At 47.4% G+C, this 144,179-nt stretch overlaps 1 protein-coding gene across 4 annotated transcripts; it reads right to left on the minus strand.

The window, feature by feature from the left end:
- Window positions 1–6,137: 6,137 nt before the first annotated feature.
- Window positions 6,138–116,315, minus strand: CPEB1 (cytoplasmic polyadenylation element binding protein 1). 4 transcript variants are annotated; one of them, XM_075345647.1, is made up of 12 exons: window positions 116,196–116,315; window positions 72,637–72,814; window positions 46,597–46,797; window positions 33,610–33,827; window positions 33,151–33,403; window positions 22,127–22,240; window positions 21,550–21,639; window positions 19,964–20,100; window positions 19,372–19,570; window positions 19,185–19,279; window positions 10,577–10,657; window positions 6,138–7,611 (listed from the first exon to the last, which is right to left on the minus strand). In XM_075345647.1, exons 1-12 carry the CDS (start codon window positions 116,208–116,210, stop codon window positions 7,501–7,503), a joined length of 1,692 nt encoding a protein of 563 aa, XP_075201762.1. In that variant the 5' UTR covers window positions 116,211–116,315; the 3' UTR covers window positions 6,138–7,500. The 4 variants fall into 4 exon arrangements, with proteins under 4 accessions (XP_075201762.1, XP_075201760.1, XP_075201759.1 ...); XM_075345645.1 differs by lacking the exon at window positions 116,196–116,315 and adding an exon at window positions 106,914–106,990 and having other exon boundaries at window positions 72,658–72,814; XM_075345644.1 differs by lacking the exon at window positions 116,196–116,315 and adding an exon at window positions 106,914–106,990.
- Window positions 116,316–144,179: the final 27,864 nt, after the last annotated feature.

Here is a 144,179-nt window from a genome sequence, read left to right on the forward strand (position 1 = left end):
CTCCTTCATAGGCTCGAAGGGCGGCTTCTGGAGAGTAACCAGTACCCTGTTCAGATCCCATGGATCTAACGGCCGTTTGTACGGAGGGACGATGTGACAAACCCCCTGCAGGAACGTGCGTACCTGAGGAAGTCGTGCTAGACGCTTCTGAAAAAATACTGATAGCGCTGAGACTTGTCCTTTAAGGGAGCCGAGCGCTAAGCCTTTTTTCAAACCAGATTGCAGGAAGGAAAGAAAAGTAGGCAATGCAAATGGCCAGGGGGAGACTCCTTGTGCAGAGCACCAGGATAAGAAAATCTTCCACGTTCTGTGATAGATCTTAGCAGACGTGGGCTTCCTAGCCTGTCTCATGGTGGCCACGACCCCTTGAGACAATCCTGAAGACGCTAGGATCCAGGACTCAATGGCCACACAGTTAGGTTCAGGGCCGCAGAATTCAGATGGAAAAACGGCCCTTGTGACAGTAAGTCTGGCCGGTCTGGTAGCGCCCACGGTTGACCGACCGTGAGATGCCACAGATCCGGGTACCACGATCTCCTCGGCCAGTCTGGGGCGACGAGTAAGACGCGGCGGCAATCGGACCTGATCTTGCGTAGCACTCTGGGCAAGAGTGCCAGAGGGGGAAACACGTAGGGAAGCTGGAACTGCGACCAATCTTGCACCAAGGCGTCTGCCGCCAGAGCTCTTTGATCGCGAGACCTCGCCATGAAGGTCGGGACCTTGTTGTTGTGCCGAGACGCCATTAGGTCGACGTCCGGCACTCCCCAGCGGCGGCAGATTTCCTGAAACACGTCCGGGTGAAGGGACCATTCCCCTGCGTCCATGCCCTGGCGACTGAGGAAGTCTGCTTCCCAGTTTTCTACGCCGGGGATGTGAACTGCGGATATGGTGGAGGCCGTGGCTTCCACCCACATCAGAATCCGACGGACTTCCTGGAAGGCTTGCCGACTGCGTGTCCCACCTTGGTGGTTGATGTATGCCACCGCTGTGGAGTTGTCCGACTGAATTCGGATCTGCTTCCCTTCTAGCCAGTGCTGGAAGGCTTGTAGGGCAAGATACACTGCCCTGATTTCCAGAACATTGATCTGAAGGGTGGACTCCTGCTGAGTCCACGTACCTTGAGCCCTGTGGTGGAGAAAAACTGCTCCCCACCCTGACAGGCTCGCGTCTGTTGTGACCACCGCCCAGGATGGGGGTAGGAAGGACCTTCCTTGTGATGAGGTGGGAAGAAGCCACCACTGAAGAGAGTCCTTGGCCGTCTGGGAAAGTGAGACTTTCCTGTCCAAGGACGTCGACTTCCTGTCCCATTGGCGGAGAATGTCCCATTGAAGAGGGCGCAGATGAAACTGCGCAAACGGAACCGCCTCCATTGCTGCCACCATCTTCCCTAGGAAGTGCATGAGGCGTCTTAAGGGGTGCGACTGGCCTTGAAGGAGAGACTGCACCACTGTCTGTAGTGACCGCTGCTTGTCCAGCGGAAGCTTCACTACCGCTGAGAGAGTATGAAACTCCATGCCAAGATATGTTAGTGATTGGGTCGGTGACAGGTTTGACTTTGAAAAGTTGATGATCCACCCGAAGGTCTGGAGAGTCTCCAGCGTCACGTTCAGGCTGTGTTGGCATGCTCCTTGAGAGGGTGCCTTGACAAGTAGATCGTCCAAGTAAGGGATCACCGAGTGTCCCTGAGAATGCAAGACTGCTACCACTGCTGCCATGACCTTGGTGAAAACCCGTGGGGCTGTCGCCAGACCAAATGGCAGGGCTACGAACTGAAGGTGTTCGTCTCCTATAACGAAGCGTAGAAAACGCTGGTGCTCTGGAGCAATCGGCACGTGGAGATAAGCATCCTTGATGTCTATTGATGCTAGGAAAGCTCCTTGAGACATCGAGGCAATGACGGAGCGGAGAGATTCCATCCGGAACCGCCTGGTTTTCACGTGCTTGTTGAGCAGTTTTAGGTCCAGAACAGGACGGAAAGAGCCGTCCTTTTTTGGCACCACAAACAGATTGGAGTAAAAACCTTGACCTCGTTCCTGAAGAGGAACAGGGATCACCACTCCCTCTGCCCTTAGAGAGCACACCGCCTGCAGAAGAGCATCGGCTCGGTCGGGATGTGGAGAAGTTCTGAAGAACCGAGGCGGAGGACGAGAACTGAACTCTATCCGGTACCCGTGAGACAAAATGTCTGTTACCCACCGGTCTTTGACCTGTGGCAGCCAAATGCCGCAAAAGCGGGAGAGCCTGCCACCGACCGAGGATGCGGAGAGAGGAGGCCGAAAGTCATGAGGCAGCCGGCTTGGAAGCTGTTCCTCCGGCTGCTTTCTTTGGGCGTGAGTGAGTCCGCCAGGAATCTGAGCTCCTCTGCTCCTTCTGAGTCCTTTTGGACGAGGAGGATTGGGCCCTGCCCGAACCTCGAAAGGACCGAAACCTCGACTGTCCCCTCCACTGTTGAGGTTTGCTTGATCTGGGCTGGGGTAAGGAAGAGTCCTTACCCTTGGACTGTTTAATGATTTCCGCCAATTGCTCACCAGTCTGTCTTGAGATAATGGCAAACTGGTTAAGCATTTTTTGGAAGCAGAATCTGCTTTCCATTCCTTTAACCATAAGGCTCTGCGTAAAACCACAGAGTTGGCGGACGCCATTGACGTACGGCTGGTAGAGTCCAAGACCGCATTGATAGCGTAAGTCGCAAACGCAGACATTTGCGAGGTCAAGGACGCCACTTGCGGCACTGATGGACGTATGACAGAGTCCACCTGCGCCAGACCAGCTGAAATAGCTTGGAGTGCCCACACGGCTGCGAATGCTGGAGCAAACGACGCGCCGATAGCTTCATAGACAGATTTCAACCAAAGGTCCATCTGTCTGTCATTGGCATCTTTAAGTGAAGCCCCATCTTCCACTGCAACTATGGATCTAGCCGCAAGCCTGGAGATTGGGGGGTCCACCTTTGGACACTGGGTCCAGCGTTTGACCACGTTAGGGGGAAAGGGATAACGTGTATCCTTAAGACGTTTGGAGAAACGCTTATCTGGATAAGCATGGTGTTTCTGGACTGCTTCTCTGAAGTCAGCGTGGTCCAGAAAAGAGCTCAATTTACGTTTGGGATACCTGAAATGGAATTTCTCCTGTTGTGCTGCTGCCTCCTCCGCTGGAGGAGAAATATCCAGCAGTCTATTGATGGCCGCTATAAGATCATTCACCATGGCGTCACCATCAGGGGTATCCAGGTTAAGAGCAGTCTCAGGATTAGACTCCTGATCACCTAGTTCTGTCTCATCATACAGAGAATCCTCTCGCTGAGACCCTGACCAGCGTGATGACGCCGAGGGTCTCTCCCAGCGAGCTCGCTTAGGCTGCCTGGGACTGTCGTCCGAGTCAGAGCCTTCAGCCTGTGATGCCTGGGACCCCCTTGGAGCACGGATTAGTTCCAACTGAGGGGGACCGGGGACCATTGAATCAGCAGTGCCCATGGTCTGAGTGACCGGCCTGGACTGCAAAGTTTCTAGAATTTTTGTCATAGTCACAGACATCTTATCAGCAAAAACTGCAAACTCTGTCCCCGTCACCGGGGCAGGGTTCACAGGCGTCTCTGCCTGGGCCACTACTAGCATAGACTGCGGCTGACGAAGTGGCACAGGGACCGAACATTGCACACAATGGGGGTCAGTGGAACCTGCCGGTAGAGTAGCCTCACATGCGGTACAAGCAGCATAGAAGGCCTGTGCCTTGGCACCCTTGCTTTTTGCAGATGACATGCTGTTGTCCCCTCAGAGCAATATAGGGGTATAAGCCAAGAAGCGACCGTACAGTGCAATATATAGGTACAGACAAAAGTACACAAAACAAACACTGTGGCACTAGTGGGGTCAGCACCTAGGTGCTGCTTACCGCCCGCTTAACAGCGGGTGTGTGGTCGCCAGAATCCCCTGTCTGGGTCTCCCAGGGCTATGTCCGTTCTCCAGCTCAGACTGCGTGCAGGAATGGCTGCCGGCGTCCTGTGAAGAGGGGCGGGCCGTGGGCGTGCTGCAGACAAAGAGCGGGAAACTGGCGTCCCACTGTGCTCAGTGAGAGGGCTGGAGTATGTAAATAAGACTCCAGCCCTCGGCGCTGACTATTGTACAGCGTCTCTCCCCTTCCCTGACTGACAGGGCTGGGGGCGGGAACGAAACGTAACTAGGCCGCAGAAGCCGGGGACTAGATTTATAAGCGCTGCCGTCGTAAAAGCACGGTCGGCGCGAAGTCCCCGGCGCACCACAAGTCGCAGCTGCGCCGCAGTCTCCGTGGCGGCCGGCGCGGTAGTTCCCCACACAAACTCACTCAGCTAAGCTGCAGTGAGTATAACCCCAGCGCGCAGCGCTACTGTCCCCGGCGCACTAGAACACCCAGCAACGCTGGAGTGTGTCTGTGCCTGTCTGTACGGGGACACAGAGTACCTGAATGTTGCAGGGCCTTGTCCCTGACGGTACCCAGCTCCGTATCCAGCAGGATCTCCGGGTCTGTGGATGGAGCCCGGCCTCAGTCTGGAGGCCGGTAAGATCCCACTTCGCCAGAGCCCTCAGGGGGATGGGGAAGGAAAAACAGCATGTGGGCTCCAGCCTCCGTATCCGCAATGAGTACCTCAACCTTAACAAACACCGCCAACAAGAGTGGGGTGAGAAGGGAGCATGCTGGGGGCCCTTCGCATGGGCCCTCTTTTCTTCATCCGATATAGTCAGCAGCTACTGCTGACTAAACAGTGGAGCTATGCGTGGATGTCTGACCTCCTTCGCACAAAGCTTGAAAACTGAGCAGCCCGTGATCCCACGGGGGGTGTATAGCCAGAAGGGGAGGGGCCTTACACTTTTTAGTGTAATGCTTTGTGTGGCCTCCGGAGGCAGTAGCTATACACCCAATCGTCTGGGTCTCCCAATGGAGCGCCGAAGAAAAAAGGTTTGCTTTTTTTCATTCCACATTGCTTTAGTTTCAAGAAGTTTAACCCTTCAGGTGCTTCACAGGATGTGGTTTTGAGTACTTTAAGGGGTGCAGTTTTTAGAATGGGGTCACTTTTGGGTATTTGTCACCTAGGCCTCAAAATCACTTCAAATGTGATGAGGTCCCAAAAAAAAAAAAAAAAAAGTTTGTAAATTTTGATGTAAAAATGAGAAATTGCTGATTAACCTTGAACTCTAACTTCCTAACAAAAAAAAAAAAAAAAAAAAAAAATTGATTACAAAATTGTGCAGATTTAAAGTAGACATGTGGGAAATTTTATTTAGGAACTATTTTGTGTCACAGAACTCTGGTTTAAAGTTAAAAATCTGTCAAAATTCAATTTCATAAATAAAACTAAACTATTGTCCAAAATTTGGTACTAACATGAAGTACAATGTGTAACGAAAAAAAACTCAGAAATCACTCGGATCCGTTGAAGCATTCCAGAGCTATAACCTCATGAAGTGACTGGTCAGAATTGCAAAATTTGGTCTGGTCATTGCATTTCTGGTGTCTTTAACCCCTTAGTGACAGAGCTAAATTTCTTAGTCACCTTCTACAGGCTGTGCCCATACTGTTTCAGCCTTTTCCCATCCATTTCAGCCTTTTCCTCAGTCACCACAGGTCACCGACAGGTCAGACGTAAAAATCATTCTGGTTACCCTATGGACCTACATGGGGGGGGGGGTGTGTGTTCGAAAATTCACGAATAGCGGCGAGTTATTCGTCAGATATTGGTCGATGAGAATAGGGTATTCGATCATCTCAAGACAGACTGGACTGTATATTGGGTCTTTTCTAACCTGTGAAAGACTGATGACTGCTGATTTCAGACTGAGGCAAAGGCACAGTGCAAACCGGTTCTCTGCAAGAAGTGCTAGTGTTGATAAAAATCAAATTTGTTGCTTGTCTATTTAATTTACCTCTAAATGTGGCTGTTTGAAACAAACTACCTACAGAATGCATTATGCAGGGGTTTTAAGAGTTTATAGCTAAAATAGCCAATTTGTTGTGGCTGTGTGGAGTGGCATGTATAAATTTAGACTGGTTAATGGAGTTTTCTATGTAATAATAAAAAAAAAAAAAAAAAAAAAAAAAAAAAGTATGTAGCATTTGTAAGGGAAAGCGCATGTGGAGAAAAAAAACAAAAACAAACCCAAACAATCACTGCTTAAACGTGTTTATTATGTGCCAAACAAAAAGAAAACGACACCACATCTGTAGGTTAAGTGCATTTTCTGCTTGCATAACTACAATGAGGTAGAGACTTCACACGCAGCTTCACAGAAATGCCCAATGAGGGCAGCTAGTGCAGGTTTAGCTCAGCATGTACTGGAAAGAGGGGAGGGTTACAGACAGTGGGATCTTTGGCACAGAGCTTCCAAACAGAGGGGGAAGGGGGTACAGAAAAGAAAAAAAAACAAACAAACAAACATTGACACAAACTTGAAAGGCTTGCAACAATTTGCATAAGTCAGCTGCTTCCTATAACAAAATACTTAACCTAAGAGAGCATGGGCACATTCCCTCCAGGAGAAAGGTCTCATCTCTTGCCTCTACCCCATTCTCAAAAGAAAATATATTACAGCCCTTTTCTGTCCAACCAAACAAGTAGTGATTAAAAACTCTACCATCCCCTGAAGTGCAAATTAAAAAAGTGCAACAAACATCCTTAAAACTATATACACACACTGTACTCATCTGTTTCAGCCAAGGCCCAAAGTCTGTCATTTTGTTGCAATTTCTGTTGTACAAATACAGCATTTTATTTTTAGGTAATTCTCTTCAGCTAGCAGCTCCCAGAAACAGAACACTTGCAATAATGTTAAAAGCTGCCAGGAAAGAAAAAAAAAAAAAAAAAAAAAATTTATGGATTTAAAAACCATCTTAAGAGTGTAAAAAGGAACTGGTAAAAATCCCACAGAGGGTAAAATATGAAATATGATTTGGTTTAAATTAAGAGCAGATCCTGCCATTGGTGTTTCAGTAAAAATGCCAACTGAGCAGCCTATGTGGTTCAGAAGGACATTAAAGAAATCAGAAGGCACTGTGTGGCAATGGCAAAACACTGGGTAACTACTCAATTAAATTTATAATCATCCACAGTATTTGCAAGGAATGTAAAAAAGCGCCTGTAATAAAAAAGGAGGAAAATAACGAAGGCAAAGGAGATGATCCAGATACTGTCCACACATTGCTTACATTCAGCAAGTGTTGTAGCTCAACATGGGTACTTCAAAACTACTGGGAGGAGAACCATGCTCCCAATTACAAAACAAAAAAGCCTTGAAAACATACAGTATCCCTGGCAAAACTTCACTGTGCACAAGTGCAAGAAAACTGTTACAAAGGTACAGCAAACAGTGCCAAACATAATAAAGTGACTTCCCCCCCACCATCTGCTGTCTTCTGCAATAATCCTAGAAAGATTTACGAATGTTCCTCGTGCTGTCTGGTGGGGACATGGGGCACAGTGTCCTCTTCAGCACATTCATTGCGAATTAAATGTGTTCTTAGCTGGTAACTTTAACTGGAGTCACGACTCTTCTGGTTGCGCATTAGAGGGCGGTGGTGACGTAGAATCTCCATTGAGTGTTGCCAGTGCCAGCAGGAACGGCAGAAATACTTAAAGCAAACCTAAAGTGAACAACATGAAGTTTTATTTAAACTCTTGCCTTTAAACACTAAAGTTAGATTATTATTAAACTACTTGATGGTGGAACGATTCTAGCGCATTGGGCATTCTAGAATATGTATGTAGTTTATTCTGGAAGATTTAAGAATGCAATGCATACATGTGTCACATTGCTAAGGCCACAGTCTGGTATCTAAGGGGTCTGCCCGCACCACTCCCTCAGCAACACATCCAATCCGGAGGCAGCCGAGGAGGAAATAGGAAGCAGCTGCATCTCCCAGCCTGCAGAGCCAGCGAGGTGAGGGAGAAAGTACTAGAGTATGAAAAGAGAAGTGCAAGGTGATAGTAAAAAAAAAAAAAATAAAAAATTAAGTGTGTACTGGAGGCTGCTGGGGTGTGTATATAGCGGCTTTGGCTTATGGGGTGTATATAAGGCTGCTGGGGTGTATAGAGGTGTTTGTGTGCAGAGAACCAGAGAAGCGTGGTTCAAATCCCGCGCCATATTTTCATACCGTGAACCTTTCCACATTATAACCAAACTTGAATGTACAAATTGATCTCAAAATTTACCCCCCAAAAAGTAAAATATTTGTGGGAGTGTAAAGGTAATGATAGTTTGCAAAGTTTAGAATAAAAAAAAAAAATTAGAAACCTAATATGCTGTACTCTAGTATTATGTTAATTTAGGGGTTCATACTACCCATAATTCTTTTGATGAAATATTGTTTATGGCACTGTATGAGGATAATTCCTCTTCATGTTGGCTACCATTCAGTGTAGCCAACTTAATCTTTTGCTTGCTGCAATGAAGATTGCTAGATATTTTCACATATCACCCACTGTCAGGTTCTCTGCATCATGCAACTTCAGTTTATTCAAATTAGAACAAAGTATTTACCCTTTGATAATATTAAGACATTTTTCACAACTCTAGATCTTTATGAATGACAGTTTTGGCCATGCAGTGATGCGTTATCCTTTGTCTGGTGTGTTTTCATGCCATTCGATCCCTAATGTTTAGACCACAGAGGCCTTCATGAACAGCTGTAGTTCTATGGAGAATATATTACAGAGATGGCCACAATTTATCAGGTGACTTTGAGGCAATTTGTTACTCAGGATTTTATTTAGGGGCAGACTACAAGTACTGAATACAAATGCACATCAGATTTATTTTGTTAAAATTTAAAAACCCAATGTATTTTTCCCCACGCTACAAATACTTTCTACTTGGGTTTGTGTGATACTACCGTACCACTGACATTTAAGTGTGGGTGTAATGTGGGGAAGGAAATGGAAATGTTCAGAGTATGAATACCCATTCAAGGTATGTATGCAAGTTAATGACAGTATTAAAGTCAATTGAGTTGAACTATAAATTACAGTCATTGTACTACTGTAATAGCAGGCAAACGTTTGATGATCTTAAGTGAGCAGTTGACTTTAACAAAGCAACTAGTCAGTTTTCTAGTATGTACCTGGTTTTAACAAGGTACCGTATTTTTCGCTTTATAAGACGCACTTTTCCTCCCCAAATTTTGGGAGGAAAATGGGGGGTGCGTCTTATAAAGCGGTAGCGGGGGGGGGGGGGGTCCTGTCTGAGGCGATCGGGCGGGTGCCTGTGGCTGCATGCAAGCGCCCGGGTACCTGTACTTGCATGCAGCGGCAGCCGGGTACCCGTGGCTGTGTACGGGCGGCAGCGGGTGCTGTGTGGGGTCGGCAGCCAGGTACCTGTGCTTGCATGCGGTGGCAGACGGGTACCCATGGCTGTGTGCGGGCGGCAGCCGGGTGCTGTGTGCGAGCGGCAGTCGGGTGCCCGTGCAGGTACTCGGCTGCCGCCCTCACACAGTCACCCATCTGCCGCCCGCACACAGCCATGGGTACCCGGCTGCCACCGCACGCAAGCACAGGTACCCGGCGGCTTGTACGCGGGGTGGGCGGGCAGCCTGCTGGCTGCCACTCTGTGCATGCGGGGCGGGCGGCTGTGCAGCTTACCAGTTGTCCGCGGTCCCACTTTCAAATGATGGCGCCGGTGGAGCTCTTGGATGAGAGCTCCATCTGCGCACGCGCTGCTCCGGGAGTCAGCGCGTGCGCAGATGGAGCCCTTGGATGAGAGCTCCATCTGCGCATGCGTCGCTCCGGGCGCCATTACTTGAATCGGGACCGCGGACACACTCCACCACTGAGCCGTCGCCGCCGCTCCCACTACTGAGCCGCCGCTGCCACCACTGAACCGGGACCGCGGACACACGCCACCACTGAGCAGTCCCTGCCGCTGCCACCACTGAGCAGTTGCCGCCGCTCCCACCACTGAGCCGCCGCCGCCGCTGCCACCACTGAACCGGGACCGCGGACACACGCCACCACTGAGCAGTCCCTGCCGCTGCCACCACTGAGCAGTCCCTGCCGCTGCCACCACTGAGCAGTTGCCGCCGCCGCTGCCACCACTGAACCGGGACCGCGGACACTCACTGCACCGGCCTGCTGCACGGCTCACACGCCACGGCTGCTGCCGCCACCACGGACCCCACGGATCCTGCCACCGCGGACGCCACCGCGCCTGCAACCACGGCACCTGCAACCACGGACCCCGCTGCCACTGACCTGCCGCGCCTGCCAGCACAACCTGTGCCTCCTGTGACCCCGCTTCACCACCACTGCTGCCCCCCTCCGGTAAGAGAACACCGGAGTATAAGACGGACCCCATTTTTCTTTTTTTTACCTTTTTTATGTCTAAGTTTGGGGTGCGTCTTATATTCCGGTGCGTCTTATAAAGCGAAAAATACGGTATATAAAAAACCTTAAGTCTATAAAAACATCTGCATGTGCCGGTTCAAACGCAGTAGCATCTGGACATTTGCACCAATTAGCCCTATTACAGGATTTTCATGGTTATAAATACCTGTCTCACATCCTACTTATTGTATACTACTCAAAGCTGCAGTTCTGAAACTAATTTGTGGCTACCTGGTCTCTGCAGAAGAAGGGACCTGGCTGGGAATTGCAAACCTGGCACACAGAGTCTTCAAGGTATGGGTCAATCTGAACCTAAAAAAAAAAAAAAAAATTTTAATCAGATGACAAATTACCAGCACAATTAAATTTAGAGGCTCACGTTTTAACATTTGACACAAACACACACACACCTCAAATATTCTATTTAAGCAATATTGCTTAGGTTTATATTGGGAGCACCTGCTGACTTTAGTTTTTAAAAACTAAAAGGCCACCACCTGTAACAGACTGCAGTATAAGAGATAACACACATACATTATATATTTTCAATGTGTTGTCTGGGGACATCACACCCCCAACTGTCTTTCTCCCTTGATTGTGGACAACATGGAACATGTCTTCCACATCAGAGTGCTCAAAATCTTGTGACTGCACAGTTTATGTACAGTTATACTGTGCTCTACAGTACTAATGCAGAGCAAGTAGTACAAGTGTTGTAAAGCAGAGTGCACCTGCCTGTGCTTTCTGCAGGCACAAGATTTACAGTGCTGTGGATGTAGGACAAGTCATCCACATAGGAAATATGACATTGTGGGGCTAAGGAAGGTGCAAGGCAAAAAACTAGCAGCACCCATTGAGCCAGACTGCACCAACTAGCGTTAGCATATGATACTGGAGATTTAAAAATGCACTGCTTATAGCCAGTTGTTAACCCCTTCACGACCATGGACGGATATAGCCGTCATGGAGCGTGTCCCGTTAAGCCCCACCCCCTGACGCAGGCAGGCGGCAGACAGCTGTTTTCAACAGCTGACATGTGTGCCTCCTAGCCGCGGGTGGAATCACTTTCACCCGCGGCCATTAACCCCTTAAATCTTGCTGCCAAAGTCTGGCAGCAAGATCTAAATGCGCGCGGCCATGTTTTTTTACTTATCGCCGCCCCCACCGGAAGTCACGTGCGTGATCACGTGACTATCTGTGGTTGCCATCGTAGCACAGGGTCATGTGATTACGCCTGCAGCTATGATGTTTCACTTTAGTTTTCCCTTGGCATGGAACAGAGGGAAAAAGAAAGTTACTGTATCTGCTGTTTACAGCTGTAAAACTGATCAGCAGATAAAATAGCGATCGGATTGCTGATCGCTATAGCCCCCTAGAGGGACTAATAAAATAAAGTAAAAAAAAGTTTAAAAAAAAAAAAAAAAACACCTAAAAGTTCAAATCATCCCCCTTTTCCCCATTGAAAATTAAAGGGTTAAAAAGGGAATTTTGTTTACTTACCGTAAATTCCTTTTCTTCTAGCTCCAATTGGGAGACCCAGACAATTGGGTGTATAGCTTCTGCCTCCGGAGGCCACACAAAGTATTACACTTTAAAAAGTGTAAAGCCCCTCCCCTTCTGCCTATACACCCCCCGTGCATCACGGGCTCCTCAGTTTTGGTGCAAAAGCAAGGAGGAAAGCTTATAAATTGGTTTAAAGTAAATTCAATCCGAAGGAAATACAGAAAACTGAAAACCATTCAACATGAACAACATGTGTACACAAAAAAACAACAGCCCGAAGGGAACAGGGCGGGTGCTGGGTCTCCCAATTGGAGCTAGAAGAAAAAGGAATTTACGGTAAGTAAACAAAATTCCCTTTTTTGTCGCTCCATTGGGAGACCCAGACAATTGGGACGTCCAAAAGCAGTCCCTGGGTGGGTAAAATAATACCTCGCAATAGGCCGTAACACGGCCCCTTCCTACAGGTGGGCAACCGCCACCTGAAGGACTCGCCTACCTAGGCTGGCATCTGCCGAAGCATAGGTATGCACCTGATAGTGTTTCGTGAAAGTGTGCAGGCTCGACCAGGTAGCCGCATGACACCTGCTGAGCCGTAGCCTGGTGCCGCAAAGCCCAGGACGCACCCACGGCTCTGGTAGAATGGGCCTTCAGCCCTGAAGGAACCGGAAGCCCAGAAGAATGGTAGGCTTCGAGAATTGGTTCCTTGATCCACCGAGCCAGGGTTGATTTGGAAGCCTGTGACCCTTTACGCTGGCCAGCGACAAGGACAAAGAGTGCATCCGAGCGGCGCAGGGGCGCCGTACGAGAAATGTAGATTCTGAGTGCTCTCACCAGATCTAGCAAATGCAAATCCTTTTCACATTGGTGAACTGGATGAGGACAAAAAGAAGGTAAGGAGATATCCTGATTGAGATGAAAAGGAGATACCACCTTAGGGAGAAATTCCGGAACCGGACGCAGAACCACCTTGTCCTGGTGAAACACCAGGAAAGGAGCTTTGCATGACAGCGCTGCCAGCTCAGACACTCTCCGAAGTGATGTGACTGCTACTAGGAAGACTACTTTCTGCGAAAGGCGAGAAAGAAATATCCTTCATAGGCTCGAAAGGTGGCTTCTGAAGAGTCATCAGAACCCTGTTCAGATCCCAGGGTTCTAACGGACGCTTGTAAGGAGGGACTATGTGACAAACCCCCTGCAGGAACGTGCGTACCTGAGGAAGCCTGGCTAGGCGCTTCTGAAAAGACACAGAGCGCTGAGACTTGTCCCTTAAGGGAGCCGAGCGACAAACCTTTTTCCAATCCGGATTGAAGGAAGGAAAGAAAAGTGGGCAAGGCAAATGGCCAGGGGGAAAACCCCAGATCAGAGCACCAAGATAAGAATATCTTCCACGTCCTGTGGTAGATCTTGGCAGAAGTTGGTTTCCTGGCCTGTCTCATAGTGGCAATGACCTCTTGAGATAACCCTGAAGACGCTAGGATCCAGGACTCAATGGCCACACAGTCCGGTTGAGGGCCGCAGAATTCAGATGGAAAAACTGCCCTTGAGACAGCAAGTCTGGTCGGTCTGGTAGTACCCACGGTTGGCCCACCGTGAGATGCCACAGATCCGGGTACCACGACCTCCTCGGCCAGTCTGGAGCGACGAGGATGGCGCGGCGGCAGTCGGCCCTGATCTTGCGTAACACTCTGGGCAACAGTGCCAGAGGAGGAAACACATAAGGGAGTTGAAACTGCGACCAATCCTGAACTAAGGCGTCTGCCGCCAGAGCTCTGTGATCTTGAGACCGTGCCATGAATGTCGGGACCTTGTTGTGCCGGGACGCCATTAGGTCGACGTCCGGCATCCCCCAGCGGCAACAGATCTCCTGAAACACGTCCGGGTGAAGGGACCATTCCCCTGCGTCCATGCCCTGGCGACTGAGAAAGTCTGCTTCCCAGTTTTCTACGCCCGGGATGTGAACTGCGGATATGGTGGAGGCTGTGGCTTCCACCCATAGCAGAATCCGCCGGACTTCCTGGAAGGCTTGCCGACTGCGTGTTCCGCCTTGGTGGTTGATGTATGCCACCGCGGTGGAGTTGTCCGACTGAATTCGGATCTGCTTGCCTTCCAGCCACGGCTGGAACGCCTTTAGGGCAAGATACACTGCCCTTATCTCCAGAACATTGATCTGAAGGGAGGACTCTGGCTGAGTCCAAGTACCCTGAGCCCTGTGGTGGAGAAAGACTGCTCCCCACCCTGAGACTCGCATCTGTCGTGACCACCGCCCAGGATGGGGGTAGGAAGGATTTCCCCTTCGACAATGAAGTGGGAAGAAGCCACCACCGAAGGGAAGTTTTGGCTGCCTGAGAAAGGGAGACGTTCCTGTCGAGGGACGTTGACTTCCTGTCCCATTTGCGGAGAATGTCCCATTGAAGTGGACGCAGATGAAACTGCGCAAAAGGAACTGCCTCCATTGCTGCTACCATCTTCCCTAGGAAGTGCATGAGGCGCCTCAAGGGGTGTGACTGACCTTGAAGGAGAGATTGCACCCCTGTCTGTAGTGAACGCTGTTTGTCCAGCGGAAGCTTCACTATCGCTGAGAGGGTATGAAACTCCATGCCAAGATATGTCAGCGATTGGGCCGGTGACAGATTTTACTTTGGAAAATTGATGATCCACCCGAAACTCTGGAGAGTCTCCAGAGCAATGTTCAGGCTGTGTTGGCATGCCGCTTGAGAGGGTGCCTTGACAAGCAGATCGTCTAAGTAAGGGATCACCGAGTGTCCCTGAGAGTGCAGAACTGCTACTACTGTTGCCATGACCTTGGTGAAAACCCGTGGGGCTGTCGACAGGCCGAAAGGCAGTGCCACGAACTGAAGGTGTTCGTCCCCTATGCCGAAACGCAGGAAGCGCTGATGCTCTGGTGCAATCGGTACGTGGAGATAAGCATCTTTGATGTCGATTGATGCTAGGAAATCTCCTTGGGACATTGAGGCGATGACGGAGCGGAGGGATTCCATCCGGAACCGCCTGGTTTTTACGTGTTTGTTGAGCAGTTTTAGGTCCAGAACAGGACGGAAAGATCCGTCCTTTTTTGGCACCACAAACAAGTTGGAGTAAAAACCTTGACCCTGTTGCTGAGAAGGAACAGGGATCACCACTCCTTCTGCCTTCAGAGTGCACACCGCCTGAAGAAGAGCATCGGCTCGCTCGGGGGGGCGGAGATGTTCTGAATAATCGAGTCGGAGGACGAGAGCTGAACTCTATCCTGTAACCGTGAGACAGAATGTCTCTCACCCAACGGTCTTTTACCTGTGGCAGCCAGGCGTCGCAAAAGCGGGAGAGCCTGCCACCGACCGAGGATGCGGTGTGAGGAGGCCGAAAGTCATGAGGAGGCCGCTTTGGGAGCGGTTCCTCCGGCGGTCTTTTTAGGACGTGACTTAGACCGCCATGAATCGGAGTTCCTCTGATCCTTCTGAGGCCTTTTGGACGAGGAGAATTGGGACCTGCCCGCGGACCGAAACCTCGATTGTACCTTCCGTTGTTGAGGTCTGTTTGGTTTGGACTGGGGTAAGGATGAGTCCTTTCCCTTGGATTGTTTAATGATTTCATCCAAACGCTCAAACAGGCGGTCACCAGAAAATGGCAAACCGGTTAAGAACTTTTTGGAAGCAGAGTCTGCCTTCCATTCACGTAGCCACATGGCCCTGCGTACTGCCACCGAATTGGCGGATGCTACCGCCGTACGGCTCGCAGAGTCCAGGACAGCATTAATGGCGTAGGATGCAAACGCCGACGCCTGAGAGGTTAAGGACACCACTTGCGGAGCAGACGTACGTGTGACTGCATTAATCTGCGCGTGACAAGCTGAGATAGCTTGGAGTGCCCATACGGCTGCGAATGCTGGAGCAAAAGACGCGCCAATAGCTTCATAGATGGATTTCAACCAGAGCTCCATCTGTCTGTCAGTGGCATCTTTGAGTGAAGCCCCATCTTCCACTGCAACTATGGATCTAGCCGCCAGTCTGGAGACTGGAGGATCCACCTTGGGACACTGAGCCCAGCCCTTGACAACCTCAGGGGGGAAGGGATAACGTGTATCCTTAAGGCGCTTGGAAAAACGCTTATCTGGACAAGCTCGGTGTTTCTGGACTGCCTCTCTGAAGTCAGAGTGATCCAGAAACGTACTCATTGTACGCTTGGGAAACCTGAAACGGAATTTCTCCTGCTGAGAAGCTGACTCCTCAATTGGAGGAGCTGGGGGAGAAAGATCCAACATTTGATTGATGGTCGCTATAAGGTCATTCACTATGGCGTCACCATCAGGTGTATCTAGGTTGAGAGCGGCCTCAGGATCAGAATCCTGATCTGCTACCTCTGCTTCATCATCCAGAGAGTCCTCCTGCTGAGACCCTGAACAGTGTGATGAAGTCGAGGGAATTTCCCAGCGAGCCCGCTTAGGCGGCCTGGGACTGCGGTCCGTGTCAGAGACCTCACCCTGGGACCTATGAGTCACCCCAGGAGCACATTGCAGCTCCAACTGAGGGGGGCCTGGGGTCAATGATTCAACAGTGCCCGTGGCCTGAGTTACCGGTCTGGACTGCAAGGCTTCTAGTATCTTAGCAGACCATTTATCCATAGTCTCAGACAGTTTGTCAGCAAATACTGCAAACTCCGTCCGTCACCTGGACAGTGGTAGCAGGTGGTTCCACCTGGGTCACCAGTAGCAGAGGCTCCGGCTGAGTAAGTGCCACAGGGGCCCAGCATTGCACACAATGAGGGTCGGTGGAACCTGCCGGTAGTATAGCCGCACATGAGGTACAGGTTGCAAAGTAAGCCTGTGCTTTGGCACCCTTGCTTTTTGCGGACGACATGCTGTTGTCTCCTCTGAGTACAATCCAGGAGGGTATATAGCCAAAAATCAACAGTGCGACCGTACAGTGTAAATGTATAGCATATAAGCATACATACACACATACACATACACACATACACACATACACACATACATATATGTACACTTCGGCACTCAGTGGGGCCAGCACCTCAGGTGCTGCTTACCGCCCGCTCAAAGCGGTTGTGTGATCACCAGATTCCCTGCCTGGGCCTCCCAGAGCCGTGTTGTCTCTCCTCTCCAGCTTCAGAAGTGCTGACAGGAATGGCTGCCGGCGTTCTGTGGGGAGGAGGGGCCGTGGGCGTGCCCTAGAAAGTGCGGGAATCTGGTGCCCCACGGTGCTCAGTGAGGGGGGAGGAGGATACAAAGTATGCTCCAGCCCTCAGCGCTGACGTCCTGTGCAGCGTCCCGCCCTTCCCCTGACTGGCAGGCCTGGGGGCGGGAATATGCGATACTAGGCCGCAAAAGCCGGGGACTAAAGTTATAAGCGCGGCCGGCAAATAAGCGCGGTAGTCCCCGGCGCACTAACACCCAGCAGCGCTGCAGTGTGTATTGGCACAAGCGCTCCATGCGTGGTCCCCAAGGGGACACAGAGTACCTCACAGTAGCAGGGCCTTGTCCCTGACGATACCCGGCTCCTGTCCAGCAGATTCCCCAGGGGCTGTGGAGGGAGCACGGTCCCAGTGCCTGGAGACCGATTAGGATCCCACTTCACCCAGAGCCCTTAAGGGATGGGGAAGGAAAACAGCATGTGGCTCCTGCCTATGTACCCGCAATGGGTACCTCAACCTTAACAACACCGCCGACCAGAGTGGGGTGAGAAGGGAGCATGCTGGGGGCCCTGTTATGGGCCCTCTTTTCTTCCATCCGACATAGTCAGCAGCTGCTGCTGACTAAGATGTGGAGCTATGCGTGGATGTCAGCCTCCTTCGCACAAAGCATAAAAACTGAGGAGCCCGTGATGCATGGGGGGTGTATAGGCAGAAGGGGAGGGGCTTTACACTTTTAAGTTTAATACTTTGTGTGGCCTCCGGAGGCAGAAGCTATACACCCAATTGTCTGGGTCTCCCAATGGAGCGACAAATACACATATTTGGTATCGCCGCCTTCAGAAATGCCCGATCAAAATATAAAATCAATTAATCTGATTGGTAAACTGCGTAATTGCAAAAAAATTCCAAACGCCAAAATTACGTTTTTTGGTCGCCGCATGTTTTACGCAAAATGCAATAACAGGCAATCAAAACGTAGCATCTGCGCAAAAATGGTACCATTAGAAACGTCAGCTTGAGACGCAAAAAATAAACCGTCAGTGAGCCATAGATACCAAAAAATAATGCTACGTGTTTTGGAAAATGGCGCAAAACGTGCGCCATTTTTATTGGACAAACTTGTGAATTTTTTTTAACCCCTTAGATACAAGTAAACCTATACATGTTTGGCGTCTACAAACTCGCACCGACCTCAGGCATCATACCCACACAGTTTTACCATATAGTGAACACCGTGACTAAAACATCCCAAAAACTATTGTGCCATCACTTTTTTTTGCAATTTTTCCGCATTTGGAATCCTTGTATTCCTTTTACCATGAGTTTAAGCACTGGATTATGGTCCCCAATAGACTTCTACACTGACCAGCATCTAGGAAGCATTCCAAGTTAAAAGCAGATAAAAAAAAAAAAGAAAAGAAAAAAAAAAAAAAAAAAAAAAAGAAGTTAGGCTATGTGTGCACGTTGCGTAATTACATGCAGTTACGCTGCGCTTTGTAGCGCAGCGTAACTGCATGCATCCCCTGCATAATCTATGAAGATTATGCAGGAGCCGTGCGCACGTGGCGTCTTGGAGCGCAGCGCTTCGGTTGCTGCCCGAAGCGCGCGTTCTAAGTAGTGACATGTCACTTCCGTGCGCTTTGCCTGCATCCCCCGCTCTATGGGAGGTGCTGCAGGCAGAGTGCATGGAATCTGCTTTCTCACTACAGACATTTTCTGCAGCGATTTGAAGCGCACATGTGCTCTTCAGATCGCTGCAGAAATTTCTGCAGTGACTGTACACACAGCCTTAGACCTAACAATCCTGGATATTTGCTCATCACTAGCAACTAGGGCTTTTTTTGGGTAGCTAGAGGGGGGGGGGGGGTTGAGGAGAAATCGAGCTCTACCTATAAGTACATCCCTCCTATCAGATTCTCGTCAGTAAATAATGAGTCTTCACCTAGTACAGATTTTACTTCAGCATTAACTTTGATAAATGACTGATCACTTCTGGCAGGGAAAAGCTAATTTTTCTGATAAATTTAGTTCCTTATTTTCATGGATACAGTTTGATTTTTAAAAAGTTAAAACCATTACGCTTTAATGCTAAAGGGGTACCTTCTCGCCCTCTGAGTTGGGTGTTTTGAGTGCTGTAGAAGATGGTGCTATATCAGTATACCAACAGAAAGATTAGACAAGCAAATTCTACCTTTTTGGTAAACTTGGCAGTTTTGATCTCCACAAATGCAGCACTAACAGCCTTTAAATAACTGCGCTGGTTGTTAAAAGTCACTCGACCAGAACCTGTTTTATGAAATGGACAGTGGAAGGGAAATGGGAAAGTTAAACTTTACTCAAATTTATGCTAAGCAATTGAATTAAGCAGTTCTACACACCTATTGGGTACTTGTGCTTATCCGTATCAATGCCAGCATAGACCACACCACCAAACAGATCATTCATTATAGAGGCAAGAGCTTCTGCATTCAGCATTCCATGCAAAGCCCCAACAAACACAGTCTTACTGGGATCCAGACGCTGAGATGGACTACGAACAAAGTTGCTGTCTGCCAGCACCCAAGGAATGACCTGCACCTACACAAAAAATAAAAATATATATATTATGTACCAATCAAATCTTGACAAATTCAAACCCAGATGTTGGTATCAAAGATCTGCTTATTAAAGCCTAGAATTTTTTTATGCAGAAAAATAACAGGTTTTGGTGTAATTGTGTTATAATGGATTTAACACAATTACACCAAAACCTGTTATTTTTCTGCATAAAAAAATTCTAGGCTTTAATAAGCAGATCTTTGATACCAACATCTGGGTTTGAATTTGTCAAGATTTGATTGGTACATACTAGGAAATTATAAAGGCCTGCACTTCTGTTAAAAGCCAATATCTTAGGGAATCCTTTGTCCAACCAAGATTACTTTATAGCATTTATGGCCAATTAAAAATTGTAATAAAAAGGGAATTTACCTCCTTGCAGCGCATCCTGCGACTTGACATTTTGAAATAGTGCTCACTGAGCCCATCCTGGCTTAGCAAGTCCTGAGTGCAGGCTTGAAGTAGTGCTCTCACAGATTTCTCAGACTCAAACACCAGGTACACATACCCTACAATATGAGAGAATGACATTAAAAACGTTCAAATAGGACTAGGACCATGTTTGGTTTACTGACATTAAATCTACCACCAGTAACTGCTAAATATTTCCCATTTGTAAATTGTCTGAGCTTGATGTAATTTTATTAAAGTTTGAGGCAGCTACTGAAAGTATGATTTTCATGTAGTCTTAACCATCAATCTCCCTCCATATAGTCAATTGGGTATATGGCAGAGAGTGCCATGATCAGTGGAAGATTTGATCCTTTGGAGTGAATACCATAATTTGTTCCAGTTACGTGCCAAATAAAAGTCTTAGGCTGGTTTCACACTACGTCTTTTTAACATCCGTTGAAAACGTTTTTTTAGCGGAAGTACGGATCCTGCTTTTACAGCAAATAACGTATGCAAACGCATATGTTATTTTGCAGGATCCTGCACTGGATGTTTAGGGGCGGGCATTGGAGTCATGTGATCGGGAGTGAGGGGAGCTAGACTGGGAGCCGGCTTCTGACAGCTGCAGACGCTGGTAACCAAGGTAAACATCGGCCTTGGATACCCGATATTTATCTTGGTTACGAGTGCCTGCAGCTGCTAGGAGCAGGGCTGCCTGCACGCGTAACCAACGTAAACATCGGGTAACTAAGAGAAGTGGTTACGCGATATTTACCTTGGTTACGAGTGTCCGCAGCTCTCAGGTGGGGGAGAGGGAGGGAGGGAGGAAGGGGGAAAGACAGAGAGAGAGAGGGTGAGGGAGGGAGGGAGGAGAGAGACAGATCACGCGAGACTGGTTCTGGGCATGCTCAGTACTTTCTGGGCATGCTCAGTACAAAAGCAGGATCCTGTCTATCAGCACGCCAGCGTTCACCTGCGTTCGCGTGCGTTATAGTGCGGATCCGGTGACTTGCAGTATTTTGACGCAGCTCAAAAACGCTACAAGTAGCGTTTTTGAAACATGTTAAAAAACTGCAAGTCACCGGATCCGCACTGTAACGCACGCAAACGCAGGTGGACGCGAGTCCATTGCAAATGCATTGAAATGAAAACGCATTTGCACTGGATCCGTACTTCCGCTAAAATAACGTTTTCAACGGATGTTAAAAAGACGTAGTGTGAAACCAGCCTTATTCCCAAGAGTAAAGCACCACTGCTTTTCTCAAGACAGGGCTTTGCAGAGCCTATTCGCCAGCACTATCTCTTGGGATTGTTGGGGGTCTCAGTGGTCAGACATCCAGCAGTGGGTGGGATATTATATAATCTAACTACCTGCCTTGTCATTTAGCTATTGCAGCCTATGTGGTTCACACTAACCTGTTTGAAATTAAATTCATTCTCTGAAACTGTCCCATCACCGTGTCACCAGTTATCTGTCCCATGTAAAAGGCCACCAGTGCACACCCAAGAAGTGCTAAAATAAAAGTTTTATACTACCATCTCTGCATTACCTTTAGGCATATTACCTTTGGGAGGACAACGGGGATGTTTTCCATCCTTACCAGGCCACTCAACACTCAGAGCACCAAACACACGGAAAGTGTTTATTAGTCCAGCTGGAAAGTAAAAGTGCAAAGTTTAACAGATCTACCTGTACATTTTTTTTTTTTTTTTTTAGATAAGTCATTGATTACAGACAAGATAAGTTGGCTAGAAAGAAAGATGCTCTGGTGCACTCCCATCCATATACTGCATTACCTTTATCAGGCCAGAGTTTCCCCATGAGAATACAGCTGTTCACTGAAGGTTATTGAGGAATCAGCTGCTCACTGGGCTGGCCTAAAAGGGAGTCTTGAGTCCTTTCTTGCAGATTTGCATGCTCATAGGCAGCACACTGCTGATCTTTGCTTAGCAGTGAGCTGGCTCAGTCTCAATTGAACCAGAATGCCAGATTTCAGAGTGACCAGTCAAGTCACATGACCCATATGCCCAACAATCTGCAGCACAAGGTATTAGCCATGAAGAGTAAAGGAAAAGTACCCAAGAGCAAAAAAATTCCAGTTAAGGTTTTGTTTAAAGAATCTGGTGTTCATGTGAACTTACTTTCTGTAATGTCCCATGGCACGCCACCGAGAAACACTTTGCAGGAATATACTGGATTTTTATAGTTACGAGGTGGCAGCTGGCCACTCCATGTGCATGTAGCTTCATTTACAGCTGTAAGAAAATATATATTTGTTTTATTTTGTGCCCTCAAGCAGATTGTAACACTAGAAAACAAATGCAATCATATCTACAAAAATCATGTTTTAGGTCAGGGGTTCCAACCTGTGGCTCACCAGAAGTGTAGCTATACAGGGCCATCTGTTTCTCAGGGCCCGCGTTTATTGGTCAGCAGACTGGGCAGCTGATCCAGGGCCCCCAGCCTTTCAAACAAACTTCAGTGATAGTAACAGTTCTGTACTATCACTGAGGTTTCTGCAGAAAGACCTTTGGTAACAGTCATGTGACTCAAAGGTCCTAATACTGCACAGAGTTCCCAGTCCTGCACAGATGCAGTGTCAAGGACCTGGAGACCCCACCTCTTGAAGTGTATGGGCAATTTGAACAGTGGCAACAGGACTGAGTTAGAGCACTGCTCAGCTCCACACCAACATACTGTCATCACTGGGGCTGCAGCTGCAAAGAGGAGGACGTGCAAGCATAGGTAAACTGCTGAAGGCGCCAAAAAGAACATGTACAATAGTTTTAGATGAGAGGGCTGTAGTGGGGGAGGAGTGGTGTTACTTAAGTGACATTATGGAGAGTGGGGGACATTAAGTGTACTGGGACAGTAAATTGCGAAATGAGAAACCTGGGGTAATGAGGGACATTATGAAGAAAATTGGCACATTATGGGTCAATGATAACTATGGAAGAAGAAGGGAATTTTGTTACTTACCGTAAATTCCTTTTCTTCTAGCTCCAATTGGGAGACCCAGATGATTGGGTGTATAGCTACTGCCTCCGGAGGCCACACAAAGTATTACACTAAAAAGTGTAAGGCCCCTCCCCTTCTGCATATACACCCCCCGTGGGATCACGGGCTGCTTCAGTTTTAGTGCAAAAGCAAGAAGGAGGAAAGCCAATAATTGGTTAAACAATTCAATCCGAAGGAACATCGGAGAACTGAAACCATTCAACATGAACAACATGTGTACCCGAACAACCAAAAATCCCGAAGGAACAGGGGCGGGTGCTGGGTCTCCCAATTGGAGCTAGAAGAAAAGGAATTTACGGTAAGTAACAAAATTCCCTTCTTCGGCGCTCCATTGGGAGACCCAGACGATTGGGACGTCCAAAAGCAGTCCCTGGGTGGGTAAATTAATACCTCAAGTTTGGACTGTAAAAACAGCCCTTCCCTACATGGAGGCAACCGCCGCCTGCAGGACTCTTCTACTTAGGCTGGCATCCGCCTAAGCGTAGGCATGCACCTGATAACGCTTGGTGAAGGTGTGCAGACTCGCCCAGGTAGCCGCCTGGCACACCTGCTGAGCCGTAGCCTGGTGCCATAATGTCCAGGACGCACCCACGGCTCTGGTAGAATGGGCCTTCAGCCCTGATGGAACCGGAAGCCCAGCAAAACGGTAGGCTTCAAGAATTGGTTCCTTGATCCATCGAGCCAGGGTGGATTTGGAAGCCTGCGACCCTTTGCGCTGACCAGCGACAAGTACAAAGAGTGCATCCGAGCGGCGCAGGGGCGCCGTGCGGGAAACGTAGATTCTGAGCGCTCTCATCAGATCCAACAAATGCAAATCCAATTCATATCGATGAACTGGATGAGGACAAAAAGAAGGTAAGGAGATATCCTGACTGAGATGAAAAGGGGGATACCACCTTAGGGAGAAACCCCGGAATCAGGCGCAGCACTACCTTGTCTTGGTGAAAACACCAGGAAGGGAGCTTTGGATGACCGCGCTGCTAGCTCGGACACTCTGACGAGACGTGACCGCTACCAAAAAGGCCACTTTCTGTGAAAATCGAGAAAGTGAAACATCCCTCAGAGGCTCGAAAGGCGGCTCCTGGAGAGCAATTAGTACCCTGTTCAGATCCCATGGGTCTAACGGCCTCTTGTACGGAGGGACAAGTGACAAACCCCCTGCAGGAACGTGCGTACCTGAGGAAGTCGCACTATGCGCTTCTGAAAGAATACAGACAGCGCTGGGACTCGTCCGTTAAGGGAGCCGAGCGACAAACCTTTTCCCAAACCAGATTGCAGGAAGGAAGGAAAAGTAGGCAATGCAAATGTCCAGGGAGACACTCCCTGAGCAGAGCCCTAAGATAAGAATATCTTCCACGTCTTGTGGTAGATCTTGGCAGACGTCGGCTTCTTAGCCCGTCTCATGGTGACAATGACGTCTTGAGATAATCCTGAAGACGCTAGGATCCAGGACTCAATGGCCACACAGTCAGGTTCAGGGCTGTAGAATTCAGATGGAAAAAACGGCCCTTGGGACAGTACGTCTGGCCGGTCTGGTAGTGCCCACGGTCGGCCGACCGTGAGATGCCACAGATGCAGGTACCACGACCTCCTCGGCCAGTCTGGGGCGACGAGGATGGCGCGGCGGCAATCGGAGCTGATCTTGCGTAGCCCTCTGGGCAACAGTGCCAGAGAGGGAAACACATAGGGTAGCTGGAACTTCGACCAATCCTGAACTAAGGCGCCTGCCGCCAGAGCTCTTTGATCGTGAGACCGCGCCATGAAAATCGGGCCCTTGTTGTTGTGCCGAGACGCCAGTAGGTCGACGTCCGGCCTCCCCCAGCGGCTACAGATTTCTTGAAACCCGTCCGGGTGCAGAGACCATTCCCCTGCGTTCATGCCCTGGCGACTGAGGAAGTCTGCTTCCCAGTTTTCTACGCCCGGGATGTGAACTGCGGATATGGTGTATGCTCTGTCTGCCACCCACATCAGAATCCGCCGGACTTCCTGGGAGGCTTGCCGACTGCGTGTTCCGCCTTGGTGGTTGATGTATGCCACCGCTGCGAAATTGTCCGACTGAATTCGGATCTGTTTGCCGTCCAGCCTCTGCTGGAAGGTTTGCAGGACAAGATACCCTGCCCAGATTTCCAGAACATTGATCTGAAGGGTGGACTCCTCTGAAGAGAGTCCTTGCCCGTCTGAGAAAGGGGTACGTTCCTGTCTAGGGACGTCGACTTCCCATCCCATTGGCGAAGAATGTCCTATAGAAGTGGACGCAGATGAAACTGCGCGAAAGGGACTGCCTCTGCATGAGGCGTCTTAAGGGGTGTGACTGGCCTTGAAGGAGAGACTGCACCCCCGTCTGTAGTGAACGCTGTATGTTCCGCGTGAGCTGCACTATCGCTGAGAGAGTGTGAAGCTCCATGCCAAGATATGTCAGCGATTGGGTCGGTGTCAGATTTAACTTTGAAAAGTTTATGATCCACCCGAAATTCTGGAGAGACTCCAGCGCCACGTTCAGGTTGTGTTGGCATGCCTCTTGAGAGGGTGCCTTGACAAGTAGATCGTCCAAGTAAGGGATCACAGAGTGACCCTGAGAGTGCAGGACTACTCCCACTGCTGCCATGAACTGGTGAAAAGCCGTGGGGCTGTCGCCAGACCGAAGGGCAGGGCTACGAACTGAAGATGCACGTCTTCAATAACGAAACGTAGCCAACACCGGTGCTCTGGAGCAATCGGCACGTGGAGATAAGCATCCTGATGTCTATTGACGCTAGGAAATCTCCTTGAGACATTGAGGCAATGACGGAGCGGAGGGATTTCATCCGGAACCGCCTGGTTTTCAAGTGCTTGTTGAGCAGGTTTAGGTCCAAAACGGAACGGAAAAAGCCGTCGTCTTTTGGTACCACAACCAGATCGGAGTAAAAACCTTATCTTGTTCCTGAGGAGGAACAGGGATTACCACTCCTTCTGCCTGCAGAAGAGCATCGGCTCGGTCGGGAGGTGAGGAAGTTCTGAAGATCTAGTCGGAGGACGAGAACAGAACTCTATCCTGTACACGTGAGACAAAATGTCTCTCACCCACCGGTCTTTGACCTGTGGCAGCTAAATGTCGCCAAAGCGGGAGAGTCTGCCACCGACCGCGGATGCGGAGAGAGAGGGCTGAACGTCATGAGGAAACCGCCTTGGTAGCGGTTCCTCCGGCTGCCTTCCTTGGGCGTGATTGAGCCTGTCAGGAATCTGCACCTCTCTGAGCCTTTTGAGTCCTTTTGGACGAGGACAATTGGGACCTGCCCGAGCCTGGGAAGGACCGAAACCTCGACTGTCCCTTCCTCTGTTGTGTTGTTTGATCTGGGCTGGTGTAAGGAAGAGTCCTTACCCTTGGACTGTTTAATGACTTCATTCAATCGCTCACCAAACAGTCTGTCACCAGATAATGGCAAACTGGTTAAGCACTTTTTTGGAAGCAGAATCTGCTTTCCATTCCCTCAACCACAAGGCTCAGCGTAAAACCACAGAGTCGGCGGACGCCACTGACGTACGGCTCGTAGTGCAGGACAGCATTAATAGCGTAAGTCGCAATGCAGACATTGCGAGGTTAAGGACGCCATCTGCGGCACAGATGTACATGTGACAGTGTCCACGTGCGCAAGACCAGCTGAAATAGCTTGGAATGCCCATACGGCTGCGAATGCCGGAGCAACCGACACGCCGATAGCTTCATAGACAGAGTTCAACCAGAGGACCATCTGTCTGTCCATGGCATCTTTAAGTGAAGTCCCATCTTCCACTGCAACTATGGATCTAGCCGCAAGCCTGGAGATTGGGGGATCCACCTTTGGGCACTGTGTCCAGCGCTTGACCACGTCAGGGAGAAAAAAGGATAACGTGTATCCTTAATACGATTGGAGAACGCTTATCTGGATAAGTGTGGTGTTTCCGGATTGCTTCTCTGAAGTCAGAGTGGCCAGAAAAGTACTCAAAATACGCTTGAGATACTGAAAAGGGATTTCCCCTGCTGTGAAGCCGACTCCTCCACCGGAGGAGCTGAGGGAGAAATATCCAACATTCCCTTGATGGACGCTAGGAGATCATTCACTATGGCGTCACCATCCGGAGTATCCGGATTGAGAGCGGTCTCAGGATCAGAGTCCTGATCAGCTACGTCTGCCTCATCATACAGAGAGTCCTGCTGGGACCCTAACCAGTGATGAAGCCGAGTGCCGCTCCCAGCGAGCTCGCTTAGACTGTCTGGGACTGACGTCCGTGTCAGAGCCTGCGCCCTGGGATGCATGGGACCCCCCCCGGAGCCCTGATTTGTTCCAAATGAGGGCGGCCAGGGAGCATTGTATCAACATTGCCCATGGTCCGTCTGGACTGCAAAGTCTAAGATGTTAGTCACAGTCACAGACAATCAGCCGAAACTGCAACTCCGTCCCTGTCCCTGGACAGGGTTCACAGGTGGTTCCTTTGGCCACCTCTAGCAGAGACCCCGGCTGACCAAGTGCTACAGGGGAGCATTGCACACAATGGGGACAGTGGAACCTGCCGTGTGGAACAGTATCACGTGCAGTACGAGCAGCATAGAAAGCCTGTGCCTTGGCACCCTTTCTTTTATGCTGCTGTTGTCTAGCCATCTAGAAGCATTAGCCAAGAATAGCGACCGTACAGTGCAATGTATAGCATACAAGCAGAAAGTACAAATGAACACTTCAGCACATGCAGTACAAGCAGCATAGAAAGCCTGTGCCTTAGCACCCTTGCTTTTTTGCTGCTGTTGTCCAGCCATCTAGGAGTATATAGCCAAGAATAGCGACCGTACAGTGCAGTGTATAGCATACCAGCATAAAGTACAAATGAACACTTCAGCACATGCAATACAAGCAGCCTAGAAAGCCTGTGCCTTAGCACCCTTGCTTTTTGCTGCTGTAGTCTAGCCGTCTAGGCATAAAGTACCAATGGCATTAGTGGGGTCAGCACTTCAGGTGCTGCTTACCGCCCGCACAAAGGCGGGTGTGTGGTCGCCCGAATCCTGTGACTGGTTGCCCAGAGCTTGTCTCCCTTCTCCAGCCCAGACGGCGTGCAGGAATGGCTGCCGGCGTCTTGTGAAGAGGGGCGGGCCGTGGGCGTGCCCCAGACAAGAGCGGGAAACTGGCGTCCCACTGTGTCCAGTGAAGGGGGCTGGAGAATGCAAAGCAGACTCCAGCTCTCGGCGCTGACTTTCTGTACAGCGTCCCGCCCCTCCCCTGACTGGCAGGGCTGGGGGCGGGAACGAAGCGAAAACTAGGCCGCAAAGCCGGGGACTCGAGTAATAAGCGCGGCCGTCCTATGTGCACGGCTAGCGCGGAAGTCCCCGGCGCACCACAAGTCCCAGCCGCGCCACAGTGTAAAACACCCCGCAGCGGCCGGCGCGGCAGTTTCTAACACATAAATTCACTCAGCTAAGCTGCAGTGAATAATAGCACAAGCGCTCCGCGCTGTTGTCCCCGGCGCACTAGCACTCCCAGCAATGCTGGTGTGTGTGTGCGCGATGTGTACGGGGACACAGAGTACCTTAATGTAGCAGGGCCCTGTCCCTGACGATACCCAGCTCCATATCCAGCAGGTTCTCCGGGTCTGTGGATGGAGCTCGGTCTCAGTGCCTGGAGACCGGTAAGATCCCACTTCACCCAGAGCCCCGAGGGGGGATGGGGAAGGAAAACAGCATGTGGGCTCCAGCCTCCGTACCCGCAATGGGTACCTCAACCTTAACAAACACCCGACAAAAGTGGGGTGAGAAGGGAGCATGCTGGGGGCCCTAGTATGGGCCCTCTTTTCTTCCATCCGACATAGTCAGCAGCTGCTGCTGACTAAAAACAGTGGAGCTATGCGTGGATGTCTGACCTCCTTCGCACAAAGCATAAAACTGAAGCAGCCCGTGATCCCACGGGGGGTGTATATGCAGAAGGGGAGGGGCCTTACACTTTTTAGTGTAATACTTTGTGTGGCCTCCGGAGGCAGTAGCTATACACCCAATCGTCTGGGTCTCCCAATGGAGCGCCGAAGAAATTGGACATTGTGGAGCAATGGGGGACATTATGGGGCAGTTAGGAACAGGATCGTGAAACGTGGCAGTTTTGCTGAGATATAGCATAAGGGAGATCTAGTAAGGCAAAGTGTTTCTTTAGTGGGGGGGGGGGGGTAGCGGGACATTCTGGAAAGGGGCACTTTGTAGAACCATTTTGAAGAGCAGTGGGGTGGGGATATTTTGTACAGGAAGCAATTAACCACCCCTTCTGATTTCACTTGTTGCCCCAGACATTAAAAGGGGTTCAGGATGATGGGCACACATTGATTTATGGTGGCAAGTGGGGCATAATTCCTGTATGGCCAATTTAGAGGACATTACTGATTTAGTTAAAGGGAACCTGTCAGCAGATTAGGGGCCTATAAACTGCCGTCACCACCACTGGTCTTATATACAGCATTCTAACATGTATATAAGAGCCCAGGCTGCTGTGTAGAACATAAAAAAATCACTTAAACAAAAAGACTTACCTAAACAGTCACTGCGGTGGAGTTGGGTCATATGGGAGTCTGTTCTCCAGTGACAGCGCCCCTTTTGGCCATCTTAATCCTCCTTCTGAAGCCTGTGTGCATGACGCGTCCTACATCACTCGCCAGTCCCGCGCAGGCGCACTACAATACTTTAATCTGCCCTGCTCAGGGCAGATAAAAGTGTGCCTGCGCAGAACCTCATTGCCGGCAAGTGTGGATGACAGGACTCATGCACCCCAGCTTCAGAAGGATGACAAAGATTGCTGAAAGGAGGCCCCCAGATGACCCAACTCAACTGCAGTGACCGTTTAGGTATAAAGTGATTTTTACATTCTATACAGCAGCCTGGGCTCTTCTATACAGCATGTTAGAATGCAGTATAGAAGAGCCCATTGGTGGCGGCTGCAGCTCACGGGCCCCAAGTCAAGTGACACGTTAGCTTTACATTTGAGGCTACTGTTTTCAGTGTGTGTGTGTAAGACAAAATTTGTGAAAAAGTGTGGTATGTGCTCTGGAAGCAATCAGCTATAGGTGACTTTTCTGCAGAGTCATGGCAGGAAGTAGTGAGTGCTCAGCACCAGATTGGGAAATTGAAGAGGAATAACTTAACTAAAGAAGTCACTGACACACACGTCACTGGTGATCACTATTACCTCACTATTACCTGTACGCCGACAATATACAAAACTAAAATGGCAATGATGATAACATTAGTATTAGTATTGTGTTTTTATTCATGATTATTGTAGTACATGTACCTGTATGGTAGTAATACGTTGTCTGGACACTTGTGGTATTTGGTCATTATGTGGTCTGGTCATAGAGTTGCAGTATTTCTCCTTTGTAGGTGGTAATATTCGGTTACTACATGGTGTAATTATGGCATGGTGGCATTTGATCACCATGTGGAGGTAATATGTCATCTAGTCACAGTGTGGCAGTATTTCTCCTTTGTATGTGGCATTATTGGTCTGTATAGTAGATTGTATGGTTGTCTCTTCCTCTGATGGAAATAATGACTCTTCCCCATATTGCTAATTGTTTCCCATTTTCTACTGCTAAATTGGCTTTGACTAAGTCGTAATCTCTACAATGTGGCTCTCAACCAACTTTAAGTCGAATTTGGCACTGAAGCAAAAAAAAAAAAAAAAAGGTTGGGGACCTCTGTTCTAGAGAAAGAGGGAAACAAGGTAGACAGTTTTGGGTAGAAGAACAAAAGTTTTATAACTTAAGCTGGGTTCACACTAAGCGACAACGACGTCGCTGTTACGTCACCATTTTCGGTGACGTAACAGCGACCTTGTAAGGCTGGTTTCACACTACGTCTTTTTAACATCCGTTGAAAACGTTATTTTAGCGGAAGTACGGATCCAGTGCAAATGCGTTTTCATTTCAATGCATTTGCAATGGACTCGCGTTAACATGCGTTCACCTGCGTTTGCGTGCGTTATAGTGCGGATCCGGTGACTTGCAGTTTTTTTAACATGTTTCAAAAACGCTACTTGTAGCGTTTTTGAGCTGCGTCAAAATACTGCAAGTCACCGGATCCTGACTAAACAGCACGCGAACGCAGGTGAACGCTGGCATGCTGATACAGGATCCTGCTTTTGTACTGAGCATGCCCAGAAAGTACTGAGCATGCCCAGAACCAGTCTCGCGTGATCTGTCTCTCTCCTCCTCCCTCCCTCACCCTCTCTCTCTCTCTATGTCTTTCCCCCTTCCTCCCCTTCCTCTCTCTCCCACCTGAGAGCTGCGGACACTCGTAACCAAGGTAAATATCGGGTAACCACCTTAGTTACCCGATGTTTACGTTGGTTACGTGTGCAGGCAGCCTTGCTCCTAGCAGCTGCAGACACTCGTAACCAAGATAAATATCGGGTATCCAAGCCCGATGTTTACCTTGGTTACCAGTGTCTGCAGCTGTCAGGAGCCGGCTCCCAGTCTAGTTCCCCTCACTCCCGATCACATGACTCCAATGCCCGCCCCTAAACATCCAGTGCAGGATCCTGCAAAATAACAGATGCGTTTGCATACGTTATTTGCTGTAAAAGCAGGATCCGTATTTCCGCTAAAATAACGTTAAGGACGGATGTTAAATAAACGTAGTGTAAAACCAGCCTAAGTCGCTGTTATGATCGCTGCTTAGCTGTCAAACACAGCAGAAGCAGCGATCATAACGTCGCTGTGCTACATGTGCAGAGAGCAGGGAGCCGCGCTTAGCGCTGGCTCCTTGCTCTCCTAGGTACAGTACACATCGGGTTAATTCACCCGATGTGTACTGCAGCCACATGTGCATAGAGCAGGAGCCGGCACTGGCAGCAAGAGGGGAGGCTGGTAGCGAAGGTAAATATCGGGTAACCAGGGAAAGGCCTTCCCTTGGTTACCTGATGTTTACGCTGGTTACAGCTTACCGCAGCTGCCAGACGCCGGCTCCTGCTCTCTGCTCGTTTCATTTCGTCGCTCTCTCGCTGTCACACACAGCGATGTGTGTGTCACAGCGGGAGAGTGACGACCAAAAAATGAAGCTGGACATTCAGCAACGACCGGTGACCTCACAGCAGGGGCCAGGTTGTTGCTGGATGTCACAGCGACAGTGATGGGACGTTGCTGCAACGTCACAGAAAATGGTGACGTAGCAGCGACGTCGTTGTCGCTGTGTGTGACACCAGCTTTAACCTTTCTGATTTAATTAAGTCAACCTCTTTGGGATTTTTGGTCTACTGGACAGTCTTATCAGTGTGTCAGCCTTATTTGTAGAAAAGATCAGCAAAAAAAAAAAAAAAAAACACAAAAAAAAACAAAACAAACTGATTTTAAGATGCCAAGCTGCACAGCTCCTCCTGCTCCAACATTGATGCAGCGTGGCATAGTACATTTCAGGCTACTTTCACACTTGCGTTCAGCGGAGTCAGTCACTGGAGACTAGTGCAGTCCGTTAACGCACTGCGCTATTCTCCATAGACTTGTATGGACGACGCACTGTAAGGCAAGTGTCAGCGTTGCATCCGCTGGACGACGCAGCAGCGTCGGGCGGAAGAAACTCAGCATGTAACTTTTTTTGAGCAGCGCAATCCGTAGGATTTCACTGCGCATGCTTTTTTTTTTTTAAATCACAAACTTTAATTTGGCTCTCGGTGGCCGGAAGTTCAGCTGAGCGCCCGCCGGCATGTGAGCGCTCAGCTGAGCGCCTGCCTGGACGCCAGCATGTGAGAGCGCTCAGCTGAGCGCCTGCCTGCTGGCTATTGAGAGCGATCAGCTTATTGTTCTGTCGTCTGTCGGTAAATCGTTCTGTCGGTAAAGCTAAAAAAAAAAAAAAAAAAAACTTCCGTTTTGTACAATCCGTAGCATCCGTTGTGCCACTATATGCAACGCATCTGTTACACAACGCAATGCTACGGAAGCCGTCCAACGCAAGTGTGAAAGTAGCCTTAGTGGTGACAGGTTCCCTTTAATTTGATGGAATTATGTTCGAGCAGGAGCTGAGATTCAGTTGTGAGAAATATCCAGTACAACTTTAAAACAGAATACCTGCTTAATGTTCAACACTTGCTGTGGAAGTTGTAAAGTAACATTTACTTCACATACTAAAATGTAAAGTTAGAGTAATTACAGATGCAAGGAAAAAACGTACCTGCTGCCTGTCTGTGCAGGCGTGCCTCCCTTTCAATGCTGAATGGATCATCAGCAGTTTCCAGCAAATCCCATGATGGCCATACAGAAGTACCTGGCCATCTTTTTGACAATCCTATGGGGGAAGCTGTGGCTGCAGCTAGAGCAGCATGATCTGGATCAAGTCTTGAGCCCATGCCCAGCTTTAGATGATCCCGGGAAACGCCACTCCCCAGTGGGAGAAAGGGTAGAGGTGGAGAAATGCGTAGACTAGACTGGAAAGTATCAAGATAAATGTTAAACTGTTGCATTGCTGTGGAGAAGAAAATGAAAAAAAAACACCAAACCCCCCAAAATCTTTAGGCATAGATCTGAAATCATGTACCAGTTAAATACATGTCAAAGTATAACTAATCACTTGGATACTTTCAGATCAAGTTGTAACAAGCTTTCCAGTGTTCAGCAGCAACATTATGCTTACAATCAAATCGGAGAGATGGTCTGAGCCAGAGCTGAACCCACTAGTGTCAGAGTCAGAAGGGCTGCTAGAACGGGAGTCCAAGAGAGATCGGCTGTCCAGTCGAGAATTGCGAAGCAGTGGGGAGGGGTACTTATCCATCAAGTCTGAGCCAATTGGGTCCAAGGGCAAGAATCCCAGAGGTGGAGGTTTTCCTAATGGATTGTTGAGTAGGTTGAACACTACAAAAGAGAAAAAAAAATATAAATAAATAAAATTTCTGAACACCTGCACAGTACCATCCTAAGACTCCTGGCCAACCCCGTTAACATTGAGGACCCATCCTTAGGTAATCAATATCTGATTGTAAGCGTGCAACACCTGGCAACGGTTGATCAGTTCCAATATCTCTGGCAGGAAAAAAAAAAAAGCTGCTCTATTGCCGTTGCACAACCCCATAACAGGAAAAAAAAAAAATAAATAAATAATTAAATTAGAATATACTCAAAAAAAATTCAGTAATTCAATACAAAAAGGGAAATGCATTATTATATAGTTATTACACAGAGTGATCTATTTCAAGTGTTTATTTCTGTTATGTCTTACAGCCAACAAAAACCCAAGATCTCATTTCTGGATTTGCGCACCTGAGACTGCTTGAGAAGACTCAGATTGGGGTGACGGCGGGCTATCCATTGCTGAGAGGACCGGAGCAAGCACCGCTCTGAGTCAACTTAGCTTTTTAAAAAAGTGGAGGACCGCCACAGCCCCCCCTCCAGCGTCGCATCCTCCATATCCGTCCCCCGGAAGTGCTCCCATGCATTTCCGGGGCATAACTGAGGTAGCTGGTCAGTGTGCATGTGCAGCCAGGCATACCTGAACACTCTCCCCACGTGTTCACAGCCACGACCCAGAAGTGCCACACATTATGCGCCGCATATGCCTGACTGCACAGCGTGCACGCCAGGAAGGAATTAGTACTTGCCCTCCTGCAGTCTAGTTTTCCCCAGCAGCCTCACCCGGACCAAAGCAAACCACGCAAGACACTGGAGGATGGAGTCCACAAAGGAGCTCCACCAACTGTGCTTCCAGACCCAGAGCTCCTCTGTTCCCAGACACTGCATGGAAGCTACTGAAGCCCAGGTACTCTATAGGTTACGATCCATCAGGACAGGAAGCCAACTGAGGGAGAGGGACTGCCTTTTTTATAGGTTTCCTGTCCTGATGGAGCAGATCCCTCTGTGGGTGCTGTCATGGTGATCAGAAGACTTTGTAGGTGTTAAGAAAAATTAGAATAATTACCACAAGTGTTTAAAATGGTCACTTAGCTTTCTTCCCCATGATTGTGTAGCTTACTGAACCAGACTGAGTTGACAGATGTCCAGAAGGCAATCATTGAAACACTCCACAAAAGGAGGGTAAGCTACAAAAGGTCATTGCTAAAAAAAGCTGGCTGTTCACAGATTAATATGATTGGATACAGCAATGGAAAGTTGAGTGGAAGAGGGAAAAATATATATATATATATATATATATAGCCGGAGTCAGGGCTTCAAAGAGCCACCACACACAGACGTATCCAGGATATGGGCTACAACTGTTGCATTCCTTGTGTCAATCCACTCATGAACAATAGACACCAGAAGTGTCCTACCTGGGCCAAGGAGAAAAACTGGACTGTTGCTCAGTGGGCCAAGGTGTTTTCACATGCAAGTAAATTTTGTATTTCATTTGGAAATCAAGGTCCCAGAGTCTGGAGGAAGAGTGGAGAGGCCACAATCCAAGCTGCTAGAGGTCTAGTGTGAGGTTTCCACAATCAGTGATTGTTTGGGGAGCCATGTCATCTGCTGGTGGAGGTCCACTGTGGCTTATCAAAACCAAAGTCAGCACAGCCATCTACCAGGATATTTTAGAGCACTCCATGCTTCCCTCTGCCAACAACCTTTTTGGAGATGCAAATTTCATTTTCTAGCAGGACTTTTCACCTGTCCACACTGCCAAAAGTACCAATACCTGGTTTAATAACCACAGTATTGATATGCTTTGCATGATTGGCCAGCAAACTCTCCTGACCTAGAGAATCTATGGAGTATTTTCAAGGAGAAGATGAGACACCATATCCAAGAATGCAGAGGAGCTGAAGGCAGTTTTCAAAAGCAACCTGGGCTTCCATAACACCACAGACTGATCACCTCCATGCCAAGCCACATTGATAAAGTAATTCATGCAAAACACAGAAGCAGCTAGATAGAGGGATCGAGGAATGAATGAATGAATGAATGAATGAATAGCTAGAGGGATAGATAGATGAGAGACAATGTTCCACTCCCCAGCATTTTATAATCTTTCACCCTTTAGGGGTGCTTCACACAGATCGCTACCGAAATCGCTGCTACGGCACGGTTTAGGTGACCCAACAGTGACCTCATTAGCGATCTCGCTGTGTGCGACACTGAGCAGCGATCTGGCCCCTGCTGCGAGATCGCTGCTCGTTACACACAGCCCTGGTTCGTTTTCTTCAAAGGCGCTCTCCCGCTGTGACACACAGATCGCTGTGTGTGACAGCGAGAGAGCGACGAAATGGAGAGCAGGGAGCAGGAGCCGGCATCTGGCAGCTGTGGTAAGCTGTAACCAGGGTAAACATCGGGTAACTAAGGTGGTTACCCAATATTTACCTTAGTTACCAGCCTCCGCAGCTCTCACGCTGCCTGTGCTGCCGGCTCCGGCTCTCTGCACATGTAGCTGCAGTACACATCGGGTGAATTAACCCGATGTGTACTGTATCTAGGAGAGCAAGGAGCCAGCGCTAAGCAGTGTGCGCGGCTCCCTGCTCACGGTTATGATCGCTGCTTCAGCTGCTGTGTTTGACAGCTAAGCAGCGATCATAACAGCGACTTACAAGGTCGCTGTTACGTCACAGAAAATGGTGACGTAACAGCGACCTCGTTGTCGCTGTCGCTTAGTGTGAACCAGCCCTTAGTGCCTTTCATGTGGCACTAAAGGGTGCTTAGCCTTTTATTTAGCCCAAAAAAGATAATAAAAATAAAGCCATGGGGTCCCCCCTATTTGTAGCCAGCTCGGGTAAAGCAGACGGCTGCAGCCTGCAGACCACAGCTGGCAGCTTCACCTTGGAACAGAAAACAGGGCACCCACATTTATCTTAAAGTAAAAAAAAAAAAAAAGTGGTGTCAACACCCCCCCCCCCCCCCTCCCCAATTGGATTCCCAGACAAAGTGAAGCGGACAGCTGTGGTCTGGTATTCAGTCTAGGGAGGTCTGCAGTTCTTGGACCCTCCCTAGCCCCAGTGGCATATGCTGACACTGCAGTGCAGGCAGCGAGAGACTGCATGGGCACCTGACGGAGGTCACACGGAAGTGCTCCCGTGCGGCTTCCGGGGATTGTGCGGGCCCATTGACTTGTATTGAGTCACGGTCAGTTATTATTGAACAGAATAGGACATGTTCCATAATAACGGAACGGACATATAGCATCCGATGTGTTTTTTTGTAGGATTGAATGCACACAGAAGTGCTACTGTGTGCCATCCGATCCTACACAAAAGACAATGAAAAAGATAGTCCTGTGTGGGTCCGCAAAAAAACAGGAACTGAACAGGACAAACGGCATGGTCATGTGAATGAGCCCTAAAGCCCTATTTAAAGGGAATCTGTCAGGTGCTTTTGTAGTACAAGACATCCTTAATGAATATGCCATCACTGATTAGCAAAAAAGTCTGACAACTTCATTAATCCTTAGGGCTGCTTCTCACTTGCGAGTTTCTCGCAGTAGACCAATGCGAGAAAAGGGAATTTTGTTTACTTACCGTAAATTCCTTTTCTTCTTGCTCCTATTGGGAGACCCAGACAATTTGGTGTATAGCTTCTGCCTCCGGAGGCCACACAAAGTATTACACTTTAAAAAGTGTAACCCCTCCCCTCTGCCTATACACCCTCCCGTGCATCACGGGCTCCTCAGTTTTGGTGCAAAAGCAGGAAGGAGGAAACTTATAAATTGGTCTAAGGTAAATTCAATCCGAAGGATGTTCGGAGAACTGAAAACCATGAACCAAAAGAACAATTCAACATGAACAACATGTGTACACAAGAACAAACAGCCCGAAGGGAACAGGGGCGGGTGCTGGGTCTCCCAATAGGAGCTAGAAGAAAAGGAATTTACGGTAAGTAAACAAAATTCCCTTCTTTGTCGCTCCATTGGGAGACCCAGACAATTGGGACGTCCAAAAGCAGTCCCTGGGTGGGTAAAAGAATACCCCGATAAAAAGAGCCGACAACGGCCCCCTCTTACAGGTGGGCAACCGCCGCTTGAAGGACTCGCCTACCTAGACTGGCATCTGCCGAAGCATAGGTATGCACCTGATAGTGTTTCGTGAAAGTGTGCAGACTAGACCAGGTAGCCGCCTGACACACCTGAGCCGTAGCCCGGTGCCGCAATGCCCAGGACGCCCCTACGGCTCTGGTAGAATGGGCTTTCAGCCCTGAAGGAAGCGGAAGCCCAGAAGAACGGTAGGCTTCAAAAATCGGTTCCTTGATCCACAGAGCCAAGGTTGACTTGGAAGCCTGCGACCCCTTACGCTGGCCAGCGACAAGGACAAAGAGCGCATCAGAACGACGCAGTGGCGCCGTGCGAGACACGTAGAGCCGGAGTGCTCTCACTAGATCTAACAAGTGCAAATCCTTTTCACATTGGTGAACTGGATGAGGGCAAAATGAAGGTAAGGAGATATCCTGATTGAGATGAAAAGGGGATACCACCTTAGGGAGAAATTCCGGGACCGGACGCAGAACCACCTTATCCTGGTGAAAAACCAGGAAGGGGGCTTTGCATGACAGCGCTGCAAGCTCTGACACTCTTCGGAGTGATGTAATTGCCACTAGAAATGCCACCTTCTGCGAAGGACGTGATAGAGAGACATCCCGCAGTGGCTCGAAAGGTGGTTTCTGAAGAGCCCTTAGAACCCTGTTAAGATCCCAGGGTTCCAGCGGCCGCTTGTAAGGTGGGACTATGTGGCAAACTCCCTGCAGGAACGTGCGGACCTGCGGAAGCCTGGCTAGACGCCTTTGAAAAAACACGGAAAGCGCCGATACTTGTCCCTTGAGAGAGCCGAGAGACAAACCCTTGTCCATTCCGGATTGAAGGAAGGAAAGAAAAGTGGGTAAGGCAAACGGCCAGGGGGTAAAACCCTTATCAGAGCACTAGGATAAGAAGATCCTCCAAGCCCTGTGATAGATCTTGGCGGACGTTGGTTTCCTGGCCTGTCTCATAGTGGCAATGACATCTTGAGATAACCCTGAGGACGCTAGGAGCCAGGACTCAATGGCCACACAGTTAGGTTGAGGGCTGCAGAATTCAGATGGAAAAACGGCCCTTGAGACAGCAAGTCTGGTCGGTCTGGGAGTGCCCACGGTTGACCCACCGTGAGGTGCCACAGATCCGGGTACCATGACCTCCTCGGCCAGTTTGGAGCGACGAGGATAGCGCGGCGGCAGTCGGACCTGATCTTGCGTAACACTCTGGGCAGCATTGCCAGAGGAGGAAATACATAAGGCAGTCGAAACTGCAACCAATCCTGAACTAATGCGTCCGCCGCCAGAGCTCTGTGATCCTGAGACCGTGCCATGAATGCCGGGACTTTGTTGTTGTGCCGAGACGCCATGAGATCGACGTCCGGCGTTCCCCAGCGGAAACAGATCTCTTGAAACACGTCCGGGTGAAGAGACCATTCCCCTGCGTCCATGCCCTGGCGACTGAGAAAGTCTGCTTCCCAGTTTTCTACGCCCGGGATGTGAACTGCGGAGATGGTGGAGGCTGTGGCCTCCGCCCACAGCAGAATCCGCCGAACTTCTTGGAAGGCTTGACGGCTGCGCGTGCCGCCCTGGTGATTGATGTACGCGACCGCCGTGGCGTTGTCCGACTGTATGCGGATCTGCCTGCCCTCCAGCCACCGATGGAACGCCTTTAGGGCTAGATACACTGCCCTTATCTCCAGAACATTGATCTGAAGGGAGGACTCTGTCGGAGTACAGGTTCCCTGAGCCCTGTGGTGGAGAAAAACCGCTCCCCACCCTGACAGACTCGCGTCCGTCGTGACCACAGCCCAGGATGGGGGCAGGAAGGATTTTCCCGTCGACAGAGAAGTGGGAAGAAGCCACCACTGAAGAGAGGTTTTGGCTGCCAGAGAAAGACGTTCCTGTCTAGGGACGTCGACCTCCTGTCCCATTTGCGGAGAATGTCCCATTGGAGTGGACGGAGATGAAACTGCGCAAAAGGGGACTGCCTCCATTGCTGCCACCATCTTCCCCAGGAAGTGCATGAGGCGCCTCAAGGGGTGTGACTGGGCCCGAAGGAGAGATTGCACCCCTGTCTGCAGCGAACGCTGTTTGTCCAGTGGTAGCTTGACTATCGCTGAGAGAGTATGAAACTCCATCCCGAGGTAAGTCAGTGACTGGGTCGGAGTCAATTTTGACTTTGGGAAATTGATGATCCACCCGAACCTCTGGAGAGTCTCCAGAGCAACGGTCAGGCTGTGTTGACATGCCACCCGGGAGGGTGCCTTGACTAGGAGATCGTCTAAGTAAGGGATCACCGAGTGGCCCTGAGAGTGTAGGACTGCCACGACCTTGGTGAAGACCCGTGGGGCTGTCGCCAGGCCGAAAGGCAGTGCCACAAACTGAAGGTGTTCGTCCCCGATGGCGAAACGCAGGAAGCGTTGATGCTCTGGTGCGATCGGCACATGGAGATAAGCATCCCTGATGTCGATTGATGCTAGGAAGTCTCCTTGGGACATCGAAGCGATGACAGAGCGGAGGGATTCCATGCGAAACCGTCTGGTTCTCACATGTCTGTTGAGCAATTTGAGGTCCAAAACGGAACGGAATGATCAGTCCTTTTTTGGCACCACGAACAAGTTGGAGTAAAAACCGCGACCACGTTCCTGAAGGGGAACGGGGATCACAACTCCTTCTGTCTGCAGAGTGTTCACCGCCTGAACAAGTGCATCGGTTCGCTCGGGGGGCGGAGATGTTCTGAAGAAACGAGTCGGAGGACGAGAGCAGAACTCTATCCTGTAACCGTGAGACAGAATGTCTCTCACCCATCGGTCTTGGACAAGTGGCCACCAGGCGTCGCCAAAGCGGGAGAGCCTGCCACCGACCGAGGATGCGGTTTGGGGAGGCCGAAAGTCATGAGGAGGCCGCCTTGGAGACGGAGCCTCCGGCGGTCTTTGGAGGACGTGACTTAGACCGCCATGCAGAAGAGTTCCTCTGGCTCTTCTGTGGCCTGTTGGACGAGGAGGATTGGGATCTGGCTGAGGGCCGAAACCTCACTTGAATTTTTCGTTGCTGAGGTCTGTTAGGTTTGGACTGGGGTAAGGACGAGTCCTTTCCCTTGGATTGCTTAATTTCATCCAATCGCTCGCCAAACAGTCGCCAGCAAATGGCAAACCGGTTAAGAACTTCTTGGAAGCAGAGTCTGCCTTGCATTCGCGTAGCCACATGGCCCTGCGGACTGCCACCGAATTGGCGGATGCTACCGCTGTACGGCTAGCCGAGTCCAGGACGGCATTCATGGCGTAGGATGAAAATACCGACGCCTGAGAAGTCAAAGACGCTACTTGCGGAGCAGAGGTACGTGTGACCGCATTAATCTCAGACAGACAAGCTGAGATAGCTTGCAGTGCCCACACGGCTGCAAAGGCCGGAGCAAAAGACGCGCCTGTGGCTTCATAGATTGATTTCATTAGGAGCTCTGCCTGTCAGTGGCATCCTTGAGCGATGAACCGTCAGCCACTGATACTACGGATCTAGCCGCCAGTCTAGAGACTGGAGGATCCACCTTGGGACATTGAGCCCAACCCTTAACTACGTCAGAGGGGAAGGGGTAACGTGTGTCATTAAGGCGCTTAGTAAAGCGCTTGTCCGGAAAAGCTCTGTGCTTCTGGACAGCATCTCTGAAGTTGGGGTGATCGAAAAAAAGCACTCCGTGTACGTTTGGGAAACCTAAACTGGTGTTTCTCCTGCTGTGAAGCCGACTCCTCTACAGGTGGAGTTGGGGGAGAAAGATCTAGCACCTGGTTGATGGACGCTATAAGGTCATTTACTATGGCGTCCCCTTCAGGTGTATCAAGATTGAGAGCAACGTCAGGGTCAGAGCCCTGGGCTGCGACCTCCGCTTCATCCCCCAGAGAGTCCTCAAGCTGAGACCCCGAACAGCGTGATGAAGTCGGGGAAGATTCCCAGCGAGCACGCTTAGCCGGTCTGGGACTGCGGTCCGTGCCGGAGTCCTCCACGTGATACCTAGGGGCCACCCCGGGAGCACGCTGCGGCGCAGACCGAGAGGGGCCTGGGGGCGATGATCCCGCAGTGCCCGGGGCCTGTGTAAGGGCCGGTCTGGACTGCAAGGCTTCTAGTATCTTAGCAGACCATTTGTCCATTGACTGAGCCATGGATTGTGAAAGTGACTCAGTTTCTCAGCTAAAACTGCAAACTCTGTCTCTGCCACCTGGACAGGGGAAGCCGGCGGTTCTACCTGGGCCGAGGGTCCCACCAGTGCCCGAGGCTCCGGCTGAGCGAGTGCCACAGGGCCCGAGCATTGCTCACAGTGAGGGTAGGTGGAACCTGCAGGTAGCATAGCCGCACAAGAGGTACAGGTTGCAAAATAACCCTGTGTCTTGGCACCCTTGCTCCTTGTGAACGACATGCTGTTGTCTCCTAGGAGAGTGATCACTGAGGGTATATAGCCAAAAGCTAAACAATGCGGCCGAACAGAGAAAATGTATACAAATATATATGTATATATACACTTCGGCACCCTAGGGGGACCAACACCGGGTGACCGGTGTGGCTTACCGACCGCTCAAAGCGGTGTGTCCACCAGATTCCCTGCCTTGGGTCTCCCAGAGCTGCAGCCAGAAGTCCTCCACCGGCAGAATGTGTTTAAAACATGGCTGCCGGCGTTCTCAGGGGAGGAGGGAGCCGTGGGCGTGACTAATAAAGTGCGGTAATCTGGTGCCCCACAGTGATTAGTGAGGGGGGAGGAGGACACCTAAAGTGTGCTCCAGCCCTCACTGTCGACGTCAGGCCGACCGTCCCGCCCTTACCCCTGACTGGCAGGCCCGGGGGCGGGAGTTAAGGCACTAGGCCGCATGAAGCCGGGGACTAAATTTAATACCGCGGCCGGCAAACAGGCGCGGTCGGCGCGGTAGTCGCGGTCGTCAAAAAAAAAAATACAGCAGCCGCTGCAGCGTCTGAGACCAAAGCGCTCCATGCACTGTCCCCAAGGGGACACAGTACCTTTAGATGCAGGGCCATGTCCCTGATGATACCCAGTCTCCTGTCCGTCAGATTCCCACAGGGGCTGCGGAGGGAGCCCGGTCCCAGTGAATGGACGACCGGTTAGGATCCCACTTCTCCCAGAGCCTCTAAGGGATGGGGAAGGAAAACGGCATGTAGCTCCAGCCTTTGTACCCGCAATGGGTACCTCAACCTTAACAGCACCGCCGACTCAGTGGGGTGAGAAGGGAGCATGCCGGGAGCCCTGTGGGGGCCCTCTTTTCTTCCATCCGATACAATCAGCAGCTGCTGCTAAAATGGGAGCATGAGTGAATGTGTGCCTCCTTCAACACAAAGCATAAAAACTGAGGAGCCCGTGATGCACGGGGGGGGGGGGGGTGTATAGGCAGAGGGGAGGGGTTACACTTTTTAAAGTGTAATACTTTGTGTGGCCTCCGGAGGCAGAAGCTATACACCCAATTGTCTGGGTCTCCCAATGGAGCGACAAAGAAACTCGCATTGGAATCGGTCACATGTTAGTCAATGATTCAGCTCTCATCTGCGATTTTTTTCTCAGTCCAAATCGAAGAAAAAAAAAAAAAGCAACATGCTGCTTTTTTGCGAGTTTCTCACACCATTTGTCCCAATGATTTCCTATGGAAGGGGATTAAAAGTAGGATCACACACGCGCACCAGCGTTCACATTTGCGAGTGTAGCAGTAACTTCGCTCATTAAATATTCAACAGATTAATGTGACATCACATCCCCATAGGTTAATTAAATGACATGTGTAAGAGCTTTTATCTAATTAAGATGTTGCATGAAACTAGCATCGCAAACGCGACACACTCGAGCAAAAAGCATCGCACTTGCGTTGCACTCGCACCTAACGTGAACTAAAAATCAGCCGAGTATTTTTCAGCCCAGTCGGACCGATTTTACTCGCATAGATGCGTTTCCAGCCTTAAGGCACCATTACACAGACTTTCTAGCGATCCCACCAGGCCGGGATTGCTGGAAAGTCTCTAAACAGTTGCTGGTGAGCTGTTAAACAGGCAGAGCTGGCCAACGACGCAGCAGTGTTTAGAGACTTTCCAGCGATCCTGGACCTACAGAACGACCTCTCTGGAAAGGGAGCGCTATAGTACGCCTACAGGCTAAGTCGCTAACGATGTTGTTGCAACGGTGTCAAATACACCAATACATGCTGCGCAGCGGGAAACAAAGGACCAAAAAAATGGTCCTGAAAGATTTGTAACGATCAGCGACCTCACAGCGGGGGCCAGGTCGCTGATGTGTCATACACTGCAATGTCGCTGGGGAGGTAGCCATTACGTCACAAAACCGGTGACGTTACAGCGATATCGCTAGCGATGTTCCAGTGTGTAAATGGGCCTTTACAGTAAGGCTAGGTTCGCACACTGCGTCTTTTTGGCCGCTAAAAACGCACAAAAATGCACCTGCGTCAAAAAAACGCATCAAAAAATGCATGCGTTTTTGATCTCTGCATTTTGCGGCGTTTTTCAAATGCATTGCATGGGCGGAAAACGCAGAAAAACGCAGGAAAGAACCGACATGTCCATTTTTTTTTTTTTTAACTCAAAAACGCAGGTAAAAAACAGGTGTGCGGACAGCAAAAATGAAAACTCAGACTTTGCTGGGGGAAGTAAAGTCCTGCAGTTTTGAGGCCAAAAACGCACCCTAAAGACGCACTGTGCGCACATAGCCTAATACTACAACACCAAATCAGCATTGCAGTCCCTTCAGTCACACTGCCCATTGTTATGCAGAAACTGTAGGAAAGATCAAGTGAAGGGAGCGATCTACATCTTTTGGTAGGTGATTACAGTGCATGGGTGAAGGGTTTGTTTGCTCTTAATCTTTAGGACTGTACAGTGTACCAGAGGTTGTAGCCCAATCAAAGTAATAATTCAGTTGGATAGCTGGGCAAAAGCTGACTAGGGTAACTAACAACATTAAAGGCAACTTAACTAAGGGGTCCTAGACTGGTATTTTACTCCAAATTTCAGATTAAAAATGTCTAAGACTTTGAAGGAAAGGCCAAACTTTTGCTACAATGTGGGATCCTGGCATGTAGAGCAGGATCCCTCAAACCTTCATGGCATTCCTTAAGGTCCAGTCACACTAAACAACTTACCAGCGATCCCAACAACGATAGGGATCGCTGGTAAGTTGCTAGGAGGTTGCTGGTGAGATGTCACACTGCGACGCTCCAGCGATCCCACCAACCTGACCTGGCAGGGATCGCTGGAGTGTCGCTACACGAGTTGCTGGTGAGCTCACCAGCAACCAACCCCCAGCGCCGCATGGAAGATGCTGCGCTTGGTAACTAAGGTAAATATCGGGTAACCAACCCGATATTTACCTTGGTTACCAGCGCATGCAGCTACACGTGCAGAGAGCAGCGCACACTGAGCGCTGGCTCCCTGCTCTCCTAGTTACAGCACACATCGGGTAAATTACCCGATGTGTGCTGCAGCTAAATGTGCACAGAGCAGGGAGCAGTGCACAATGCTTAGCGCTGGCTCCTTGCTCTCCTAGTTACAGCACACATCGGGTAAATTACCCGATGTGTGCTGCAGCTAAATGTGCACAGAGCAGGGAGCAGTGCACAATGCTTAGCGCTGGCTCCTTGCTCTCCTAGCTACAGCACACATCGGGTTAATTAACCCGATGTGTCCTGCAGCTACATGTGCACAGAGCAGGAGCCGGCACTGACCGTTAGAGCGGCGGAGGCTGGTAACAAAGGTAAATATTGGGTAACCAAGGACAGGGCTTCTTGGTTACCCGATGTTTACTGTGGTTACCAGCCTCCACAGAAGCTGGCTCCTGCTGCCTGCACATTTAGTTGTTGCTGTCTCGCTGTCACACACACACACAGCGATCTGTGCTGCACAGAGGGACAGCAACAACTAAAAAATGGCCCAGGACATTCAGCAACAAACGACCTCACAGCAGGGGCCAGGTTGTTGCTGGATGTCACACAGCGACATCACTAGCAACATCGCTGCTACGTCACAAAAGTTGTTAGTTAGCAGCGATGTTGCTTAGTGTGACGGGGCCTTTACCCTTCACTATAACCCACTTAACCAAGCTATTAACAGTCTCAATAAAGTATGCGTTAGTGAAGAGTGAGATCTTGATCTCAAAGCCAAGGAGGCCATGGAGATTTAATGGGATCTTGCAACCCAGACATTTGGACCAAACTTCTGCTAGGGTCAAGCTTAGTGCATTTATCCTTTGGAAAGCTTAATAAAGTTGCCTGTTATTAGCCCAGTAACCCTCTTTTGCCCTTTGGCCAACTGAATGAATGGGATCTCAAAGCCTAGACCAATACACAGTGCTTTAAGGCTGTGTGCACACGGAGTTTTTTTTCTATGTAGATTTGGCGCAGTTTATTGCCCATATCTGCATGTATAGCCTTATGCCAAAGTCAGAATTTGAGTACTTTTTTTCCCCTTGCAGTTTTGGGTGCAGAAAATAAGCAGCCAGTCAATTGTTGGTGCATTTGCCTGCGTTTTTAGCCAATTTACAAAAAAAAACAAAAACCATGCATTTTCAGTGTAGAAAAGTTCTGTACCCAATCTGCAGCATGCACACATATCCTAATATTTTAAAGAGGTTGACAAGTAGTCAAGTTACATCATTTTTTTAGGCTTCTACAGAATATTTATTAGCTGCATGAAGTGTAAAGCTCCTCACCTGACTGGGCAGCTGATGGTGTGCTGGACTGCCCAGGGATCTCAGAATCCTGAGTGCTCCACGGTCGGTCCCAACCTGTGAGGCTAAGGGATTGTAGACCAAGGCACAAATCATTTGTGTCAGGAAGGCCACGAGGAGACGGATCGTGTGATGTTGGGAAGAGCATCCTACTGGCGGCAGCTCCGTCTGGATCTGTAAAATCTGCTCAGGAACACAAGTGAAAAGCTTGTTTGTTAATATAATGGGATTGTCACCTGCAGCAGGTAGCCCCTAAACCATTGCATAGTCCACAGGCCCTCCCTTTCTGCAGGCAGACGTTAAGCACAGCCATTTAGTACACCTCATGAACTGAGCAAAAAATGTAAAGTCAGAAACTTCATAGGATCTGCAGTAGGCAGAAAAAGATAAGCAGGCTTCTATGGCACATAAATGCAGTCACATTGCTTGGCCCTGCCTTATTCCCTCTTCAGGACCCCTCCCACACTGCTCTGGATAGACGCCAAGCCTGAATCAGCAGCAGCAATGCAAGGCTTCATCATTGTGCTAGCATAATCTGTTTGCCTGGAACAGAAGAGCTTGCTCTATGAGTTGCTGTTTACCAGGAAGCCAATGGATTAGCTTCTGAAGAGTCAATTATACCATGCATACTATACATTATCAGCCAATGCAGATACGCCATAAGTTAAAGAATTACTGCAGTGTATGAATGGAAAATGTGTACTAACTGATTCAGAGCATTGCCAAGAAAGCAACTAATTATAGCTCACCTTACTCATGACTCAATATGGTGAGCTTTATTAGCCAACATCCCTTGAAGTACCCTATGCCATATGTACAGACCACCATCTACAGTATAAGCCTTTCTATAGTGGAGGTGCAGTGTATTACACATGTCAATACTTAATATTGGAAAATTTGTACAAAGTAAAGTATACTGTAACACGAGCTTCAAAGCTCAGGCCAAAGATGTGTTAGGCTAAGTTCACACATCCTGTGTTTTCAATCCGTCAGGTCCGTCAGCAACGGATCAGTCATTTTCAAAATGTCAACTGATGCAACTGATGTGTTTTTCACAGGATTCCTTTCACAGGAATCCTGTGAAAAAACGGATCAGTTGCGTCCGTTACATCCGCTGTGCGTCCGTTTTTTGACGGATCAGTCATGATCCGTCTGTGTTTGGGACAGCCCAGTGGGCGTGCCAAGCATGCTGGGCATGCTCAGTAGAGCATGACGGAATCCTGCGCTGGATTCCGTTGTAAGACGGATTACGACGGAATCCAGCACCATAGACATGCATTACAAGCTTGACGGATGGCGACGGATTCCTGCGCGGCGTGTTAATTTTGACGGCCCGAAAAACGTTACATTCTGCGTTGCTCCCCGCTCGCCGGTCAGTCAAAAACGACGGACCGCGACGCAGCGGATGCAACGCAGGGTATTCAGTCGCAATCCGTCACTAATAGAAGTCTATGGGGAAATACAGGATTCCTGCAAAATATTTTGCAGGATTCCGTAATTCCTCAAGGCTACGGATTGTGACTGATGCAAAACACAGGATGTGTGAACTTAGCCTTAAACATTTAGGCATTTTGCTTTTTTTCGAATGTGTGCTGCCTTTTGGTCAGCAGTTATGTTCTGTTACATGTTATATTCATGTAATGTTATATTGTATCATGTAATGTTATATATGACATGTTATATTGTTATGTACATGTTATATTCAAGCTTAAAACTGAAAGGCTAGGAATTCTTTACTGTACAGGGACCAGAGTGGCCTTTTAACTGTTTGACAGTAGCAAACATTTCAAGGACTCCTCACTGCAGTGAGTGGTAGAGTGTTGTATACAGGGTGTGTGAACTTTCAGGGTTAGTCATAGCATGCTGAATTATTAATGACATTAAAATATTTATTTTTAATTTGAGTAGTGGCAAGCAGGGCTTATGGTGATAAACGAACCCAAACATTTACCTGTATTCTGTCTTATACTAGGAGCTTAAAGGGAACCTGTCAGCAGAAATTTTGCACTAAACAAAAGATTCCCCTTCTGCAGCTCCTGGGCTGCATTCTAGCAAGCTTTTTATTGTTATTGTGCCCCTAGACCAAAATAAATAAAATACTTTAACAAGATTTGCATAGGAAAAAGGTACCACTTTATAATTGTACACAGCGGCGAGCTGTCTGGTGTCAGTTATCCTGCCTCCTGCTGCTTTACGCCGTCCATCGCTCAATTTCATACCTCAGGAGGCCGCCCAGTGCGCCCGAGGTCTCGCGCATGTGCTGTACCACTCTAGCAGGACTGCACTGCACAGTGAAGTGTTGCGCAGGCGTGAGATTATGGGCAGCGCTGTGATTTTCATCAGCAAGTACCCGCCCATAATCTCGTGCCCGCACTTTCCCCTCTGCCTCCACCGTTCTGCGCAAGCGCTGGCCAGATGAATCCACGTCACCTCTTACCAAGATGGGAAAGGTGACGTGGGGTTCTGGCCAGCGCTTGCGCAGAACGGTGGAGGCAGAGGGGAAGCGCGGGCACGGGATTATGGGCGGGTACTTGCTGATGAAAATCACAGCGCTGCCCATAATCTCACGCCTGCGCAACGCACCACCAGCGGTCACTGCACAGTCCCGCTAGAGTGGCACGGCGCATGCGAGACCTCGAGCGCACTGGGTGGTGTCCTGATTTATGAAATTGAGCGATTGGGATTGCATAAAGCAGGAGGCAGAATAACGGACACCAGACAGCCCGCCCCTGTGTACGATTAACAAGATTTGCATAGGAAAAAAAAGGTACCACTTTATAAAGTATTTATTTTGGTCTAAAAAGGGGGCACAATAGGAACCTTGCTAGAATGCAGCCCAGGAGCGGCAGAATGGGAATCTTTTAGGTTTAGTGCAAAGTTTCTGCTGATAGGTTCCCTTTAATTAAAAAGTAAAGTGAACAATGAGTCAGTGAGAAGTCACTCAGAACCTTAGCTTACTACCTCAAGAGTGCTTGAGTATACAAATAAAATTGTATGATCCCATTTGAGATCTGATAAAGCTGGATGAGGAGCATTGCTGTTAGCTCCCACAAACTGCAAGATCACTAGATCAGCATGTGTGTTATGAAGTGTCACCCACATTGGGATCTTTGAATCCTGCAGTCAAACAGTGGCATCCAGGGAGTTAGAGGAAGGGGATCCCTTTAACTTTACTGTCTATACCAGTGATGGCGAACCTATGGCACACGTGCCACACTGGGCACGCAGAGCCCTTTCTGTTAGCATTGCGTGCTGTCGCCACACTGAGCCACTTTGAACTGTCGGTGTGATCGCGCCGGTAGTTCAAAGTTGTGTTGAGCAGAGGAGACATTTCTCCTCCCTCTGGCACTCCTCTCCTAGGCCGCAGGCCTGTTGCCTAGGAGACGGAGGAGCGTCAGAAAGCACTGGCGTCTTGTGGCCACGCGGGAACTGAACTGACTGAGGACCCAGCGGCGCGAGTGCTGGAAGGGGAGTTTTTTCTTCATTAAGCTGTATGCAGCTGTGTCAAGGTGTTTGGGGACAGTGCAAGCACAGGGCAAACATGGCTGCAAGGATGGGGGAAACGTGCAAAGATGGAGGAAACATGGCTGCAAGGATGGGGTACATTTACCAGGATGGGGAGGGGAAACCTGAAAGGATGGGGGTACATGAACATGCCAAGAGGAAAAATGCCAGGATGGGGAACATTTAGCAGGAAAGGGGACACAACTGCACAATGAAAGGGGAGGGAAGCAACTACATCTTTATGGGATTTCAAGATGTTCAGACTTTGAAATGTAGATGTGGATTACAGGGTGAAATCTGATTGCATTCCATGCTAAAATCTGTCTAATATGCTGCATTTTTTTTCCAGAAAGATCAAACTGCTGTGTCTGGAAAGGGCAGTAGCTCAGCTTCAGTGTGTGGTAAGCATGCATGAGCGTGATGCCCCCTGCTGAAAAGAAAAGACTGCAAAAGGTAAGGTTACAATTTACATAATAGGATTGGTTGGAACTTTGAAAAAAAAGAAAAAAAAAAAAAAGTGTTTAGAACCCGGCAGGGAGTGCCCCTTGTCCCTGGCTCTTTTTGCTTTGGCCATCGAAGCCCTGGCGATCAAGATTAGATTAGACAGATTCAGGGCATACGCATAGCAGATTGGGTAGATACCATAGGACTGTATGCAGATGACATGATCATATTCATGGAGGATGTGGAGCGGTCTGTCTCGAGTGGTTGACGTTTGACGAATTCAGTAAATTCAGGACTTTACATAAATTGGGACAAATCTCATTTGATGCCCCTGTCCCTCAGCCCGATGTCCGGCTTGGAGGCATTGTCCCCGTTGCCGCTGGTTTCTAGTTTTAAGTATTTGGGGATCAATATAAATAGAGATAGCCGACAGGACCTACAGTCTAACATTTACCCTCTATTGACAGTAGCCAAAACCAAGTTCTCGCTATGGAGTAAGCTGCCCCTATCGGTCCCGGGACGTGTCAATTTGGTGAAAATTATTTTACTTCCCAAACTCAAACCATTTCCTCCAGCATAGTTGGCTCTGCCAGATTTCTACTTATATTACCTGTCGGGTCAGCTGAGGTCGCTGTCCTCGTGGATGCCAGGATCAGACCTTCCGAACTCAGTCATCTTGCACACGCTGCCGCAACAAGGTGCTTACTTGGGTTTCTGGAACTTGCCTGTCTAGGATGGTCCCACTACTCAGGTTGGCATGACAGGTTTGGAGACAAGCTAAAAAAGGGTGGTGCTTTTCTCGAGATGCCCTTATGGCAGAATACGCATTTCCCTACGCTACTAGAACACCCATCCTCTGTCTTCTGGAGTTCCCATGGCGCCCTCACTGAGTAACAGTTATGAACAAAATGTCCTGTTGTCCTTTGATCAAATCCACTCTCGATTTAACGTGGCTAGATGTCACTTTATATATCTGCAGCTTAGATCAGCAATCCAACATATATGCAGAATGGGACGGGAGCTACCCTTATATCCTCTTCCCTAATTGGAATTCTGCGGTCCCAGGGCCCTAAAGGACGGATCTAATCTTTGTACACCCATTTACTGTCTGTAGGAAATGAGTCCCAGCCACTGACTGTTAGGAGGAGATGGGAGCTGTTAGTCCCGAACTTACAAGAGGACAGGGAGGAGAGTCTTGAATTCCAGACTAAGGTATCACCCTCAGTTAATAACAGAATGACCCAAATATATATCATACATCAAGCGTATTTAACCCCCTTTAAGGTTGTTCAAAATGCAACACCAGGCAACCCCTGGCTGCTCGCGGTGCTATGTGGGGGATGCCGACTTCCTTCACATGATATGGGGCTGTCTTGTGGCTGCCACCTTTTGGAAGGGGGTTGTCTCAGTCTTGTCCTCCCTGGCTCTTTCCTATACCCCTTGAACCACTGGTTTTTCTTTGGGGTTCTGGATGAAGGGACAGTCACACTATCACAAAATATTTCTGCGGGAATCCCTTTTTATGGCCCAGAAATTTATAGCCATGCGGTGGATGGGTGGTTCTCCTCCTACAGTGCTAGCATGGATAGAACTGGTGAACAAAATGCTCCCGTATGAGTGGACTGTATATCAAAACAGAGGGTGTCCAGAGAAATTGAACCGGATATGGGAAATGTGGAACTCCTGCCCTTTGACCTTAATTGATTGAGTATAAGATATTCACATGTCTACCAATACAGACTACAAAACGGATTGTAGAGGAAGACAGTTTCCAACTTCTAGGATGGTGTTATCGGCAGAGCTAGTCAGTCATTTACTGGTTCTTTGTTTGCATTTGAGTGTATGGTGAATACTACAATGTAATCAGCTCATTGACCGTGAGGGTGGTGTCACACAGACGACGTCGCTGCTACGTCACCATTTTGTGACGTTGCAGCGACGTCCCGTCGCTGTGTGTGACATCCAGCAACGACCTGGCCCCTGCTGTGAGGTCTCTGGTCGTTGCTGAATGTCCAGCTTTATTTTTTGGTCGGCGCTCTCCTGCTGTGACGCACACATTGCTGTGTGTGACAGCAAGAGACCGACGAAATGAAGTGAGCAGGGAGCTGGCGTCTGGCAGCTGCAGTAAGCTGTAACCAGGGTAAACATCGGGTAACCAAGGGAAGACCTTTCCCTGGTTACCTGATATTTACCTTAAGTTACCAGCATCCGCCACTCTCGCTGCCAGTGCGCGGCTCACTGCTCTCTGCACATGTAGCTGCAGCTACATATCAGTTAATTAACCCAATGTGTACTGTAGCTAGGAGTGCAGGGAGCTAGCGTTAAGCAGTGTGCGCGGCTCCCTGTTCTCTGTAGCACAGCGACGCGTGTCGTTATGATCGCTGCTGCGTCTGCTGTGTTTGACAGCTAAGCAGCGACTTACAAGGTCGCTGTTACCTCACATAAAATGATGATGTAACAGCGACGTCGTTGTCGCTATGTGTGAACCCAGCTTAAGACACTATAGCAGTTTTAAAATGAACATTTAGCAATACAGCGACATGTCTATGTTGAGCCTTCTTGAGTGGCTCATAGCAAATCTGTATGTACATATCTAATGTGTCTTTTGCTCTGTATTTGAGAATTTTTTTACTGTTTAACAAACAAATTTAAAAAAACAATAAAAATGTGTTTAGGGCTACAGTTTGGGCACTCGGCCTGTGAAAGGGTCGCCATGACTGGTCTATACAGTGATTTTGGGGTGCCAATGAGTTGTCCCACTAGAAAATGACTCCAACCTTCATACTCTAATATGTTATGCTTGTTGTCAGAAAGCCAATGTTGCATATCTATTTATATAGATCATAAACGCATGAAGAGCAATTGTACCATGCTCCACAATAGGTAGCAAGTTACTTTTCAGTGGAAGTTATTAAAAAGACTGTATGAACATGTGGGATTATTTAGTGATTTCTGCATGGAGCAGGGGGTTGGACTAGATGACCTTGGGAGGTTCCTTCCAATACCATTTCATGCTTCTATATGGGCGATCAGCCTCAATTCGGCAGGCTTCACATCAGCGGTATTTTGCCGCAATGCCAGATCCGGCACAAATGCGTTTCACTTCATTTCCTATGGACTTGCGGCAAGATCTCACATCCTCTTAAGGGGGAAATATATGAGCACTTTATTCAGTTCTGTCCCCTCAATTTGCATATTGAGCCAAAGCAAATGCTGCCCAAACCATAACTGCAGAACTATGTTCACACTGAATACGCAGCAGTCAGTGCCATGCTCATGGGTATAGGCAGTCAACCCTTTCCAAATTGATTCTCAGTGGCCACCCACAGGCAGCAAGCAGTTTATAGAATAGGAGACCAAGTACGCTTTTTACCTTCATTGTCAGCCCTATTCTCTGTGATGCACTGAACACAGGAGTATGCATCCGTTTCTGAAACCACACTACACTTCTATGAAGGAGTTAGCAGCATGCACTAATAGTAATTGGGCAGCACTTGTTCTGGCCAAGTGGGTTCTGCAAGTCCAGGAACTTCTCAGAATGCAAATTTAGGGGGAACATAACCATGCCCCAAGCTCCTGGCCATGCCAAGGTTCCTTCATTTGCATATGAAGAACTGCTGTAAACAAAATTTTAAACAATGAAGTGTATACTGCTTATATGATCTATATAGGGACCAAGTCCCCTATATCTATTTTAGTAGTGACAGCCTGCCTTTAAAAGGGAATCTCAACTTTTTTGCAACCTCATCTGAGACTACTGTAGTATGATGTAGGCAAAGATGCTGAATCAACGATCACTTAGGTTTTAGCAAAGTAGGGCTAGGTTCACACTGCGTTTTTGACGCTGCGTTTGTGCGTTTTTTTGTGGCAAAAACCGCACAATAACGCACCCGCGTCAAAAAACGCACGCATTTTGCCGCGTTTTTGCTCACTGCGTCTGAGTTTATCAGTGAAGAAAAAAAAAAGGTTGATATAATTTCCTTCTTCAATGTGTTCTTCATTCTCCACTGGTGTATGCAGAAGAGCAGACAGCTGCAGAACTACAAGGCTCAGCATGCTCCATCCAGGACTGTATGCTGGAGGGAGAGTCAGGGGGAGCAGACCCACAAGGCTCAGCATGCTCCATCCAATGGTGTATGCAGGAGAGCAGACAGCAGCTGTCGAACTACAAGGCTCAGCATCCTCCTTCCAGGACTATGCAGGATCTTTGCCCCCCAACCAAAAAAATGACGTGGGCTTTGCCATATTTTTGTATGCTAGCCGGGTACAGCAGGCAGGTACGGGCTGCCCCCAACCCCCAGCTGCCTATTTGTACCCGGCTGGGAACCAAAAATATAGGGAAGCTTTTTTTGTCACACACACACACACACACACACACACACACACACACACACACACACACACACACACACACGTTGAGCTTCGCCCAATTTTTGAGTCCAGCCGGGTACAACTAGGCAGCTGGGGATTGGAATCTACAGTGCAGGGTGCCCATGCTTTCTGGGCACCCCCGCTGTGAATTGCAGTCCCGCAGCCAGCACAGAAAATGGCACTTTCATAGAAGCGCCATCTTCTGGTGCTGTATCCAACTCTTCCAGCTGCCCTGATGCCAGGTGGCTCGCTGGGTAATAATGGGGCTAGGGCTAGCTGTATAGCTGGCCCTAAGCCCGAAATTCATGGTGTCACGCCAATATTAGACATGGCCACCATGAATTTCTAGTAAAGATAAAAAAAAACCACACCACAGAAAAATATTTTTATTAGAAATAAAAAACACAATTAGTGACTCCATCTTTATTGAAATAAAGAACCCCCCTCCACAGTAATCCTGGGTCAAGGGTCCCGCGCCGTCCAATCCAGATCCAATATCTGATCGGTTTGCTGGAAGGCAAAGCGATCAGATGATGTGTCAGGATCTAGGGGCTGAAGCACATCACACATCAGCTGATTGTATAAAAGCCGTTTATACAATCAGCAGATGCATCGGTGCAAAAAAAAAAAAAAAAAAAAAAAAAAAAAAAATTGTGCTGATTACCGGCAGCTCCTGGAGCGATGGGGCGGGAGTCTGATCCTGTCAGATCGCTGCAGCAGCTGCTGGTAATCAGGGATGAAGTCTCCTGACGCATCCGCTGATAGCTTAAACCGGCCGGGCGCCCGCGTCACCGCGATACTTACGATCACCTGATGCGTCAGGTGATCCATCGCCAGGTCCTGCATCCTGCAGGCATACGTACCCGGGGAGACTGCACACACCCAGAGCGGCAGTACCGGGAAGAGATGGGAGCGGGCAAGGCACTGGGAGTCTGCAGACAGGTGAGTATAACTTTTTCTTCTTCTACTGTTCACTTTTGTTTTCGCAGCTGCTTCCACCTCCCGCCCAGACATGGCACCGCACGACAGCATACATGCACAGGACTGGAGGTGGACGCGGCGGTGACGGTACCGGGAGGATTCACGCTTCTGTGTTTAATGACAGAAGGAATCCTCTTCCTGTACATGTCACTTTACTACCCACCTCCTGCGTTTATAGCTGTGTTTTTGGTCTTAGAAACACACCAAAACGCAGACATTTGTGTTTCTCATTGCGTCTGTCAACATCCCATTGCACTGAATGGATGAAAAGCGCAGTGAAAAACGCGGGAATAATTTACATGCTGCGTTTTTGTGGCACCACAAAAACGCAGCTGAAAAAAAAAAAAACGCTGTGTGCAGACAGCAAAATAGAAAACTCAGACTTTGCTGGGGAAGCAAAGTCATGCAGTTTTCTGAGCAAAAATGCACCCGAAAACTGTGCAAAAACGCACTGTGTGAACTTACCCTAGCAGTTTAAAAAGCTGCCTGCCCACACCAGTCTCAGTGTACATTTCTAGACAGAAGCTGCTAATCACAGAAGGGGGTGGAGTCAGACAACTTTAGGAGCTCAGTCCAACTGATACCCTTAATGCTACTGAAGCTAACATTGCAGGTTAAGTTCACACTGCGTTTTTGGCCTCAAAACTGCTTTCATTTTTGCTGTCCGCACACAACTTTAAGCTGCGTTTGCGCTTTAAAACTCACCAAATCGCGGCAAAAACGCATAGTCAAAAAAAAAAAAAAGCAGCGTGTGCACATAGCCTAACAAACTATTTGGAATTAGATGAGTGTTGAAGTCTAGGTTAATCCTTACAGTATGCAGTCTTCAGATTACATAGCAAAACCATGCAGACCGATTCCCTTTAAGTTTTCCACCTAACCAAAAGGATACATTTATAACCTACTGATCACTAGGAGTCAAAATGCTGGGAACCCTAGTGATCTTAAAGGAGTTGTCCGACAAACTCAAATATTTTTGGTAAGCTTATATGTGCTGTATTGTCATAAAACACCCCTACATTGTTATTTTTTGTTTTCTAACTTTTGTTCCTCTTTAATTCACCCTTTATTCTCTGCAGCTCTTTGTTTACATTCAGCTCTAGCAAACATGACAACTTCCTGTGCAAAACCTCAGTCACAGCTGGCACCGCCCGGCCTCACTGTCCAGCCCCTCCCCAGTGTCCAGCCTCACCCCCTGCACACCCATTCCCTGTCAGTATTCTACCCCAGCACCTGACCTGTTATCACTACAGCATTGCAAACAGCAGCACCACATCGGTCTCTGCACCGCACACCGGGCTCTGCACCCCACATTTTGCAGTATTTTCTGAAACCCGTAGCGTTCTTAATTTTCATGATCTATGGCTCAGTGATTGCTTATTTTGTGCATCGAGCTGACATTTTAAACTATACCATTTTTGCGCAGATGCCATGTTTTGATTGCCTGTTATTGCATTTTGCGGCAACCAAAACATTTGCTGCTACGCAGTTTACCAATGAGATTGATTTTATACTTTGATAAATCATGCATCTCTGAACGCAGCGATACCATGTGTATATTTTTTACCTGTTAAAAATTGTCGATGTGGCAAAAGGGAATTTTGTTTACTTACCGTAAATTCCTTTTCTTCTAGCTCCAATTGGGAGACCCAGACAATTGGGTTGTATAGCTATGCCTCCGGAGGCCACACAAAGCATTACACTAAAAGTGTAACGCCCCTCCCCTTCTGCCTATACACCCCCCGTGCTCACGGGCTCCTCAGTTTTGGTGCAAAAGCAAGAAGGAGGAAAAAAAATTATAATTGGTTTAAAGTAAATTCAATCCGAAGGAATATCGGAGAACTGAAACCATTCAACATGAACAACATGTGTACACAAAAAACAGGGGCGGGTGCTGGGTCTCCCAATTGGAGCTAGAAGAAAAGGAATTTACGGTAAGTAAACAAAATTCCCTTCTTTGTCGCTCCATTGGGAGACCCAGACAATTGGGACGTCCAAAAGCAGTCCCTGGGTGGGTAAATAATACCTCATAATAGAGCCGTAACCGGCTCCGTCCTACAGGTGGGCAACCGCCGCCTGAAGGACTCGCCTACCTAGGCTGGCATCTGCCGAAGCATAGGTATGCACCTGATAGTGTTTCGTGAAAGTGTGCAGGCTCGACCAGGTAGCCGCCTGACACACCTGCTGAGCCGTAGCCTGGTGCCGCAAAGCCCAGGACGCTCCCACGGCCCTGGTAGAATGGGCCTTCAGCCCTGAGGGAACCGGAAGCCCCGAGGAACGATAAGCCTCGAGAATTGGTTCCTTGATCCACCGAGCCAGGGTTGATTTGGAAGCCTGTGTCCCTTTACGCGGGCCAGCGACAAGGACAAAGAGTGCATCCGAGCGGCGCAGGGGCGCCGTACGAGAAATGTAGAATCTGAGTGCTCTCACCAGATCTAACAAGTGCAAATCCTTTTCACATTGGTGAACTGGATGAGGATAAAAAGAAGGTAAGGAAATATCCTGATTGAGATGAAAGGGGGATACCACCTTAGGGAGAAATTCCGGAACCGGACGCAGAACCACCTTGTCCTGGTGAAACACCAGGAAGGGGGCTTTGCATGACAGCGCTGCTAGCTCAGACACTCTCCGAAGTGATGTGACTGCTACTAGGAAGACCACCTTCTGTGAAAGGCGCGAGAGAGAGATATCCCTCATTGGCTCGAACGGTGGTTTCTGAAGAACCATCAGCACCCTGTTCAGATCCCAGGGTTCTAACGGACGCCTGTAAGGAGGTACGATGTGACAAACCCCCTGCAGGAACGTGCGTACCTGTGGAAGTCTGGCTAGGCGCTTCTGAAAAAAGACAGAGCGCAGAGACTTGTCCCTTAAGGGAGCCTAGTGACAAACCCTTCTCTAATCCGGATTGAAGAAAGGACAGAAAAGTGGGCAAGGTAAACGGCCAGGGAGAAACGCCCTGAGCAGAGCACCACGACAGGAATATTTTCCACGTCCTGTGGTAGATCTTGGCGGACGTTGGTTTCCTAGCCTGTCTCATGGTGGCAATGACCTCTTGAGATAACCCTGAAGACGCTAGGATCCAGGACTCAATGGCCACACAGTCCGGTTGAGGGCCGCAGAATTCAGATGGAAAAACGGCCCTTGAGACAGCAAGTCTGGTCGGTCTGGGAGTGCCCACGGTTGGCCGACCGTGAGATGCCACAGATCCGGGTACCACGACCTCCTCGGCCAGTCTGGGGCGACGAGGATGGCGCGACGGCAGTCGGCCCTGATCTTGCGTAACACTCTGGGCAACAGTGCCAGAGGAGGAAACACATAAGGGAGTTGAAACTGCGACCAATCCTGAACTAAGGCGTCTGCTGCCAGAGCTCTGTGATCTTGAGACCGTGCCATGAACGTCGGGACCTTGTTGTTGTGCCGTGACGCCATTAGGTCGACGTCCGGCATGCCCCAGCGGCAACAGATCTCCTGAAACACGTCCGGGTGAAGGGACCATTCCCCTGCGTCCATGCCCTGGCGACTGAGAATCTGCTTCCCAGTTTTCTATGCCCGGGATGTGAACTGCGGATATGGTGGAGGCTGTGGCTTCCACCCATAGCAGAATCCGCCGGACCTCCTGGAAGGCTTGCCGACTGCGTGTCCCGCCTTGGTGGTTTATGTATGCCACCGCTGAGGAGTTGTCCGACTGAATTCGGATCTGTTTGCCTTCCAGCCACGGCTGGAATGCTTTTAGGGCAAGATACACTGCCCTTATCTCTAGGACATTGATCTGAAGGGAGGACTCTGTCGGAGTCCAAGTCCCCTGAGCCCTGTGGTGGAGAAAGACCGCTCCCCACCCTGACAGGCTCGCGTCCGTCGTGACCACAGCCCAGGATTGGGGCAGGAAGGATTTCCCCTGCGACAGAAGTGGGAAGAAGCCACCACTGAAGGGAAGCTTTGGCTGCCCGAGAAAGGGAGACGTTCCTGTCGAGGGACGTCGACTTCCTGTCCCATTTGCGGAGAATGTCCCATTGAAGTGGGCGCAGATGAAACTGCGCAAAAGGAACTGCCTCCATTGCTGCCACCATCTTCCCTAGGAAGTGCATGAGGCGCCTCAGGGGGTGTGACTGACCATGAAGGAGAGATTGCACCCCTGTCTGTAGTGAACGCTGTTTGTTCAGCGGAAGCTTCACTATCGCTGAGAGAGTATGAAACTCCATGCCAAGATATGTCAGCGATTGGGCCGGTGTCAGATTTGACTTTGGAAAATTGATGATCCACCCGAAACTCTGGAGAGTTTCCAGAGCAATGTTCAGGCTGTGTTGGCATGCCCCTTGAGAGGGTGCCTTGACCAGTAGATCGTCTAAGTAAGGGATCACCGAGTGTCCCTGAGAGAGTGTAGGATTGCCACCACTGTTGCCATGACCTTGGTGAAGACCTGTGGGGCTGTTGCCAGGCCAAAAGGTAGTGCCACGAACTGAAGGTGTTCGTCCCCTATGACGAAGCGCAGGAAGCGCTGATGCTCTGGTGCAATCGGTACGTGGAGATAAGCATCTTTGATGTCTATTGATGCCAGGAAATCTCCTTAGGACATGGAGGCGATGACGGAGCGAAGCGATTCCATCCGGAACCGCCTGGTTTTCACATGCTTGTTGAGCAGCTTTAGGTCCAGAACGGGACGGAAGGATCCGTCCTTTTTTGGCACCACGAACAAGTTGGAGTAAAACCCGTGACCCTGTTGCTGAAGAGGAACCGGGATCACCACTCCTTCCGCCTTCAGGGTGCCCACCGCCTGCATAAGAGCCTCGGCTCTGTCAGGGGGTGGAGATGTTCTGAAGAAACGAGTCGGAGGACGAGAGTTGAACTCTATCCTGTAACCGTGAGAGAGAATGTCTCTCACCCATCGGTCTTTTACTTGTGGCAGCCAGATGTCGCAAAAGCAGGAGAGCCTGCCACCGACCGAGGATGCGGTTTGAAGAGGCCGAAAGTCATGAGGAGGCCGCTTTGGGAGCGGTGCCTCCGGCGGTCTTTTTAGGACGTGACTTAGACCGCCATGCATCTGAGTTCCTCTGATCTTTGAGGCCTTTTGGACGAGGAAAATTGAGATCTGCCCGCGGTCCGAAACCTCGATTGTACCTTCCGTGGTTGAGGTCTGTTTGGTTTAGACTGGGGTAAGGATGAATCCTTTCCCTTGGATTGTTTAATGATTTCATCCAATCGCTCACCAAACAAGCGGTCGCCAGCCAGTGGCAGACCGGTTAAGAACTTTTTGGAAGCAGAGTCTGCCTTCCATTCACGTAGCCACATGGCCCTGCGGAGTACCACCGAGTTGGCGGATGCCACCGCCGTACGGCTCGCAGAGTCGAGGATAGCATTAATGGCGTAGGACGCAAATGCCGACGCCTGATTGGTTACGGACACCACTTGCGGGGCAGATGTACGTGTTACCGCATGAATCTGCGCCTGACAAGCTTAGATAGCTTGGAGTGCCCATACGGCTGCGAATGCTGGTGCAAAAGACGCGCCGATGGCTTCATAGATGGATTTCAACCATAGCTCCATCTGTCTGTCAGTGGCATCTTTGAGTGAAGCCCCGTCTTTCACTGCAACTATGGATCTAGCCGCCAGTCTGGAGATTGGAGGATCCACCTTAGGACACTGAGTCCAGCCCTTGACAACCTCGGGGGGGGGAAGGGATAACGTGTGTCCTTAAGGCGCTTGGAAAAACGCTTGTCTGGACAGTCCCGGTTTTTCTGGATTGCCTCTCTGAAGTCAGAGTGATCCAGAAACATTTAATGTATGCTTTGGAAACCTGAAACGGAATTTCTCCTGAGAAGCAGACTCCTCAATTGGAGGAGCTGGGGGAGAAAGATCCAACACCTGATTGATGGTCGCTATAAGGTCATTCACTACTGCGTCACCTTCAGGTGTATCTAGGTTGAGAGCGGCTTCAGTATCAGAATCTTGATCTGAGACCTCCGCTTCATCCTCCAGAGAGTCCCCCTGCTGGGACCCTGAACAGTGTGATGAAGTGGAGGGAATTTCCCAGCGACCCTCTTGGGCGGCCTGGGACTGCGGTCTGTGTCAGAGACCTCACCCTGGGACCTGTGGGTTACCCCCGGGGCACATTGCTGTTCCAATTGAGGGGGACCTGGGGTCAAGGATTGGACAGTGTCTGGGGCCTGAATCACCGGTCTGGACTGCAAAGCTTCCAGTATTTTAGCAGACCATTTGTCCATAGTGTCTGACAGCTTGTCAGCAAAGGCTGCAAACTCCATCCCTGTCACCTGGACAGTGGTAGCAGGTGGATCCACCTGGGCCACTTGTAGCAGAGGCTCCGGCTGAGTAAGCGCCACCGGGGCCGAGCATTGCACACAATGAGGGTCAGTGGACCCTGCCGGTAGTACAGCTGTACATGAGGTACAGGTTGCAAAATACATCTGTGCTGTGGCACCCTTGCCTTTTGCAGATGACATGTTGTCTCCTCTGAGAACAACCTGGAGGGTATATAGCCAAAAATCAACAGGGCGACCGTACAGTGCAATGTATAGCCTAAAAGCATAATATAAATATATATATATATAATATAATATATAATATATATATATAAAATATAATATATATATATAAAATATAATATATATATATAAAATATAATATATATATATAAAATATAATATAAATATATAAAATATAATATAAATATATAAAATATAATATAAATATATAAAATATAATATAAATATATAAAATATAATATAAATATATAAAATATAATATAAATATATAAAATATAATATAAATATATAAAATATAATATAAATATATAAAATATAATATAAATATATAATATATAATATATAATATATAATATATAATATATAATATATAATATATAATATATAATATATAATATATAATATAATATATATACACACACACACACACATACACACACTTCGGTACTCAGTGGGGCCAGCACCACAGGTGCTGCTTACCGACTGCTCAGAGCGGTTGTGTGGTCGCCGGATTCCCTGCCTGGGTCTCCCTGTGCTGCCTCTCCTCCTCAGCGTCTGAATCGCTGACAGGAATGGCTGCCGGCGTTCAGTGAGGAGGAGGCCATGGGCGTGCCCAGGAAAAGTGCGGGAATCCAGCGCCCCACTGTACTGTGTGAGGAGGGAGGAGTATACTAATGTATGCTCCAGCCCTTCTGCTGACGATCCGTGCAGCGTCCCGCCCCTCCCCTGACTGGCAGGCCTGTGGGCGGGAAAGAACGACACTAGGCCGCAGAAGCCGGGACTAAAGTTATAAGCGCGGCCGGCAATAAGCGCGGCCGCGCGTAGTCCCCCGGCGCACTAACACACCCAGCAGAGCTGGAAAGTGTCTGGCCCAAACGCTCCATGCCCGGCGCACTAACACACCCAGCAGTGCTGTAATGTGTATGGGACCAGCGCTCTATGCGCGGTCCCCACGGAGACACAGAGTACCTCATAGTAGCAGGGCTTTGACCCTGACGATATCCAGCTCCTATCCTGCAGATTCCCAGGGGCTGCGGAGGGAGCACGGTCCCAGTGCCTGGAGACCGATCCGGAACCCACTTCACCCAGAGCCCATTAAGGGATAGGGAAGGAAAACAGCATGTGGCTCCTGCCTGTGTACCCGCAATGGGCACCTCAACCTTAACACCGCCGACAAGAGTGGGGTGAGAAGGGAGCATGCTGGGGGCCCTGTTATGGGCCCTCTTTTCTTCCATCCGACCTAGTCAGCAGCTGCTGCTGACCAAGCAGTGGAGCTATGCGTGGATGTCTGCCTCCTTCGCACAAAGCAAGAAAACTGAGGAGCATGTGAGCACGGGGGGTGTATAGGCAGAAGGGGAGGGGCGTTACACTTTTAGTGTAATGCTTTGTGTGGCCTCCGGAGGCATAGCTATACAACCCAATTGTCTGGGTCTCCCAATGGAGCGACAAAGAAATACGTAATTACTTACCGGTAATGTGTTTTTTCTGAACCCATGACAGAACCACGAGAGAGAAAATCCGCCCTTCAAGGACAGGAAGCCTCCAGAATAAAAAAGGGTGGCACCTCTCCCCACATCAGTTGGTTACAGACCATGAAAGGACCTCCGGAAGAAATAATGTTCTACCATAACCCAGCACCAACATATAACCACGTGCAGCCAATACTGCCCATCTATCCACATGCAGGGAGGGAATATGAGGGTGCTGTCATGGGTTCAGAAAAAACACATTACCGGTAAGTAATTACGTATTTTTCCAGCACCCATGAAAGCACCACGAGAGAATTATAGAGACAAGGAATATCCTAAGGGGGGGGGGGACCAAAGATTGCAGAACCGTTCTCCCAAGGTGAAGTCAGTAAGGAGAAGGCTAACCCTGCACAAAGGTGACATACGATCCTGCAGCCCTGGAAGATTTCACACTTGTGTAGAGAGCCTTCATACCTGTCGGCACATACCTACCACTAGCTGAGTAGGCAAGCAGGTGGCTCCTCTAATCCATCCCACAAGCAGAGTTAGAAGATTTAAGCCCCTTAGGTATTACCCTGAAGGAATACAAACCAGACCTGCCTCTTCTGCATACAGACTTTTTTATAAGGTAACTGGGAACATCCAGGCAGTGCCCACCTCTTCCAGATCATTCGGACCAATACAAGAGGACGGAAGAACCATCCCTTTTGATTTATGAAAAAGAAGAATTAGTAGGAGGCAACCAGGGGCAGGTTACAGGACCACTTTATTCTTGAAAGCTGAGAAACGGTGTATCTAAGATAAGGTTGGGACATCCAGGCCCTACATGCTGATGGGAAGGTTGTCCAGAGATGCCTTCAGGGATGGATTATTAAGTGACATGGATTCTAAGGGTTTCATGGGGCTACGTCAGGGCAGACAGGGAGAATTTAAGATCCCATGGAGGCAAGCATATATCGCTCATAGGTCCAGACCATACCCCAATGAACTGGGAACCCAGCGATTTCCCACCAGGTTACAATCGTAGGAGGATGAAAGGCCCGTATTCTGAACACAGTGTACATACAGAGACCCACTGTCAACCCCTACTGGAAGAGCTCTAAGAATACCGCAATGGGTGCAGGTCCATCTGGGCTTGCCCATGGAATACAAGAATTTTGGCCAGGCTGTGGTTTTTTTTGTAAAATCGGCTTCCAGCCCTGTAGTAGAGCAGAGTCTGGAACAAGAGAATATGCTGATTCTTAAGGTGACCTTTCAAAAAAACCACACACCGTGAGCTGCAGTATGCCGTCAGGAGGGGGAAGAACTAGACCCCGAGTGAGAAGGCCTGGCAGGTCCAGAAGGCCCACTGGCTTGGAGATCGATATTCCGTCTTCCCATATTGCCTAGTCCTCCTGGATTTTCTTCAACACAGCTGGAACGAGGGCTATGGTTGGGAAGGCATAACCAAGGCCGACGCCCCATTTGAACAGCAGGGCGTCCACTGCATGAGGTTGATTCCTTGGATTGAAGAACAGAAACAGTGAACTTTTTGGCAGGTCACAAAAGGTCTATTTCCGAACACCCCGCAACAGTTATCTGATTGAAAAGAGCAAGAAAAAAAAAAAAAAAAAAATTTGTGGAAGCCTGCTAACTGCGATGTCCAGCTGAGGGGCCTTGTCTCATAAGGTACAGGCAGCTTTCTCAAAAAGGTTTTTTTTTCCTCCATAAAAGCAGTTGCTGCTCCATTCTTTAGGAACGAGGGAATATACATTATCAATGACCGGGCAGGCATTATGTTTACTGTGGTCTAGGCACTACCTCACGATGCTGAAATTTTTTTTCCTTCTTATGGCTGTCTCTTCAGGGATGCTGTAGTGCATGGGTCCCCAATTCCAGTCCTCAAGGGCCGCCAACAGTGCATGTTTTCAGAATTTCCTTAGCATTGCATGGGTGTTGGAATAAACTGTGCAGGTGATTAAATTATCACATGTGCAATACTAAGGAAATCCTGAAAACATGCACTGTTGGCGGCCCTCGAGGACTGGAGTTGGGGAACCCTGCCGTAGTGGACCATGAACGACCTTCTGAGTCACTGTCTGACTTAGAGGGAGAGCAGAATCCGAAGAATTAGGCCCTGTGCGCACTTACCGGATTTTGCTGAATGTTTCGCTGCAGAAAGTGTTCATAACATCTCTGCAGCGAATCACCAGCAAAACCTATGGGGAAAAAAAACCTGTGCGCACTAGGCGGATTTTGACAGCTGCATGTTTTGCTGCGGGATTCCCGCAGCAAAAACAATTGCATGTCAATTCTTTTCCGCACATCGCTGCGGGATTTCACTCCATTGACTCCAATGTAATCGTGAAATCCTGCAGGGAATAACGCAGGCAGCAAATTGTGTGGTTCACTGCGTTTTCCCCTGCGGTATTTCACGTTTTACCTCCGGTAATGTACATCGCTTGCCTGCGGTTTTGCAGGGAAGTGATGTCATTACAGGAAGAGGAAGCAGAGCAGAGCAAACACACAGATCACACACAGACCACAGACATCGAACACAGACAAATCAAATGGAAATACTGAAAACAAAGCACGTGGGCTCCGCTGTATATTTACTGTCCAGCCGAGGTAAGCACACAGCGGCGGCCTGGTATTCTCAGGCTGGGGAGGTAGAGGGGCAGGGTTAATGTCCCCCGCCTCACTCCCACCTCCCGCAGCCGGGAATATCAGCCGCAGCTGGCCCGGCACTGTCGCATGCATTATGCGGCAGTACCGGAGTGTCCCCGGCTCTTCTTGCTGCCGTGTAGCAGTGGCAGTCAAGGTAATACAAGGAGTTAATGGTGGCGGATCACCGCCATTAACTCCAGGCTTGATCATGGCAGCGTCTATGAGACAGCTGACATGATCAACCCGTAAGAAAAAAGTGAATAAAACAGAAAAATCCTTTAATTTTAAACACAAATAAGACTCGTTCACCCTTTTATTAACCCCTCCCGAAACAAAGTTCCGACGTAATCCACAGCTCCGGCGTCCTGCGATGCTTGCATCCAGCTGCGACTGACACAGACACTGCTGTCTCGCTGCGAGGCTGCATTCAGCAGAGGTAACTCCAGGGCATTTCCCACGGCCGGTAATGTGAACTCACTGCCGACTGAGAAATGCAGCGTGTGCTCACAGGGACTCTATCCCTCTATCCCTGTCTATTCTTCTGTCTATGTCTCCATCTCAGAATGAAATGACTCTTTTCAATGTGCATTATTGCATTGAATGCAATAAAGCACATACCAACCCACACGCGGCAATACCGCGCCAAACCGCATGCCGTTTGCCGCGGTTTTTTACCACGGGTGCGGTAACCTTTGAATTCCTGCGGAATTGAGAAAATTCCATTTTCCAGTGCGCACAGGGCCTTACACTCCCCCTCGGATCACAGCTTTTTAGACCAGGAATGAGACAGCTCCCGTTACAGAGCGCGCAGTCCCTGCGTTAGCTCCCGTTACAGAGCGCAGTCCCTGCGTTTCTTTTTTTTATAGGTGCATCTACAGAGTCTGTCCTGCAAACGAAAGGAAAAGCTGACAAGAACCTCTGTACAAAGCGAACTTTCGGAGGTCACTCACCATTTAGGCGCAAGAGGCGGTATCAGGTCAGAAGGAGGAGTGGTCATCTGACAATTCCCCCTTGAAGGCTCTCCTGCTGTCGGTTGGTTCGGACTTAGCAAAGCAAGCCTCAAGGCGGTCGGGATTTCAGCATCTCTAACTATCGCCTTTACCGAGTGACAGTACACTTAGCTTGGGCCTTCACACTGGGATGGCCAGGCGATGAAGCAATTGTCCAAATAAGATAGTCTATGTATAACCAATGTTTAAACGCCATCATGTATACTAGGGTGCACATCCTGGAATGCATTATGGAAACCAATCATGCTAAATGGAACAAGCAGGTATTCAGGAGGCCAGCATAGACTGGTTCCCTGAATGTGAGTAACAAGCTGCTGACGTTACGCATATGCTTCTCTCCAGGTGCATTAACAAGGACTCTATAGGCTTGCAGGAAACTAGCTAGTTAGATATTTGGTCAACAGCAATACCAATGAAATGAAATTTATAACTGATCATTTTACACTATATGCCTGAGAGTCCCCCCTTAGGTCGCCCCCAACACCCGGAATTTCGGTTGATGCCGGTAGCGCGCCCTCAGATAGCGCCCAATAGCAAGGAGCGATCCCCTGTAGATAGACCTAAGTACCTCGCTACACAAAAGGTCAGCGCTACCGCTGCTCTACTCCAGCCTGCGATGAGGACAGACTAGGGGGCTGCTCCCTGGGTCGCCATCCCAGCTATAGCCCCCCATGGGCCTACTGTGGCGCGTGTCTATGCGGTAAGAAGTATAGTGCTATTACCAACATACAGCCTTTAATGTTCTTCATAGTTTCATAGTTTTTAAGGTTGAAGGGAGACTCTAAGTCCATCTAGTTCAACCCGTAGCCTAACATGTTGATCCAGAGGAAGGCAAAAAAAACCCCAATGTGTCAAATAAGCTCCAATGGGGAAAAAAATTCCTTCCTGACTCCACATACGGCAATCAGACTAGTTCCCTGGATCAAGACCCTGTCATAAAATCCAATATACATAACTGGTAATATTATATTTTTCAATTAATTTCTGTACTAGAGGGGTGCACATAAACCTCAGGAAAAAGCTGAATACGTATCAAAACAGACAAACCAGTGCCCCTCGGTCTGCCTCATTAAACACAGCCATGGCGTCATCCAAAAACATTCCAAGGAAGAGTGCTCTCGTGCGTGCGCAGACGATCACACATGCAGCGGCCGGCCAATCACAAGATGGCGCCGTCGTACACGCCGCCGCTGCCCACTGTACAGCCATGCCGTCTCAACTGGCCTGCGACCAGGTAAGACTGCGCTGTCGCATCTTAAGCAGAGGGTGTCTCACAAGTGCACCATACGTGCCGCGGCCAGCCCTTCACAAGATGGCGCCGGCCTATACACCACCGCCTGCTGCTGCATGTACAGCCACACCGGAGCGCCTATGTTAACACGTGCCCACCGGACTTTTCGGGTAAGCTGGCGCTGCTGCATCCGATAGAAGGTGCTCTGCGCTCCCCTGAACAGACTTCCTTATTACTGGTGAGGCAGCGGCATCGCTACCCACAGGTACAGCCCCCTTGGGCTACCGTGGTGCGTCCTCAGCCTCCCTGCAGCAGCATGACCCGTGTCTCTGCCCCCCCGTCCGGCTAGTGGTGAGATAGTAGCAGGGAGGCGCTGTTGCCCACAGACAACCCCCGTGGGCCCGCTATGGCAATTCCTCAGCACATCAGCAGGACCCATGTCGCTGCCTGAACCGACCGGCCAGGGCTGGAATACTTGGAGACTTCGACCCCTAAGGCCCATCTTGAACCACCGCTCCAGGAGGTTCCCTGTTAAAGGACAGGAAACCAACGGATGTGGGGAGAGGTGCCGCCCTTTTTATTCTGGAGGTTTCCTGTCCTTGAAGGGCGGATCCTATCTCTCGTGGTGCTGTCATGGGTGCTGGAAAAAGGGGTGATTTGAACTGGGTAAATAAAGTTTAAAACAAATATAACTAAAAACTGTCACCTAGGGCACTATATGGATTAGCTGTCTGATCGCTCTGCCAAATCTCCAGATCTGCTGCTTTACTTTCAATGCTGGCACTACTCCAACAGTGAGAAAGTGACTCATGTTCACTACAGGTGTCATCACATGATGCTGTGCTACAAGGCAAACCACCGGAAGTCACGAGATCACGTTACATGACTTCCAATGGGGGTGGGCAAGTCATTGTTATGGCTGCACGCATATACATCTCTGCCAAATTTTGGCAGTGAGATGTGTGGTTAATACAGTTGCAGGTGGAATGTGATTCCACTGGCGACTAGCAGGCACACATGTCAGCTGTTGAAATCAGCTGATGTGTGCGGATCGCTGTGGCCTGCCCACGGCAGGGATCAACCTCACACAATCCATGATGTACCCAGTATGTCATGGGTTGCTAAGGGGTTAACAGTTGTGGGGAAAAAAAAACCATTACAAGCATTAACCATTCTAGGCTCGGACATTGTGCTGTTTTCATTGCAGCTTTTGTGCAGAAAAAGATAGTGTGCATATAGGTCTAGAGATTCTACCATGGGGCGTTTATCTTTTCCTCTGCTTGATACTGCCCAGTCATAAGCAGAGTCATGTTCATAAAGAAAGTCAGAACTGGATTTCTCTGCCCAATATGTCAAGACTGATGTATGAGTGTGATATTTTTGTTTCCATGGTAATAAGTGTTAAATCACATGAAAGCCTTGTGCATCTAATTTGTCAAAATTTTGTGTTTTTTGCTTATGCAGTGTTCTTAGGCACGTGAGAAAATGGTCGAGTCTAATGCGATATTCACAGCAACTGAGTGCAGAGTTTCCTTGCAGAAACAAGATTATCACTCGTCTGCTAAGGATATTCATGGTGATATGTTGCAGTCATTGGGTGGGGGTGGGGGGGGGGGGGAGGAATCAATGCCCTTCATAGTCCACTGTTAAGAACTGGGTTGCCAAATTTAAAATGGGCCACTTTAGCATCAATGATGAGGAATGTCCTAGAAGACGGAGTATGGTTGTTCCTGAAACCGTCGATGCTGTGCACAACCTCACTAGGGAATCTGCGTGTGTCATTCATGAACATTTGGATATGAGGAAGCCATCTGCAAAGAGACTCCCCAAATGTTTGACAACAAATCAGAAGCATGCGTGTGAAACCCTCCCGGTCCATTTGTCAGCGATTCTGGACTGTTGGGGGGGAAGGGGGTGGGGGGGCGGCCCAAAACAAACTACAAACAAAATTAAGCTAAAGTAATTTTATCTGTTCTGGGATAAGGAGGGCATGCTGCTAGTGAACTACCTTCAAAAGGGTTCCACCATCAATGTAAGTATTACATTAAACTTTAGACCAATTGAAGGCAGCTCTGAAGGCCAAAAGGCACAGCAAGCTGTCCAAAGGAATCTTGTTCCTGCAAGACAATGCCTCTGCTCACTACACAAGTGACCACAGCACAACTAGCAGAGCTGGGCTTCCAATCTAGCTTCCTCCGACTCATCTGTTTAGAAACATTAACACCTCAATGGTACAAAATTTCACACCATTTCCGATGCCATGGATGCCTTGAGGCTTAACCGAAATATTTTGCTAGGCTTACAGAACTTGGAATACAAATTTAAGAGGTGTGTTGACATCAGTGGAGATTGTGGAATAAAGTATCTAATTTCTTTCTGGGTAAAGCCAAAGACTTCTCAGCAACCCCTCGTATCCAATCATGACACGGGTCTCAGTCAGTACAGCACTTGTTACACCTAATGTAGAGTTGTGGAATGAAATCTCAGCTCTCTCAAGTCCTACAGATTTCACTGCTGGCACCTACTAAAATTACAAGTTATGACACTGCAGCCCTTTTCTCACAGCACTGTCAGTGAGAAAGGAGTGTAGAACAGTGCATGTAATGACAGATCTCACCACTATACTTTGAGATATCACTGACAATATCCATTATGCTCCCAACTGAAGTATGACAAGACTAAAACCAAACTGTTAAAGCTTCTCTGGGTTTTGTCTACATGAAGAAGCCTGCTTACTTTGTCAACATTATGCAAGGAAAACACATCCAGTTACGACTTACATGCACACAGTACTATGCTTCTGGCATTCCAACTCATGCCTTTAGTGACATCCTGTACTTAGTACAAGTTGCATGCCTCAATACCACTGTTCACTCCATGTATCAGGAAACCAGCTGAGGAAAAAGTAATTGCTTGTTTGCTAGTTGACAGATGCCATGTAGTACTGAACCAATGAATTGGGAGTGTAGACAATTGTCCTATGTAAATGCCACGTCTCACTAAGCAACATCGCTGCTGAGGCACGACTTGTGACGCAACAGCGAGGTTGCTGTGTGTGACATCCAGCAACAACCTGGCCCCTGCTGTGAGGTTGCTGGTTGTTGCCGAATGTCCTGGACCATTTTTTGTTGTTGCACTCCCGCTGTGAAGCACACATCGCTGTGTGCGACAGCGACAGAGCAACAACTAAATTGGCAGAGAGCCGGCTTCTGCGGACGCTGGTAACCACGGTAAACAGCGAGAGAGCAACAACTGAATGTTCAGTGAGCTTGCTTCTGCGGATGCTGTAACCAATGTAAATATCGGGTAACAAAGGAGCCCTTTCCTTGGTTACTGGATATTTACCTTAGTTACCAGCGTCCGCCGCTCTCATGCTGTCAGTGCCGGCTCCCTGCACACAGCCAGACTACACATCGGGTAATTAACCTGATGTGTACTCTGGCTAGGAGTACAGGGAGCCAGCGCTACGCGGTGTGTGCTGGTAACCAAGGTAAATATCGGGTTGGTTACCCGATATTTACCTTAGTTACCAAGCACAGCATCGCTTCCATGTGTCGCTGCTGGCTGGGGGCTGGTCACTGCCGAGATCTGCCTGTTTGACAGCTCACCAGCAACCAGTGTAGCGACGCTCCAGCAATCCCTGCCAGGTCAGGTTGCTGGTGGGATTGCTGGAGTGTCACTTAGTGTGACGGTACCTTAAGCTGTATTGTACTACCTTACAAAAGGTGTTCCACAAACCTTGGCAAGCTAAGAGCAGCAACATTTAAGTTATAAATTGTACTTTCTGGAAATCATGCAGATACAAAAGTATGTTTGTCACTTAAGGATTCAAAGTTTTGTCTAACCAAAATTTTTCTTCAAAACTATACCTTGAAGATGGTCACATTTACCCTTTGTATTGGGGGTAGTGCAGACCCCAGTGAAATCCAGGGAATTATCCAGCATGGCGTTTATCCTACGAAAGATGTCAGCATTGCTGCATGTAGAAAGTGCTGGGGTGTCAGTAGGGCACCCCCAGCAATCCTTACTTCTCCCTAGATCATCCTTCTGTAATAAAATAAGTGTTATAATTTAAAAATTGTGTCAAACAGTTGAAAGGTAATCTCCAATTCATATACTGAAAGATACAAAGTCAAAGTTACTCATTTATAGCCTACTTTACGGGGAAGGGGGGGGGGAATATTGCAGCCACTAGTTGCCATAAGCTACACAGCATTCCCAAAGTTCACAGTTGCAGGATTCTTGCAGTCTTAACCCCTTAGTGACGGAGCCAATTTTCACCTTAATGACCAGACCAAATTTTGCACTTCTGACCAGGGTCACTTCATGAGGTTATAAGGGTATGTGCGCACGTTGCTTTTTACCTGCTTTTTTGCTGCTTTTTCTTCTGCGCTGTTTAATGCCAAAATGGATGTGTTCTTCTATTCAAGCAAAGTCTATGGGAATTTGGGTTTCTTGTTCACACTATGTTGTTCAAAATGCTGCCTTTTTGAGGCAGAACTTTGGTCAAAAACTCAGCTTTGCAGTGCAAAACCCAAATGGCAAAAACAATTGACATGTTGCTTCTTTGAAAAGCTGAGTTTTTGACCAAAGTTCTGCCTCAAAAGAAGGGAATTTTGTTACTTACCGTAAATTCCTTTTCTTCTAGCTCTTATTGGGAGACCCAGACGATTGGGTGTATAGCACTGCCTCCGGAGGCCACACAAAGCAATTACACTAAAAAGTGTAAGGCCCCTCCCCTTCTGGCTATACACCCCCAGTGGGATCACTGGCTCACCAGTTTTAGTGCAAAAGCAAGAAGGAGGAAAGCCAATAACTGGTTTAAACAAATTCTCTCCGAGTAACATCGGAGAACTGAAAACCGTTCAACATGAACAACATGTGTACCCGCAAACAAACCAACAATCCCGAAGGACAACAGGGCGGGTGCTGGGTCTCCCAATAAGAGCTAGAAGAAAAGGAATTTACGGTAAGTAACAAAATTCCCTTCTTCGTCGCTCTATTGGGAGACCCAGACGATTGGGACGTCCAAAAGCTGTCCCTGGGTGGGTAAAGAAATACCTCATGTTAGAGCTGCGAAGACAGCCCTCCCCTACGGGGAGGCAACTGCCGCCTGCAGGACTCTTCTACCTAGGCTGGCGTCCGCCGAAGCATAGGTATGCACCTGATAATGTTTGGTGAAAGTGTGCAGACTCGACCAGGTAGCTGCCTGGCACACCTGTTGAGCCATAGCCTGGTGTCGTAATGCCCAGGATGCACCCACGGCTCTGGTAGAATGGGCCTTCAGCCCTGATTGAACCGGAAGCCCAGCAGAACGGTAGGCTTCAAGAATTGGTTCTTTGATCCATCGAGCCAGGGTGGCTTTAGAAGCCTGCGACCCTTTGCGCTTACCAGCGACAAGGACAAAGAGTGCATCCGAACGGCGCAAGGGCGCCATGCGGGAAATGTAGATTCTGAGTGCTCTCACCAGATCTAACAAATGTAAATCCTTCTCATACCGATGAACTGCATGAGGACAAAACGAAGGCAAAGAGATATCCTGATTAAGATGAAAAGAGGATACCACCTTCGGGAGAAACTCCTGAATAGGACGCAGCACAACCTTGTCCTGGTGGAAGACCAGGAAGGGAGCCTTGGATGATAGTGCTGCCAGCTCAGACACTCTCCGAAGAGATGTGATCGCTACCAGAAAAGCCACTTTCTGTGATAGTCTAGAAAGTGAAACCTCCCTCAGAGGCTCGAAAGGCGGCTTCTGGAGGGCAACTAGTACCCTGTTCAGATCCCATGGATCTAACGGCCGCTTGTACGGGGGTACGATATGGCAAACCCCCTGTAGGAACGTGCGCACCTTAGGGAGGCGTGCCAAACGCCTCTGAAAAAAGACGGATAGCGCCGAGACCTGACCTTTAAGGGAGCCGAGCGACAAACCTTTTTCTAACCCAGATTGCAGGAAAGAAAGAAAGGTAGGCAATGCAAATGGCCAGGGAGACACTCCCTGAGCAGAGCACCAGGATAAAAATATCCTCCACGTTCTGTGGAAGATCTTAGCAGACGTGGGCTTCCTAGCCTGTCTCATGGTGGCAACGACCCCTTGGGACAATCCTGAAGACGTTAGGATCCAGGACTCAATGGCCACACAGTCAGGTTCAGGGCCGCAGAATTCCGATGGAAAAACGGCCCTTGGGACAGTAAGTCTGGTCGGTCTGGGAGTGCCCACGGTTGGCCGACCGTGAGCTGCCACAGATCCGGATACCACGCCCTCCTCGGCCAGTCTGGGGCGACAAGTATGACGCGGCTGCAATCGGATCTGATTTTGCGTAGCACTCTGGGCAGGAGTGCCAGAGGTGGAAACACATAAGGGAGCCGGAACTGCGACCAATCTTGCACTAGGGCGTCTGCCGCCAGCGCTCTTTGATCGCGAAACCGTGCCATGAAGGTTGGGACCTTGTTGTTGTGCCGTGACGCCATTAGGTAGACGTCCGGCACCCCCCAGCGGCGACAGATTTCCTGAAACACGTCTGGGTGAAGGGACCATTCCCCTGCGTCCATGCCCTGGCGACTGAGGAAGTCTGCTTCCCAGTTTTCTACGCCGGGGATGTGAACCGCGGATATGGTGGAGGCTGTGGCTTCCACCCACATCAGAATCCTCCGGACTTCCTGGAAGGCTTGCCGACTGCGTGTCCCCCCTTGGTGGTTGATGTATGCCACCGCTGTGGAGTTGTCCGACTGAATTCGGATCTGCCTTCCTTCCAGCCACTGCTGGAAGGCTAGTAGGGCAAGATACACTGCTCTGATTTCCAGAACATTGATCTGAAGGGTGGACTCCTGCTGAGACCACGTACCCTGAGCCCTGTGGTGGAGAAAGACTGCTCCCCACCCTGACAGACTCGCATCTGTCGTGACCACCGCCCAAGACGGTGGTAGGAAGGATCTTCCCTGTGATAATGAGGTGGGAAGAAGCCACCACTGCAGAGAGTCTTTGGCTGTCTGAGAAAGGGAGACCTTCCTGTCCAGGGATGTTGACTTCCCGTCCCATTGGCGGAGAATGTCCCATTGAAGTGGACGCAGATGAAACTGCGCAAACGGAACCGCCTCTATTGCCGCCACCATCTTCCCGAGGAAGTGCATGAGGCGTCTTAAGGAGTGCGGCTGACTTTGAAGGAGAGCCTGCACCCCAGTCTGTAGAGACCGCTGCTTGTCCAGCGGAAGTTTCACTATCGCTGAGAGAGTATGAAACTCCATGCCAAGATACGTTAGTGATTGGGCCGGTGACAGATTTGACTTTGGGAAGTTGATGATCCACCCGAACGCCTGGAGAGTCTCCAGTGCAACATTCAGGCTGAGTCGGCATGCCTCTTGAGAGGGTGCCTTGACCAGTAGATCGTCCAAGTAAGGGATCACAGAGTGTCCGTGAGAGTGCAAGACTGCTACCACTGCCGCCATGACCTTGGTGAACACCCGAGGGGCTGTCGCCAGACCAAATGGCAGAGCTACGAACTGAAGATGGTCGTCTCCTATCACGAAGCGTAGGAAGCATTGGTGCTCTGTAGCAATCGGCACGTGGAGATAAGCATCCTTGATGTCTATTGATGCTAGGAAATCTCCTTGAGACATAGAGGCAATGACTGAGCGGAGGGATTCCATCCGGAACCGCCTGGCGTTCACATGCTTGTTGAGTAGTTTTAGGTCCAGAACAGGACGGAAGGAGCCGTCCTTTTTTGGAACCACAAAGAGATTGGAGTAAAATCCTCGCCCCCGTTCGAGAGGGGGGACAGGGATCACGACTCCTTCTGCTCTTAGAGAGTCCACCGCCTGCAGCAGGGCATCTGCTCGGTCGGGGTGTGGGGAGGTTCTGAAGAACCGAAGTGGAGGCCGAGAACTGAACTCGATTCTGTACCCGCGAGACAGAATGTCTGTTACCCACCGGTCTTTGACCTGAGACAGCCAAATGTCGCAAAAGCGGGAGAGCCTGCCACCGACCGAGGATGCGGAGGGAGGAGGCCGAAAGTCATGAGGTAGCCGCTTTGGAAGCGGTTCCTCCATTTGCTTTCCTGGGGCGTGAGTGAGCCCGCCAGGAATCTGAGTTCCCTTGTTCTTTCTGAGTCCTTTTGGACGAGGAGAATTGGGCCTTGCCCGAGCCACGAAAGGACCGAAACCTCGACTGCCACTTTCTGTTGAGGTTTACTTGCTCTGGGCTGTGGTAAGGACGAGTCCTTACCCTTAGACTGTTTTATGATTTCAGCCAATGGCTCACCAAACAGTCTGTCTCTAGATAATGGCAAGCTGGTTAAGCATTTTTTGGAACCAGCATCTGCTTTCCAGTCCTTTAACCACAAGGCTCTGCGCAAAACCACAGAATTGGCGGACGCCATAGCGGTACGGCTCGTAGATTCTAGGACAGCATTGATAGCATAGGTCGCAAACGCAGACATTTGCGAAGTTAGGGACGCCACTTGCGGCACTGCTGGATGTATGAAAGCATCCACCTGTGCTAAACCAGCTGAAATAGCTTGGAGTGCCCACACGGCCGCGAATGCTGGAGCAAACGACGCGCCGATAGATTCATAGACAGATTTCAACCAAAAGGTCCATCTGTCTGTCGTTGGCATCTTTAAGTGAAGCGCCATCCTCTACTGCGACTATGGATCTAGCCGCAAGCTTGGAAATTGGGGGATCCACCTTTGGACACTGGGTCCAGCGTTTGGCTACCTCAGAGGGAAAAGGATAACGGGTATCCTTAGAACGTTTAGAGAAACGCTTGTCTGGATGAGCGTCGTGTTTCTGGATCGATTCTCTGAAATCAGAGTGGTCCAAAAAAGCACTTAATTTACGCTTGGGATATAGGAAATGGAACTTCTCCTGCTGTGCAGCTGCCTCCTCTGCAGAAGGGGCTGGGGGAGAAATATCCAACAGCCTATTAATTGCCGATATAAGGTCATTAACCATGGCGTCACCATCAGGGGCATCCAGATTGAGAGGGGCCTCAGGATTAGAATCCTGGTCACCTTCCTCAGTCTCATCACAGAGAGACTCTTGTCGCTGAGACCCTGAACAGTGTGAGGACGTGGAGGGTCTTTCCCAGCGAGCTCGCTTAGGCTGCCTGGGACTGTCATCTGAGTCAGAGACTTCAGCCTGTGATGCGTGAGACCCCCCTGAAGTACGGATTAGTTCCAACTGAGGGGGACCGGAGAGCATAGACACAGCAGTGTCCATGGTCTGAGTAACTGGCCTGGACTGCAAGGTCTCCAGGATTTTTGCCATAGTCACAGACATTTTATCAGCAAAAACTGCAAAGTCTGTCCCCGTCACCGGGGCAGGGTTCACAGGCGCCTCACCACATTAGGCTCTGGCTGACGAAGTGCCACTGGGATTGAACATTGAACACAATGTGAGTCTTTGGAGCCTGCCGGTAGATCAGCCCCACATGCAGTACAAACAGTGTACACAGCCTGTGCCTTGGCACCCTTGCGTTTTGCGGATGACATGTTGCTGCCTCCTCAGAGCAGTACAGGGTGTCCAGCCAAGAAGCGACCTTACAGTGCATTATATTATATTATATTAATTATATTATATATATTATATTAATTATATTATATATATTATATTAATTATATTATATATATTATATTAATTATATTAATTATATTATATATTATATTAATTAATATATTATATTAATTAATATATATATTAATTAATATATATATTAATTAATATATATAATATAATTAATATATAATATAATTAATATATATATTAATTAATATATATAATATAATTAATATATATAATATAATTAATATATATAATATAATTAATATATATAATATAATTAATATATATAATATAATTAATATATATAATATAATTAATATATATAATATAATTAATATATATAATATAATTAATATATATATATATATATATATATATATATATATATATATATATATATATATATATATATATATATATATATATATATATATATATATATATATATATATATATATATATATATATATATATATATATATATATATATATATATATATATATATATATATATATATAGAGTACCAAGAAAAAAGTACACTAACACTGAGGCACTAGAGGGGCCAGCACTACTGTGCTGCTTACCACCCGCTTAGGAGCGGTGTGTGGACGCCAGAAATCCCTCTAGTCTGGGTCTCCCAGAGCCTGCTGCCTTTCCCCAGCCAGCCGCATGTGTAATGGCTGCCGGCGTCCTTGTGGAGAGGGGGGGCAGGCCCTGGGCGTACACCGACGAAGAGCAGGAAGTCTGCTTCCCCCTGTGCCTAGTGAGAGGGCTGGAGCATGTAAATAAAGCTCCAGCCCTCGGCGCTGTTAATTGAGCAGCGTCTCTCCCCTACCCTGATTGACAGGGTGGGGGCGGGAACGAAGCAGCACTAGGCCGCAGAAGCCGGGGGCTAAAGTTAGAAGCGCCGCCGCCGTAAAAGCGCGGTCGGCGCAAAGTCCCCGGCGCACTACAAGTCGCAGCTGCGCCGCCGCTCCAGGAGCGGTCGGCGCAGTAGTTCCCAAAATGAAACGTCACTCAGCAAAGCTGCAGTGACCTAACCCCGGCGCACAGCGCTACTGTCCCCGGCGCACTATAACGCTCAGCAAGCCTGAGAGTGTCCGTGCCTGCCGGGGACACAGAGTACCTGAAAGTTGCAGGGCCTTGTCCCTGAACGGCACTCCCGCTCCAAATCCAGCAGGTTCTATGGGTCTGTGGATGGAGCCCGGCCCCAGGGCTTGGGGGCCGGCAAGATCCCACTTCCACAGAGCCCCAGGGGATGTGGAAGGAAAACAGCATGTGGGCTCCAGCCTCTGTACCAGCAATAGGTACCTCAACCTTACAAGCACCACCGCGGGTGAGAAGGGAGCATGCTGGGGGCCCCATATGGGCCCTCTTTTCTTCCATCCGATATAGCCAGCAGCTACTGCTGACTACAAACAGTGGAGCTATGCGTGGATGTCTGACCTCCTTCGCACAAAGCAGAAAACTGGTGAGCCAGTGATCCCACTGGGGGTGTATAGCCAGAAGGGGAGGGGCCTTACACTTTTTAGTGTAATTGCTTTGTGTGGCCTCCGGAGGCAGTGCTATACACCCAATCGTCTGGGTCTCCCAATAGAGCGACGAAGAAAGGCAGCATTTTGAACAACATAGTGTGAACAAGAAACCCAAATTCCCATAGACTTTGCTTGAATAGAAGAACACATCCATTTTGGCATTAAACAGCGCAGAAGAAAAAGCAGCAAAAAAGCAGGTAAAAAGCAACGTGCGCACATACCCTTACTCTGGAACGCTTCAACGGATCCTGGTGATTTTGAGATTGTTTTTTCGTCACATATTGGACTTCATGTTAGTACCAAATTTAGGACAATATTTTTTGCGTTTATGAAAAAAAAAATTGAATTTTGGCAAAAATTTTGAAAATTTAGCAATTTAACTTTTGAATTTTTATACCATTAAACCAGAGATTTCTGTGACACAAAATAGTTAATAAATAACATTTCCCACATGTCTACTTTACATCAGCACAATTTTGGAAACAAAATTTGTTAGGAAGTTAGAGTTCAGTTTATCAGCGATTTCTCATTTTTACATCAAAATTTACAAAACCATTTTAGGGACCACATCACATTTGAAGTGACTTCAATAGGCCTAGATGACAGAAAATACCCAAAAGTGACACCATTCTAAAAACTGCACCCCCCAAAGTACTCAAAACCACATTCAAGAAGTTTAACCCTTCAGGTGTTTCACATGAACAAAAGCAATGTGGAATGAAAAAAAGCAAAAATTTAATTTTACCTAAAAATGTTGCTCTAACCCAAATTTATTCACTTTTAGAAGAAATAACACAAGAAAGTGGGGAACAAGTTTTGTGGTCCATTTTGTTATGAGCGCGCTGATACCCCACATGTGGTCAGAAACCTCTGTTTGGACAAATGGGAGGTCTCGGAACAGAAGGAGCAATATTTGAATTTTGGAAAGCAAATTTGGCTGAAATAGATTGCGGGCACCATGTTGCATTTACAGGTCCGCTAAGGTACCTAAACAGAAGAAACCCCTCAGAAGTGACGCCAATTTGGAAACTAGACCCCTCAAGGCTTCTATCTAGGGGTACAGTGAGCATTTTAGATCCACAGGTACTTCAGATTTTGTTAACGTTACGTTGTCATATTGAAAATTTTAATAATTTGTTCAAAAATGTTGCTTTAGCATCAATTTTCTCACTTTTTCAAGATGTAATTCCAAAAATTTGACCTCAAGATTTGTTAACCACTTTATGAGCGCAGTGGTACCTCACATGTGGTCTGAAACCTTTGTTTGGACAAATGGGAGGGCTTGGAACGAAAGGAGCAATATTTGAATTTTGGAAAGGAAATTTGGCTGAAAGATTGCGGGCACCATGTCGCATTTGGAGGTCCCCTAAGGTACCTAAACAGCAGAAACCCCGCACAAGTGACCCCATTTTGGAAACTAGGCCCCTCAAGGAATTTATCTAGATGTTTAGTGAGTACCCTGAACCCCCAGGTGCGATAAAGAATTTTATAACGTTGAGCCATGAAAAAAAAAAAAAAATAAATAAAATTTTACCACAAAATTGTTATTTCAACCAGGTAGCTTTTTTTCACAAGGGTAACAGGAAAAAAAAAAAAAAAAAAAAAAAAAAAAAAAAAAAAAAAATGAAATTTATGGTGCAATTTCTCCTGAGTCTGGCGATACCTTATATGTGGTGGAAATCAACTGTTTGGGCGCATGACATGGGCTCGGAAGGGAAGGAGCGCCATTTGACTGCAAAATTGTCTGGAATCAATAGCGGACGCTATGTTGCATTAGGAGAGCCCCTGAGGTGTCTACAGTGAAGCTCCTAAACATGTGGCCACATTTTGGAAAATAGACCCCTGAAGGAATGTATCTAGATGTTTGGTGAGTACCCTGAACCCTCAGGTGCTTCACAGAAGTTTATAATGTTGAGCTGTGAAAAAAAAAAAAAAAAAATACATTTTTACCACAAAATTGTTACTTCAACCAGGTAGTTTTTTTTTTTACAAGTGTAAAAGGAAAAAATTCAGCATAAAATTTATTGTGCAATTTCTCCTGAGTATGCTGATGCCTTATGTGTGATGAAAATCAACTGTTTGGGTGTACAGCAGGGCTCGGAAGGGAAGGAGCGCCATTTGCCTGCACAATTGGCTGGAATCATTAGCGGACGCTATGTTGCATTTGGAAAGCCCCTAAGGTGCCTAAACAGTGGAGGTTTCCCACAAGTGACCCATTCTGGAAACAAGACACCTCAAGGCTTTTATCTAGGTGTATAGTGAGCAGTTTGAATCCAAGAGTACTTCACAGAATTTGATAAGCTTAGGTTGCCATATTGAAAATTCATTTTTTTCACAAAAATGTTGCTTTAGCATCATTTCTTACTTTTTCAAGAGGCAACAACAAACTGTGGACCCCACAGGTTGTTATGCAATGTCTTATGAGCACAGGGATACCCCACATGTGGCCAAAAACCTCTGTTTGGATAAATGGGAGGGCTTGGAATGGAAGGAGCACCATTTGAATTCTGGAAAAGTTGAAATAAATTGCGGGCACCATGTCACATTAGCAGGACCTCTTGGGTACCTATACAGCAGAAACCCCCCACAAGTGACCCCATTTTGGAAACTGGATTTTATTCAGGAGTATAGTAAGCATTTTGAATCCACAGGTACTTCACAAAAATGTTGCTGTAGCAACAAATTTCTCACTTTTAGGCTATGTGGCCATGATCCAGCGACAAGTCGTCTAGTACACAGTGTCAGCCTTCCTGCAGAGATGCGAGTTGTCCACGGGAGAACGCAGCTGCCCATGCCCACGATTTGGGTTCAGGCTGCTGTGGAGCTCTATGCTACCTGCAGACAACACTCTTGTCTCCGCAGCATAAATTGACATGCGGAGGCTCGGGAAGCTGCACCACAGGTCGGTTTATGCTGCGGAGAAGAGAAGCAGTGGGCACGGGATTTCTAAAAATCCTTCCACTGTGCTTCTACTGCACAATGCAGCGTTATGGACGCAGGGAAAACACTCTGCGCCCAAAATGCTGCAAACCCTGATTGTGGGCACACAGCGTAAAATGCTACAATGGATGAATGGATAGATGTCAAACATATAATGTCCCACCCCCTGCATATTCTAAGCTGGCACCCTTTAGTGCCTTTCATGTGGCACTAAAGGGTGCCTAGCCTTGTATTTAGCCCCCCCAAAAAAATTAAAATAGACGTGGGGTCCCCCCTATTTTTTATAGCCAGCTAGGGTAAAGCAGACAGCTGGAGCCTGCAAACCACAGCTGACAGCTTCACCTTGGCTGGTGATCAATTTGGAGGGCTCCCCAGGTGTTTTTTTTAAAAAAATACAAACGTGGGGTCCCCCCCAAATTAGATCACCAGCCAAGGTGAAGCTGACAGCTGGGGTCTGGTATTCTCAGGGTGGGAAGAGCCATGGTTATTAAACTCTTCCCAGCCTAAAAAATAGGCCGCAGCCGCCCCAGAAGTGGCGCATCCATTAGATGCTCCAATCCTGGCGCTTCGCTCCAGCTCATCCCGCGCCCTGGTGCGGTGGCAGACAGGGTAATATATGGGGTTGATACCAGCTGTAATGTCACCTGGCATCAAGCCCTGGGGTTAGTGATGTCACGGCATCTAAACAGATACCCGACATCACTAACCCAGTCCGTAATAGAAAAAAATAAAGACAAAAAAGAAATTTGAAAAAAACTCGAAACATTCCTTTTTCACCAATTTATTGAAAATAAATTTCGGTCGCTGTAATCCATTTTGGAGGTCCCTCGGCGACTCTGGACCTTCTAGAATATGGGGGGCACGTTCAGGGAACGTATCCCCCATTTTCTGGAAGAGCAAGCTATCCATGAGCAGTGTGGGTGCAGCAATTGAGAATACTGCACTCACTGCCCCGGTCCAACCTAGGGCAGAGTGACATGCAGTAACCTCATTCCAGAATATGAGGGGTACGCTCACAGAACGTACCCCCCATTTTCTGGAACAGCAGTCTCTCCATGTGAGTGTGGCTGCAGATTACTGCACTCACTCCCCCCGGTCCACAGTGGAGCAGCCTGTGCAGCAGAGACGTCCGCGTCCCTGCTTGCAGGGATCCAGCTGACAGCCGCTGTCTGCGCATGCGCCGCCAGCTTTCCAGAGGGAGTGATCGCGGGGACGGAGCAGCAACAGCTGCCAGGTAACGCAAGACCGGGGGCTGGGGGGGGGGGGGGAGTGACGGCGGGACCTGGGGACACCTTTCTGCCGCATGTGACGTGTCACATGCGGCAGAAAGAGCAGGATGAATGCGGCCGCGCGCTGCACGCCGACATCCTGCATGCTCTGGAGGGGGCTCCCGGGGGGGGGGGGGGGGGGAGAGATCTCCGGCGCACCGGAGGAGGGGTCATGGGGGGGGGGGGAGGGAGGACATTTCCCTCCGATCTGAAATGTTTGATCATTTCAGATCAGAGGGAAATTAATGCAGAGCCGGCGCCATTTTGGATGTCCGGTGGGGGTGGGGGTTGATTTCTCCGAGAAATATAATCCTTTTAGTGCCCCCGGTACCGGACAGGTTTGATCATGTCCGATGAGAAAGAAATCAGTATTATTTGCCATTTTTTTTATGTGTACGTTGGTATATGGTGTATACCGGCGGTCACATTATCGGGGTCCAAAAAAAAAAAAAAACCCTGATTCATAATCTTGGGGGGGGGGGTCCTCCGGTAGCTGAAACCCAAGATTTTTCGTCACTGGGGGGCACTACAAGCTTTTTCCGGCCTGACGTCTCAAGACGTCGGAACAGAATAAGTACCCTGTTTTTCCGACGTCTTGAGAAGTTAGGCCGTCGCTATGGGGTTAAATGGAAACTCCTATAAATATAAATTGTCAAATTAAAGACATGGCACAATTCATCAAAACCCTCAAATTCTGGTGTGAAAACTTTGAAAAGTTGACTTAGTTGCAACTCCGAGTTGCCTAAATTTTGCAACTTGGCATTTTCATGGCAGTTTCTCCCAGCTCTGGCAAAATAGACAGCTGTTGTGGGATGCCATCTAATTCATGACAATCTGGCAATGCCAAATCTCACCACTTATCAGAAACTATATCCATGAAGAGGCACACATTTTCATGAAATTGGAGTGTGACTCCGCCTCACACTGAAGACTACTTTTGAGTGGACACAGACTATACACTCCGGATCAGCGCTATCTCCAGACCGGACCTGGCAATTAAAAAAAAAAAAAAAAATAAAAAATAAATAGTGTTTCATACTTACCGAGACTCATTGTGGCACACTGCATGCACAGGAAGTGAAGGCACAACCCGGAAGCAATCACACAACTTTCGGTGTTTTCCCTGCCCACCGGCCGTCTTCAGCTATGATTGGTTCCTGGCTGACGCGCCCCCCAGCCGGTGACAGTCTCTGCCGTGGTCATAGCTTATCGCAGCTCAGTAATATGCTGCACTCAGAGCAGGCAGTCTTCTCTATAGCTGCTCGCTCTGACATAGCAGAGCTGGATGTGTCTGCGTGGGACTTCTCCTGTGGATTACGTTGGAGCTGCAGGGTGTTTGGGCTTAATAAAGAGGTGAAGCAGGGGGTGTTTTGTACTTTATTTTAAATAAAGGATTGTTTTGTTTATTTACTGTCACTTACAGGTTTGTGTGATGCAGGTATCTGATAGACGCCTGTGCCATCACACAAAGCTAGGGTTTAGCAGCAGCCGTGCGCTGCTATTAACACCCGCTATTACCCTGACTGGCACCACATCACGCCTGCAGGAAGAACTGGTATTGACACTGGTATGGTCACATGTAACAGATGCGGCAGTACCGGGTGGCTGCGGGCTGAGGCTATACCAGCCCCCGGCCGGCGTCATCTTGGCTGAGGATGGAAAAAAAAAAAAAAAAAAAAAAAAAAAAAAAAGTGGAACCGCACGTCTTTTTTTACTTACTTTCACTGGAATCACATGCGAGGGGCCCACATGAGTCTGCCATGGCAGCACCCGGCAAAGCCTCACATGTGTGACTCTGGGCACTGTATACACAGCACAGATACAGTGTGACAGCTGGGGCTGCAGCTGCGCGCTATAACTGTGGTACCGAGTGTTTACCACCGTGAACTGACCGACAGACTATACTGCTTTCCCCACCCACTGGCCGTCCTGGTGCCTGTGATTGGTTGCAGTTACCTGCACTCAGTGTGGGGGCGTGTCTAACTGCAACCAACACGTGCCAGTGGGCGGGGAAAACCATGAATATTGAATTGTCGGCTCTGGAAGGAAACCGCGTGACCTGGAAGGAGTGTGCCGCCATGACAGCGCCTCGGAAAGTATGCCACGCTCGCTCCTAGCCCCTCCACAAACGTTTTTAACCTCCAGATTCCGCTCCCCATTGACCTATATGGGCACTGGATTCTGGATCGGACTCTAAATCTGGCAGTGATTCGCCGGTACCGGATTATTAGCAGTCCGATCAACTACGCAACACCAGTGTGATCAGTCTTGATGAATTGGGCCTAAATTGTTTAGCCAGTCCAACACTCTACTAGAAGTTTTTTTTTGCAGAATGTATTAAAACTAGATATTTCATATATAACTGGAGTTGTACAGTTAGATGAGTGCCACATGATATGGCAGTCTTGTTTGCAATATTAATCACTTCATAAGTAAATTTTTAGTGGACTTTCAAACACTAACAATGTATGAACATAAACAACATGATGATCCAAGTGACTATACAAGTTAAGGCTATGTGCACACTAGGCCGTTTTACCGGCGGATTTGCTGCGGAAATTTGAGAGGTTTGAAATCTTTCTGCAGACATTTCCCAGCAAAACCTATGAAAAAAAACAATAAAAACTGCGCACGCTGCGGATTTCTCAAACTTTGAGAAAATGAGCATGTCCATTTTCCGCAGGTACCTGCGGAATACCCCCCGGAATTTCACTTTCACTGTAATGTAATCACGAAATTCCGGGGGTATACCGCAGGTAGCAAATGATGTGCGGTATACCCCCGGTATAGCCGCGATTTACCTGCGGTAATGTACATCACTGCCTGCGGTTTTGCAGGGAGTGATGTCATTATGACAGAAGAGGAAGCGGATCAGAGAAAACAGACGTCACACTCCCTGGACGCCGCACAGAAGCACTTCAGTGTGACGTCCGGCGAGTGCCCGTGCAGTCTGTCCCGCTCCGGCCCCGCCGCTGCCTGCCCTGCAGTGTGTCAGTGTCTGCCCGCAGTTTCAGCAGCTTGTCACCCTGCAGCGCAGGCAGACAGTGCAGCTGTGGGGATGCCGAGCGCTGCTGTCAGGAGGCGAGATGAGAATTACCTGATGGGACGATCTCCTGCCTTCTGACGTCACCGCGGTCACTGCTGTCTATGCCAGTCTCGTGAGCGACCCGAGACTGTCACTAGCGGTGACGTCACGGGCTCTTGCGATACTGCTGACAATGCGGCGGGCATAGAAGGCAGTGACAGCGCTGATGGCAGGACTACAGGAGATCACCACAGCAGGTAATGATCTCATCTATCCTCCTGACAGCAGCGCTCGTCATCCCCTGCAGTGACCTGGGCTATTGATGGTAGCTCAGGTCACTGCATTGCTCTCCCAGCCAATGGGGAACATTCTGTTCTTCATTGAATGGGACAGAGACTATGGTATGGATTGCCGTGGGACCCCCCCCCCCCTTATTGGATTACGCCAGACGTGGAATTGATTGTTTTCAATAAATTGGTGAAAGAGGGAATGTGGGGAGTGTTTTTTCAAATAAAACTTGTCTATTTTTTAGTTCTTACTGACTGGGTTGGTGATGTCGGGTAACTGATAGACGCATGACATCACTAACCCCAGGGCATGATGCCAGGTGACATTACACATCTGGCATCAACCCTATATATTACCTTGTTAGCCAACGCACCAGGGCAACGGGATGAGTTGGGGCAAAGCGCCAGGATTTGCACATCTAATGGATGCACCACTTCTGGGGTGGCTGCGGCCTGCTATTTTTAGGCTGGGGAGTGTCCAACAATAGTGGACCTTCCTAGTCTGAGAATATCAGAACACAGCTGTCCGCTTTACCTTGGCTGGTGATCCAATTTGGGGTGGGAACCCATGTTTTTTGTTTTAAATTATTTATTAAATTTAAAACAGCGTGGGGTGCCCTCTGTTTTGGATTACCAGCCAAGGTGAAGCTGACAGCTGTGTTCTGCAGGCTGCAGCCGTCTGCTTTACCCTAGCTGGCTACAAAAGATAGGGGGACCTCACATGGGTTTTTTTTTTAATCATTTATTTATTTTTTGGCCAAATACAAGGCTAGGCACCCGTTAGTGCCACATGAAAGTCACTAAAGTTGCCAGGTTAGAATATACAGGGGGGGTGGGGGGGGGACGACGACGACATTATATAGGTCTCATCTATCCATCCATCCTTCCCTCTATCCATTATCTGTCTGTCGATTATCTATATTATTTATTGCAGTAGTTACAGCATAAAAAAACGCAGGGACCAACCTGCAGAAAAACCGCAGCAAATACGTATGCGTTTTTCCTGCGGATCTTCAACTCCCAGAAGTTAAGAAATTTTTTGGAGAAAAAAAAAAAAAAAACTTTTCTAGTGCGCATATAGCCTAAGCCAGTTTCTAAGTACAAATTTAGTTATGCTCATCATGGGGATGACTTATTTAAAGCTTGCTTTTGCAGCAATACTTTAGCTGGGTAAAAAAAAAAATAAAAAAAAATAAATTATATATAATCTATATCTTGGCTTCAGCTTTTTTTGGGAAAGTTATGGGAAGGTGTTTGTATAAAAATCCACTTGTGATTTTACAGTTTATGGTTGTTTAAAAATGACAATGGTGGAAAACATTTACAGGAGTCTGCCGATTGTCCCCTTGATTTGTGTGGCAAATATTAATACCAAAATATTATAAAATGCTCAAGCAATGTTTTGATCTCTACTGCATTTTTATATACAATGTGTGTAAAAAAAAACTTTAAACTCCAGATTTATTTTTTATCTGTACACTATTGTGTAGGTTATATTTGATAGTGATGCTGGCCTTACTAAGGGTTCTTTTTAAAAAAGGGGTAATTTGATATGCATAAAAAAAAGCATTTTTTTAGCTAGGAGTCTTTATGCAATATATTAAAGCTATAAAAAAAAAAAAATTGGGGGGTGGGGGTAGTTAAATTTTCTTCTTTAAAAAGACCAGTCATGGCATCTACTGGGAAGGTGCAGGCTCAGCTCCTGAACAGCTTCAAAAGGCACCCAACATATACAGTCTCAAGTTGTGAAGGGGTAAAGCTAACTAGATGTTAGGAATTAAACCCTTATAAACTTTGGAGCCAGTTCCTGTTCTGACTAATAGCTCAATTGTAGTTTATTTTTACATTTTGTCAGGTGTTGTGAGAAAAATATAAATATGCCAATTTTGCCAAATCCATTTACGTACACAAATACAGTGGTGGTGCAGTTCTCTAAAGTAGCCAGGGCAATTCATGGCTTGATTTACATTCTGTCAAGCAAGTCATTGCTTCGCTGCACATATACCAGATACGGCCATTAAAGGAGTTGTCCGACATTAGCTTACGTTAAAAAAAAAAAAAAAAAAAAAGTTTGTGCTGTATCGTCAGAAAACAAAACAATGTAGGGGTGTTTTCTACCTTTTGTTCCTCTTGAAGTATGACTATTCTCTGCAGCTCATTGTTTACATGCAGCTCCAGCAAACTGACCACTTCCTGTGCTAAATCAGTCAGAGCTGCCACCGCCCAGCCTGTGTCCAGCCTCTGCACACATTCCCTGTCAGTATTTTGCCCCAGCACCTGACCTGTTATCACTAGCAATGGAAATAGCCCCACCTTGGGCTCTGCAACACACACAAAGGGCACTCTGTACCACAACCCCCCCCCCATTGTTCTGCACCGACCTCCCCCCCTCACCATCGTTCTGTACCGAACTCTACCCCCATAGGGAACACATGTAGGCTGCATTCACGTGACCGTTCCGTTTTTTGCAGTCTGCAAAACACTGTCCATTTTTTTCACGGATGCATCCTTGTGTCTTTTGCAGACTGCAAAAACGGAAGCAGCAAGATAAATAGATGAGTAGATAGAGTGATGAATGAATGCATAGAGGGAGGGATGGATAGGCATATAATGTCCCACCCCCCTGCATATTTTAAGCAGTCACCCTTTTGTGCCTTTCATGTGGCACTAAAGGGTGCTTAACCTTGTAACACACACAGTCCCCCCCAAATTGTATCACCAGCCAAGGTAAAGCAGACAGCTATGGTCTGGTATTCAGACTAGGGAGGTCCACTGTTATTGGACACTCCCCCAGCCTAAAAATAGGCTACAGCCGCCCCAGAAGTGGCGCATCCATTAGATGTGCCAATGCTGGTGCTTCGCCCCAACTCATCCCATGCCCTGGTGCAGTGGCAAATGGGGTAAGAAATGGGGTTGATGCCAGATGTGTAATGTCACCTGGCATCAAGCCCTGGGGTTAGTGATGTCACGCGTTTATCAGATACCTGACATCACGAACCCAGTCCGTAATAAAAAAAACGATTTCCTCTTTCACCAATTTATTGAAGAAAAACAAATCCGGGTCCGGCATAATCCAATAAGAGGGGGGCCCACGGCGATCCATACCATAGTCAATGTCCCAGTCAAAGACCAGAATGTTTCCCCTTGGCTGGGAGAATAATGCAGTGAGCTGAGCCAACATCAGTAGGTCAGCTCAGGTCACTGCAGGGGATGCCAAGCGCTGCTGTCAGGATGTTAGAGATCATTACCTGCTGTGACGATCTCCTGCAGTGCCAACATCAGTGCTGTCACTGACTATGCCCACCGCGTTCTCAGCAGTATCGCCCGTGAAGTCACCGCTAGTGACGTGAGAACGCAGCGGGCATAGAAGGCAGTGACAGCGCCGACGTCAGCACTGCAGGAGATAGTCACAGCAGGTAATGATCTCATCTAACCCCCTGACAGCAGCGCTAGTCATCCCCATGGCTGCCTGCACTGCAATGTGAGAAGTTGCTGATACTGCAGGAGTGTACTGCAGTATCAGCACTCCAGGGCTGGAGAGGGACAGACTGCATGGGCACTCCTGTTATCGTGCTGGCGGTGACACCGTGGGTGGGGAACTGGGGTGCGAAGGAATGTGTGGGAGGGTGCAGGGAAGGGGCGGAGACTCCACGCACTGTACAGCCCAGCAGGGCGGCAACAAGCTGTTCACAGATTTGCATGTCAACATGGTCCTGTCCATGTTGACATGAAGTGACCGGAGGCAGCAAAATTGTGGCAGGAGCAGTCACATGACTGCTCTAAGCCAGGGGAGAGGGGCTGACAGGGCAGGTAAGTGCTCACTTTCTACTTACCTGCCCCAATGTTGCCCAATATGGTTAAAAAAAAAAAAAAAGTCAAAATAAGCCGGATAACCTCTTTAAACTCCCCCCAAAAATAAGGCCAGGTTTCATCTTTATCTTCTTATGCAAGTTAATCTTTCATTTCATATCCATAATTCAGGTCATTTGTGTTTGTCAGACGAGTCATACAGCATGTACTCCCTTGTGATTTGTTGGTCTTTAGGATCTGTGGAGGTTTAGATTTAATGCAGCATCCAATCAAGTGCACAGATCTTGAAAGTGACAATCCTAGAGGGAACCCGTCACCAGATTTGGTGACTAAGCCATGGCCGCCATCTCAAGGCTCTGGCCAACTGGTCCAGGAAGCAATTATCTATCCCCCATGAGATGGATGTAAATAAGCACTTGTACCTTGCCCCTCCCCCCCACCTCATTGTAGATTGTAAGCTCTCACGAGCAGGGTTGCCATTTTTCCCTTTAAATATTGTATCTTCTATAATGGTTACTTGTTTGTATATGTTTATGTATATGATATGTATATGAGTCTCCTGAATTGTAAAGATAAATAAATATATACATTATTCTAGAACACTGTATATAAGAGCCAAGGCTGCAGTGTAATGTAAAAACCCATATACTCACCTAGGGGGTGGTCTGGTCCAATGGGTGTTGCTGCTCACCAGTCCAGTCTGACACTTCCCCTGGGGAAGCCACCTGAGCATGGGGATTTCCTCCCACTCCCATTGAATTTTGCTTGCAGATCACATGGGCCAGATTTTAGGTTTGCTTTTTCACTGCAACTTTTATTGCCTTGACTCTTGGATTTGGCCAATCAGGGTCAATCGGTCTGATGTGTTTATAAGATTCAATGCCATTGCACTTTAAAGGAGTTGTCCGACATTCGCTTAACAAAAATTTTTGAGTCTGCTGTATTGTCATAAATCACACCTACATTGTTATTTTTTGTTTTCTAACTTTTGTTCCTCTTGAATTATCCCTTTATTCTCTGCAGCTTCTTGTTTACATTCAGATCCAGCAAACATGACCACTTCCTGTGCAAAACCTCAGTCAGAGCTGTCACCACCCACCTCAGTGTCCAGCCTTGCCCCCTGCCCACACATTCCCTGTCAGTATTCTTCCCCAGCACCTGACCTGGTATCACTACAGCATTGCAAATAACAGCCCCACATCGGGCTCTGCACCGCACACATATGGCCCTGCACCCCCCCCCCCCATAGGGAACACATGTAGGGAGTACATACTCACCCGTCCTCGGTCCCCGCCGCTCCTGCACGTTCGCGCGCTGTCTGTGCTCTGGCCATATCAGCACAGTAGTGACGTCACCGCTGTGCTGAAGAGAGCACAGACAGCCAGAGGGACAGTGATGAGAAGCACCGCTGCTTCTCATCAGCACTTTCAAATGTACCGGCATCTGTGATCTGCGATGCCAGTACATTTGAATGTGCGATCTTGGGCAGGGGGCCTGGTGCTGGCACCATGGCAGCTGCCGCCAGGCCCCTCCCCCAGGTCACGGACCCCACAGCAGTGCAGGGGGAGGTTACTGGAGAGTAAAAGGTGCGGGGGAATGTGTGGGAGGGTGCAGGGACTCCTCGTACTGTACAGCCCAGCAGGGCGGCAACATGCTGTTCCACATTTGCATGCAAACATGGCCCTGCCCATGTTGACATGAAATGACCAGAAGCAGCAAAATTGCGGCAGGAGCGATCACATGACCACTCTGAGCTGGGGGAGAGGGGCTGACAGCAGGGTAGGCAAGTGGTCTCTACTTACCTGCCCCAATGTAGCCCAATAGGGAAATAAAAAAAAAAAAAAAAAAAAAAATCAAAGAAGCCGGATAACCCCTTTAACTATTCATGCCATTTTAAGTTTAAAAGGGAATCTGTTAGGTCAAAAAACGTTCTGGCCTACAAGCAGAAGCCAGTGTGAGCTGCTAACCCCTTCCTACCCATCCCTGTGATGTTATATTGTGCAATATGAAAGTAATAAAACACTTTTTTTTCTCATTCTTTATGTAAATGACAGGGTCTCTAGCCCCATGGCATTTAATCGCCCTGTGGGCATCTACATGCTTTCTATGGTATCACACCCCTGTGGGCATGATACCAGGGCTGTGGAGTTGGTAAGCCAAACCTTCAACTCAGACTCTGCAATTTCCCTTGCACAGACTCCCACATATATTGCTTATAGTTAAGTGAAAAATTTATAGTACAATGTGGACATCATTTTTATGATTAAATAAATTTTAATAAAAACTTTAGAACAAAAACTGTTAAGTTGTAAATATGTTATATATATGCACACGATATATAATGTATTATATATTGTATAACATTGCATATTTACAATTTATTACAGTTTGTGTTCTAAAGTTGTATTCCAATAAATATATTTTACGTTCTATCTAAATATCTTTATTGTATCATAAAATGATTAAATGTCTGATATTCATCTTGTACTACAATAAATAAAATTTTATTAAATATAAGCAATATACTAAAATGATTATTTAGTATGTTTTTGTTGAAAACTGTTTTTTTTGCCACTTACGTAGTGTATTACATAGCGTTATATATAAGTGGCAAAAAAATAAAATACATTAACAAAAACCATACTAAACATTTGTGCAGTGTATGAATTTGTTGTGAGAAAGAATTGCCTCCATCAGATCTTTTCGCAGATGGCCTCAAATCTGACCTAATAATTTTAAGGCTAGAGAACAACCTCTCTACACTAACGTGGGTTGGAGGCAAAGCTGTAACCACATGGGCAACATCTAACAATTTCCGGGTATAAAAGGAATTGCCTCATGCACAGTCAGTTTTGAGGAACAGTTGAATTTTCCTATTTGAGAGCAAGTGAAAAATTTTACTGAAATCTGGTCAATCTGCTGCTATAGGAGACGGAGTGAAATCTTTTTCCTTGCGGCAACACTTTGCTTGCTCCATGTCATCCAAATACTTGTCAAAGTTAAACTCATCTGATGAGGATGGCAGCAGTAGCACTGTCAGGCCCCAAGTCCTCTTCCGCCTGGCAGTCCTGTAGCTGCTCATCCTAACTGCTACCTCAGTCAAAGCTTCTTTTCGTTTAGTAAGCTGTTGATCATCAAGCAGTATATGATGACTTGGGTCCACATAAACAGCTGCCAGAAGAATTATTTTCCAATAGCTGTCTCCCTCTGTTTTATTGAAGCAGAAATGCCATCTGCGATTAAACCTCCTCTTCGGGACAGGCAAAATAGCAAGTTCTTCCACTCCCTAATGAAAATGCCAGGAGTTAAATCCTCAGCTTGTAATTTTTAGTCACGGTAAATGGGTGATTAAGCAATTCCTTCTATTCAGCCACCTGTGTCCATTGACCTTCATTTAAGGTTACTTGAGGGTTCACCATATCTAAGAAACGATTTTAGTTCAAGCAATCGCTCAGTCATTAAATAAGTGCTGCCTCACTGAGTGGCTTGATCAACAATAGCCCCTTTCCCAGCACGTCTCTTCAAGATTGAATCAATTTTAGAGGTTCTGGCAGCAATAACCAACTTCCTCACTTTTCCAATCAGATTTCCAGCATGTCCGCCTAGTTGCACACATTTGTTTTTTTTGCCGGATGTGGCTCACGCCGATCCGGAAGTTGTGGCGCTGCCACTGTACTGTGTCACATGAAAGCATGTGACAGTCGTTTGTCGCACTGCCACTGTACTGGAGTGCGCTGCATCCGCCAAACCGGCGAAAAGCCGGATGTGTGAAACCAGGGTCTCTTGCAGACTGATTGCCAGCTGCAGCTTGTGCACAACACAGCGCATGTTATGAATATGAAAGTGTTTTGAAGCAGCGTCAACAAGATCGCCTCATCCTAAAGTATCATTTTGCTGTTCTGTTGTAATATCTGTTTCTCAGTTATATTAACAGCACTGTCGCTCCATCTCAAACATACTAAATCCTAAATTTTCTTCTAGATGTTGTTCATTACTCTCATTCATCAGTTTAATTGTACTTATGGTTGAAGCATTGCTCGTTACAATGGCAAGAACCTGCTCTTTTTTGCGTTCCTAATCTTGCAGAACTTTTTCCACTAAGGCCTGGAGAAACTGGCTGGTGATGAGCTTTAGTATCTTTTACAGCCAGTGTCTTGGTAACAATTTTTTTCTGGTCACAAACATATCGAACATTGGCAAAATAATTCAGTGAAATGACTGGGTATCCCAGCAAAGGCAAAGGGTTTCAAGATATGACAGAGTTTTGTGAGGATCCTCACAAAGAATGAGCATGTCAGTTGGTAGCGGTTTTCTAATCTGCTTTTGCTATTGAAAGCATTATCTATGAGCTCAAAAACCTCAGGTGATGCGGTTTTTTTAAATAGTGGATCTGCTTTTGCAACTGAAAAACGTATCCTCAAAAATGCAGCAAAAACACTGAATGCAGCCTTAGATCAGGAATAGAACAGCCATTTATAGGACATTTCATAACTTTCCCAAATTCCTATGAATTTTTTTTTACCACACTCTGCATTGCACTACAACCCCCAATTATATATTTTGGAAGTCGGAGCATTTTATACCGACTCCACCAAAATGAGCTCCGACTGCACAGCCCTGCGTGATACCATGGATTTACATCAGCTACGTGACCGTCGCTACTTTAGAATCTCACATGTGCACTTACCATTCTTGCCGCCTCATCCTGGTGTTTGCTGGTCAGTTTCTGACACTGCGCATGCTCAGAAGACGCCTGCAGTTCGTCATGTGCAGTGCGCGTCAAAAGCCGAGAAGCAAGCGCCAGGATGGAGGTGGCGAGAATGGTAAGCGTGCACATGCGAGATTCCAAAGTAGCAACGGTCATGTCGCTGATGTAAATACATGGTATAATGTCCACAGGGGCGTGATACCATGTAGACGCCCACAGGGCGATGAGACCCATGGGGCTAGCGACACCATTTACATATATATATATATGAGTGCAAGCCAAAAATACATACTATATATAAGAATAAGGCTGCACATCAAACTTAGATAATGGTATAATGCCTCAAGCATATGGAAAAATATTGGAATATACAATGAAAAATGCTACTTGCTAATTTGAACATGTGAATAATGAATTGCATACCTGCCATGAATATTAGGAAAAAGGAGATATTTAGCAATCGCATTGATCAATGTAACTGAGCCCCAAGGCCTCGTCAAGGCATATCTCTATATTGGGGTCCCTAGCTCTGTGACCCTAACTGTGTGTCATCTCATTGCAATTAAAAACTGCTATGGGTGGAGAGGGGTAACTAAGGACTTTCTTATATAGGAGATGGAAAAAACATGGCCAAAAGGGGCGGAGCTGTGTTCACATTCAGAAAAAAACTACATATAACTGAATAGGATAACTGAAGTGAGCACTAATATATATATATATATATATATGAGTGCAAGCCAAAAATACATACTATATATAAGAATAAGGCTGCACATCAAACTTAGATAATGGTATAATGCCTCAAGCATATGGAAAAATATTGGAATATACAATGAAAAATGCTACTTGCTAATTTGAACATGTGAATAATGAATTGCATACCTGCCATGAATATTAGGAAAAAGGAGATATTTAGCAATCGCATTGATCAATGTAACTGAGCCCCAAGGCCTCGTCAAGGCATATCTCTATATTGGGGTCCCTAGCTCTGTGACCCTAACTGTGTGTCATCTCATTGCAATTAAAAACTGCTATGGGTGGAGAGGGGTAACTAAGGACTTTCTTATATAGGAGATGGAAAAAACATGGCCGAAAGGGGCGGAGCTGTGTTCACATTCAGAAAAAAACTACATATAACTGAATAGGATAACTGAAGTGAGCACTAATATATATATATATATATATATATGAGTGCAAGCCAAAAATACATACTATATATAAGAATAAGGCTGCACATCAAACTTAGATAATGGTATAATGCCTCAAGCATATGGAAAAATATTGGAATATACAATGAAAAATGCTACTTGCTAATTTGAACATGTGAATAATGAATTACATACCTGCCATGAATATTAGGAAAAAGGAGATATTTAGCAATCGCATTGATCAATGTAACTGAGCCCCAAGGCCTCGTCAAGGCATATCTCTATATTGGGGTCCCTAGCTCTGTGACCCTAACTGTGTGTCATCTCATTGCAATTAAAAACTGCTATGGGTGGAGAGGGGTAACTAAGGACTTTCTTATATAGGAGATGGAAAAAACATGGCCGAAAGGGGCGGAGCTGTGTTCACATTCAGAAAAAAACTACATATAACTGAATAGGATAACTGAAGTGAGCACTAATATATATATATATATATGAGTGCAAGCCAAAAATACATACTATATATAAGAATAAGGCTGCACATCAAACTTAGATAATGGTATAATGCCTCAAGCATATGGAAAAATATTGGAATATACAATGAAAAATGCTACTTGCTAATTTGAACATGTGAATAATGAATTGCATACCTGCCATGAATATTAGGAAAAAGGAGATATTTAGCAATCGCATTGATCAATGTAACTGAGCCCCAAGGCCTCGTCAAGGCATATCTCTATATTGGGGTCCCTAGCTCTGTGACCCTAACTGTGTGTCATCTCATTGCAATTAAAAACTGCTATGGGTGGAGAGGGGTAACTAAGGACTTTCTTATATAGGAGATGGAAATTCCATCTCCTATATAAGAAAGTCCTTAGTTACCCCTCTCCACCCATAGCAGTTTTTAATTGCAATGAGATGACACACAGTTAGGGTCACAGAGCTAGGGACCCCAATATAGAGATATGCCTTGACGAGGCCTTGGGGCTCAGTTACATTGATCAATGCGATTGCTAAATATCTCCTTTTTCCTAATATTCATGGCAGGTATGCAATTCATTATTCACATGTTCAAATTAGCAAGTAGCATTTTTCATTGTATATTCCAATATTTTTCCATATGCTTGAGGCATTATACCATTATCTAAGTTTGATGTGCAGCCTTATTCTTATATATAGTATGTATTTTTGGCTTGCACTCATATATATATATATATATTAGTGCTCACTTCAGTTATCCTATTCAGTTATATGTAGTTTTTTTCTGAATGTGAACACAGCTCCGCCCCTTTCGGCCATGTTTTTTCCATCTCCTATATAAGAAAGTCCTTAGTTACCCCTCTCCACCCATAGCAGTTTTTAATTGCAATGAGATGACACACAGTTAGGGTCACAGAGCTAGGGACCCCAATATAGAGATATGCCTTGACGAGGCCTTGGGGCTCAGTTACATTGATCAATGCGATTGCTAAATATCTCCTTTTTCCTAATATTCATGGCAGGTATGTAATTCATTATTCACATGTTCAAATTAGCAAGTAGCATTTTTCATTGTATATTCCAATATTTTTCCATATGCTTGAGGCATTATACCATTATCTAAGTTTGATGTGCAGCCTTATTCTTATATATAGTATGTATTTTTGGCTTGCACTCATATATATATATATATATATATTAGTGCTCACTTCAGTTATCCTATTCAGTTATATGTAGTTTTTTTCTGAATGTGAACACAGCTCCGCCCCTTTCGGCCATGTTTTTTCCATCTCCTATATAAGAAAGTCCTTAGTTACCCCTCTCCACCCATAGCAGTTTTTAATTGCAATGAGATGACACACAGTTAGGGTCACAGAGCTAGGGACCCCAATATAGAGATATGCCTTGACGAGGCCTTGGGGCTCAGTTACATTGATCAATGCGATTGCTAAATATCTCCTTTTTCCTAATATTCATGGCAGGTATGCAATTCATTATTCACATGTTCAAATTAGCAAGTAGCATTTTTCATTGTATATTCCAATATTTTTCCATATGCTTGAGGCATTATACCATTATCTAAGTTTGATGTGCAGCCTTATTCTTATATATAGTATGTATTTTTGGCTTGCACTCATATATATATATATATATATTAGTGCTCACTTCAGTTATCCTATTCAGTTATATGTAGTTTTTTTCTGAATGTGAACACAGCTCCGCCCCTTTCGGCCATGTTTTTTCCATCTCCTATATAAGAAAGTCCTTAGTTACCCCTCTCCACCCATAGCAGTTTTTAATTGCAATGAGATGACACACAGTTAGGGTCACAGAGCTAGGGACCCCAATATAGAGATATGCCTTGACGAGGCCTTGGGGCTCAGTTACATTGATCAATGCGATTGCTAAATATCTCCTTTTTCCTAATATTCATGGCAGGTATGCAATTCATTATTCACATGTTCAAATTAGCAAGTAGCATTTTTCATTGTATATTCCAATATTTTTCCATATGCTTGAGGCATTATACCATTATCTAAGTTTGATGTGCAGCCTTATTCTTATATATAGTATGTATTTTTGGCTTGCACTCATATATATATATATATTAGTGCTCACTTCAGTTATCCTATTCAGTTATATGTAGTTTTTTTCTGAATGTGAACACAGCTCCGCCCCTTTCGGCCATGTTTTTTCCATCTCCTATATAAGAAAGTCCTTAGTTACCCCTCTCCACCCATAGCAGTTTTTAATTGCAATGAGATGACACACAGTTAGGGTCACAGAGCTAGGGACCCCAATATAGAGATATGCCTTGACGAGGCCTTGGGGCTCAGTTACATTGATCAATGCGATTGCTAAATATCTCCTTTTTCCTAATATTCATGGCAGGTATGCAATTCATTATTCACATGTTCAAATTAGCAAGTAGCATTTTTCATTGTATATTCCAATATTTTTCCATATGCTTGAGGCATTATACCATTATCTAAGTTTGATGTGCAGCCTTATTCTTATATATACCATTTACATAGGGAATATGAAAGTAATAAAATAAAGTATTACTTTGATATTACACAATATAACAGGGATGAGTAGGAAGGGGTTAATAGCTCACAGGCTACTGCTTGTAGGTCAGAACGTTTTTTGACCAGACAGGTTCCCTTTAAGGCTGCTTTCACACATTAGTTTTTTGGCATTAGGCGCGATCTGGCAAAAAAAAATAAAACTGATGCAATGGATCCGATAAAAAAAAAATCTGGATCCTGCAGCCGTATCTGTTTTGCCGCATTACGCTGTATCCGGTGTCCATAGGCTTCCATTATAAAACACTGTACAGCACCAGATCCGGCACGATACAGCCTAAAACATCCCTGGTCAGGTGTATTTCAGTTCTGTCCATTGATTTCTTATTCATGTATCAGATTTTTTTCTGCCTAGTCTCATGTGAGCCTGCAAACTATATCCACTAGTTTATTGGGGTAGGGTTTTGGTTAATGTACCAATTTTGGTACAAACCATGTGTTTTTGTATTAAGCCTTTTTATTTTTAAAAATGTCTTTGTCAGGATTTCATGTATTAAAATTGACTTGTATTTTTGCATTTTTTTTGGATGATACCAGTTCATGCACATTCCATGTTCCTTTGTTTGCCATTATTTCATTTGGATGCGCTTTTGATTTAGAACCCATACTTCCTTTTGTAGTGGCATCCCATTGTGGGTTTTCCACATTGCTGCTTGCTCTCAAGTCCAGCACCTCCTCTGCTGCAATTACCATCTTCCTTCACAGGCCCATGTGCATGACACATTCTATGTCATCCATACAGGCTGACATTGCAGTCCAGCGCTGGCATACTTCTCTGCCCTGCTCAGGCCACATCAAAGTACTGTAAAGCACAAGTCTCAGGAAAGTTCAGAGACTGCATGCGCACTACAACTTACTCTGCCCTCAGCAGAGTCGATCAAAGTGCTCCCGTGCAGGAATACAAAGCCAGCCTGTGTGGATGACATGGGATGCATCATGCACACTGGCCTGTGAATGAGGACAGCAATCGCAGCAGAAAGGAGGCGCTGGACTGGACCCTATGAGTATAAGTGTTTAAATTACAGAGCGGCCTGGGCTCTTATTCTAGGATACTGTATATAAGCTTACTGGCAGGGGCCACAGTTTACAGTTGCCAAATTTGGTGACAGGTTCCCTTTCAGAGTGCTTATTTAAACAGATATGGACTACAGAATACTGTATTTTTCAGACTATAAGATGCACCGGACCACAAGACCCACCCTGGTTTTAGAGGAGGAATAGGAAAAGATTTTAAGCAAAAAAAAAAAAACCCACAAATCAAACGTTTATACTCACATTTCCTCGCAGCATCGTTAGTAGTGCTGCTGGCAGCCAAGACTGACCTGTGTGGAATGGTGCGCACAGCATAGGATTGACATCCCTAAACTTGAGGATCAAAGTTTACTGCTGTTCTCACCCAAACATGTTAGCTTGGATTTTCATTAGATCAACATGTCCATAATGATCAGACAGGTTTAAACCAAGAATATGGCCTTGAGAACAAAAGTAAAAATTCAAAGCCTCTTATATCATCTTTTAGGTTTTGTTAAGGGGGGGGGGGGGTGTCACTCTGCATTTTATCAACTGATGCTTATAAAGCTTTAGTGAGCTGGGATTTCCTGAGGGCTTCCCTGGAGAGTGAAGGTTTGGGTCTTACTATTTTGATTATATTTAATGCAGCAGCTCAGGGCAAATAGTTGCCTTTCCTTCCATGAAAGGCTCACCGATTCCCTTCACCTCTTGCTTAAGCATTTGATAAAGATTCCGTTCTAAGCATTACAGAAATTCAAAGAGCTTGTTCTAAGTTCTCAGCTTTCTGAACCTCCTTGTTCTAAGGGCAGCAACTCCAGCGTTTTCCCAAACCAGTAAAAAAAAAAAAAAAAAAAAAAAAAAAAAAAAAAAAAAAAAAGTGTTTGAATAGTTGACCTTAACATTACTAATGAGCAAGTGTGCTCACCACTGCTCTATACTCAAGAGCATCAGGGTACTATGGTACTCAATTGAGTATCGTGGATGCTTGAGTCATGCCTCAGATGTTTCAAGACTGTTCGACAGCCAACATTCAGGGATTGCCTATCCTTACACAGTAATGCTGTAGCCATGTTCACTTCTGTTATTACTGCGATTGGCCAGCCACATCAGGCCTTATGAGATGCAGGTGTGCAATGCTCAGCACAATGTCCCCAGGAAGCAGTTCATGGAATATTGATGTAGGAGAGCAAGCTTAGATTAGGGAAGGAATATAGGCAGGGTTTAATTGCTGTACATTATATACTTTAGTGCCCTTCAGGTGGCACTAAAGGGTGTTTTTAGCCTTAAAAAAACCCACACACCACAAGTGAGGTACCCCTATTTTTAGCTAGTCAAGGTAAAGCAGACAGTTGGGGCTGGTATCCAGCTGGGAAGGCCAATTGATATTTGGCCCTTCCCAGCCTAAAGAGAGCAGCCTGCAGCCACCCCAGGATTGACATTACAGAAAGTGAGCCAATTCTGGCACTGTGCCCAACTCTTCCCAATTACCATGGTGAGGTGGCAGTCAGGTGTAATATAACCGTGACACCACTACTAACCCAGTAAACCAAAAAAAAAAAAAAAAAAGTTGGTTTTTTTTTTAAAGACTTAGCCCCACCCCTTCCCAACCATACCATCTCCCTTGTTCACATTTATTTTCAAAAATGTTCCCACAAAGCTTTGTTGTCCACACTCCCTGAATGCAGCTTTGGCAAATGACTAGCAGTAAAGTACAGCTATTCATAGGCGCTGGTAGTGATGACAACTCAGAGCTGATGGCTCAATGTTGTGCAAGACCTGGCAACGCTGATAAAGAGTTGTCATTACCCATTACCTGTTAATAGCTGTGCTTTACTGGATACACCAATTCTGAGGCAGCTGAGGGTTGGTATTTTTTTTCTGGAAAGGGGCCTGGGATGGAAGACCTTCCCAGGCTGATATCAGCTGTCAGCTTTACCTTAGCCGGTAAAAAATAAAAAAAGGGTCCCACATTTGTTTTTAAATTTATGTCCCAGCCAACTGGGAGTCATGCATCCAGGTATCTTCCCCAAGCTGTTCCCATTCTATTTGAGTGCCGTTTCCATCCATTTCAGCAATTTTCCTGTCACACCCCGCCTTCCTGTTAGGATCTTTAGGAAAAATGCTTGCATATCCCCATTGCCTTCCATATAACCCTTATTCAAGCCTGTATAAGGCTACTTTCACACATCCGTTTTGCTCTGTGGCACAATTCCGTCGCTCTGCAGAAAAACCACAACCGATTTTTGCCGCCGGTTGCGGTTTTTTTTGCATAGACTTACGTTAATGCCGTATTGTGCCGCATGGGCTTGCGTTCGGTCCGGTTTTGGCTGCATGCGGCAAATTTAGCCGATGCCGCGGCCGGATGGAACGTTGCCTGCAATGTTTTTTGCTCCGGCAAAAAAACCGCATTGCGCCACATCCGGCCGCTGCGGCGCATTCTCAATGCATGCCTATAGACGCCGGATGTGGAAAAAACGCATCCGGCCGCCGCATGCGGTTTCTTCCACTGCGCATGCTCAGTAGCGTGCCGCAACCGGAAAAAAACGGACCGGCCACATGTAAAAACTTATGGAAAGGATGTGGTGTTTTCGCCGCATAGGTTTCACAGCCGGATTGAGCCGCATGAAAGTAGCCCAAGCTGCTCAATTAGAGAACTTTAGCATTTAAGCACTTTCTCATCACTAAATTGTTTAACCCCTTCATGACCGGCCGATTTTTCGCTTTGTCTTTCTTCGCCATTCTTCTGAGAGACGCAACTTTTATTTCAGTCAATAAGGTCATGTGAGGGCTCATTTTTTGTGGAACAAGCTGTACTTTTAAATGAAACCATAAGTTTTACCATATAGTGTATGGGAAAACTGCAAATTCCAAATGCAGAAAAATTGCAAAAAAAGTGCAATAGCCCTATTGTTTGAGATATTTTATTCACTGTGTTCTCTATATGGTAAAACTGATGTGTGGGTGTGATTCCTCAGGTCAGTGCGAGTTTGTAGATACCAAACATGTATAGGTTTACTTTTATAGAATGGATTAATTGGATGCATGTCTGAAAAAAGTGGTGCACATTTTACGCCATATTCCGTGACCCATAGCGCTCATTTTTTGGGATCCATGGCTCAGTGACTGCTTATTTTTTGCGTCTCAAGCTGATGTTTTTAATGGTATCATTTTTGCGCAGATTCTACTTTTTGATCGCCTGTTATTGCATTTTGCGCAAAAGTTGTGGCAACAAAAAGAAAAAAACATTTTGGCGTTTGGAATTTTGCTGCTACACCGTTTACTGATCAGATTAATTGATGTTATATTTTGATAGATCGGGTGTTTCTGAATACCAAGTGTGTATATTTTTTATTTTTTTAACTTTAATTTTCAATGGGGCGATTTGAACTTTTAGGTTTAATTTGAAAAACTCTTTATTTTACTAGTCCTCCTAGGGGGCTATAGCGATCAACAATCCGATTGCTCTGCCCTATCTGCTGATCACAGCTACAAGGCTGTAAACAGCAGATATGCTCACTTTCTGCTTCACTCTGCTACAGGCCAAGTGAAACTGAAAGTAATTCATGGCAGGTACAGGAGTCATCACATGACCCTGTGCTACCATATCAGCTACTGGAAGTCACGTGATCACATCACATGATGTCTGATATCGGGCAGTAGAGTAAATGTTTACCACGATTGCGATTATAATGGTGCTGTCAGTCACAGCACATTTAAGGTGTTAAATGGCACGAGCAGATAACAATTCTGCTTGTGCCTAGCAGGCACACATCTCAGCTGTGAAAATCAGCTGAGATGTGCGCCGATCGTGGCATGCTGCTGGCGGCAGACCGCGGGCAGTAACATTATGACCGCTAGGATGTAATATTACTGCCTGCGGTCGTTAAGGAACAATTCACAGTAGTTGATGTACTCCACTCCTGTTAGAAGACCCTGCCCCAACAAGGTTTTTTTTCCAAATGCAACCCTAAACTTCAAATATGCTCAGGTCTGGAGAATACTAAGGTGACCTATTGCTGAAACAGTTTGGAATTTATCAATAGAAGGGCTTGTATAGTCTGACTGTCCTTTCCCACTTTAGACAGTTTGTCTTGCACCTCAGCCAACTCACTAGTTTACCCCCAAATATACTTACCAATACTAGTCAATCATTTGCTTGGCAGCCATCTTGTCTAACTCTCCCACACAGAAGCGCTTGTGTTCTACTAGAGCCGCTGCCAGACTTCCTTGTTCTCAGCATGAAACCAGAGGATCTGTGGTGAAATCAGACATGCCAGATCCTTCTGCCCATGCACAGACTGGCAGCCCAACTTTTATCTCCAAGTACAGCTGATGTTCATGTAGTGTTTGGGGACCTTATATTAATGGTAGTAATGCAATTTCCTCAATGCCATACTATGTTGACATTTCAAAGCGTGAGGCGCTGCAAGATTACAGCACATTGTCTTAAAGGGAACCTGTCAGACTTGGCAACTAAAAACTGCAGCCACCAACAGTGGGCTCATATACAGTGTTCTTAAATGCTGTATATAAGCACAGGCCGCTGTGTAGATATGAAAAAAACACAACAAAAAATTTTCTAATATTCACCTAAGGGGCATTGCGGTGCAGATTGGTCGGATGGTGTCTGTTCTCCAATACTGGCACCTCTTTCGACCATTTTTGTATTCCTTCTGAAGCCTTGGTGCATGACTCGTCTCACGCCATCCACACTAGTTGGCATTGAGGTCCTGCGCAGGTGCACTAGGATGCTTTGATCTGCCCTACTCTGGGCAGATTAGCTGGCATTGAGGTCCTGCGCAGGCACTTTAGTCAGCTAGTGTGGATGACTTAGGATGCATCATGCACCCAGGCTTCAGAAGGAGGAGGACAAAGATGGCTGAAAGGGGAGGTGCCGGTACCAGAGAACGGAGACACCAATCCAACTAGTCTGCACCACCCCTTAAGTGATTTTTTTTTATGTTCTACACAGCAGCCAGTGCTCTTATACATAGTGTTTTTGGATGCTGTATATAAGAGCTCACTGGTGGTGGCTGCAGTTTATAGTTGCCAAATCTGGTGACAGGTTCCCTTTAAGTGCTTTCCATCAAGTACTTGTGAAGTGAGACATCTTGTGAATAGTAGGGAACTTTTACACTGGACTATAGATATTTAAGCATGTATCAAATCTTGTCTTTATCGTTTGAGAAGGATCCTCCTAAGAAGAAACAGTTTTAGTAAACACTAGAATTTATAGAATAGAGTCAAAGTGCAACGTGGGGAAAAAAAAAAAAAAACCCACACAACTTTTACTGTTCCAATTGTGAATATTTCCTGGTCTACCAAGCTACAGAAACAGTTAATTTCTCAGAATAAAAAAAAAAACAAAAAACACAACATCCTATAAAACATGGCAAATAACTTCCATAGACAAAGCATTGCAGAAGTTAATACTAGCAGATTAGCTCATGGGATTTTAGTATTCCTGCATTACACAGTACAATATATGCTATATTTAATAAAAGATGCTCAGCTCAGGTGTAAGCCAATGCAAGGTAGATAAAAAAAAATCCCTAAAATGTACATAGTAAACCAAATTCACCACATTGCAATGCCATGATACAGCATAATGCACAGCAATGTACCAAATCAGCATTACTGCAGATTAAACAGTACCTCACAAAGCATGACCAGCTTCACCCTTAGATTTCAGATATTGTTCTGACAACCGTAGGTTGGGCATCATGTTTGTATTAGACCCCTGTAAGCATCGTAGCAATACAGCTGCGAGGAAGAATGTAAGATCAGACCTACCTCTAGTCTTACTGAGTCACTATTGCTGCTGCAGATGAATCCAATGCCAGCATGAGGAGCAACTAGTGGCATCAATGCCTGCACAAAGCACCTCCCTCAGCGAGAAAGCTCATGCTTCATCTCCATGACTGGGCAGGGTCTGCATGCACTTCAAGCTCCAATACAAATTCTCTATGTGGATACAGACATGAGCATTTGATTCCCTCCCTACATTAGTTGTCAATAATATAGAACTAGGCAACACCCAGAATATGAACAAGTGTGAAAGTGTTTATTGCAAGTAATTGATATGAAAAAAAATAAATCTGGATACACTAAGATACTGCAAGGAATAAACAGGTACAGCTGAACCAGCTGTATATAAAAGGATATAAAGCACTCCTACAGCAATGGACAAGTTATGCAATTCCTATACATTATACAGGATGTCAATATTAAGACTAAAACAAGTCAGATTCCTAGTATATGGTCCTATCAAAGCATTCCTGTCATCAGGATGTTCATCTAATGCAACAACTTTTGAATGATCAGATTCCCAGAATGCCCCTATGAAAACAAGTTTCATCATTTTAATACAAATCACTTAAGCATTAAAGGGAACCTGTCAGCAGAAATTTAGCTTTAAACCTAAAAGTTTCCCCTTCTGCAGCTCGTGGGCTGCATTCTAGCAAGCTTCCTATACTTTGTGCCCCCTTTTCAACCAAATTAAAAACTTTATAAAGTTGTACCTTTTTGTCTGCAATTCTTGTAAATTATCCATGGGGTGGGCTGTGTGGTGTCTGTTACTGTCCCTCCTGCCAATTTTCACCGTCTCCAACGCTCCATTTCGTACATCAGGACGCCGCCCACTGCGCCCGAAGTACCGTGCACACGAGGACTGCTGGTGATGTGGTCGCAGGCACGAGATTATGGGTGGTGCTGTGATTGCATCACAAGTGCCCGCCCATAATCTGTGTAAGTCGCTCAGATCCTCTGCGCGTCTCCTCGTAGCCTGTGGTGTCTTGCTCCACTCCTCCCATCTATTTCTTGCTGCAGGGTAAGATTGGAAAGGTGACATCAGGTCATCTGGCCAGCGCAGAACGCTGGAGGCAAAGGGGAGAGCGCGGCCACGAGATTATGCGCGGGCACTTGCGATACAATCACAGCGCCGCCCATAATCTCGTGCCTGCGACCACATCACCAGCAGTCCTCGTGTGCACGGTACTTCGGGCACAGTGGGCGGCGTCCTGATGTACAAAATGGAGCGTTTGGGACGGTGAAAATTGGCAGGAGGGACAGTAACCGACCACACAGCCTGCCCCCATGGATAATTTACAAGAATTGCAGACAAAAAAAAAAAAAAAAAAACACAAAAAAAAAAGGGTACAACTTTATAAAGTTATTAATTTGGTTGAAAAGGGGGCACAAAAAGTATAGGAAGCTTGCTAGAATGCAGCCCATGAGCTGCAGAAGGGGAAACTTAGGTTTAAAGCTCAATTTCTGCTGACAGGTTCCCTTTAAGAACCAAACCTACATCCTGAAACAGTCTCACCACAACTGCTGTACAAGAGTGGCATGATAAAAGCGTCAAACATATTTCCAGGGATGAAGAGCTTGCATGTGAATTCAGCCAATTTTTGAATAGGCAAATTTCAGCTACAATGGCATGAAAATGATTGAGCTGGTTTCTATAAGGACACGCTGGTGTTAAATGAAAGGAGATAACAGGTTTGCCTTACAAGAGACTGAAATATGGCTTGTACTAACTGAAATACACAGGGGGCAGATCTAGAAATCTTGGGGCCCCATAGCAGAAGTTCTGGGCCAAATGACATCACAACAATGTACGTTACCTGCTGCACTGAGACATCACATGTCAGACACCAGGATGATTGAGGCATTGGACATTGCTTTCAAATGTTTCAGCAACAATACAGGCTCATGGGCCACATAGCAACATGCCACTGAATTAACAGCCCAAAATGGTTACATTTATGCTATGCCAATATATTGTGTTCACCCCTGAAGCTCCAGATATAAGTTAGGATAAGTTTACATGTCCAGTAGCATTTTGTTGGGGGTATTAAAAAAAAAAAAGTTACTACCAAATTTTTTTTTATTTTTTTTTTTTTGAGTCTATAGATAACTGATCCAATAACTGATTGCCATTTATCTTATAGCAATCTGATAAGCAGTTAGCCAAACAAATGAAAAGAAGCAGACCACAAAGCTACAATAAGGGTATGTGCGCACTAGGCGTTTTTTTCACGCTGCGTTTTTATGTGCGTTTTTGTCTAAAAACGCACCCGCGGCTAAAAAAACGCGGCAAAAACGCATGCGTTTTTGCCGCGATTTGGTGCGTTTATTGCTGCGTTTTTGCTCACTGCGTTTTTAATCAGTGCACAATGCCATTAAAGATTGTTGAAAAAAAAAAAAAAAAAAAAAGGTCTGATGTAATTTCCTTCTTCAAAATGTTCATTGTATGCAGGAGAGCAGACAGCAGCTGCAGAACTACAAGTCTCAGCATCCTCCATTCACTAGTGTATGCAGGAGAGCAGACAGCAGCTGCAGAACTACAAGTCTCAGCATCCTACATTCACTAGTGTATGCAGGAGAGCAGACAGCAGCTGCAGAACTACAAGTCTCAGCATCCTCCAGTCACTAGTGTATGCAGGAGAGCAGACAGCAGCTGCAGAACTACAAGTCTCAGCATCCTACATTCACTAGTGTATGCAGGAGAGCAGACAGCAGCTGCAGAACTACAAGTCTCAGCATCCTACATTCACTAGTGTATGCAGGAGAGCAGACAGCAGCTGCAGGACTACAAGGCTCAGCATCCTCCATTCACTAGTGTATGCAGGAGAGCAGACAACAGCTGCAGAACTACAAGTCTCAGCATCCTCCATTCACTAGTGTATGCAGGAGAGCAGACAGCAGCTGCAGAACTACAAGTCTCAGCATCCTACATTCACTAGTGTATGCAGGAGAGCAGACAGCAGCTGCAGGACTACAAGGCTCAGCATCCTCCATTCACTAGTGTATGCAGGAGAGCAGACAACAGCTGCAGAACTACAAGTCTCAGCATCCTCCATTCACTAGTGTATGCAGGAGAGCAGGCAGCAGCTGCAGAACTACAAGTCTCAGCATCCTACATTCACTAGTGTATGCAGGAGAGCAGACAGCAGCTGCAGGACTACAAGGCTCAGCATCCTCCATTCACTAGTGTATGCAGGAGAGCAGACAGCAGCTGCAGAACTACAAGTCTCAGCATCCTCCATTCACTAGTGTATGCAGGAGAGCAGGCAGCAGCTGCAGAACTACAAGGCTCAGCAGCCTCCATCCAGGACTGTATGCAGTTTTTTGCCCAAAAAGAAAAAAAAAAAAAAAATGACATGGGCTTCGCCATATTTTTGTATGCTAGCCGGGTACAGCAGGCAGGTACGGGCTGCCCCCAACCCCCAGCTGCCTATTTGTACCCGGCTGGGAACCAAAAATATAGAGAAGCCCTTTTTTTTTTAATTATTTCATGAAATTAAAAAAAAAAATGACGTGGGCTTCGCCTAATTTTTGAGTCCAGCCGGGTACAACTAGGCAGCTGGGGATTGGAATCCACAGTGCAGGGTGCCCATGCTTTCTGGGCACCCCCACTGCGAATTGCAGTCCGCAGCCACCCCAGAAAATGGCGCTTTCATAGAAGCGCCATCTTCTGGCGCTGTATCCAACTCTTCTAGCTGCCCTGATGCCGGGTGGGTAGCTAGGTAATAATGGAGTTAGGGCTAGCTGTATATTATCAGCTAGCCCTAAGCCCGAAATTCATGGTATCACGCCAATATTAGACATGGCCACCATGAATTTCTAGTAATGATAAAAAAAAAAAAAACAGAAAAATATTTTTATTAGAAATAAAACAACACAATTAGTGACTCCATCTTTATTGAAATAAACCCCCCTCCGCAGTAATCCTGGGTCAGGGTCCCGCGCCGTCCAATCCGGATCCAATATCATCTGATCGGTTTGCTGGAAGGCAAAGCGATCAGATGATGTGTCAGGTTAAACTACGTGACATGACACAGCTGATTGTATAAAAGCCGGTTATACAATCAGCAGATGCATCAGTAGAAAAAAAAAAAAAATAATAATACTCACTTATGTGCTGTGCTGATTACCGGCAGCTCCTGGAGCGATCGATTGGACAGGAGTCTGATCCCGTCTGATCGCTGCAGCAGCTGCCGGTAATCAGCTGATGAAGTCCCCTGACGGCAGGATCAGCTGATAGCCGGCCGGCGCGAAAAAGCCGGCGAGACTACGATCAGCTGATGCGTCAGGTGACTGCATCAGGTGATCCACCGCCAGGTCCTGCAAGGTCCTGCCCCGGGGAGACTGCACACAGCCAGAGCGGCGGGACCGGGAGGAGATGGGAGCGGGCATGGCACCGGGACCCTGCGGACAGGTGAGTATATATGACATTTTTTTTTTTTCTACTGTTCACTTTGATTTTCGCCGCTGCCTCCACCTCCCGCCCAGACATGGCGCCGCACGGAGCTGACATGCACAGGACGGGAGGTGGACGCAGCGGTGACGGTGCCGGGAGGATTCATGCTTCTGTGTTTACCAACAGAAGGAATCCTCTTCCTGTACACGTCACTGTAGTGCCCACCCCTTGCGTGTATATCTGCGTTTTTAGTCATAGAAACGCAGCTATATGCGTTTTTCATTGCGTTTTTAACATCTCATTGAATTCAATGAGTGAAAAACGCAGAAATAATTGACATGCTGCGTTTGTGGTCACCACAAAAACGCAGCTAAAAAAACGCTGTGTGGGGACAGCACTTATGAAAACCCATTGACATGGCTGGGGAAGCAATGTCACTGCGTTTTCAGCACAAAAACGCGGTAAAAAACACCGCTAAAAACACGGCAAAAACGCCTAGTGCGCACAAGGCCTTAAAAGTCAGACGCTACAGGCAGGTACAAGAAGGCAACGCAGGAACAGAGCGGTGTTGATAAAGTATGAAAACACCAGATGGAGACATAAGACTGAGTGGGAGACTCCATTTAAACCACTAAAGAAAAATACAAAATCACTACTAGTGGCAGTTTAAAGCATGCAAAGGTTATTTCATTTGAAAAACAAGAGACATTTAAAAAAGGTAAGGTATAAAAAAAAAAAAGTTAACATTAATACTTTACATTATTTTCAGTTATTTGTATTATAATATATTATAATATAATATTATAATATAATATTATAATATAATATTATAATATAATATAATATAATAATATAATATAATAATATAATATAATAATATTATAATAATATAATATAATATAAAATATTATAATATAATATAAATAATATATAATATATATATGACATTTTCCACTCTAAGGCTATGTGCGCACGTGTGCGCTCTGCACCGCACTGAAAAGGTGCGCTTCAGAGCGCAGCTGAAAAGCTCCATTCTGAAGCGCATGGTGCCAGCGAGAACGTGCGCTCTGCCTGCAGCTCCTGCCATAGACAGAGCAGGAGCTGCCGGCAAAGCGCACGGAAGTAGTGACATGTCACTTCTTGAACGCAGCGCTTCAGGCAGCAGCCGAAGCGCTGCGCTCTAAGACGCCATGTGCGCACGGACCCTGCACAATCTCCATAGACTGTGCAGGGGACGCAGGCCGCATGCAGTTACGCTGCGCTACAAAGCGCAGCGTAACTGCATGAATTATGCACACAGCCTTAAACACTAGGGGGAGCAGCTGCTGAAATCCTGCTGTAGAGCTACTGTTTGACTTATGCATGTTTTCCATGGTATTACACCCCTTAGGCATGATATGACAGATTTACATGGACTGTAAAGTCTGCTCCTTCAGAATCTCACATGCGCACTTACCATTCTTGTCGCATTCTCATCCTTGTGTTTGATTGTCGGCTTCAGACGCGCAATGCGCATGCTAAGAATACTCCTGCGGTTCCGCTCATGCGCAGCATGCGTCCGAACCCAGCAAGTAAACACCAGGATGAGAATGTGGCAAGAATGGCAAGTGCACACACGTGGTATTCTGAAGGAGCAGACATTATGCCGCTCATGCAAATCCATGGTATCACGGCCACAGGGGTGCGATACCATGGAAAGCATGAATATGCCCATGGGGCGATGCGAATGGGGCTAGAGACCTGCTCATTTACATAGGGAATAAGTAATAAAACGTATTTTATTACGTTCATATTACAACACAGGGATGGGTAGGAAGCTCACATGCTCCTGCTTGTATGTTATAACACTTGACCTGATCCATTTAACCCCTTCCTGACCTTGGATTTACTGTGTACATCCTGTTTCTGTTCATCTGGGGCTTCCTGACCTTGGAAATACCCAGTGGCTATCAAGCAAGCACAGAAGCTTTAGACATGATTGCAGCTGGGAACTATGCGCAACACTCCCCCCCAAAAAAAAATAAGAAACAAAAGCCCCAGCCAGGGATGGTCTCCACACCATCCCTGGCTGTTGAACCCCCTAAATGATGCTATTGATCTCAATCACAGCAATTTGGGGGCGGAGATGAAAAACCTTTTCAATAAAATTGTTTTTATGGTGTAAGAACAATATACAACACAATGACATGGCATCCCCAAACAATTTCAACTAAATCTGAACTCAAAGATGGCACTCTTCCCTCCACTGTGCCTCAAGAGATGTTTTCAACCACATATGGAGTATTGACAAACAGGAGTTGTATGGCCCATCATCTCCTGTTGCCCTAGTAAAAGAAAAATTTGGAGTTAAAGCAGCATTTTTGTGATGAAATTGTATTTTTTAATTTGTTATAAAAATTCTGTGAAGCACCTGGGTATTCAAGGTGCTCATTAAACAACTAGAAAGATTCCTTGAGGAGGAGGGGGGGGGGGGGGGTCTAGTTTCCAAAATGGAGGTCATTTGTAGAAGGTTTCCACTGTCTAGACTCATTAGGGGCTCTTCAAACATAACATGGCATCCGCTAATGATTCCAGCCAATTTTTCATGCAAGTCGTCAAATGGCACTCCTCCCCTTCCAAGCACCACAAGAGATTTCTACATGAGATTGGCATATTCGAGAAATTGCACAACACGTTGAATGGTGCATTTCCTTCTGTTACCCTTATGAAAATGCAAAATTTGGGGCTAAAGTAACTTGTGGGAAAAATTAAAACATTGTCATTTTTCCACATTGCTTTAGTTCCTTTGAAGCACCTGAAGGGTTAAAGTTGTTAGATGTGGTTTTGAGCAGTTTGAGGGGTGCAGTTTAGAATAGTGTCACTTTGGTAATTCCTGCCACCTAGACCCCTCAAAAGGTCTTCAAGTGCAATGCAGTCCCCCAAAAAATGAGTTAATTTTGTTGGCTAAGGCTAGTTTCACACTTGTGTTTAGCGCATTCCGTCACTATGGAGAATAGCGCAGTCCGTTAACGGGCTGCGCTATTCTCCATAGAGTTGTATGGACGACGCACTGTAACGCAAGTGTCTGCGTTGCATCCGCTGCACGACGCAGCGTCGTTATTTTGACGCTGCGTCGGGCGGATGGAACGCTGCATGTAGCGTTTTTCTGCGCTTGGCGGAGTGTCAAAAAAACGCAACCTGCAGGAATCCGTTAGGAGTCTGTTTTTATACTGGACGCCTATGGTGGCGGATTCTGTTAGAATGCGTCATTTGACGGATTCCGTTAACGCAGCTGTCTTTACACAACTGCGCATGCTCAGGTGTAAAGACAAGGGAAAAAAAAAAAAATACAACGGATTGCGTTATTTTGTACGATCTGTAGCATGCGTTGTGCCACTATATGCAACGCATCCGTTGCATGCGTCACACAACGCAATGCTACGGATCCCGTCCAACGCAAGTGAGAAACTAGCCTAAATGAGAAATTGCTCAAACATTGATCCCTTCTAACTTTTTAACAAAAGAGTAATAGTGCACTTACGTAGACACGTAGGAAGTGTTAACTATTTTGTGACAACTGGTTTAAAGGCATAAGAAAAAAAAAAAAAACACCAAGTTTTCAATATTTTTACAAACCAATAAACTTACCACTATCAAAGTACAATATGTCAAAAACAAACATCAGTCACTGGGATCTATTGAAAAATTACAATTACCTCAGTGACACTGGTCAGGAAGGTGAAAGGTGTCAAAGGATGGGTGATGTTAAATCCCAGTGTGTAGAAGGACCTGTGGGCATGACTATCTTGGTTAGTGGGCACATCAGCTTGTTTGGTGGTTTCCTCTTGTTCACTATACTAATGCAAGGGGGGTGGGGTTCTTACCCCCAGGCCTCTGCTTTTATTATAATCAACTCTATGCCCACATGGACTTAGAATAAAATATATTCCTGGTATCAGCTATGTTAGCTGAGGCCACACCCTCTTCTGGTCACATGGGCATGACATCAGCACAGGTCCCTCTGGCATTTAGACATTACAGTTAAAGGTTATTTTTTTTTCCCAGTAAAAAAAAAAAAAATAAATAAATTAATAAATCCCAATTTAAAGGGATCAGGACTTTACTACAAGACTAAGGACTATGAGGCAAGTATTTACCCGATGCAGATCTCTGCCAGCACAGCTCCTGCCAGAAACTCAACTGGATCCATTACTAAAGATCCCTAGAGGAGGGCAGGATTGCACAGTCACAATATTGAAAGAAAATGTATAAAAAATAAACTCCCGTTGAGGCCGCACGAGTCAGCCCTGTCTGCGGTGTGGAGACTAGACCCCTGCAGTTAGCTCTGCTAGCTTAGCATTCATTGATGGGAATTCCCAGTATAAGATGCCACAAGCTTTCCCACCTCGCCATGCAGTGACCCCTCTCCCCCATTGCCACCAGTAATAGGGCGCGTTTAGTGGCCAATACCCATTACTAGTCGCCCCTGTAGCCAGACAGGAGCCAGAGTAAACACGAGCCCTGCAATATTTACATTGTAACAAAACACTGCAGACAGAGCCCGCACGGCAGGAAGCACGGCCGCCTGCACCGGCTGGAGCCGGCATTACTGCGCGGTGCCGGGAACACAAGGAGCGGCCGCCGCCATCTTCCCGCCACTTTCTGAGGGCGTGGCCTGTGGAACCCTGGACCAGGCGGATCTGGCGCTCGGCGCCCGCCATGGCTAGGTATGGCGCAGTGCACGGGCTGTGCCGCTCACTTCTGCAGAGTATTACTGCAATACAAGCATTACATTGCTGCAGAGTATAAAAACCAATGCAATTAAACTACTCCCAACACTTGCAGCGTCTATACTGAGGCCTGCGCACTGCACTATAGAGCATGCCCCTTACCAGTGGAAAAGCCATTGCAGCACTTTGCAGCCTCCCCGCTGTGGAGCGTCTTCACCTATATTTTTTTTTTTCCCTTTTGCACCGCGCCGGTGTTTAGTTGTTGCTGTCCCGTTTCCGTTTTGCACTGAGTCGTGCGCGGGAGCCGGACACTTATACCCCTCCGGCTGCGGCTGATTGGCTGCACCTGCCTCCCGCGCTGCAGGGCAGCTCCAAGGAGTGGGCGGGGCTGGCGGGATGGCGCCGCCGTGTGGTGAGTGTATGCACTGCTATCCAGGGAAGGAGGGTGGCAGCCTGAGTGGCACCCACTGTTCATTACTACACCCTCAGGCTTTCTACGGCTTATTTCCTTGTGCTGAGGGTGAAAGAGGGAGACATTTTGTTTAAGGCCTCATTCAGACATTATATATATATTTATTTATTTTTGCATAACAGAAAAAACTCTTTTAATCATATTCACAACAGCCAACTGAAATCCTGAAAAATGGGATTAAGATGTAGCCGCTGAAAACAGGACATCGTGCTCTGCCTGAAATCATTTTCAGGACTGTTCGCTTTTTGAGGCAGGGTCAAAAGCAAAGATGGCGACATTTTTGTGTCTGCCTCAAGAAGGAGGCCACTGCCCAAAATTAGGCCTCAGTGACTGCAATGGCCCCATTGGCGGATATGCCTGGATCTAATTCTCCAGAGATTCAGATGGAAGTCACCACTGAGCCAATGATATGTGGGAAAAACATTATGTGAACGTCGCCTTAGTGTGAGGACCCGTTTTCACCCATTCTTGGACCTTGCGTCCATTTTTCACTATTGGTGTGCTATCCGTTTTTCTCATATGAAACAAAATCCCTCCAAGCTTCTCCAAATTATAAAGTCAAGACAGCACTCCGATTTCAAGGACGGTGTCAGTGTGCTGTCCATTTTTTACAGACCCATTAATTGGAATGGATTTATTTAATCCGTGACACTGTTCATTTTTGAAAGAACTTGGATCTGATAAAAATGGATGCAGTACGGATGGTGTGTCTCTCTATATCTGTTTTTTAGGGGGGGGTTTCACTCCTGTTGAAATGGAAAAATGTTCACGTGAAGTAAGACATTGAGTAAAATTGTTCAGTTTTTCTCACAGATGGCACTCAGTCATGTAAGATACATTTGAATGAAGGTACTAGAATGTCTCTTTCACACGTCCGTGCAAAACACTAACAACCGTGGTGAAGGTGCGTATGTGTGTGTCGTACGTATGCTGTCCCTGTGCTATCCGTGTGACATCTATATAGCACACGGACAGCAAGAACTTGTATACTTACCTGTCTCCGGCGCTGCTGTTACTTCCGAGTCCACACGTGCAGTGAATATGCATGAGCTTAATGAGCAGGCTCAGAAGCGACAGCAGAGACAGCGACAGCAGCGCCAGAGACAGGCAAGTATAAAAATTCTTTATTTTTATGTGACCTTTGTTTTCCAGGGTACGTGTCACACCGATGTCACATGGATCACATCACTGTGCGGTCTGTGTGACACCCATGCTGCCGGAGAAAAGGAACATGTCGCCGTGTGGAGCACACAGACATGCATGTGGATGGGGGACATTGTTTTAGGATGGGGCCCAGGGCGGGTGTTATTATTACTGGAAGATCACAAGACGAGGGGGACTAGTATTGGAAGGCCCAGGACAGAGGACATTGTTACTGGAAAGGGCCCAGGATGGGGGAGATTAATACTGTAAGGATCCAGGATGGGGGACGTTATTACATGGGGGGGGTGAACACACGCCTATAGGATCTAAAACTCTGCAAAGGCCCATACATCTGACGAAGATGCATGTGAGGGGCCCAGGTCCAAATTTTGAACGAGGGCCCTTCAGACTCTAGTTACATCACTGATATTATATAAATTTTGGCTGCTATATATATATATATATAGTATATATATATATATATACAGTTATATGAAAAAGTTTGGGCACCCCTATTAATATTAACCTTTTTTCTTTATAACAATTTGGGTTTTTGCAGCAGCTATTTCAGTTTCATATATCTAATAACTGATGGACTGAGTAATATTTCTGGATTGAAATGAGGTTTATTGTACTAACAGAAAATGTGCAATCCGCATTTAACCCCTTAACGACCTTTGACGTACTGAGTACGTCATGGTGACATGGTGCTAAACGACCCATGACGTACTCAGTACGTCATGGCGATATCGCGGTCCCGGAGCCCCGGGGAGTGAAATTTGTTTAATTAAACGGTAGATTCGGGAAGGAGGGGACCTCTGCCTGACCTCAGGAGGGGTGGTGCCTCCTCCCCGAACCTACAGAGGCTGTGATTGGCTTACGAACGCCGCTCAGCCAATTACAGCCACTGTAATGTTCCAGCCATTGAAAATGGCTGGAACATTGAAATCCAGCCCTGATCAGTGCTGCTGTAGCACTGGCCATTGGCTGGAGCTGGGTGATCGATGCTTCACCCGCCCCCAGCTCTGATTGGAGAGACCGGTCTTGTGACCGCTCTCTCCAACCAATGTGGATCTGCGGCCTGTGACCGTCCCTGGAAGCCGAGGAGAGCGGTAAGTTGCTGTCCCCGCCGCCCGCCCCTGTCCCCGCCGCCCGCCCCTGTCCCCGATCCACCGCCCCTGTCCCCGATCCACCGCTGTCCCCGCCGCTGTCTCCGATCGCCCCGCCGCTGCTCCCAATCCACCGCTGTCCCCGGCGCCACGCTCCTGATCCACCGCTGTCCCCGGCGCCATGCTCCCCGCTCCACGGCTGTCCCCGCCGCTGCTCCCGATGCACCGCTGTCCCCGCCGCTGTCTCCGATCGCCCCGCCGCTGCTCCCGCTCCACCGCTGTCCCTGCCGCTGCTCCCGATGCACCGCTGTCCCCGCCGCTGTCTCCGATCGCCCCGCCGCTGCTCCCGCTTCACCGCTGTCCCCGCCGCTGCTCCCGCTGCACCACTGTCCCCGCCGCTGTCTCCGATCGCCCCGCCGCTGCTCCCGATCCACCGCTGTCCCCGGCGCCATGTTCCCGATCTACCGCTGTCCCCGGCGCCATGTTCCCGATCCACCGCTGTCCCCGGCGCCATGTTCCCGATCCACCGCTGTCCCCGGCGCTATGTTCCCGATCCACCGCTGTCCCCGGCGCCATGCTCCCGCTCCACCGCTGTCCCCACCGCCGCTCCCGATCCACCGCTGTCCCCGCCGCCATGCTCGCCACTGTCCCCGCCGCCGTCGCACCCACCTTTTTCAGCCGCTGCTGCCCCCGAATCGGCCCCCACTGTTCCCGATCGGCCGCCGCCGCCTCCTTCATCGGCTGCCCCTTCTCCATCGCCACACCTCCTATCCCTCCATGTGCTGCAAGCCACCCTCCCCCCACGTGGGGGGAGGGTGGCTTGCAGCACATGTGGGGGGAGGGTGGCGCAGCGGATGGATGGGAAATGGCGCAGCGGATGGATGGGAAATGGCGCAGCGGATGGAGGAGCGGCAGAGGATGGGGGGCGGGGGAGGTGAGATGGGGATACCTACCTTACAGGATGGATCTAGGCAGCAGGATCACAGCAGACAGAAGAGGCAGCAGATGAAGGAGGCAACAGATCGAGGAGGGTGAGAGGGGGCAGTAGATGGAAAATGGGAGAGAGCAGGCAGCAGATCGGGGAGGGGGGCAGAGTCTGATGGGAGAGAGAGATGGCACATGGAGGAGGGGGGGCCCCCCGGGGGGAGGGTGGCTTGCAGCACATGTAGGGGGAGGGTGGCTTGCAGCACATGTGGGGGGAGGGGTGGCTTGCAGCACATGTGGGGGGAGGGTGGCTTGCAGCACATGTGGGGGGAGGGTGGCTGGCTTGCAGCACATGTAGGGGGAGGGTGGCTGGCTTGCAGCACATGTGGGGGGAGGGTGGCTTGCAGCACATGTGCTGCAAGCCAGCCACCCTCCCGCCACATGTGCTGCAAGCCAGCCACCCTCCCCCTACATGTGCTGCAAGCCAGCCACCCTCCCCCCACATGTGCTGCAAGCCAGCCACCCTCCCCCCACATGTGCTGCAAGCCACCCTCCCCCCACATGTGCTGCAAGCCACCCTCCCCCCACATGTGCTGCAAGCCACCCTCCCCCCACATGTGCTGCAAGCCACCCTCCCCCTACATGTGCTGCAAGCCACCCTCCCCCTACATGTGCTGCAAGCCACCCTCCCCCCGGGGGCCCCCCCTCCTCCATGTGCCATCTCTCTCTCCCATCAGACTCTGCCCCCCTCCCCGATCTGCTGCCTGCTCTCTCCCATTTTCCATCTACTGCCCCCTCTCACCCTCCTCGATCTGTTGCCTCCTTCATCTGCTGCCTCTTCTGTCTGCTGTGATCCTGCTGCCTAGATCCATCCTGTAAGGTAGGTATCCCCATCTCACCTCCCCCGCCCCCCATCCTCTGCCGCTCCTCCATCCGCTGCGCCATTTCCCATCCATCCGCTGCGCCATTTCCCATCCATCCGCTGCGCCATTTCCCATCATCCATCCGCTGCGCCCTTTCCCATCCTCTGCCGCTCCTCCACCCGCTGCGCCCTTTCCCATCTTCCATCCGCTGCGCCCTTTCTCATCTGCCGCCCCGCCCTCTCGCATCGCATTATCCAGCGCAGTTGCTCGCTTCCAGACTGCAGTGGATGATGCGATGCGAGACTCGTGCATTGCTCTCACGTTTGGCACTGGTCTTAGTGGCAGGCGCTCATTTTTTTGTTTTTTTTTACTGATGTCTGTATTTTTTATTTCGCCAAACTATTTTTTTTTGTATGGGGGGGGGTCTAGTTTCCAAAATGGGATCACATGTGGGGGAGCTCCATTGTTTAGGCACCTCAGGGGGTCTCCAAATGAAACATGGCGTCTGCTAATAATTCCAATCAATTTTACTGTGAAATGGCGCTCCTTCTCTTCTGAGCCCCGCCGTACGCCCAAACAATTAATTTCCACCACATATGAGGTATCGTCCTACTCAGGAGAAATTGCACAATACATTTTATGGTGCATTTTTTGCTGATACCCTTGTGGAAAAAAAAGCTACCTGTTTGAAAAAACAATTTTGTGGTAAAAAAAAGAATAAAATATTTTCACGGCTGAACATTACAAACGTTTGTGAAGCCTCCAGGGGTTCAAAGTGCTCACTAAACAGCTAGATAAATTCCATGAGGGGTCTAGTTTCCAAAATGGGGTCAATTGTGGGGGAGCTCCATTGTTTAGGCACTTCAGGGGGGTCTCCAAACGCAACATGGCGTCCGCTAATAATTCCAACCAATTTTGCTGTGAAATGGCGCTCCTTGCCTTCCGAGTCCTGCCGTGCGCCCAAACATTTGATTTCCACCACATATGGGGTATCTGCGTACTCAGGAGAAAATGCACAATACATTTTATGGTGCATTTTTTCCTGATACCCTTGTGATAAAAAAAGCTACCTGGTTGAAGCAACAGTTTTGTGGTAAAAAAAAATTTTTTTCTTTTCACGGCTCAACGTTATAAACTTCTGTGAAGCCCCCAGGGGTTCAAAGTGCACATCAAACATCTAGAAAAAATATTTGAGGGCTCTAGTTTCCAAAATGGGGTCACTTATGGGGGAGCTCCATTGTTTAGGCACCTTCTTCCAAAATGTAACTGGCTTGTCCAAATGTGCTTTTGCATACCTCAGGCGACTCTGTTTGTGGCGTGCTTGCAGAAACGGCTTCTTTCGCATCACTCTCCCATGCAGCTTCTCATTGTACAAAGTGCGCTGTATTGTTGACCGATGCACATTGACACAATATGCAGCAAGATGATGCTGCAGGTCTTTGGAGGTGGTCTGTGGATTGTCCTTGACTGTTCTCACCATTCTTCTTCTCTGCCTTTCTGATATTTTTCTTGGCCTGCCACTTCTCGGCGTAACAAGAACTGTACCTGTGTTCTTCCATTTCCTTACTATGTTCCTCACAGAGGAAACTGACAGTTTAAATCTCTAAGACAACTTTTTGTATCCTTCCCCTGAACAACTATGTTGAATAATCTTTGTTTTCAGATCATTTGAGAGTTGTTTTGAGGAGCCCATGATGCCACTCTTCATAGGAGATTCAAATAGGAGAACAACTTGCAAGTGGCCTCCTTAAATACCTTTTCTCATGATTGGATAAACCTGCCTATGAAGTTCAAAGCTCAATGAGGTTAGGAAACCAATTTAGTGCTTTAGTAAGTCAGTAAAAAGTAGTTAGGAGTGTTCAAATCAAGAAATTGATAAGGGTGCCCATACTTTTGCACAGGTAAAATTTTGTTTAAATGCGGATTGCACATTTTCTGTTAGTACAATAAACCTCATTTCAATCCAGAAATATTACTAGTCCATCAGTTATTAGATATATGAAACTGAAATAGCTGGTGCAAAAACCCAAATTATTGTAAAGAAAAAAGGTTAACATTAATAGGGGTGCCCAAACTTTTTCATATGACTATATATATATATATATATATATATATATATGGTCTGTTGCGTTGGTATCTATCCCTATATTGTCGCTGTAATATGGTGGTAATAACAGTCTTTTAAATTGTGGGGTTTTTTTCTCTTTCTTTTATTTCTTATACTGGTCAGTCTGAAGTTGCGGTCTGATGATGGTGGATTGGGACCGGAGCACTGCCAGGAAGAGCTAAAGATGGCACCTGGTAAATATAATACTTGCGTTAGTGGCACTACTCCAACATTGAAATAAAAAACATGCTGGAGTGGCATCTTAATGTATTTCATTCTTTATGTGGTAGTTGTTTGCTGCTCTTATTGGACTTTTAAAGGTGTGTTTTGTTCTATAAAGGTAATAGTGTAGCAGTGTTAGGGTAAGTTCACACAGTGCGTTTTTCGCGGCGTTTTTGCACAGTTTTCGGGTGCGTTTTTGCTCAGAAAACTGCATGACTTTGCTTCCCCAGCAAAGTCTATGAGTTTTCATTTTTGCTGTCTGCAGACAGCGTTTTTTTTCAGCTGTGTTTTTGTGGTGCCACAAAAACGCAGCATGTCAATTATTCCCCGCGTTTTTTACTGCACTTTTCATCCATTGAGTGCAATGGGATGTTGAAAGATGCAATGAGAAATGCAAGTAGGTGCATTTTGGTGCGTTTTAGTGCGTTTCTAAGACCAAAAACGCAGCTATAAACGCAGGAGGTGGGTAGTAAAGTGACATGTACAGAAAGAGGATTCCTTCTGTCAGTAAACACAGAAGCGTGAATCCTCCCGATACTGTCACCGCCGCTTCCACCTCCCATCCTGTGCATGTATGCTGCCGTGCGGCGCCATGTGCGAGCAGGAGGTGGAAGCAGCTGCAAAAACAAAAGTGAACACTAGAAGAAAAAAAAGTCATACTCACCTGTCTGCAGGGTCCTGGTGCCATGCCCGCTCCCATCTCCTCCCGATACCGCCGCTCTGGGTGTGTGCAGTCTCCCCGGATACGCCGCTCCCCGGGTGCAGAATGCAGGACCTGGCGATGGATCACCTGATGCAGTCACCTGACGTATCAGCTGATCGTAAGTCTCGGGGTGACACCAGCGGCCGGCTAACCTATCAGCGGATGCGTCAGGAGACTTCATCCCTGATTACCGACAGCTCCTGCAGCGATCGGACGGGATCAGACTCGCTCTAAGAGCTGCCGGTAGTCAGCACATAAGTATTTTTTTTTTTTGCACCGATGCATCTGCTGATTGTATAAACGGCTTTTATGCAATCAGCAGATGTGTGATGTGATTCAGGCACTTGATCCTGACACATCATCTGATCGCTTTGCCTTCCAGCAAACCGATCAGATGATATTGGATCCGGATTGGACGGCGCGGGACCCTTGACCCAGGATTACTGCGGAGGGGGGTTCTTTATTTCAATAAAGATGTAGTCACTAATTGTGTTGTGTTTTATTTCTAATAAAAATATTTTTCTGTGTGTTGTGTTTTTTTTATCTTTACTAGAAATTCATGGTGGCCATGTCTAATATTGGTGTGACACCATGAATTTCGGGCTTAGGGCCAGCTGATAATATACAGCTAGCCCTAACCCCATTATTACCCAGTGAGCCACCCGGCATCAGGGCAGCTGGAAGAGTTGGATACAGCGCCAGAAGATGGCGCTTCTATGAAAGCGCCATTTTCTGGGGTGGCTGTGGACTGCAATTCGCAGCGGGGGTGCCCAGAAAGCATGGGCACCCTGCACTGTGGATTCCAATCCCCAGCTGCCTAGTTGTACCCGGCTGGACACAAAAATTAGGCGAGGCTCACGTCATTTTTTTTTTAAAATTATTTAATGAAATTCATGAAATAATTAAAAAAAAAGGGCTTCTCTATATTTTTGGTTCCCAGCCTGGTACAAATAGGCAGCTGGGGGTTGGGGGCAGCCCGTACCTGCCTGCTGTACCCGACTAGCATACAAAAATATGGCGAAGCTCACGTCATTTTTTTGTTTGGGGGGGCAAAGAAATTCTGCATACAGTCCTGGAAGGAGACAAAAAACACAAAAACCTGAGCTGAAACAATGTTCAGTAAACATGCAACATTAAGCATGTGAATTGCAGCCTTAAGACTAGAAAAAACCAAGGAGAAAAATTGTATGAAAAATACCCTGAATATAAATAAATAAATTGCAAGTGCTTAATAACAGGGTACTTAGTGTATACATTTTTGCAAAAAGGTAAAAAGCTGTCTCACCTCGTCACGGTGTACCCATCTGAGACAGTCCCTAACCTACTGAAGTTAAAAACATTGTCAGGTATTGATAATGTTTTTAACTTCAGTAGGTTAGGGACTGTCTCAGATGGGTACACCGTGACGAGGTGAGACAGCTTTTTACCTTTTTGCAAAAATGTATACACTAAGTACCCTGTTATTAAGCACTTGCAATTTATTTATTTATATTCAGGGTATTTTTCATACAATTTTTCTCCTTGGTTTTTTCTAGTCCTGGAAGGAGGATGCTGAGCCTTGTAGTTCGACAGCTGCTGTCTTCTCTCCTGCATACACTATTGGATGGAGGATGCTGAGCCTTGTAGTTCGACAGCTGCTGTCTGCTCTCCTGCATACACTATTGGAGAATGAAGAACATATTGAAGAAGGAAATGACATCAGACCTTTTTTTTTGTTCACTGATAAAAAACGCATAAAGACGCAGTGAGCAAAAACGCAGCAAAACGCAGCAAAAAACGCATCAAATCGCGGCAAAAACGCGTGCGTTTTTAGCCGGGTTTTTTTGACGAGGGTGCGTTTTTGTGCGGTTTTTGCTGCAAACAACGCACAAAAACACACCGTCAAAAAAACGCAGTGTGTGAACCTAGCCTTATTATGGGCTTGTATAGGAGTCATTTTGCCAATATTGGTCTATGTATACACTATTGGATGGAGGATGCTGAGCCTTGACTCTCCCTCCAGCATACAGTCCTGGATGGAGCATGCTGAGCCTTGTAGTTCTGCAGCTGCTGTCTGCTCTCCTGCATACACTATTGGATGGAGCATGCTGAGCCTTGTAGTTCTGCAGCTGTCTGCTCTCCTGCATACACTAGTGGAGAATGAAGAACATATTGAAGAAGGAAATGACATCAGACCTTTTTTTTTTGTTCACTGATAAAAAACGCATAAAGACGCAGTGAGCAAAAAACGCAGCAAAACGCAGCAAAAAACGCACCAAATCGCGGCAAAAACGCGTGCGTTTTTAGCCGGGTTTTTTTGACGAGGGTGCGTTTTTGTGCGGTTTTTGCCGCAAACAACGCACAAAAAACGCACCGTCAAAAAAACGCAGTGTGTGAACCTAGCCTTATTATGGGCTTGTATAGGAGTCATTTTGCCAATATTGGTCTATGTATAGTGTGTTAGGGTTAACAACAGTGATAGACTGTAAATATGTATAAATCCCTTTTTAGGGGCGGGGATTTATATGGGGAGACATGTACTGTAAAGGCCCCTTTACACACTGAGACTTTTTAGCGATCCCACCAGCGATCCCGACCTGGCCGGGATTGCTGGAAAGTCTCTAAGGCTATGTGCCCACGCTGCGGAAAATGCGCGGATTTTGCCGCAGATTTCTCGCAGAAAAGCCGCAGATTTTCCAGAAATCTCAGCACAGCTACTCCCCAGCCATTTCTATGGCATTTGGGAAATGCTGTGCCCACGCTGCGGATTTTTCCGCAGCGGAAATCGTGCGGATTTTCGTGAGGAAAAATCTGCAGCATGTCAATTATTGTTGCGGATTTTCGTGCGAATTTTGCCTATTCAATTGAATTAAAAAAAAAAACGCAAAATCCGCGTCAAATCCGCACCTATGAAAAGGTGCGGATTCCGAAGGAAAGCTGCGGATTTTGATGCAGAAAAATCCGCAGATACAGAGTCCCGTGGGCACATAGCCTTAGGCCATGTGACAACGGGCGCTCGTACCTGCGGATATATTCGCAGGTACACATGCGGACTTTCACGCGATTTACCTGCGGACGTTCCGGCCTCTATCTCCATAGCAGAGGGCCGGGATCTCCGCAAGTAAATCCGCATGAATAATTGACATGCAGTTAGGTGCGGCTGAGGGATCTCCGCAGGAGATTCCGCAGCCGCACTTTCCGCAGCGTGGACACAGACACTCCCCATGTCCCATAGGATAACATGGGGAGTGCCTGTACATGCTAGAACCTGCGGATTTATCTGGAAAATCCAGAAAAATCCGCAGGTTTTCCGCGGCAAACTCCGCAGCAAAAAGCTCCCGTGGGCACATGGCCTTACAGTCGTTTGTGAGCTGTCAAACAGGCAGATCTGGCCAACGATGCAGCAGCGATATGTACCTGCAGAACCTCGCTGGTCGTTGGGGACGTGTCAAACAGCAGCTATTGGAAGACTCACACCTATGTTAGGGGCGTGGTGTTTGGCGCTGAAGCCACTTCAGCTCCGATTGGTGATTTCTAGTGCGTTCTTATTGGCGACCCTGAGCTTGGAAAAATTGGCAAAAGTTGCACTTGTATATCCTTTGTTCCTGAGCTTCTGTTGCTTAGCGGATCTTTGTAGAATTCTCTGTGTGGTATTGCAGACTGGAGAACTCTTTAATGATCCGCAAACCAGCACTCTCAGGAACAAGGTAGCTTTGAAACAAAGGACGGAGGCGCTAAAGTTGCCTTCTTTTAAGTGAAAACCGCCCAATCAGAACGCAACAGCGACCACCAATCGGAGGTAAGGGGGCGGGAAAGGGAACATTAGAGCACGCCTACGGACTGGGTTCTAAGTCGCTAACTATAAAGGAAAGAAAAAAAGAAGAGGACAACGGGGCGCCAAATCTAAGTGTAGATGTATGTAAATACAGATTGCAATGATCGTACGAATTTTACACTCACCGTGCAAATTTCTTCTGTTTTCGCTAGTATGATCCGTGTAGTGGATCAACTCTCTTAGTAGCACCGGTTCAAGTCGCTAACTATGTTGTTGTAACGGTGTCAAACACACTGATGCATGCTGCGCAGCGGGAAACAAAGGACCAAAAAATGGTCCTGAACGATTTGTAGAGATCAGCAACCTCACAGCGGGGGCCAGGTCGCTGATGCGTGTAACACACTGCAGTGTCACTGGGGAGGTTGCTATTACGTCACAAAACCGGTGACGTTACAGCGATATCGCTAGCGATGTTGCAGTGTGTAAAGGGGCTTGGACCCCTGATCTTTTAGGACCCTAGCAAATATTTGCCATTGTATAGGCTGCTTTACACGCTGCGATCTCGCTAGCGAGATCGCTAGCGTGCGTACCCGCCCCCATTGTTTGTGCGACACGGGCAAATTGCTGCCCGTGGCGCACAAAATCGCGCGGACCCGTCACACTACTTACCTGCCTAGCGACGTCGCTGTGACCGGCGAACCGCCTCCTTTCTAAGGGGGCGGTTGGTTCGGCGTCACAGCGACGTCACTATGCGGCCGCCCAATAGAAGCGGAGGGGCGGAGATGAGCGGGACGTAACATCCTGCCCACCTCCTTCCTTCCTCATTGCCGGCGGCCGCAGGTAAGGTGAGCTTCCTCGTTCCTGCGGTGTCACACATAGCGATGTGTGCTGCCGCAGGAACGACGAACAACATCGTACCTGCAGCAGCAATGATAATTGGGAACAGGGGGGCATGTCACCTATTAGCGATTTTGAACGTTTTTGCGACGATTCAAAATCGCTCAAAGGTGTCACACGCAACGACATCGCTAACGCGGCCGGATGTGTGTCACAAATTCCGTGACCCCAACGACATCGCTTTAACGTGTAAAGCAGCCTTACGTGTAAACAGCGGACAGAGGTTTCATAGTGAAATGAAAAGGGTTTTTTGGTTTATTTACGGCAGAGAAATTGTAAACAAAATAAAATCTCTTCTAAATTTTGCTTTGCAACCAGGTGTGAGACAGTGACCGGGGTTATCTATGACGGCCGGTATGTCTCGCCCCGGTTGTGCTCACTCCATGATAGAAAGTAACTCCACTCCAGGGTTAATGCTGTTTCCCTACAGGCTGAAGGAAGGGTTAAAAGGAAACAGGAACAAGGGCAGGTGTGCCGGGTGTGAGGGAGTGAACACAACTCCCTGAATTCTCTGCCGGAGAGGCACATGTGTACTGTTGTGGACTTTTGTTTGGATATTAAACCGTGTGCTGTGACCCTTGGTGCCTGGATCCCGTGTCTTCTGCTGCGCAGCCGACCACGCTACCTCACATATGGTGGAGAATGCGAGCATGCCAGCCCGGTGAGGTGTAGCTTCCATTTCTGGTGACCCGGTAGCACATGTCCTGGATTCAAGCGGCTATACTACAGCCCAAACCCGGCGTCGCCATGGAGGAAATACTAAAGCAGCAGCAACAGATCAATGCACACCTGCTCCGGTCGTTGGATCATCAGCAGCACTCTTTGAAATTGCAGGAACAAAGGCACCAAGAACAGATGGTTCTCCTGGCCAAGTTGATCCGTGCCGGACCGGCAGCAACAACCCCGGGACCGGGTGACGACGGCAGCGTCCGGAAAGCGGTGAGACAAGCGTTGCAAAAGATGACCCCGGGGGATGATGTGGAAGCGTTCCTGGCGGTGTTTGAGCGGGTGGCCGAGCGGGAAAAGCTGCCGACCCCCCAGTGGGCTGAGGTATTGTCGCCCTATCTGACGGGGGAGCCCCAAAAAGCGTACCTGGACCTCTGTACTGAGGACGCCTTAGAATATGCGACCCTGAAAGCCGAAATACTTGCTCGGATGGGGGTGAATACCTATGTACGGGCTCAGCGGGTAAATCAGTGGTTCTATGAGGAAGCCAAACCCGTACGCTCCCAGGCCTATGACTTGTTACATCTCGTAAAGAAGTGGTTGCAGCCTGACACTCTGAGCCCGGCGCAAATGGTGGAAAGGGTAGTAGTTGATCGTTTTGTGCGCACTTTACCCGTCACCATTCAACGGTGGGTAGGACAGGGCGACCCAAGTACCCTGGACCAATTAGTGGGCCTGGTAGAGCGGCATGTGGCTACGCAGGACTTGATACGGGACACTGAGACTTTGCGTACCGCTCGTCGGTCCGGCCCCTCCAAGCCTAGGGCCAAGGACCCACCGCTGACATCGGGGCAGGAGTCCGCTACCGTCCCGTCTGAGGCCACGCCCTCCGTCCCTGAGGTCCGGAAGGCTATATACCCTAAACGACAACTCGTCAAGGGGGTTTCCTTCCCTATTAGATGTTGGCGGTGCCAGCGGGTGGGACATATGGAAGCCCAGTGTCCACTCACCACGGAGCCCATGGATTGTGGGGTTACCCGGCGGGGTTCAATGTATGCTCAGGTGGTGTGTACCGCTGACCTGGTCTCTCCAGAGACTGAGCCCCACTTGTGCCAAATACAGGTGAATGGATGTCCGGTTACAGGCTTGTTGGATTCCGGAAGCTTAGTGACCCTTGTGCGATCAACCTTGAGGGCTAAAGTAAAGGCCACAGGACGTACCGTGGAGGTGGTTTGCATACATGGGGACCGCCGAGACTATCCCACGGGGATTGTCACCATCACAGCACCTTGCGGTCAGGTGCAACATGAGGTGGGACTTATTAACTCTCTTCCCTATGACGTGATCCTAGGAAGGGATCTGCCGTATTTTTGGACTCTATGGAAGGGGCCTCCTAAGTCCCTTCAGGTATTGGACCGTCCGGGACCTGAGCCCGACAATCCCGAATCCGGGACGCCTGCCGTAGGGGTCACCATGATAGGGACAGAGTGTGAACCCGATAGGTCACCCCTAGAGGTATTGGCAGGAGAGGCTGAGATGGTCGAGCCCATCCCGGAGTTGGATGCGTCCCCGGATACGTTTGGGACAGCCCAACTCCAGGACCCTACGTTAATACATGCCCGGAGTCGGGTGACAGTGGTTGACGGGGTGGCACAGCTACCCGGTGCCCAGGTAAGGTACCCCCATTTCGCCCTGAAGCAGGATTTACTCTACCGGGTAGATGAAATAAGGGGCGTGGGGGTAGAGCAGTTGGTGGTGCCCCAGCCGTATCGCCGGCGGGTCCTCGACTTGGCTCATAAACACCTGATGAGTGGCCACCTAGGGGTCAAGAAAACGCAGGAGCGAATATTGCAAAGGTTCTATTGGCCCGGGGTCTTTGGGGAGGTAAAACGGTTCTGCGAAACCTGCCCGGAGTGTCAGCTTACCGCACCCCTGACCCACTTTCGCAGTCCGTTGGTACCGTTACCCATTATAGAAGTCACTTTTGAACGGATAGGGATGGATCTGGTGGGGCCCCTCGTAAAGTCCGCTCGAGGGCACCAACACATCCTAGTGATCGTTGACTATGCCACCCGGTATCCAGAGGCGATACCTCTCAGACATACTGCGGCGAAGCTTATAGCTCGGGAGTTGTTTGCTGTGTTCTGCCGGGTGAGGTTGCCCAAGGAGATCCTTACGGATCAGGGGACCCCATTCATGTCTAAAGTGACCAAAGAGCTATGCCGGCTACTCCAGATCAAGCAGTTGCGTACGTCTGTGTATCATCCTCAGACGGATGAGTTAGTAGAACGATTCAATAAAACCCTGAAAACCATGCTCAAAAGGGTGATCTCCAAAGATGGGAAAGACTGGGATATGATGCTTCCCTATTTGATGTTTGCCATACGAGAGGTGCCACAGGCATCCACGGGGTTTTCGCCTTTTGATTTGTTATACGGGCGACATCCCCGGGGATTGTTGGACCTGGCAAAGGAAACATGGGAGCAAGAGCCCACCCCCCATAAAAGTGTGATTGAACACATTTTAGGAATGCAGAACCACATAAGCGCGGTCATGCCAATTGTGAAGGAGCATTTACAGGAGGCTCAGGCCGCGCAAAGCGGCCGCTACAATAGACAAGCCACCGTGCGGACCTTTAACCCCGGGGATCGGGTGTTGGTATTGATCCCCACGGCGGAGAGTAAATTCCTGGCTCAGTGGCAAGGCCCCTACGAGATAAAGGAAAGAGTCGGGGTGGTCAACTATAAAGTATTGCAGCCCGGTAGGCGGAAACCTGAACAAATATACCATATCAACCTATTAAAACCTTGGCAGGAACGGGAAAGCCTGATGGTTGTTTTCTCCCCATCTCCCTCCTCTTCGGGTCGTTCACATCCGGCTCCAGCGACCTCCGGAAGTAAGGATTGGAGAAGCCCTCACCAAGACACAGAGGCGAGAGGCCAGACGGCTGGTTCAGCAGAACCCCGATGTCTTCTCCGAGCTGCCTGGTAGGACCAGTCTGATACGACATGACATTGTCACCGAGCCTCACCTGAAGGTACGCCTGAAGTCATACCGGGTGCCGGAGGCTCGAAGACAAGCCATATCAGAGGAAGTGAAGACGATGCTACGCCTGGGGGTCATCGAAAAGTCCCGGAGTGAATGGGCTAGTCCCATTGTCCTAATACCAAAACCCGATGGCTCCTTAAGGTTCTGCAATGACTTTAGAAGATTGAACGAAATATCCAAGTTCGATCTCTACCCCATGCCCCGGGTGGATGAGCTGATTGATAGGCTGGGACAGGCGCGATATTTCACCACGCTCGACCTGACCAAGGGGTACTGGCAGGCGCCACTGACGGAGTCCGCCAAGGAGAAAACCGCTTTTGTTACGCCGGAGGGTCTCTTCCACTATGTTGTCTTGCCTTTTGGGTTACATGGCGCTCCGGCCACGTTCCAGAGGTTGATGGACTTGGTGCTGGAACCCCACCAGGCGTATGCATCAGCGTACCTTGATGACATCATTATTTACAGCTCTGAGTGGCAGACCCACTTGGAACAGGTACAAGCGGTGGTGAACGTGCTCCGAACAGCCGGATTGACAGCCAATCCCAAGAAATGTGCGTTGGGGCTCACGGAAGCCCGCTACTTGGGCTACGTAATAGGCCAAGGAGTGATTAAGCCCTAAATTAACAAAGTTGAGGCAATCCAGAAGTGGCCTAGACCCCTGACCACGAAGCAGGTTAGGGCCTTCCTGGGTATCGTGGGGTATTACAGGAGGTTTGTAAAAGATTTTGCGGGACTATCAGCCCCCTTGACGGACCTTCTCAAAGGCAAGAAGTCCGTCATGGTGCGCTGGACTCCGCAGGCCGAGGACTCCTTCCGGGCCTTGAAGGGGGTCCTGTGCGGACAGCCCGTTCTTGTCAACCCTGATTTCCGGAAGGAGTTCATAGTACAGACTGACGCCTCGGAGGTCGGCCTGGGTGCAGTGCTGTCTCAGGTAGTTCAGGGGGAGGAACACCCCGTCACCTTCTTAAGTAGGAAGCTCACCCCTCCCGAGCGGAATTATAGCGTAGTGGAGAAGGAGTGCCTGGCGATCAAGTGGGCCTTGAAGTCCCTACGCTATTACCTGCTGGGACGGCAGTTTCGCTTGGTGACGGATCACTCTCCGCTGGTCTGGATGAGGTCCGCCAAGGAACGGAATGCCCGGGTTACCCGGTGGTTCCTTTCTCTGCAGAACTTCCGGTTTACGGTTGAACACTGGGCCGGTAGGTTGCAGGGCAACGCCGATGCCTTGTCCCGCGGCCCGTGTTTGATGGCGGGAGTTCAACCCCGCACGCTTGAACTGAGGGGGGGTATGTGAGACTGTGACCGGGGTTATCTATGACGGCCGGTATGTCTCGCCCCGGTTGTGCTCACTCCATGATAGAAAGTAACTCCACTCCAGGGTTAATGCTGTTTCCCTACAGGCTGAAGGAAGGGTTAAAAGGAAACAGGAACAAGGGCAGGTGTGCCGGGTGTGAGGGAGTGAACACAACTCCCTGAGTTCTCTGCCGGAGAGGCACATGTGTACTGTTGTGGACTTTTGTTTGGATATTAAACCGTGTGCTGTGACCCTTGGTGCCTGGATCCCGTGTCTTCTGCTGCGCAGCCGACCACGCTACCTCACACAGGATATATTCATTCTTGGCGTTTTTGCTGCGTTCCCTTCTACATCCAAACCCTTTACATTTAGCAATTAAAACACAGCGTATAAAACGCGGACTACATGTGTGGACTGTCTACAGTGCGTCAATAAAGTTAGTTTTATTCACCAAAACCACAGCACAAATGTTATGCTTCATTTTTTGCAACATTTTTGCATTTCTCATTGTTTTCTATATGTGAAAAAAGTGACGTGCTGCAGATTTTTATGAACATTTCCGTGCTGAAATTCAGTCAGGAAAAAAGCTGTATCCATGAGATTTCTGAAAAAAATCAGACATCCTTTGTGAATATAACATAATACTATGTTTATATGCAGCATTTGTGCAGCACCTTTTACAGTCCCAGCAAAAGCTAATATCCTGCACACGCTTATTTTTTTTCCTGACTGAATTTGAGAAATAACAGTATTTTTTTAATAGTGCAGCATGTCAATTATTTTAGCATTTCTGCAGGATTTTTTCACCCTTAGGCCTTGTTCACACACTGCGTTTTTACCCGCGTTTATTTTTTGCATTTTTGCTGCAGAAATTTCTTGAGAAAATGGTTGTAACCTTTCTGCAGACATTTCCCAGCAAAACCTATGGAAAAAAAAAATAGGTGTGCACACACTGCGTTTTTTTTCTCAAGAACATTCTTCTGCAGAATTTCTTGAGAAAAAGAATGTGCATGTCACTTCTTTTCTGCAGGTACCTGCATTTTTTGCCATAGATAATGGTAAAAAAATACAGGGATCAACCTGCGTAAAAAAACGCATCAAAAACGCACAAATCCGAGGTATAAAACACATGCGGTTTTTGCTGCATTATTGTTGCATCTTTTTTACCACAAGTGCACTAATCTTTCAGACTCTCAAGGAATGTCTTGAGAAAAATCCTTTTTCTAGTGTGAACAGAGCCTTAGAGCGCAACGAGAAAGTGAAGTGTTTTTCGCTGTTTATTTGAAACGTTTAAAGTGACAGACACAGCCTTGGACGTACAGCTACTTCTAAGGTTGTGAAGGAGTAAAAGGGGTTGTGTCATCTGAAATAATTATGGTATATCCAGAGAATGTCATACATTAAATAAATAAATAAATAAGAAATAAAGAATGCCATAAATATCAAATATATGGAGGTTTCATTACTGGGACCCGCATCAGACAGAAGAACAGGGTTACTACCGTACCATATGAGAAGTGGCCAAGCATACACAGCTTTCTCCATTCTTTAGCATGGATGTGGCCTTGCATGAGTAGCCACCTCTCTTTTGCCAGCACTGCACACTGGAATTCCATTCTCCAGACAAGTGCAAGTCCCAGCAGTGAAGCAATATAATAATAGAGTTTAAAGTGAACCTGTCAGTTGCAATATGCACCCAGAACCCCGAGCAGTTCTGGGTGCATATTGCTAATCCCTGCCTAACCGCCCCTGTATACACTAGCATAGATAAAGAAATCTTTAGAAAAAGTATTTTTAAAGATCTTTTATCTTATGCTAATGAGCTCAGGGACTAGTCTCAAGGGCGTTAGTTCCCCCGACTAGTCCGCCCTCTTAGCATGTTAGTATTACCACAGAGGTGTACTAACATGCTATTCAATTCAGCATCACCAGCGGTGATACGCGTACCTGTGTTCACTGTGACTGCGCTTCTGAATGCCGGGCACTTCCAGTCATGCGCAGTATGAAGCCGGGTGTAGGCGTCCCTGCTTCAGAGAGGTCTACTGCATATGACTGTAAGTGCTGGGCATTCAGAAGTGTGGTCACAGTGAACACAGGTACGCTCGTCACCGCTGGTGACGCTGCTTTGAATAGCATGTTAGTATGCCCTTGTGGGTGTACTTCTGTATGGAAATCACCGCACTCTTCAAAGTGTTTCATGCAATTTGGCTTTTTATTCTAAACAGACAGGTGATGGACAGGTGAGGGTACAGGAAGAAGGCGACCCAAGGGACGTTTCGACCTGTGTAGGTCTTTTTCATAACGTCGCTCTTTTTACTTGATGCAGGGGCGCTCCCGCGCCTGAATCCCAGCTGTTCTGTCCTGTGGGTGTACTAACATGCTAAGAGGGCAGACTAGTCGGGGGATATAATGCCCAGGGGACTTGTCCCCGTGCTCATTAGCATAATATAAAAGATCTTTAGAAATACTTTTTCTACAGATCCCTTAATCTTAAAAGACATCTTGCGTGTTTCAGAACCATGCAATACAAGTGTATATTGTGGGGGCTGACATGACATTGCAATTGATTTCTGTACTACGTTTTGTGCTGCATTCATATATGGATGATAGTTCTGGTTATGTATTCTTGTACGGACAGTGGTTCTCTTCAAATGTCCAAAACGTCTTCGTTTCTGCTCAATTTTTGCTCAGTTTCTGTTTCAAAAACTCAGAGTGAACTTACCCTACTTACACAGTGAGCTGCTAAGAACCTTATCTTATTTTAATTTTGTCCCCTACCTAATTTCAAGTTGTATAGGTCTGCCATAAATTCTTGTATAAATAATGTGTATCAACATATCATTAGAGTTCTGATTCGCACATATCAGACATTTATGGTATGTACTTTCCATATATCCTTATATTGTAAATGTCACATAATGGAACACTCTTTATTAATTTCTTTTTCATTTTTTGCTGTTGCAGCCCTTGGGATTGGTTCAGTATGACAGTATGGTCCTTCAACCAAAAAAAGTTATGCATACTTCTCTATTTATTACATCTGGCTGTAGAATGCGTTACCAGTGAAATATGTCAATGAGCTTTGTTGGCAGAGTCTGTAACTAGAGATGAGATGAGCCTCGGAAGTTCAGGTTCGTAGGTTTTAACTTTAGTTAAAAGTTCGATTTGGGATCTGAACTTGACCGCAAACCCCATATAAGTCAATGGAGACACAAATTTAGTGCTGTAAAATGGCTGTACATTGGTCGTAGTAAGGGCTAAGGGGCTGCAAAAGGAAGAAAAATAAATGTAAAAAATTACGTGGGGTTTTCTCTATTTTTGATAACCCACGCAGGTAAAACAGACAACTGCAGGCTGTAGCACACAGCTGTCTGCTTTACTTTGGCTGTTAATCAAAAATAAAGGAGATCACATTACTTTGTTTGTTTTTATTTTTTAAGTATTTATTTGAATAATTAAAAAAAACAACAACAAAAAAAAACAGCATAGGGTCCCTCCTATTTTTGATAACCAGCCAAGGCAAATTGGTGAACGAGTGAGTGTGGGGGAGTCTTTATTCAAATTAACTATTTTTTTCCTGTGTGTGTGTTTTTTGTTTTTTTTTTAAAGGGAACCTGTCAGGTCTCATATGCATTCTAATCTACAAACAGGGTGATATGTGGCATAGAAACCCCTTCCTACCCATCCCTGTGTTGTAATATTGTTTAATATGAATGTATAAAAATATGTTTAATTACTTACATGTTCCCTATGTAAATGATCAGAGGCTTTAGCCCCGTGGGCGTTGCATCATCGCATGGGCGTTTGCATGCTTTCTTTGGTATCACGCCCCTGTGGGCGTGATACCATGGATTTACATCAGCGACATCACCATCAGCTCCTCGAGATCCCACGCATGCACGCTTGCTATTCCCACAGCCTTGTTATCCGGGTGTTTGCTTGTCGGCTTCAGACGCGCACTGCGCGTGCTTAGAAGACTCCTGCGGTTCCGACCGTGCGCAGAGCGTGTCTGAAGCCGAGAAGCAAGCACCCGGATAAGCTGCGGGAATGGGAAGCGCGCGGGATCTCAAGGAGCTGACGGTGTTATCGCTGATGTAAATCCATGGGGGCGTGATACCACGGAAAACATGCAAATGCCCATGGGGCGATGCGACACCCAGGGGACAAGAGCCTCTGATTATATACATAGGGAACATGTAAGTAATAAAACTTTTTTTATACATTCATATTACACACTATTAGAACACAGGGATGGGTAGGAAGGGGTTTCTAGGCCACATATCAACCTGCTAGAAGCTTAGAACGCATAAGGGACCTGACAGGTTCCCTTTAAACTCTATACTTGCTGGGTTAGTAATTGGAGTGTCTGATAGATTAACCATACACAGAATTAGATATCAAGGTAGATTAATTGTTCATAAACCAGAGAAATTGTATTACCTTAAAAAACCATTTTATTCACATATATGCCACAAACAAAGGTACACACATTAAAATAGTGATGAGAAGAAAGGTGGGAATCAATGTCCTCTAATCCTCACCCTTCCTATCATACGGGGGTCGGCGTCCTAGAGTTTATTGACGCCCCCGTTCCTCGTTGACTTGAGTCCTATATTGATCCTCCACTCACACTAAAGGATATACCATGTGTCTAAGTAAAAGCGGGTAAGGTGAAACAGCCAAGAAAGGACCCACAGGGATAGTGTGTAACACCCAATGATAAAGACACTTGATTACTGTCAGTAAATGTCATGGAATATCTATGGGGCGGGTTATGACTCAGTCGACTGTCAATCAAAATAAAGACTATTGCTGCATTTTGTCCAGGATGCACCCTACGCGTTTCGCCCTCTTATCAAATTACTAGGGCTCATCAGGGGTATAGCGGCATAGATCCTTGACATTTATGTCACAGCTACAACCTAGAACACAAACATAATATAAAGACCACTGTTACCAAGTCTGGAGGTCTGTAGTTACATCATAGTGCTGATAATGAAGAACAGTACTGACCATTAGTATTAGGAAGATACCAAGGAACTTATGCTGTTGAAAGTTCCTCCTCCAGACCAGGACATCAAATTTATCTAACAATTAAGCAAAGGATTATATAGACAAAATACGTGCATATTCATCCCTTGGATTAAAAGAGTCAGCACGCATATATCTACCTGATACAGATGATTAGGGGTATATATCAGCACGTCTGAGGACTTAAGTCCTCAGACTTAAGTCCTCAGACGTGCTGGGAAGGGTGAGGATTAGAGGACATTGATTCCCACCTTTCTTCTCATTACTATTTTAATGTGTGTACCTTTGTTTGTGGCATATATGTGAATAAAATGTTTTTTAAGGTAATACAATTTCTCTGGTTTATGAGTGTCTGATGGACAATTATCAATTTCTAACCCTTGGGCTTGATGCCAGCTGTCAGTTTACAGCTGATATCAACATCAAAAGTATTACCCCAATTGCCACCGCACCAGGGCAATTGGGAAGAGTTGGGAAAAGTGCCAGAATTGGTGCATCTAATGCACCCTGTCATTCCCTTAACCCCTTCACCCCCGGCCACTAAAACACCCTAATGACCGGGCCATTTTTTGCAATTCTGACCAGTGTCACTTTGACAGGTTATAACTCTGGGACGCTTCAACGGATCCTGGCAATTCTGAGATTGTTTTTTCGTGACATATTGTACTTCATGTCAGTGGTAAATTTAGGCCGATATTTTTTGCGTTTATTTGTGAAAATTTAGGAAATTTGGCGAAAATTTTGAAAATTTCGCAATTTTCAAACTTTGAAAATTTATGCCCATAAACCTGAGAAATATGTCACACAAAATAGTTACTAAATAACATTTCCCACTTGTCTACTTTACATCAGCGCAATTTTCGAAACAAATTTTTTTTTCGTTAGGAAGTTAGAAGGGGTCAAAGTTCATCAGCAATTTCTCATTTTTCCAACAAAATTTAGAAAATAATTTTTTTTAGGGACCACATCACATTTGAGGTGACTTTGAGAGACCGAGGTGACAGAAAATACCCAAAAGTGACCCCATTCTAAAAACTGCACCCCTCACTCTGCTCAAAACCACATCCAAAAAGTTTATTAACCCTTTAGGTGCTTCACAGGAACCAAAGCAATGTGGAAGGAAAAAATGAAAATTTTACTTTTTAACACAAAAATGTTACTTTAGCCATAAAATTTTCATTTTCACAAGGGAGAAAAGAGAAAGTGCACCCTACAATTTATTGTGCATTTTCTCCTGAGTACGCCGATACCCCATATGTGGTAAAAATCAATTGTTTGGGTGCACAGCGGAGCTCGGAAGGGAAGGAGCGCCATTTGAATTTTTGAACGCAAAATTAGCTGCACTCATTAGCGGACGCCATGTCGGGTTTGAAGACCCCCTGAGGTGCCTAAACAATGGAGCTCCCCCACAAGTGACCCCATTTTGGAAACTAGAGCCCTCAAATATTTTTTCTAGATGTTTGATGAGGACTTTGAACACCTGGGGGCTTCACAGAAGTTTATAACGTTGAGCCGTGAAAAGAAAAAAAATTTTTTTTACCACAAAACTGTTGCTTCAACTAGGTAGCTTTTTTTTTCACAAGGGTATCGGGAAAAAATGCAACATAAAATGTATTGTCCATTTTCTCCTGAGTACGCAGATACCTCATATGTGGTGGAAATCAAATGTTTGGACACACGGCAGTGCTTGGAATGCAAGGAGCGCCATTTGAATTTTTGAACGCAAAATTAGCTGCACTAATTAGCGGACGCCATGTCGGGTTTGAAGACCCCCTGAGGTGCCTAAACAATGGAGCTCCCCCACAAGTGACCCCATTTTGGAAACTAGAGCCCTCAAATATTTTTTCTAGATGTTTGATGAGCACTTTGAACACCTGGGGGCTTCACAGAAGTTTATAACGTTGAGCCGTGAAAAGAAAAAAATTTTTTTTACCACAAAACTGTTGCTTCAACTAGGTAGCTTTTTTTTTCACAAGGGTATTGGGAAAAAATGCAACATAAAATATATTGTCCATTTTCTCCTGAGTACGCAGATACCTCATATGTGGTGGAAATCAAATGTTTGGACACACGGCAGTGCTCGGAATGCAAGGAGCGCCATTTGAATTTTTGAACGCAAAATTAGCTGCACTAATTAGCGGACGCCATGTCGGGTTTGAAGACCCCCTGAGGTGCCTAAACAATGGAGCTCCCCCACAAGTGACCCCATTTTGGAAACTAGAGCCCTCAAATATTTTTTCTAGATGTTTGATGAGCACTTTGAACACCTGGGGGCTTCACAGAAGTTCATAACGTTGAGCCGTGAAAAGAAAAAAATTTTTTTTTACCACAAAACTGTTGCTTCAACTAGGTAGCTTTTTTTTTCACAAGGGTATCGGGAAAAAATGCAACATAAAATGTATTGTCCATTTTCTCCTGAGTACGCAGATACCTCATATGTGGTGGAAATCAAATGTTTGGACACACGGCAGTGCTCGGAAGGCAAGGAGCGCCATTTAAATGCAAAATTAGCTGCACTAATTAGCGGACGCCATGTCGGGTTTGAAGACCCCCTGAGGTGCCTAAACAATGGAGCTCCCCCACAAGTGACCCCATTTTGGAAACTAGAGCCCTCAAATATTTTTTCTAGATGTTTGATGAGCACTTTGAACACCTGGGGGCTTCACAGAAGTTCATAACGTTGAGCCGTGAAAAGAAAAAAATTTTTTTTACCACAAAACTGTTGCTTCAACTAGGTAGCTTTTTTTTTCACAAGGGTATTGGGAAAAAATGCAACATAAAATGTATTGTCCATTTTCTCCTGAGTACGCAGATACCTCATATGTGGTGGAAATCAAATGTTTGGACACACGGCAGTGCTCGGAAGGCAAGGAGCGCCATTTAAATGCAAAATTAGCTGCACTCATTAGCGGACGCCATGTCAGGTTTGAAGACCCCCTGAGGTGCCTAAACAATGGAGCTCCCCCACAAGTGACCCCATTTTGGAAACTAGAGCCCTCAAATAATTTTTCTAGATGTTTGGTGAGCACTTTGAACACCTGGGGGCTTCACAGAAGTTTATAGCGTTGAGCCGTGAAAAGAAAAAAAATTTTTTTTACCACAAAACGGTTGCTTCAATTAGGTAGCTTTTTTTTTCACAAGGGTAACAGGAAAAAATGCACCATAAAATGTATTGTGCATTTTCTCCTGAGTACGCAGATACATCATATGTGGTGGAAAGTAATTGTTTGGGCGCATGGCGGGGCTCAGAAGAGAAGGAGCGCCATTTGACAGCAAAATTGGTTGGAATCATTAGCGGACGCCATGTCACGTTTGGAGACCCCCTATGGTGCCTAAACAGTGGAGCTCCCCCACAAGTGACACCATTTTGGAAACTAGAGCCCTCAAATAATTTTTCTAGATGTTTGGTGAGCACTTTGAACACCTGGGGGCTTCACAGAAGTTTATAGCGTTGAGCCGTGAAAAGAAAAAAAATTTTTTTACCACAAAACGGTTGCTTCAACTAGGTAGCTTTTTTTTTCACAAGGCTATCAGGAAAAAATGCACCATAAAACGTATTGTGCATTTTCTCCTGAGTACGCAGATACCTCATATGTGGTGGAAAGTAATTGTTTGGGCGCATGGCGGGGCTCAGAAGAGAAGGAGCGCCATTTGACTTTTCAAACGCACAGACGCAGTGCACTGATCGGCCGCTGCAGGACGCACGGTCGGATGCGATAAAAAAAGCGTCGGGGATACGGAAAAAAAAAAGTCACGCCAAAAATTGACCATGGATGCAGATATGTTATGTGCATCCCTGATCAGCGCTCGGCGGGACGCACAGACGGATGCCATACAAAAATTGTCGCGAATACGGAAAAAAGTCACGCCAAAAATTGAGCAGGGATGCCGATCCGTTATCTGCATCCCTGATCAGCGCTCGGCGGGACGCACGGACGGATGCGATACAAAAAGCGTCGCGAATACGGAAAAAAGTCACGCCAAAAATTGAGCAGGGATGCCGATCCGTTATCTGCATCCCTGATCAGCGCTTGGCGGGACGCACGGTCGGACGCGATACAAAAAGCGTCGCGAATACGGAAAAAAGTCACGCCAAAAATTGAGCAGGGATGCCGATCCGTTATCTGCATCCCTGATCAGCGCTTGGCGGGACGCACGGACAGATGAAGTGTAAAAATGGACAGGATACAAGAAAAAAAAAAAAAAAAAAGTTATACTCACAGTACCAAGAGGATCACTGACCAGAAGAGTTGCAGAGGAACAAGAAGGCAGTGAGATAGACAGCTTTACACCAGCAGCAGGCAGGACGTTGGACAGATCAGCAGAAGGACCCAGCGATGGAGGCAGATGTGATCGGGCCAGTGAAGACCTCGGACGACCCGTGAAGGCAGGTAAGAGGACGTCGGGGGGGGGCAGGGGGGGATGGGGAGAGGGGGGGGCAGAGGGGGGGCAGATGGGGGGGGGTTAGAGGGAGAGCAGAGGGGGCGGAGAAGCAAAGGCAGAAGGAAGGAACCTTGGAAGCAGAATAGAGATGACAGAGGAGGCAGGCAGATCGCGTGGGGAGCAGATCGGGATGCCGGGGGGCAGATCGGGGCGTAGGGGGGCAGATCGGGGCGTAGGGGGGCAGATCTGGGGGGGCACGGGCAGGGGCCTTCACGGGAGCGCGCAGGGGCCTTCACGGGAGCGCGCAGGGGCCATCGCCGGAGCGCAATACTTACCTTTGGAGCTGGCGCGGTGACAGCAGAGGCGGCGTCTGCGGCGGCAGCAGCGGTGGCGTGGTACCAAAAGTACCAGCCACTCCACGCTGCAGCCATGTTGGGGGAGGGTCCCCAGAGCAGTACAGGCCTGGGGAGGGCGGCCACCGGCAGATCAGACCGCCCCACTGCACACTGATTGGAGCGATTGCGCGTCATAGCACGATCGCTCCAATCAGTGCTGCAGGGGCTGGGGGCGGCATGTTTGAGGTCCACCTATGATATGCTGCAGCTGCTGCAGCACATCATAGCTGGATCTCACAGGATCGCACTAATTCGGGCATTATTTTTGCCGAAATTAGTGCGATCGATGTGGTTGGCGGTTCAGATTTGAACAGCCAATCACATCGATCGTCGATAGGGGGTGGCGATGCCACCCCCCCTGGGGTCAAGCAAAGGTCCCCTGCTGTAAGAAACAGCAGGGGACATCATTTGAAAGCCGTTGCTATGGCCACGGCAATCAAATGAAGTTTAGGCAGTAAAATTACGTCCCTGGTCGTTAAGTCACGTTAAAATAGGACGTAATTTTACTGCCCGCGGTCGTGAAGGGGTTAACGCTGCATAACGGTGCACACCGCTGCTTTTCCTTGCTACTGCCATGCTGACACTTGTCCTTTATTAATTGTGCTATTTACACCTGGTTTAGCGTTCTCAGCTACTCATTGTTTCCATGCTGATACTGGTCATTTAGATAAGGCGCTGTTTTTAACCTGTTCTAGCAGTATACACTGCTACTTATAACATTGTCCCAGTGGCCATATTGATCATTTACAGGAGTTGTCTGATGAAGGCCATCACGTGGCTGAAATGTCACTTTTTTTCTTGAAAATAAACTACACACAAACTGTACTTTGAAGAGTGTCTTGTATTTACTTGTATTTGATAGGGTGTGTGACTGAGCAGGCAGAGACAGTAGACCAGTGAATAATCCAAAGAAACTTTATTGGGACCTGGGAGAAGATACCACCAAACATCAATATAGTTCCTTAGAGTCTGCAACAAAAGAACAGGATCCGGGGCCGCCACCCGGTAATCCGATGCCAAGGAAAATGTAACAACAGTCCTTAGATGAGTTCCTTAAATCCAGCAGCGTGGCTGAGACAACACAATCCCACATGGCAGCTGATCTTCAATGTCCAATAGTCCATACAGGGGCACC

The sequence above is a fragment of the Anomaloglossus baeobatrachus genome, chromosome 4 (assembly GCF_048569485.1).
Source record: "Anomaloglossus baeobatrachus isolate aAnoBae1 chromosome 4, aAnoBae1.hap1, whole genome shotgun sequence".
Classification (NCBI taxonomy): Eukaryota; Metazoa; Chordata; class Amphibia; order Anura; family Aromobatidae; genus Anomaloglossus; species Anomaloglossus baeobatrachus.

Coding starts and splice junctions, on each gene's coding strand:
- CPEB1 (XM_075345644.1), bottom strand. CDS start 106,985: ATGCCACTAGTTGCTCCTCATGCTGGCATTGGATTCATCTGCAGCAGC. Junction 19,280..19,371: donor TAAGCACAAGTACCCAATAG/GTGTGTAGAACT, acceptor TTCATAAAACAG/GTTCTGGTCGAGTGACTTTT. Junction 7,612..10,576: donor CCTTCTTCTGCAGAGACCAG/GTAGCCACAAAT, acceptor TGTTCACTTTAG/GTTTGCTTTAAGTATTTCTG.